The sequence below is a fragment of the Neopsephotus bourkii genome, unplaced genomic scaffold (genome assembly GCF_033783945.1).
Source record: "Neopsephotus bourkii isolate Nb327-2 ecotype Australia unplaced genomic scaffold, CSIRO-AGI_Nbou_v1 NB_1589, whole genome shotgun sequence".
Classification (NCBI taxonomy): domain Eukaryota; kingdom Metazoa; phylum Chordata; class Aves; order Psittaciformes; family Psittacidae; genus Neopsephotus; species Neopsephotus bourkii.
The window spans coordinates 13,564-153,448 of NW_026902065.1; the positions used below are offsets into that span (position 1 = coordinate 13,564).

Here is a 139,885-nt window from a genome sequence, read left to right on the forward strand (position 1 = left end):
AGGAGATGAACCAAAAATAAGACTGGAGGAGGGAAAAGAAAAGGTATTTTTTGTCTGAAATTCACGAGGAGAAAATGAACACTATAACATTTTGTAAACTGCTACCATTGATTAAAAGGTTGATTTTCGTTGGAACAGATGTTTGGAATGGTGGGCAGTACCTTGCTGCCTCCTGACCCCTGCCTCTCTCTTCAGCTTTGCCTTTCTCCTCATGAATCCCCATCTTTTCCTGTGGTGATAGCACCAACTGCCCTCATCATCCCTCTCCCTCTTCTAACGGTGCAGTTGACTCAGAAAACTCAGAGGCCATGGGGACCCTGCTTAGGGACTGAGTGAAATTGTGGCTGTGTTGAGGGGGATTTGTTCCACTCAGATATGGAAATGGAGTTTTCTATTCTGGGTGCAGAGGCATGGAGATAAGGGCTCCATCAAGCTCTGTGCTGCACAAAAGGTTTCATTCTCATCACGTAGAGATTGGAGCTGCGAGACTAGAAAGGGCTGCAGTGATTTCGGCAGTGTTGTGCAATGCCTCTTCCCAGCAAATGCTTGATCATAGATGGGGTGTTAGGAACATGGAGAGCCCATTCTGCCAGCTGCTCATAGAGTTTAATATGCATGTGCCAGGATGAACAAGAGCAGATACAGAGAGGCATATGTATGTGATGTGCATACATGCATACAAATGAGTGTTTATGTGATTGCATGCATGTATCTTGGCCTAAGCACGAATATACTCCTTCATATGCACAGTCCAGACATGGGCTGCAACTGGGAGCTGGCAACTGGACCTTGCAAATCACCCCTCTACATAGACGAACCCACCATATGTGGGCACCCAAGCACATTGCTGCCAGCTCAAGAATGGCCGGGAGCAGCTTCAGACCCACTCAGTGTGACCCTTTTGCTCTGCAGTGGAGCTTCAGGAGAGACACTGGAAGGGCAAAGAATGGTGATTGGAGAGGGGTTCCAGTGTGGAGAGGTGAGGCTGCATTTTCCAGGCTGTTAGTAACACAGCCCACACTTAATGCCATTTGAAGCTGTTGTTAGGGAGCTGCTGTATTTGTCATCAGCAGGGAAACACAGCAGCTCAGCTCAGGCAACAGCAAACCTGTCCAGGCCATGTTCTGCTTCAACTATTCTATAGGACCATGGGCTAGGCGGGTGTGGGGAGTGGGCAGGAAGCAGTTAACCAGTTGTGGAATAGAGTAGCCAGTAGATGAGAGGCAGAACGGTACAAGGAAAGGAAACACCCTCGAACAGAAGCTGTTCCTGTCTCTCCTGAGGATTCAACGGAGAATGGAAATGCTTTATCTGCTTGAACGAGTGGAAAATATGCAAATATTTGCTCATGAAAACTTGGTGTTCTTTGCCTTCCCAAGCATAAAATATGCAAACGCCATGCACAAGGCAGCCAGCTTGCTCAGATCTCACACCACGTCATGCACAAACACACACACACATCCCCAGCACATCAACTGCAGCCAACTAAAGACGCGTGCCTGGGCTGCAGCATGTCCTATCCATGACAAACAGGGCCGGGTGGGAAGGGGGTAGGAACGCCTTGACTCACGAACTGGGTGCACACGGATCACTCTGTTCCTTCGGTGGGCTTTGACGGGGGCAGTACTGGGCGGGAGGCTGCAGAGAGGAGGAAGGAGCCTGAGCCACCGGTGCCACCCGTGGGCATCACAAGCAGCGGGCACGGGGGCAGCGCCGCGTGGGAGCCAGGAGGAGGCGCAGAGCGCAGCGCGGCCGGCAGGGGGCAGTCGGCAGCCGCCGGAGGGCCGGGAGCAGGGATAGGGAGCTGGAATCTGGGCGGGCGGGGGACGAGGAGCCGGGAGGTGCAGCCTGCCTGCTCCTCACACCCCTGCCCTTCTCCCTGTTTAACTCGGGTTTGAGGCAGGGCTGTGCCAGGCGGGGATGTCTCAACAGCCCTGCACACCCTGCGGTGTGCTGGCGGAGGGAGCATGGGGTGTTGTGGGGGCTTTCGTTGGGACCCCGCTGCCACAGCACTGTCTTCTTGGAGTTCCCACGTATTCGCCTGGAGATCCATGCAGAACCCTTTGTCAAGCTCTCAGAGGCGTTGTAGCTACTGGAAGTCATCATATGGTTGCAGCAGAGGTATGTTGCTATGAAATGCATCGAGCTTTTCTGCATGGGTAGAAAATGTGCACATGGCCTGCTGTCTTGAAGATGGAGTAATGAACATGATCGAGCTGGATCAAATGGCCAGAGAACACGGGAGGACTCTTACGCTGTTGACTGGTTCTAGGACCATAGAATCATAGAATAGTTTGGGTTGGAAGGGGCCTTCAAAGCTCATTCTAGTCCAACACCCCTGCACTGAGCAGGGACATCTTCAACTAGACCAGGTTGCCCAGAGCCACATCCAGCCTGGCCTTGAATGTCTCCAGGGCTGGAGCATCCACCACCTCTCTGGGCACCCTGTGCCAGTGTTTTACCACCCTCAGTGTAACAAAATTCTTCCTCACATCCAGCCTGAATCTCTCTTGTTTAAAACCATCACTTACCCTATTGCAACAGGCCCTGCCCATCAGGATAGTGCTATCAAGCAAAGGGGGAAACCACTCTGTTTCAGCTCCCTCAGTGTCAGGGTGGTTCTCTTAGTGGGAAGAACCTGTCACAGATCCAAGAGTTTCTGTGAACTCCTAAATGCCATCTTTCCCCCTCTCACATCAAAGTGCTTGTTTCTTTGGTGAGAAAGCTCATGGGTACCTCTGAAAAAGGTATTTCTTGCCCTAACCACTGTTGCCCTTCCTTAGCACTCCTTGTGTGAGTTGGGATGCCCACAGAAGTGATCTCCTGTTAGTAACTGCTCAGAGCAGTGCTAGAAGTGTGTGAGGACAGCACAGAGGTCAAAGCTCCTGGGTCTACATAGGAGTGGATGGGAGGAGGCATTTAGATCCAGAAAGGCAGAATGTAGCAGGCTTGGCTGAGGTTATTGGTTAAGAACTGCCTCAACCAGGCTGCAACGTCACCAAGCTGCTGGGCCTCGATGCTCACAAGGCTCGCTGGTTGCAGTAGGCTTAGTGCTTGTAATCACATGCTGGCCTTTGGGGTGGATACCAGCAGCGTTTCTTGCCTCAGTGGTAAGAGGTGGGACACCAGAGCTGGACAAGCTACCTGTGGGGGAAGTGGCAGCCTGCGCAATGCTCCCTTAGCTGAAAGGCACATCCAACTGACACAGCTTGCAGCCAGTCTCTGATACCCTGCTCTGCAGCATCCGGCAAACATGCGGTGTCTCGGACGAGCTGTGGGGGCAGCAGGAAGTGGGAGACAAGCTCCTGCTTTCATGCTCAGCGCTGGAGACTGCCAAGTCTAGCAACAGCTTTGCTGCAGCAATTGTACAGGTGTAGGGCTCCTCCAGATGCTCCTCAGCAACGTGGCATTTCAGCAACACACAGCAAGAAAATGCAGTGGCTTCGCCAGCCCTTGATCTCTGTGTGAGACAATCCAGGCTGCCGAGCAGCACACAACAGCAATTCCTGCTGGCACAGGCATCCTTGAACTTGGCAGCCAGGGAACGTGTCATTCCCGGTTGGTCCAAGCCCTGCATGGGCAGAAGTTAAAAAGGAAATGTATCCACGCAGCTGATATCCAGCAGGCCTGCTCATCCTCAGCGACGTATAAAACATCCTAAGCCAATAACTTCTTACCGTGTTGGTGCTCCTGGGTAACAAGGGCTGGCTGTTACACAAGCCTTGTGCACAGCCATGCAGTCCACAGGCTGGAAAAGATTCATCTTGTCATAGAATTACAGAATGGTTTGTGTTGGAAGGGTGACCTTTAAAGGTCATCTAGTCTTCCCAGCTCCCCCCACAGCCTGGCCAGACGTGATCAGTGATGCCGATATGGCAGAGGGCCAGCTGCTGCTACAGGGCACCCCAAACTACTGAACATCAAACCACACTGCCACATTTCCATGTCTCAGGTGCTCCCTTTGCACTAAAGAAGGGCAAGGCAAAGGTACCTGGCAGCGGTTGGGCAGTGAATGGACAGGAGGTGAGCGCAGAGCATCTCTTCCCAGCTCTTGCAACACGTGAGCTCTCTTTCCAAGGGTAGCAACGGCAGTAGCCAAAAGCCTGAATTTTGCTTCCAGAAGGAATCAGCTGTTGAGCTGGGCAAATCGTGTGATGCTGTGTGGGGTGGGTGAAAGGAAGGGAGGGAAGGAAGGAGAGCCAAGCCTGACACGGGCCAGAGCAGGAGGGGAGGCACTCACAAAGGCCGCTGAGGCAGGATGGGGAAGACAGTAATTACATAAGAGCACTTGGCAAGCATCTGTGTGGAGTCAGCTGGGCCCCGGCAGCCCTCCCTCCCCGCGCTGCTAGCCAGGAGCAGCTGAGGATACAGATAACCCAGCGCGGGACCCCTCTGGAGGGGACCGGAGGTAAGAGCTCCTCCGCTTCCCCTCCCGGCTTGCGATGCTCTGGGAGAGCAGGGACGAAGGGGTGGGGAAGAGGGGAAAGGGAAAGCAGCTGGAGGGGAGAAGCATCCAGGAAGGGGAAGAGAAGGGGACGTTTCTCTGCCTCTTGGTGCGGTTGGTATCTCTGCTCCGGAGGTTTTGGGGAGGGAGAAGCAGTGAAGTGTGAGTGTGTGTATGTTAGCGGGTGGATGCAAGTACGTGTGTATGTATAGCAGAGCAGGGGATCCACGTGTGCAGCAGGGAAGCTGAGCTGTACACAGGGGCTGGACAGGGAAGGAAACATCAAAGTCATTTCCTTCCTTCTGTACCTGAGGTAGAGAGGATTGATGGGATGGAGGCAGTCACTGGGGAGAGCCAGGCTGTATCCCCCTATTTAGCCTGTGTTGGGGGTGTGCAGATAAGGGAGGAAATGCAGGAGGAGGAGGAAGCAGCTGTTTCTGAGCAGGGATTATTGCAATCCAATCTGGCCAGAGCTTCCCTGGGCTGCCTCCAAGGCCAAGTGTGTGATGAGGAAGAGGGAAGATTGTTGAGCACACAAGGTGCCTTCAGGCTTGGTTTGCACTTAAAAGCATGGCTGGCAGAGAGCAGTTGGACAGCATTATCAAAACTCGTATCTTTGAGCACTCGGCCGTACAAGCCAAGACCTCCTGCAAATAGGGCTGCCCTGGCAAAACGTTGCTGGTACAGACAGTTCCTTTCAGGGGGCAGGGTGATATTACCCTGGCAAAAAGTGTCTTTAGTGGCATAACTGCTGCCCAGCTGGGCAATGCCACTGGGGCAAGTCTTTGTTTGCTGGCTCCCTGTGGGTCGCTATTCAGCTTAGACAAGACATTAACTACAAAGTCCTTCTCGCTGCCCACTGTGAGCTGTTCTTGCAGTCAGATGAGACAAAGGCGAAGGCCCCAGCTGATGAGGTCCTCCACAGAGAACATTTGCTTGGTTGTAAGCAGGTCAGGAGTGCAGATGGAAATGTGGGATGGAAATGAGGACAGTGGCCTCCCTGCTACCTGTTCCCCTTTGGAAAAGCAGAGGAGGGCAGACATAAGGTCAAGGGCTGCAAAAGGGGATAATATAATGATTGGAAATAAGCCAGGCAGGAACACCCAAGGGAGCGAGGTACTGCGGTAGCTTTGATGGGACAGAGAGGAACTTTGCCTTCAGTGTCAATGTCTGAGCTCTCACGCACCCTAGAAAATTTATTGGCTTTCAATAGTACTGTCAGCTGCCAAAATCCCCACCAGCAGCAGGCAGGAGCAGACAACACAATGGATCACAAAACTCAGCTTCTGTCAGCTGGCAAGGCTCCATTAGCAAGAGATATTGCCCTGGCCTTTCCCCCTCTCATTTTCCACAAGGGGAGATTGAGGCACAGGCAGACGTGTGAGACTTGCAGTGGGGCTCACTGAATGTCAGTGCTGGAGCCCAGCTAAGAGCTCACGAGCACAGCAGAGGATTCCTTGGTCCTCTTCCCGTCCCGGCTGGGAGGCACATTCAGCCCGCGTTCATTGAGCTCCAGGCTGACAAGCAGCCTGAGAATATCTCCAGGCTTCCCAGCCCCCGTTCCACCCTTCCCCCCCCAGCTCGCGGCACATATTTTCCCAGAGTTTTCCGCTTGCTCCTCCAGTGGTGCTGGGGTCCTGCCAAACGCCAGCCACTCTCTGGGAAGGGGGCCTCCCATTCCCAAACCAAACAAGTGGGAGAGGGAAAACAGCAAAGAGAAGTCCAAGCACACGTAGACACGCACAGAAATCCTTCCCCCTCAGAAACCTTGGAGCCTTCAACAGCTTCTCTTGGAAACTGCTGGAGGCACAGTGCTGACTTGGCACTTCTGGGCCCCGCAGGAGAGAGCTTCCTTCTGCCTCCCAGAGATAAATATGTGCATGCTCCCTAGGGTATAAGCTTCCAAATCCAGTTTTGCTGCTGGGTAGAATGCCCAAAATCCTCTTCCAACAGATTCTGCAGTGTAAGGAAAGCCATCCTGTCCATCCCTCTCTGCAACATGCCCTTCATTCCAAGGTACTGGTGCATCCGCATAGTGCTTATCCCAACAGCATAAGCACGTCAACTTGGCGCCAGGCTGGGGGCAAAGATCATGGCCAGGGTTTGCTTCAGATTCTCAGCTTTGCTGGCAGGCAGCTGGGATCTAACCAGGGAACGTGACCGGGGCATGACACACGCCAGAGTGCAAGTCTTGGGGCTCTGCCCAGGGAGAGGGGATGACCGGAGAGGGAAAGGACTGATGCCTCTCCCAGTTGGCAGATAAACCTGCTAGAAACATCATGCGTGGGGCGAGAGGCCACAGTGACGTGCAGAAGAAACAATGCAGGAGAGAATGAAAGATGGAGTGTGGAGACCGAGTGGGACAAGCACAGCTGGGGAGGGAGTGTGGCCAGGCAAATGAAGGGCTGGGACCCATAGCCCATGGGATAACAGACTAATACAAAGGAGAGCAGAGTCCTGCACCATCCCACCTGAAGGAAGGCACTGATGCACCTCCCCTTGCCCATCCTGAGATGCTCAGGGTGGGACACTGCCCTGCTGCCTGCCCACCCCTTGCACAGGGAGCCACAGTCTGTGCTGCCCTAGTTTGGTTGACCAGAGGCAGGCTGTTGGAAACGAGAAGGCAGAGAAAAAAGAGCAAACCACAATATATAAAGACAAGGCACTATCTAGGAAAGAGTTAAAAGGCACCGAAACCCAAGCCGGTTTGCAATGGAGGGCGCCCAAAGCCAAGGAGGGAAAGGGAGGGAGAGAAGAGGGGAGGGAGCAGGTCCAAGCCAGCGCTCAGCAGTGCCTGTGCCAAGAGCCAGCTTTCTTAAAGCCATGGGCTGGGGGGCCGGCCCTGCAGGCAGAGGGGAGCCCTGGATCAGGGGCTGGGAAGCACCGAGGGGAGCCCTCAGCCTCCTGGGTGAGCTGCCACGCTGCAGTGGGGCGCAGGCAGAGGGAAGGGGGGCAGAGGCTGCGAGAGGGGCTTGCTCGGCTTGTTTGCGTGTCTGTCTTTCGTAAGCATATTTCTCTGCAGGCTGCCTGCTCTGCGCTTTGCTTCCCTACCCTCTGCAGAGGAGCAGCTCCCCTCGGGTCCATCCGCAAAAACCCAGCACTGCTCGCTGCTCCTGGAGGAGCTGTCATCCTCTTGGAAAGGTGCTGGGGTTTGGCTGAGAGCCCAGCTGAGCACGGGGGTCGGGAGGGATGGGATTTGGTGTGGGGAATGGAAAGGGGCCACTCTGAAGAGAGAGATGGGTCAGACTCCAGCTGGGACAGGGGGGTTGTTGGGTTGGACTCCCGTGAAGAGTTGATACCTAGTGACTGGAGGACTGGAGAAGATTTTTATAGCCCTCCTCATACATTTAGCAGCCTACCAGAGCATGCTTTTGCAAAAGGGAGGGTGTGGTTTGCCATGTTGTCTTCCTGTATCTCAGCGTGGAGACTGAACCTTCTAGGCTCCTGTGGTTTGGCTAGTGAGGGCAAAGCCTTCTGCAAGGGCACCTAGTCTCCATTGGTCTAGGCAGAAGTGCATCCTCTTGGGCCATACGGTTATCGCTCACATTGCATCCTTGAGCCTTCAGGGACTTCAAGCATGTGAACTCCCTCCACAGGACCATGCCATTTTCAGCCACAGAAAGATGTTTTGTGGTGATTTCTGCTCCATTGCCCGTGTCCTCCCCTTCTTACATCTCTGGCACTTTCTCATATCTTCCCAGGTCACCATGGACACAATTTACCTGCGCACACCCCTGGCCCTCCTACTTCTCCCTCTTGTGCTTGGGGCACCCACTGATGAACCCAATCTCACAGAACCAGCCTCTGGTGCTTGCAAGCGCTGTTGTGACCCACTGGACTCTTCCACAGATGCCCCACGGCTCCCCCCTAGCCACCATCACTTGCCTTACCCAATGCCGGAGGTCCGTCCCTATATCAACATCACCATACTGAAGGGTAAGTGTCCATCTTGGCCCTGGGATGTTCTGTGCTGTGACCCAGAGTAGCCTGAGCAAAGGGAAATCAGTGCATCCATGCTGTGACCTCTGTGTCTCAGGATGCTGCCTGCTACTGGCTCTTCCTCCCTCCTAGCACAGGAGTGGCAGTGGCAGTCACTTGCCAAGATGGGAGGACACCTTCCTTGTTTCAGACTTCCAGAGTCCCATAGTGCCTAAGGTAAAGAGAAGTCTCTATCCAGCTGCAAAATAAGCATGTTCGGAGGGTAAGCATTGGCATCTGGGAAGGCTGTGGGAAAACCTTCTCCAGCTCCATGGATCGCATGGATTTTGGAGCATGAGGGCAAAGGGAGGGAGCAGCTATTCGTAAGCACCTCCAGGCTAACTGGCAGCAACCCCCAGCTCATTCCACCCTGCTTTGGATAGCTTGGCTAACGGGAAAAGGCTCCCTATTTTAGATCAGCTCCTCCCTTCAGGGCTCCCCTTTTAGCCTTTGCTGTGGGCAAAAGCTTGTTCCCAGCTGGATGCTGCTGCACTCAGTCATTGTTGCTCTGTAGTTCCTCTGGGCTAGCTGGGCAGATGCTCCCCTTTCCCTGCCCAGCCTAGAAATAGCTGCAATCCATCAAGGCTCACAACTGGGGCAGTTAGAAGCATGGGCCAGAGCAGGGTGTTGCAGGGCGACCTGCATTACCATGCAGGGAATGGAGAGGAGGAAAAGAACAAGACACAAATCTGAGATGCTGTCACTTGTGCTGGAGGCTTCTCTTTGACTCCCATATCTTCTCTCTATACACAAAGTACATTCTGGTGCTGCTTTCTCTCTGTATTGATGCCTGTCCGAATCCCAGGATAGAACTGCAGTATTAATTATACAGGATACCCAAAGGATGCTGGTATTGTCAAAGTACCACCCCTCTAATTTGCACTGCACAATCACCAAGTCCAGCTTGCATCTTTTTCCTCTGACCCACCTCATTGTTCCTCTTGAGTCATATTCTCCCACAGGCTTTAGCACTTCTTCCCCTTCTCCAGCCTACAGCAACAACAATGTGCACACTACATGGGTAATGGGGCCATAAGGGAGGTGTGTAGCAGGGCAGAGTCTGTCCCTGCCTCCTGTATGCTATTGCAGCATCCTCCTGCAGATAAAGGAGTGTGGAGGACAAAGAAGAGATCAAAAGCCACAGTAGTACTTCGTACTGCTGGGCTCCTTCTCAGGCTGAGGTCTCTTAAGAATGGGTTCTCCTGTCTCCAGCAAGGCCATACCATGTGGTGAGCAGGGGGTTCATAAAAGAAGAGACTCCATTTGCACCCAGATCTCTGTTAGCTCCTTTCCCATGAAGCACAATGATATCATGACCCTCATGAGTGTTCCTTTTTCTGGTATTGACCCATTACGGAGCAATCCTCTGTCTCCTCATTAGGCTTTCTTGCCACCACTTCCGCATCTCCCTCTGGTATCACACAGGAGTTGTGTCCTCTGCTTTCTCTTGCAGGACAAAAAGGAGATCGGGGAGAGCCTGGGATGCCAGGGAAATGGGGCAAAGAAGGACCACGAGGTGAGAGGGGAGCCCAGGGACAGAAAGGCAGTAAAGGACAGATGGGCATAGCAGGAGACCCCTGCAAGCATCAGTATGCTGCATTCTCCGTCGGTCGCAAGAAAGCACTGCACAGCAGTGAAGGCTACCAGGTCTTGATCTTCGACACTGTCTTCGTCAACCTCTACAGCCACTTTGACATGTTCAATGGCAAATTCTACTGCTATGTAGGTGGACTTTACTATTTCAGCCTCAACGTCCACACCTGGAACTTCAAGGAGACCTACATGCACATCATGCACAATGAAGAAGAGGCAGTCATCTTGTATGCCCAACCCAGCGACCGCAGCATCATGCAGAGCCAGAGCCTCATGCTAGAGCTTCAGGAAAATGATGAGATCTGGGTGAGGCTTTACAAGCGGGAACGGGAGAATGCCATTTACAGTGACGATGTTGATGTGTACATCACCTTCAACGGGTACCTCGTCAAGCCCAGCACTGAGTAACTGCCTCTCCTCCTCCTTGGGGCCTCTTTGGCCTTTTCCTTCTTCCTCTCTCTCTCTCTCTCTCTCTCATTACTGCCCGCAACCACTGCAAATCACTTAGAAATGGGCCTGTCAAGTCTCAGGCACTGAGTGTGAAACTTGCCACACTGGCTCCCACCTCACGGTCTCTTGTAGTCAGGCCTGTATCTGTCCACTTACAGTGTGACACTACCATCTCTTGCCCCTTCCCTCATGACCCCAACTTCAGTTATTGGCTTCTTCTAAATCTGCCAGTGAGCTGTGTCTGGCATTCTGGGTCCTAGAGCAGGAGGAAAGCTAAAGTGCTGCTCTTGCAGATGCATCCCTCCTTGGAGCTTTATACACAAAGGGCTGCTGTACAAAGGGCTATAAAGTCCCCACTGCTGGGTGCATCCTGTCTCATCTCCATCCCAACTAGACACGCCAGTTTTGCAGCCTGCAACACAGCTTTAATGTCACCTTTCACATCTATAGACAGGAGCGTGGACTGGGTTCTAATGACCTCCTGGCGCACAAGAAAGATGTGGGACTGGAGGGAGATTATACTGTCTTTCTAAAAAGGGGACTGATGGCCTTCTGAAGTATGGCATTGGCTTTCCTTAGACACTGCTGGGTCACAGTGTCCAGGCTGGCTGTAAAATCTAGGCCTGGTGGGATTGCACTCCTCTGTGCCAGCTCTGGCTCTTTGGAGAGATGAAGGGTCAGATCCTTAGCCAGACACTTCAGAAGAATCTGCCATTGAATCAGTACAGTCCACCACTCAATTTCCACTAGGGATCGTAAGTACAGAACAAAAGAGAAAGACAATCCTCCATACTTCCCTCCTAAACCTCCCTTGGGGTGCTATTAAGTCTCAGTTCCCCAGTTGTGGTAAGCTAGTCCAGACAGTGAATGTGAATCTGCTTGTCTTTGGCAGATGTGCCCCCATGGCCTTCTACTGGTATCACCAGTCACCTCGAGGTTTGCTGGTGCCTCCTGCATGCTATTACAGTGTCCTCCTGAAGGTGGTTCTCCCACACTGGTATTGAGGGACCGCTGTTTCAGAACTTGAGCTGGAGGCTGTAGGGGCAATCACTGTTAAATCAGTTTCACATCTGGTCGGTTGGCACTTCTTTGCCTCTGTGATGGAAAAGAGATAGAGTGAGACTATACACCTCACCCCCACGGTGAAAAAGCTTCCCCTGTGCCCTTTCCTGGCAACCTCATGAGAGCAACTGAGAAAAACATGTGGCTAAAACAATCTTTCCCTCTTTTTGTCAGGTTGTAAATATCACAGTAGGAAAGGAATGTCAGCGGTAGGTTTTTCTAGTACCATTTTTACCTTGTCTCACATCCCTCTGGGATTGCTGTTATCCTGGGAGGAGCAGGTGAGGCTGACTCAGCACTTTGGGAAACCTATATCCACGTGTTGTGGTGCTCCATAAACATGAATGCCAAGAGTTGTCCATTTGTTGAGTCTCAATACAGGACAAGCAGGAGAAACTATTTCTCCACTGCCCACCACTGATAATGAAGTCTTTTGACTTATCTAGCTTCTGCAGTCTCATGATTAGCTATAATCTCTGCCTGGGACTTCCAGAGCTCTCCCATAGGAGATACACATTGTTTTACAGGACGAGGTCCAGTACACTCAGCCCAGGCTAGCAAAGGCAGAAGGACCCAGGCTAAATGTTAAAAATGAACTTGAGATAATTTTTGGATGTTTTCTCTCTTACCCTCCCTGCTTTGCTAAGGAAGCTGTATAGACTGGAATGAATTTCAGGCACTCTCTGCCCTGGATCCTCCCCACCACTGTCACTTGGGGCAGTGGGTATAACAGCAAGGTTTCACTGAGGCAAAGCTGGGTTTTTCCCAGGAAAACATGTGATGATGGGATCATGGGAATGAAAGGAGGCTGTGAGTTTCTTCCCCTCCCTTAGTAGGTCAAGCACGTGGAATTGCTCAGAGGCAGGATTTCAGGCTATAGCATGCCTGAAAGCAGCATGCTGGAGGAGATGCTCAGGTCCAAATCCCTTTCTCTCTTCCTCAACTTGCTGCAAACCCAGGTATTGCCTATTTACAGTGTATAGTGCTCCCATGTCTCCCTGGATAGAAAAAAGCCTCTCTAAGACACAATATCTCCAGAAACAAGCTTCCATCTTCCTCCTTTTCTCTTTGGTGTTTGAATGCCAGTGGCAGGTCTCATGAGCAGCCAGATGGTGCCTGCTGCACATGAGAGAGGAGGGCAGGGGGACCAAAGGGTGTGTTTAATAGGCTTCTTGGTGCTAAACAAGATGGCAAACCCTTGGTGCTAAATCAGATTTCAGGAGTATTGGGTGCTTTCTGGAAGGTGTAGTAGGCTGAGTTGTAATGTACTGTGGAATTAATGGTGCTTTATGTTACAAAACCAAACAAACCCCAAGAATTTTTGTATATATATATTATTTTTTTTTTTCAGTGGTATTAAACTTTTTTCGCTGGTTGTTTTGCACTTAGATCTGCTTTTTCATCCCAGCCTATTCCTTCTATCTCTGGTTATTGCCAAACAGTGTGATGGAAAAGACAGTGACCTGAAAGAGACAGGTACAAAGTCTAACTCAGTTCTGAAACTTCCCATGGCAATCCTTGGCAATATTCTGTTTACTTTGTGGAGAACTGTTACCCTAAAGATATTTAGGGTAATTTCCTCTTTGCTGGGAAAACTTTAAGCAAATTCAAGGAAGGATTCTTTGGAAATTACAAAAAAACAAAAAACAGGACAATACAATGGGTTATAAGATTAGGGTTCAAATAATTAATTATAATGAGGAAGACTGGGCTAATGCTGGGATTCTCTTAAGGGGTATCGGACTCTTGTGACATTTTCAGCACATCCTTCTATCAAGTACTTTGTATGTGTGTTTGCTTTCTGTTTTGCCTGTGGTGTTTCTCTTTTATTTGGGGTTTGGACTGAGGAGACTCCAGCTGAAGTGGAGAAGTGGACAAGAAAACAAGAGGAGAAGCCCATATAGGACCTTCTGTTTTGAGTTTAAATCATCTTCACATAGCTTCTCCTGTGGTTTGACACGTACCAGATGCTTTGTTTGGCAAGGGGTGGAAAACATAATTAGTCCAGAGCTAGGGCTATATATATCAAAGAAATGCAAGACTCATCAGGTCAGAGCTCAGCCTTCTTCACAGTTTTTATTTACTTCTGAGAAAACAGGTAGAAATGCGTCTTCAGGAAGCGCAGGGGTTGCGCTTCTGCACGTCCCTGGCCCCTTGAGGTGAGATGCTGGTAGATTGGATGTGACTTTATCATACTTACAAAAGGTGAGGAAGGAGGAAGGAGAGGAAACGTGTAGCCAGACCTTCTAGAAAAAGCTTCTACAATTCACTCTTTCAAGCTACCCACTTTGAGAAGAAAGCGCCACCTGAAAAGCCTCTTCAGCCAAATCCTTTGGGTCTAAGATGCGTGGTAACAGGGAGGGTCTGTAACCAGTGTCACACATCACACTATGGATGCCTGACCGGGGAATTGCTGAAGGTGAGGCTCAGCTAAGACAAGGTGGACCCTGCAATGATGTAGAAGGATCAAGGGGTCAGACCTGCCCTGCTGCCCTGACAGTGGGTGCAGCCATGCCCTGAAAGCCACGAGATCTCCATTCACCCAGGTCTAACCTGTTTTCCGTGCAACGGCACTGCCCTGTGGTATGTGAGCCTGGGGCTGGTGACAGTCAGGACCTCTCATGGGCAAAGAGCAAGAAGCATGACCTGGCATGGGCAGATACAGCTCTGCTCCTGGGGCCATTCCTCTCTTGTACCCTGTCAGGGTGAAGCTCTGCTACAAAGGACTCTGTGGCCATGCCTCAGGCTTGTTGAAGGTATCTGCCAAAGGGATGGCCCTTTAAACTGGTTTCCTGCCGGTTTGTGGTCTTGCAGGTATGAAAGGAGGGGGGGAGTTGGAGAAAGGAGGTAAAGGGCAGGATATGGTGCTATCTCTGCGGAAGAAAGCACATGTCAGGGCCAGCTCAGGAGAAGCTGAAGGCCCTGCAATATCTCTTTGCCATGTAATAGCTGTGGGAAATGGGAAGAGAGAAGCAGGGCAAGAAAAGGAGACCCTTGACTTTACCGAGGGCACTTAGATAGGCACTAGTGAACGTGCCTGCACCCAAAGTACCAAGGAGGGCAGGGGCTCAGCACAACTGGACCTATCTCTGTACCTCCCTTGATTCTCTGTCACAAGAGGGGCAGCCATGGGAAAAGTCTCTGGCAGCCCCTTGAGCATCATGATGGTGCAGAGTCTGCCCCATGCCAGGCATTTGTGCACCATTCAGGTCACCGCCACCACACCGAAACACATCAGGTTTCCTCTCTGCTCCAGCCTGCTGTCCCTCTGCCCCTCTCAAACCACCTGGACAACCCGCTTCACTCACACCTCAGCCTTGTTTGTCTCACAGAGTCCATGGAGGGAGAAAGGGGTGATACAACATCCAAGCCGGTATCGCTCAGTACTGCAAGCAGAGCCCCTTCCTCCCTCCATGCAGTGCATCGCAGCCAGATGCCAGCAGTGGGTTGGTCCTGCCCCAGATCTCCTGTTTTTCTCACCTTCCCTTTCCCATTACTGGCTGGGAGCTGCTGCTGGGCCCAAAGGGCTGGATGTGAACCGTGCCTGTGGCTGCATGGGTGATGGGGCAGAGCTGCATCGCTGAGGTCAGTTGTTTTACTGCCTCACATGGCATGGCCCACCTCTGACCACAGTGGTGAAATGAGCACTTGCTGAGCCATGGTGGGCTTCAGAGGGCAGCTCAGTGTGCGCCCTGCTGTGACACCCACATGTGTACCCATGCACATACAAGCCCCATATGGACATCTCTCACCTTCCTGCCAACGGAAACTGTTGCCCTTTGCAAGCCTACCTCACTCTGAAGATGCTATCAGGAGGTGGGTAGAGGGGGGCTGATGCTCCAGGACTCTTTGGTACACGCACTGCTCCCTCACCTCCTGACGTGCCTCCCCCTTCTCCCACAAGCCCTCTGTGATCTCTCTCCACACAGTTGTATCACAGTGACTGCTAGGGCAGAAGGTTTAACTCAAAGGCTTCTGAGAGTTTATCAACCCACAGACCATCCCGTTGCTTGAGTTCACGTCACTTAACTCACAAATAACCAGGGGATTATTGCAAAATCTCACACTTTTCCCAAGAACTCTTGGGTTGGATAAGCTAGGGAGCAGGGGGGTCCCCATCCACCTGGGAAGGCTGGGAATCCAGCTGTGGGTGAGTGGGAGCTGTGAGACTGGGTTGTTTCTTGATTCATGTAACCTACTTGCATCCATGCCTTCGAGATGCTGACCTGCATCCTCCTGAAAGCTGCTGAGGAGCCTTGTCTGCCAGGGAGCCCAGACAATGCAAGCTGGAGTGCACCTCTGAGGTGAGAAGTGTGTCCAAGCCCCCTGAATGCTACTGAGGACAGTTGCGATGCTTCAAAGTATCCAGAGGAGACCACGGTGAGGAGGAAGAGCGGGTCTCCTGTCTGACACACATCCTGCAGGCTTCACCTTCACTGTCCTGGTCCCTGCTCTGAAGTCCTTAATACCGCCATATGTTTGGCACAACACGTCCTAGAGCAAAATGTGGGCAAAGCATCTTCCATGGGGTGCCTGAAGCTCACTGAATTCTCCTGCTTGCCCCACACATGCTTTTCTGGGCTCACGGTATTCTCCGTTACAGAGTTGGTTTTATTTTTGTCCCCGCATCTCCTCAGTTCTTCCCCTGAAGCAATGGAGTGGGGCAGGTCACTAGGAAGGACTTCCCAGGCAGCCAAGCCCTGTGCCCTGCCACCACAGGCAGCAATTCAGGACATCTTCCAGGCCAAGGGCCCACAGAATTACAGTTCCACACACAGCCCAAAGCACCTCTCAAGCCCTTGCTTTGCCCCAGCTTCTGCTTCTCTCCGTGTGGTATGCTGGTGGCATTGTTTGGCACTTCAGAAGGCTTACACAGGCTTTTACAGCTGCACCATGTTTCAGCCTTGGTCCCACAAGGCTTTGAAATGTTCTTTGTGTTTCTAAATTCCATTTGTTCAAAATATGCCAGTCTGAAGCACACCCCTGACCCTGGGACAAGCTTGCTTCTCCTTTATCCCCGGCCCTGCCAGCTGTGGAGGCAGAACAGCTGTGCTGCCACTGCAATGGCTAGACCAGGCAGTGGTGCCTTGGCTCAGCCCCTGACCATCTTGTTCTGCGAGGTGGCAACCTGAGCTCTGGGGAAATGGATAGAGGATTAATGCGTTGCCTTCTCTTTGCTGCAGGGCTGTTCTGGGCTTGTTTTTCCACTCCTCCCTTTTACGTTCCTGTGCCAGCCCCCCACTGCAATGCACAGAGAGGGAGATCTCCCAGTGCAAAGTGCAGGGGAAGCGGTGGGAGGGTCAGGTGAGGACTGAGGAGGGCGAGAGGAAAAGGTCAGTGACGCAAGCCCGAAGCGCTGGCTCTCAGCTGAGCCGCACTGCTGTTTGTCCGGGGTGTGCTGTTTCTACCCTGCAACCACTCGCACATCTGGGACCACAACTCCTTCCACTACCCACGCTCTTCCTCCCCATGCACAGGGGCTGAGGCACGGGAGGGGGGAGAGGTCCTGCACCAGGCTGCCAGCATCCCTTCCAAGACCAAAGGGGAGAAAAGAACCCCAAGCAATCCTTTTCAGCAGCTGCTGGACATTGAGCATCTCTGATGAAGGAACATGCTGCCTGCAAAATGGGTGTGAAGAGACGGAAGAAAGGGGGGATCCTTTCTGGGGAAATGTACTGGCACCCTCATCCTTAAAACATGAAAGCAATAGCACAAGTTTCCCCTTAGAATTAAGGTGCCACCTGGGGAGACCATGGCTGAGGGAAGGGACCCTGGTACCTGCGGACGTGTGTTGTCCTTGGGCTGGCTCCAGGGTAAGCATCTGAATGGAGCCAAGTGCTTGACCCCCTCTGTGTTACCCCACTGCGTACGTGCATGTTTGTGTTTGTGCTCACGGATGTGTGCACAGGTGCAGGCAGAGGCCATGCCCCTTCCACCGCAGCCTGCTCCAGACCATAGGGCACAACACCTTGCCCAAGATAGCCCTCCTAACCCCATGCTGGCTGTGACAGATGCAATTGCGCTTTTGAGCTGCAAGGAGAGGGAGGATGAAATGATGAACTGCTTCAGTGCTCTATGCCTTTTCCTGCTTGCTATGTGGGAGGTACTGGAGTAACAGGAAATGGTGATACTCTAAAGGGCATTCCCCTCTTGTCCATGCGTGCCACTGACAGGAACAGAAGAGGAGGAATGTGACACCCTGGTTTTGTCTTTCTCTCAAGGAATCAAATCCTATTTCCCCTGAGATCTCCTCATCCCATGTCCCAAACACAGGCAAAGTCAATGGGTGATGAGATGTGGTGAGACGTGGCTTGGGCTTTGTGTTACAGCAACAAAACTGGAATGTATCACATGTAAAGGCCTCTGTGTCACATCTCTCAAGGAGCACCTTTAGGGTACTCAGAGACCAGAAGTGGTGAAAATAGTAATTTCCACACTGCTTGTTTTCTCTCTCAGTGGTGGTCTTGCAGCGTTCACCAGGATCTGGATTGACACTAACAAACAGTCTTTCCTATTCCAGCTCCGCAGCCAGAAAGATGGCTTTCAATTCCATGCAGCCATACCCAAAAGCCTCATCAGGCTGTAGAGCCACTGTGCTATGGGCAGTTCACCTCAGAGAAAGGGAAAGTGCTCAGAGGAACAAGCCCACAGCTGAAACCCTGAGGGATGAGGAGCCCTTTGGGCTGACCTAGTTCACAAGGCAGTACAACGCCTGGGGGAGTGAAGTGTCCTCAAGTCCTTTGGTCAGGTTGTGGACCTGGACTTCACCGTTCTCTTCCATTCCTTCCACACAGGCACACTGGTTGTGGCCGTTCCTTATCGTATCTTCTGCCTCCCAAGGTGGTGAAGAGAGAATAAAGGGATCCTGTGGAGCAATATTAGAGGGGCAAATGGAAAGCCTGGATCTGGAAACCACAGAGGAAGGGAAAGAATGGCTTTCCTGACTGAGCCTGAGCACCAAGCCGTGGGGAGACAGGCAGCTACCTCTAAACAAGTAATTTCTGTTCAGACATTTTAATGACATGAAAGGCAATAACTGCCATAGTCACCAACCAGTGACCCCAGAAGAGCTTAAGGAGGGGCAGGGGCTGGCCTTTGGATAAGCATGACATCATTTTAGACCAAAATCAACCACCTAATTAACTCCCTTTCTAGGAAGTGCTCAGGCACAGAGACGAAGAAAACGGAGGAGCAAGGAGAGCTCTGAGCAGAACTGGGGTGGTTGTTGTAATGATTTTTTCCTGTAGAGAAGGAAGGGAAATGTGATTCAATTGGGAGCAAGCCTCACTAATCAAAGCACCGGAGGGTTTATTCTCAAGAATCATCTTGCAGTATCATGTCTTGCCTTCAAGCAGTTTTCAATGTCCAATAAATCTCTGAATTCTTCTCAGTTTATTAGGTCTGAAGCCATCATTGCTTCATATTAGGCTTGTCAAGCACACAGGTCCCTCTAACTTTAAATAGAGAGAGATATAACACATTGGCAGGCTGCAAGACAGAGCAGGGCTGTATCTTTCCAAGACCGCCCAGGTAACAAGGTAATGATTTCCCTCAAGGACGAGAGCAGTCACCGGTGCTGAACAGCAAATTGGCCAGCATTCAGCTCATTATCTTTCTCAGGCACAGATTTGGCGTAAGGATGGTCTCTGACTCAACGCTGCTCTCCTGTAGATCATATATCTCACACAGGCACTCCATCTTCAACACAGGTCCATGACCTGTAGATCCTCTGGCCATGCATCTTCAGCATTCAGCCCCAGGGAACCCTCAGGGACTTGCACAGGCATGGATTAATACTGGAAGTCAATTATATCCCCACAGACTCAGGCAGTGAACACCTGTATGTGATGAAGGATCTGGTGCCTGGTCTGCGAATCTCAGTTCTTGAAAAAGATGAGATGTCCTTTATGCCCCTTTCTCTGTGTGGAAATTGAGACACGGAGAGGATGTGAGAGCTGTACAAACACGTTGACAGTCCCATGGGTACGCCACCTTCCTTCCAGTTTAGGAAGGATGCTGAGTTTTCCATTGCAGGTGCACCATACTAAGAAAATCTTCAATCACAGATGCCACCTTAGATTCAGCTGACAGATATCATTTGCCATACTGCTGTGGCTCAAATGCCTGCTGTGTGTCCCATACTATGTCCACAGGATCAGAAAAGGGCATAGGTACTGGCCTTCTTTCAAGTTGCTGAATCCAAGGGCACTGAGGAACAGAGAGTGCCAGGCCCAGGGTCTTCAATTACCCTTCCGTGACAGCCCAGGTCTTCCATGAGTGTGTGTATGCAGGGAGTCCAGGTCTGAGCAGCCCTTCTGTCACCACAAGCACCCACTAGGGGGGCAGGCATCCACACTGAGTAGCTTTCTTAAACCTTTAATCTGCTGCATGGGCTCCAGTCCTTTAGACCAAACTCTTGGCACTGTCTAGTTCAATCCAAACATATTGAGGAGCCAGGGCTCAGCTTGTGAGTGGGGGCATCTTGTGACTGTCTCGTGCTCATGCTCATGATTTCATAGCTGTGTGTTCACAGCCAGACAGGCTAAGAGTGAAACTGCTCGAAAGCAGCATGCTTTCCCTCCCACCCTTGTTTCCCCACTTCTCTGGTCCTGTGACCATCACTGTCAGAGAGTGAAAGTGAACACCTCCTCCATCCCCTCCCACCTGTGGCCCTACACTTGCTGTGGGTGATGGTGCCTGCAAATGCACCAGCTTTCTACCCCTTCTATCCATGCTCTTCTGCAGCCTGCAAGGCTAGGAAATCCCTACTTTTGAACATTCTGTGTATTCATGCATATATTTGATGTCTCCTGCTTTTATCAGGCAGATCTATCAGGACACTTTCTGTGGGACAGAAGTTGGAAGGGAAGGAACAGGAATATCATCTGGTGTGTAGGTGGGCTTAACACTTGCTGTCCAGCATGGTTATTCCATTGTGGTACCTGATATAAGAACTTAAACTCCATTGCTAAATGCCTCTTCACTTTAACATGGTGATGGAGATTCACCCAATGGCAACATTTAGCCTGAAGCAGCAATATCCCTAGGGATGATCAAGCAGGAGGAAAAAAATCCTCTTTAACATTGGCCCAAGGTTGCCATTTTGATACGAGTCAAGGCCTCTTTCAGACTTGTAATGTGAACAAATTCGGTAAAGAGCTCACTGATACACCAACCAGTGGTTCCCCACAGGGCCATTTTTATAGACATTTTTCGGAGTAGAACCACAGTTTAAGGGGAAAATAAGGGCAGATGTAGAGTGATGTAGTTTTCAGAAGCTCACGTATACGAATGGCAGGAAATTAAATGTAAAGGTTATAGTTAAAACAACATTATTTGGAAAGTACCAAACCTACAGAGCGTCTAGAGGCCTTCACAGTGTATCCTGTCAGGAAGCGAACTTTGGTGGCCATTAGGGCATCTCTGCCCTCATCCCCTCACCTTCTGCTCCCTCTGCACCCTTCCCACTGCTCCACTCCAGAGCATCACGGGGTCAGGGCTCTGAGATGGATCTACTGAGCCTCCTACTACACTAAACTCACCCCTAGTGAGCTGGGTGGTTTGTAAACCAGGGGCAAGGCATCCCAATTAGCCTGGGACTCCAGTCCCAGCTGGGAGCCAGCAAAGGGAAGGGATGTGCCTAGCCCGATGTCAGCTGATGAGTTGAGCAAGTATGGTGTAGCTCGACACCACACAATGCTTCACACTGCTTTGCTCTCTTTATTCTCTCATTCAACTCTGCCATTCTGCAGAGACTCTCAGTAGACACGCAACTAGAGATTGAGAAGCTTCAGCAGTGCTGAATGAAAGCAGAATGAAGGGGAAAAGATGAGCTTGTGCATAAACACCTGTCCCAGACCTGAGGATCTTTAAAACTTACACTGCCCCTGAAACATCATTCTGGCCCAAACAACACCTTTAACCAAACCTCCAACAGCATACTTTTACCCGCCGGCTTTAACACCAAACAACAATGCTGACTAGTGAGTTCACCCGTCTCAGTGTCCATTATGAGGAAAGGAAGGTAATCACAAGAACACCTTGCATGTGTTTCTGACAATGTGGGTTTGTTTGGCTTCTTGCATTACAAATGGCACCATCCCTATCAAAGTTGATGTAAAGGAGATAAAAAAGTGCAAAATTCTCAGTAGCACAACTTCCTGGGCAATCAAGTGTGAAAACTGGGCATATAGCAAGTGTGTTTATCTGCATCACATGGAGTCTGGACACAGTCATGGTATCATGCCTGGGTAGGAAACCGTTTCCTAATTATGCCGTACAGTTGTTACTTTAGTACATTTGAAATGGTGTTTCCAATGGAAACCAGACATGCTGAGCCTGTCTGTGTTCACACACATCCGTGTTTGGCTGTCTGTTAGCTGATCCAACAGAGTATTCCCCTTCCTTTCACAGTTTTGGAAAAGTCAATCAATTCCAGTCACACCTGACAAAGGTAGATCCCTTACTACTGTTAAGCAAAGATGGAAGGAGAGCTGGCTCTAGATTAGGAGTCTCAATGGGAAAATCTTCAGTGTGACATCAATTCTTACTAGGTATCAGAAAATCTGCATGAGTATCTAGCGTAGAGACCCAGATCTAGAAAAAACAATCTCCAAGGAACTGGCTGCCCTTTAGCTTTTGTGAGACCGCCACCTCGAGTATTGTGTGCAGTTCTGGTGTCGTCAACATAAGAAGGACATGGAGCTGTTAGAATAAGTCCACAGGAAGACCACAAGGATGATCAGGGGACTGGAGCACCTCCCATAGGACGACAGGCTGAGAAAGTTGGGGCTGTTCAGCCTGGAGAAGAGAAGGCTGCGTGGAGACCTCATAGCAGCCTTCCAGTGTCTGAAGGGGGCCTATAGGGATGCTGGGGAGGGACTCTTCATTAGGGACTGTAGTGGTAGGACAAGGGGTAACAGGTTAAAACTTAAACAGTTGAAGCTCAGGTTAGATATAAGGAAGAAGTTCTTTACTGTGAGGGTGGTGAGGCACTGGAATGGGTGGCCCAGAGAAGTATTGAATGATCCACCCCTGGCAGTGTTCAAGGTTGACAGAGCCTTGGGCGATATGGTTTAATGTGAGGTATCCCTGCCCATGGCAGGGGGGTTGGAACTAGATGATCTTAAAGTCCTTTCCAATCCAAATCATTCTGTGATTCTATGATCCTCAGATGAACAATAAAAAATGGGCTCTTTGTGCTCTTGTTTTCCCAAAGTGATCTGTAGTTTGAAGGAAATTGCTGATTTCTCAGTCTGAAGGATAAATGGGAAAAATGATGGTTAACATGAATACTCATTCCATTGCAGCCACAAAGCTGGTGATACCAAGAGGATTTCATTGCTTCAGCTGAGGACTTCTGCACCAGAGCAAGCTGCATTCATTTTAAGAGCTCCTGGGAAAGGTGGCCTGTGCCCTGATAATACATGCCATTACAGCTCCATCCTGTTGGGAACCTCCAGGCTTCAGCCACCACAGTCAGTGATTACCACTGCAGGAGAGCATCAGCCCATCCTCTCCACTGCACCTCTTCAACAGTGGCTGGCTGCCAGATTCCCTGGTTGCCCTCACAAACAATGGCCATAACAGGAGTCTTCAGGTGATAAGCAAGAGTATCCAAGTGGCACCTCTCAGATTCCTGGTCTATGCCATGCATGGTAGGGAAAGAGGTGTTACACTCGTGACTGCTGGCTAAGTGAGTGCTCGATGCTGGATTAGCTGCAGTGCTCTCCCAGAAGTGGCCATGAAGATCCACTATTGCAGCCTTCAAACCACTGTTTTGCTCCAACACTGTTTGAGGTCTAATATCTTCTGAGAACCAGTCTCTGGGCTGGTTGCCTGTGACTAAAGACTCATCCACCTCCCACACCCTTTTTCCACTACCTGAAACTAAGATCCCTTTGTTGTTAAAGGAGATCCCAACCTCCACGTTTATAGAGTCTTTAAACAGGAACCGCCCGTAGGCCTGAGATTAGCCTCATACAACTTTTGATCAGCAAAACCTGCTTGCTGGACCTCAGCTCGGGCCTTGAGCTGCTCTAGGAGAGAAAGGTGAGGAGCATGGTTACGGCTGTGTGTATAAATGGAGATTCTCATCATCTGGCCCCACACAGACGGCCATCATCGTGCAGCCCAGACCAGACAGGAAACGCAACGTGCTGCACTTCGGAGAATTGTATTTGTGTATGGAAAAAGAGAGGTGTGCAGGAACACGTATGCATGCACATGCCTATCTGTGAAATGGGCAACCGTCGGGCTGTGGATTTGCCTTTGTGCATCTGTCTTGGCTTGGGATGTGATGGCAAAATCTTCACCCAGGGTAAGATGTCTGCCTGTGGTGAAAGAATCTTCTAAAACTAACTTGCAGGGCCCATTAGAGGTTATCTATCTGTGAAGCTGAGGGTGCATGAAGCTCTGGAAGAAGATGGGCATATTTTGTGCATCCCTGCCTGGCCTGTTGACTGGACAAGCTGTGCCAAACAGGCACTGAAGCTATGTGGGGTGGTGCTGCCTGTCTGGACTAGCTGCAAGGCTCACATCAGAGGCGGTGATTCTTCCTTCTGTGGAGCGAGTGGGGTGTACCTCGGTGTAGGGAGGCCACCGGATGGGTGTCCCTGTGGTGTCACACCATCTGCAAGCATGAAGGCTGCACCTCAAGCTTGTTCACACTCAGCACTGCCCTCGTTCCACTCCCGCTCAGACCCAGGATGGATCGTCTGAAACTGGAGCACTGATGTGGAGGCTGGTTTCGTTCTAGTGTTGATGAGGTCAGCATCTTGAGTTATTCTTCACAAAGTGGTCCATGGTATTTCTACAACAGACAGACTGCTATCCTCTGTTTCAAAGTGATCTGTGCACCTGTGCAGACCCTGAGAGTGATATGAGCAATCTGCTTGGGTGTATGGAAAAGAAAGCTGTGGGTCTCTTGCCAGTGTCCCAAGAGAATAGGTCCTCCTCTCTCTCTCTGGCTCCCCAGCAATACTTACAAACTGGTCCCAGTATATCTGAGCACTGCAAACTAACACCTGATCCCTCCACCCTTGTTTCTGCACCTATTGCTTTACCAGCAGGAAGTAGGACGTGGTTTGGGGCTTTTTATTCTCGGCCTCACTAGCCTTTTCGATACTCTGGGGCCTCGTCTCATTCTGACAAGGCAAGTGAGTGGCAGCTTCCTGTGCAAAGGTGAGAGGGAGAAGACAAATAGAGACTGTGCATGTACAAGACCATGCATGTGCAGAACTGCCAGGCTGGAAGCAACTCTTGTGCCAGCAGCACTGGCTGGCACCTGGACATGCACTGAGCTAGGATATCCGCCTCCATCTCTCTCTGTTCTCCTCTCTCCATTTCCCTCACTGTTCGATGTTCAGCACCTGCATTCACCCAACTCTACGACCTGATCCCCAGGAACTCCCTTCATCAGGACCTCTTGGTGCCCACAGCTGAAAGGTAAAGGGGGTGATGCTAGCTCTTTCCCATATGGGGGTGGCTGATTTGAAAAGCATCTTGGAAGAAGTTTCAGTCTGACAAACTGAATGTCACCGTTGGGGAGGGCTGAGCACATATTTATCTCTCTGTCTCTCCACAGTCCTCTCAAATCATACTCTGCATCTTCACAACCACACCGCCTGCTTTCTTTCACTCTCTTTCTCTCCCCTTTGTCTGTTAATGCATTGTCGTCATGCTTTTCTTCCTCTGAACCTAATCTTTTATCGTGAGCGGAATCAATATTATGCCTCATGCCAGCCCTTTATAAACCCTCTCTTCCCACCCTTCTGGTAGTCCCAGTAGGGTCCAGCTGGACTATGTCTTATTTAGCTCAGCTCTGCCTGGGCTTCAGGGTTTATGAGAGGTGAGCAGGGCAGGAAAGCACAGCTCCTTCCAAGGCAGTGCAGGATGAGGATGCAAGGATGGTGCTTGGTTTGTACATGACTATGTAATGTTTTGTGGTATACTAAAGCCTTGACTTCCCAGAACCTGGTAAACTCCTCCTTCTCCCAGATTTCCCACCCCGTCCGAAACAAGCTATTCAAAATCTACCTCCTAAGCCATGAGCTGTGTAACTAACTTTTGTCAGTTGCAGCCAGAGTCCCCACTTACTCAGCAAGCACCGAGTTATTTCAGCCCTGGGGCTTACCAAAAAAAAGATCCTCTTCAAAGCACAAGCCATGTGCAACCAAGGCAGCACTCTCTACCTGAGTCAGCAAGCAGCCTGAAACAACACATGCAGACTGCTGTGCACTCACACACGCATTTTCAGGAGGCAATACTCCTGCAAACAGCCTGTCTGTTCTGCACTGCAAATTGTTTCAGTGCTGAGCAAAGCACCCAAGGCAGGAAAAAATGAGGTGGTGAGGGGAGAGCACGCACTCCGGAGTGGAAGAGGTGTGAGTTCCTGAGCCTGGAATATTGCCACTGGCTTTGAGCCCTACCTGAGGACAGTGACTACCTCCTGTGGGATGACATCTTCCTAATTTGCATTGCTGAGACATGTTGGGTGGCATCTTCTCTCTTTCAGTGTGTCACCAGTACAGATGAAGCCCTCTTTGCTGCTTCTGTGTCACCTCTGGCTGTTCAGCCTCACACCTCTCTCCTGGGCATCAGACTCAGCACAAGGTAAGAAGTGATTCTCTTCACCTGTGCCAGCTGCACAAGCAGGGTGGGGAGTCAGGCAGAGAAGTGTTTGTGCCACAGTGTGTTGTTGTGCAAAGTTCATGTTGTATCATACAGCCAGAAGAGGCTGTAACAGCTACAGGTCTCTTATAAGCACATCAACCTCCAAGGACAAGAGGTAATGGGTTCAAATTTAAACAGGGGAAGCTCAGGCTTGATGTAAGGAAAAAGTTCTTTACTGTGACGGTAATGAGGCACTGGAGCAGGTTGCCCAAAGAAGTGATAAATGCTCCATCCCTGGCACTGTTCAAGGCTGGGTTGAACAGAGCCTTGGGTGACATGGTTTAGTGTGAGGTGTCCTTGCCCATGGCAGGGGGTTGGAACTGGATGATCTTAAGGTTTTTTCCAACCCAAACCGTTCTGTGATTCTATGACACAGAGGAGTGGCTCTGCCTTTCTTACTTGGAGTCAGTTATCCAGCAGAGGAGTCAGTCTGTAGTTTGTGATGGGGCAGGACTGTCTGGTGTGATGGTCAATGCTAATTCAGCCATGTTACTGTCCATACCTTCTCTGCCAGCAGGCACCTCCAGCCTCACTTGTTGGTATGACTCACGGGCAGCTCTCTTCTGCGACTGGACCCCAGGCAAGGACCTGGCTGAAGCACCATGCCACCTGGAGATTATATCCAAGTTACCCTTCTGTGGCAGGTGGGTGACTGGAGAGGGTGAGGAAAGTCAATGCTTTGAATAGGAAGTGTCCTGAGAGGTTTAGCACTTAACAACAGTGTAGGCTCTCCCTCCCCAGTCACAGAGTCAAGTGGCTTTGTCTTGAACTCCATCTCTAATCTCATGTGGGCTGAGATGTGGACCACTGCTCAGTGTTTGTCATCTAACAGTCCCACACTGTCTAGCACAGCTGTTCTTCCAGCTCCATAGCTGTCCCTGTGCTTCATTTCCCAAAAAATCCCTTTTCCTTGGTAGCCACTCCCTGGACTGAAAGGAATTTTCAGTGGAAAAGGAGGATGGGGTGGGTGGAATTAAAGTTATACAAAGTCCCACTGCCAGGATGAGCTGGGATATTGCATCCTGAGTAGCAATAAATGAAGTAAAATAATTTTCCCCTTACCTGCTCTGGCCCCTTCATCTCTCTTAGTTCATGATGTTTTCCTCTCCCACATGTCTCCCAGTAGAGGGGTAGGTGTGTGATCAGTATTACAGTGGGAGCTGGCTAAGTCTCTGTGCTCTCCAAGTATGACATCTCCAGCCAAGAGACTCACCAGCTTACCCCAGGGCTTCCCTGGGTGCCTGCCATAAGGAAAGGCTCAGTGTGATTCTGGCAGTAGTTGGGTTGCTCATGACTGTCATAGAGACACCTTCAATGGGGTGAGATGGGCAAATGTACTCCGGGGCTCAGTGCATGCACCTAAAAATCCACAACATTTATGTTGCTCTGTGGGTGTGAATCACAGAGACTGGGGGTGGAATTTGGACCAAATTTGGAACCATGCTATTGCTTGACCAGCAGGGCTCTAGGACACCATCTGGCCTTACAGCTGGAGCAGGCAGCTCAGTCTGATACCCCCTCAGCTGTAACTCCACAGATGTTTTCCCAGCCTGTCACCCCCTGTGCCATGTGAAACAGCTTCCCAGCTCACTGGAGTTCTGCTTAAATCCCAGGTTCTCTTTCTTATCCGAAAAAATCAAGGAGCACTGTGAATTACCAAAGGCAGAACACACGACAGGACTGAGGAGATGCATCAGGACCTTCAGCAAAAACAATAATGTGAGTAATTCATTTGGGATGTCCTGGCTAATGACAGGGTGGACTTTCACATGGGTTTTGGGGTATATAAACAGTGTGATGCCCAGAAGCAGTGTAAAAAGGCCAAACCTGACTGCAGTTCTAGAATAGGATTTGGTATTGTACGCTAATATACGTTGCCCCTGCGGGTTCCCCTGCAGGAGGGATTGGCTTCATTGTGAGCTGGGCCATGCTAGAGAGACCACAGTGTCCCATGTCTCAGCTACCTGGGTTTGTCCCTAATCCCTTCTTCTGAGGGATGGACATCACCACCAGCTCTGAAGTCACCTCTTGACCTCATTTCCTTGAAGAGGTTAACACCATTTCCCAGGCAATTAATTGTGATAAACTCACAACCAGGTCTAATGACAGACAAGCTTTCTTACATTTGCACATCATGTGCAAAGACAAACTGCATGGTTGGTAAACAGCTCCAAAATCTTTTCTTTTTAACCAAGCTGATTTCCTATTGCTTATTTAATACTACATGTTGTATGTGGGCCTTTAGTACCACTGCATTTCAAGAGTAATAGTTGATATTAAAGTCATCTCAGTCTTACCAATAAAGACAAAATGTTTTAGTAGGAATATTTTTTCTCAATAAATATCACTCATAGAATGTAACTCCTTTCCTCCTTAGTCAGCACATACAGCAATCCTAGCAAACTGGCATGTTGCAATATTTTGTGCCCTTCTAGCCAATGAACAAAATCCAGCCACATGAAATATGCATCTTTGATTTCTCACTCACCTTTCAGCCACAGATATCATCCATATTTATTGTCAAGTGTTCCTAAACCTCTTATGTATAGGCAATGCTTAGAAATATGGGTGCTTATTGATGAGCCATCAGTGTCACTAATGGTAAATTTTCTTTGCAGGCTCAATGCTTCACCACTGCAGACAGTCTTACCATGTCAGTCCATTGCCAGGTTGGAGAGAATAGGTCTATACCTGTGCAAATAGAAGATTTCAGTCCACTTGCAAACAGTGAGTACTCATCTGTCTTGCAGTCTTTGAAGCTTCCATATGAAATGATAGCTAATTTCTCTTCCCATCCACCCCTATGCAGCACCATAGCTGATTTTAGACCAGCATCTTTTCCTCGTCCCCTGCTACAACTAACACAAATGAAGCATGTTGACTCCTGTCACTTGCACCTCTAACATGCAGCATCGTGCCAGCCACTTCCTGTCCTGTATCTGGGACACTGTTAAATAAGAATGCTTTGTGCTAGGACTTCTGGCTTCAATGTCAGCTCAGTTGACCTCCTGAAAAAGACATGGTGCGGGAAGGAGGGAAAGTCTTGCATCTCTTCCCCTGCCCCTCCTACCATATATGTGCTTCCACCCTCTTTTAAGCCAGCTTTGACATGCACCAGTCTTTGCTGAAAGAGTTCAACTCCCTAATCCAGCAGAAAAACATCTGCTTGGGACACTTTTTTGTTGAATATGTGAGCTTATGTCACTCAAGGGGACATCCAATAGGGTTGCTGCAAGGTGAGGCATAAGAAAGCATGGCTAGAGTCAGGGGTTGGGAAGGATCAGCCTGGACAGTCTGTGTAACTCCACGCCCCGTGGCTGTAGGTCTCTATCCATACATTGCCTTGTGGATCACCTCCACAAGACAGGATGCATGACCATGGGGGATTGATTGCACTGACTGCAGGGCCCACTCTCACAGGAGGAGCTGCCTTTAACGTAGCCCAGAGACAAGAGGCCTTTTGCTGTCAGTGACAGTGGGGAAGAAGAGGAAACAGAGGGAGAGAGCTCACAGATTCTCTCCCATGGCTATCTGGAGCCTTTGAGCACAACCAAGACACCAGCCCTGCTGCAGTGAAGTCCTGTTATGGAGAGACAGTGTGGAGGTATCAGCCCTGCTGCTTTTCTCTTTCCAGTAAAGCTGAGGCCTCCAAGCAATCTTCAGCTGGTTCACAAAACTGAAAATACCTACAACTTAACATGGAGCCTGAATATCTCCTCTCACTATTTGGATGGGGAGCGGGAATACCAAGTGCGGTACCGAAACACGACCGAGTCCTGGCAGGTGAGTACAGGGGGGGATACTGGGACCTGTCACCATATGAAGGACCTGCTCCTGTGCGATCCCTCAGGATGAAACCAGTTTTGGTGAAGCTGGAGAGCAGATGACACCCCCCATTCTTTTATCTGTGTCACCTGCTGCCAGTGTTTGTTGATGACATGGAGGCAGATGGGAATCCTATTTTACTTAGTGCTGTTACAAAGAAATCCAGACAGCTCCAGGACAGACTGAAAGGGGTGAAAAAAGCAAAGTGAGGAAGAATTTTCCTCCAGGTTGAATAAGCAGTGCATGAGGCACAGGGATCTGAGATAGGTGCTCTGTGAGGGCCTTGGAAGGGATGGTTATGTGAGGCTGTAAGCCAGGGTTGTTGATGACACTCTAATTTTACCCTGCTCCCAGGAGGCCAGGAACTTCACCATTGTGCAGGACCAGATGTGGGTGGTGTTTGAGAGCCTTTCACCCAACACGAAATACGAGGCAGCTGTTCGTGCAAGGCCAAGTGCCTCAAGTATCTGCAAAGGCGTGTGGAGCGACTGGAGCGAGACGATACTGTGGAGGACTCATGCTGACCGTAAGGATCAGAGTCAGGCAGTCTGACATGGAGGGGAAAACAGGGACTCAGGGAAAACAAAGTAGAAGCACAAAGCAGTCTGAGAAGCTGAAGGAAGATGGGTAGGGAGGATGGTGTTGACAGCTTGAAATCTTGGAAACCGTCTGTCTCTCCTAATCTGTTAGGTCAGGCTGGCTCAACAGAGCTTAAGGACAAAGACTTCCTGTCCCCAGTAGAGCCCCTCTGACTTCCAGAAGCCAGGGAATATCCACAAGATGTAAAACAAGGACTGCTTCCTCAGAAGCAATAAGGCCAGATGTCTGACCTGCAGAAGCAGTGGCCAGGACTGGCAATTTCCCAGGTACTAATGTGAACTAGCAACATAAATCCACCTTTCTAAAATGGCCCAGTTTGTTAGAGCCATTGATTGGTGAGACGAAGTACAACAGAGTGCTCAGTTCCTGAAACAAAGGACACTGGAACTGGGAAGCAAAGTTGCACAGAGTGGAAGAGGCTTACATACATAGAATCATAGAATAGTTAGGGTTGGAAAAGACCTTAAGTTTCAACCCCCTGCCATGGGCAGGGACACCTCACTCTAGAGCATGTCACCCATGGCTCTGTCCAACCCGTCCTTGAACACTGCCAGGGATGGAGCATTTACCACTTCTTTGGGCAGCCTGTTCCAGTGCCTCACCACCCTTACAGTAAAGAACTGCATCCTTTTACCTAACCTGAACTTCCCCTGTTTAAGTTTAAACCTGTTACCCCTTGTCCTATCACTACAGTCCCTGATAAAGGGTCTCTTTGTGCATCCTTGTAAGTTCCCTTCAGATACTGGAAGGCTGCTATGAGGTCTCCACACAGCCTTCTCTTCTCCAAGCTGAGAAGCTCTGTTGAGACTTACATCAGTCATTGCTGTGAACCGTATCATTTAGGACACCTCCAGCTTGAAAGACAGTGCCCTGAGCAAGTCTCTTCAGTGAGTGATTGGCTGTGGTCTCTGTAATTTCTTTTCCAAAAGATAAGCAGATGGAGGTTATTCCTTCTCATTTCACCCCTATTCTGCCCCTGCTCAGCCCCTCCTTGTTGTGCCGCCTGGTGCTGGTATAAACAGAGGAGTTATGTTTAGAAAGGGCACTGTGTTGCTGTGGTGATCAAATTTTGACAGTGTGTGATGTCAGTGAATAGGATACAGCCGCAAACAGTTGTCATAGCAACCAAGACCCAAAGATAACCAGGGTACCAGAGGCAGAGGAGACAAAGTGATCTGAGTAGCGTCTCAAGGACAGGCAAAGAATGTCCTAAAAATGTCTCCTCCTCCTTTTACTCTTCTCTGCTTCCTCACAACTACTCCAGAGATGTTCCGCAGGCCCAGACCAAGGGCTGTGAGGGATGGAGTGAGATGAGGGAGCAGGCAGAGGAGGTGGGCACCAGAAGAGCAAGACCAGGAAAACGTGCACTAGGAAGATGTGTGTGAAAGAGACAGATTAAGAAAAGTTAGAAATGACACCAGACAAGCCTGAGGAGTGCTGGCAGCAGTGGCAATGTGGAAACTCAGTCTCTTTCTCCTAATCCAAGTGCTAAAATATGATGGAAAGCTGTAACCTAAAGCTTTCCTACACTTTTCCAAAGAAAGAAGGCAGTCCTTTGACCCCTAACCTTCTCCATCCTTGGCCCTCCTGCCTTCTCAAGGACCCATGAACCCCATGACTCTGTCTCCCCCACTGACTCATAACACCACGTCAAGTCTCCAGTCCCACTTAAGCTGATTTTAGGACTCGTTGCTTTCCTTTGCAAAGAGACAGATATGTTGATGGGCACTTCAACTAGTAGACTGTGGCATCTTATCTGTGGCAACCCCCAGCTGTGGTGCTGTTATAAACAGAGTTCAAGCTGTTTAGCACAAATTACCTATTAAGTAGACTCTGAAACCCGTATCAGCTCATAGGCATTCTATACAACATAGCAGAAAATAGTTCAATTTATCTGACCTGTATATTATAATTGTATATATTATTATATACAATTATAATAAAGGCCCTGTATATTATAATTATGCATAATTTTGTACTATTATATAAAATCATAATAAAGGCACACTTTGATCACCTTGAACAGCCATGGAAGGGCCGCAGATCCTACCTCCAGCATCCTGGCTAAATTTTTACAGCAAATCCCTTGTTCTCTCTCATCTTGCAGAAACATCCCAACCGGTACTGCCATTTCTTATAGTGAGCACTTGCATCTTTGTGGTCATTGGAACTGCCTTCCTTATTAACTTACGGACCCTGAAATGGTAAATGAGAATCGTTTTCCGCTCTGTTCCTCTCCTGTGTTTTATGTGTCTTCTCAAAACCCAGCCTATTTTTCACCTTCTGTGATTCAGCATAGAGAACAACTTAAAAATACGGTTTATAGCCCAACCCTTTGAGGCTGACACTTGTCTGGGGAGATATATCACCACCCAAGATGATGTGGTTTTACCACCATCATTGCACTGTGCCGCGCTCCTGTGACCTGGTGCCATGCCCTCGCTGAATTAAAAACAGCCACCTTAGAACTTCTGTTGCACAAGGATTACAGTGAGAAGTACAATTCTGCCTATTCCTTGTCTGTGCAGTCCTGAAGTATCTCATCACATGCTGGTAAATATCTACCTGAGGCTTTAAAGATCTCTTTGCCAGTGTTTCTCCCCAGACATTGCTTTTGTTCAGAACTGAAAGTGTCTCGCAAGGTTACCCCATGCAATAACATAGAGAGTGACGGTGAGGTTAGAAAAGGCCACAGGTTTTCTCATCTTAGGGCAGGGGCAAGGAAGCAGCGTGCTGATGTTCATGGCAGGGAGCAGGGAGAAATATTCTCAGGGATGAGGCAGCAGAGCCTGGATGACTTCTTTGTAAGGATAAGAGGAGAAGCATGCTGAAGGAAGATGGATACTGAGAAAGTCACTGTGTTTTACGTTAAGTCATAATACAAAAGTGAGGAAGTGCTAGCTATATGGCACAGAGAGAGATGAAAAAACCTCCTTTCTTCACAAAGTATAATTAACCATGGGGAATTGGATGGAGGATAATGCTGAGGTAAGACGCAAGGGAAGGATTAGACATGCATGAATAAAAATAGCATCTGCAGTGATGTAAGGTAGTTTATATGCAAGAACTAGCAAATTCTGATGCTTCAGAGAGTACACTGATTGCCTCCAGAGGTCAAGAGGGTTTTTCCTCAAAGCATCCCACAGCAAAGCTTCAGAAAAGAGCTGACAAGATCAGCCAACCTCTCTGAGGGGCCGAGAAACAGATTAGATCACTTCATGATACCTCAGGGTGGCAACGGGCTGGTTCCAGTACAGTAGAGGCCTCTGGACTGCTGCAAGGTATACTCGGCTTGCATGGCCAGTGTGTCCTAGCAATACCACGCAGCATCCTGCTAACAGGGCAGAGAGCTCCGGCCACAGCTTTGCCAGTGATGGTCCTGCTCAGGCCACATGGTGCTCAGAGTCACTGTGGTGTCAGCAAAGCAGAGAGGGGGCAGCTCACGGCAGCTGAAGCTTGGAAACAAGGGAGACGTGTCCAGCTTGTCACCAAGATAGGGCCTTAAGGGAGCAGGTGGAGAAGTTAAGGTGACCAGCCAAGGCAGGGAAGAAACCAGTGAACTGTTGGTTGTGCTTCCCCAGGGAAAAGGCTAAGGGCAATCTATTTTCCAATACCAGATTTAACTACCCTCCCCAGGGAAAAGGCTAAGGGCAATCTATTTTCCAATACCATATTTAACTACCCCATCTCTATACATCTCATCCCTCAGTTACTGCTTTTTAAGCCGCTCAAGAGCAAAGACAGCCCTCAGCTTTGCTCTTATTTTACCCGTTCCCCACGCCAGAGTAACACCCATGAGCTGCAATACTTTCTCCTACCTGTATCACAGTGCCAGGTTGGTCAGGATTGGGGCCTGCCTCAATCCTTCTTCTCATTTTCTTTTCTCAAGGTTTAAGAAGATCCTGAAGATTCACATCCCAGACCCCGAGAAGTTCTTCCCCCCACTTGTTTCAGTTCACGGAGGTGACATTCAGGTATGGGACTGGGGATAGAGCCATGTGGATAAGAGCAAGCAATGAGGGAAAGGAGGGTCCAGCTAAACATGCCTAAGGGCAAGCAGGCAGTTTTGAGACCTACATATATGCACACCTGGCACATGTGCCTGTAGCATCAGCTGCCGAGTCCTCTGCTCGAAAGAAACCTTCTGCCCTTCCAAAACCTGACACTCAGCTGAGGCATCTCTAACTACAGAACTGAGAAACAGCAAACCACACAAACCTCAGCACGCTGCTCCCCTAACAGGGAGCCTGGGAGAAAACAAGGGGCTTGCAGCAGGGAGCTTGGCCTCTCAGGTCCCTTTCAACCCCACTTCAGGCCCTCCCTGACTGCTCTAGGCTGCCTAGATCCTCCCCAGATTTCCTGCTGTGATCTCCTCCTCCCAGCTCTGAGCCTTTCCCCTGCCCCTGACTAGAATGGCCATTACTCTGGGTGGTGCTCCTCTGTTCACTGAATTCTTGTTGTCTCTTTTCCTTCTTTCTCCACCTCCACTTTCACCCTTCCCCTTGTCTCGTTTGTGAGCACAGGCAGCTGCAAGTAGACAATTACCATTCTGTGCAGCATTAAAGGGAGTGTCAGATGCAAGGCGTGGGAGGGGTTCCCAAGGGGCATCTCTCTTTAAGAAGGATGGAAAAAAACTGCAGAAGGTGCAGAGGACAGCAAAGCTTTGGAAAAGCCTAAGTGCAAAAAGGCTTAGAAAGCTTATCTACAGGGGAAGAGTGCAGAGTAGGGGACTGGGGGTGTGCAGTGGGCACTGAAGACACTTTCTCAGTGCAGAAAGGACTAGAAAAAGTGGCTTTACTGGCCATAAAGGCAATGAAGCTGGATGTAACCAAAACCAGTTAGTTTTTAAGGATACTGATGCACTCATAACGAGTGTGGAAATCTAGGCACAAGGGGCCTGGAAGAGCACTTTGAGACAAGAAATCTGCATAGTGCCATGCAGATGTATCAGAAACTGGTTCAGCACCTAGGAACAGATTGCGTGACAAGCATCTCAGTACTGCTTTTCATGTTTCCACCTTCATCTTACAGCCTTGTAGGGTTTTTTTCTTCCTTCAATTTTATCCTTCATCTTCCATTCACCCTCCAGAAATCTCAAAACATAGGCTTGCAAGATCCACTTTTGATTTCAAAGTGACAGAAAGACATAATTTCTCTGTAAATCCTGCAGATAAGATATCATGAATGTGAATTTCCCTCCCCACCTCCAGCAACTCTTGCTTAGACAGAGAAAAGGTCACTTGATGGCTATGGGCGCTCAGGAGAAGCCCTGAGTGTTAAACTTTGTGTTTCTTTCCCATCAGAAATGGCTCTCCTCCCCATTCTCCACATCTTCCTACTGTGTGAACAGCACAACCCCAGAGATCTCCATGCTTGAGGTGATGCAGAAGAATGACCAGGAATCACAGCTTCTACTTTCCAAGGGCACCCTAACTCCTGAACCACCCTTAGAAAACAGTGGCCACTCTGTATCCAGCTGCTTCACCGACCAAGGCTACTTCTTCTTCCCCCTTTCCAACTCCTTTGAAATTGAGCCCTGCCAGGTATACTTCACCTATGAGCCTTTCACACAGGAGGGCATTGACAGTGGGAACGGTGAGCCTTACCATGCTCTACACTCTCCAGACCTCTGCACACTGACAGAGGATATGCCAGTGTTGTACCACAACTTCTTGCACTGTATCATGGTGACCCAGGGATTACAAAGCAGCCCACTCATGGAAAAGATGGAAGGAGAATCCCAGCAGGCCATGGCTATTTCTGGGGTTCTCCAGTCAAGTGAAGGCACTTCACCAACACCAGTTCTGAAACAGAATGAGAAGGTGATGGACAAAGCAGCTTTACAGCATCCTGGGGCCCTGTGCCAGCTGGACACTGACTTCCCTGACCCACCAGACCTGGATGACAGCAATACTGTTGATGTAATGGAGGGGAATGGGGAGGCAGACCCTCCGACTGACCCCTGTACACCAGCAGTACATGATACCTCTTCTTCCTCACAGCCTTCACCTCTAAGGCAGAGCCAGAATGAAGATTCATGCAGAACAGCCTGCTCCAGCCAGGTTCCAAACACTGGTGCCTACCTTTCCCTGAGGGACCTCCAGTGCCAATACAGTTATTGCTCTGTTTAGGATCTGCCTGGAGGAAACCCACAGGTGGGAAAGGCCTCCTCTGCAGGAAAGGCTGGAGTGACAGTTTTGCTATTCAGGGCAAGAACGTGGCTTCAGCATCAGACCCCTTGGGACTGTTCTTTAATGAGGCTGGAGAGCACAGTTACTCTAGAGGGCTGCAAAACCAGAAAAGGGATAGGATGGACAAGGTGTAAATTCATGGATGTCTAAATAGGTAAACACCAGTTCCGAAGGTGTTCGTGAAACAGACCACTGGAAATGAGAGGACATTTTGTATGGAGAACTAGGCTACTGGGCAGTAAAGCAACAGATGGAAAACAATAAAGGCACATTAAAGCTGTTCAGTGGCGACATAGCTAATGGAGACATACAAGCCTGATTCTTAGGCATACAGGCCAACAAGAACTCACCTTTGTAACTGAACCTGTTTCTCTGCTATTACTGGATCTGACAGCGTAGAAACCCCTTTCTGAGCTGCTCAAGTGCCATCCCAAATTGCACCAGCTTGTTTTTAACTTCCCAGCTCCTTAGCAGGAGGCTGTGCCAGCACTTCCATGCTCTGCATCTTGGTGTGAAATAGCACTCAGATTTGATGCTGAGCAGCCACATGGTCCATTTGCCTCATCCCAGCCTAAAAACCTCTAACGAGAGGGAGAAATGCCTGAAAAGGTAGACATGAGGTTTTGTACAAGGGACAGTAGCACTGCTGGTCAGTGCTGTGGCCAGTGATGAAATGGGTGAAGACGTCTGACCAAGGGTATAACTTTTCCTGTGATGTCCCCACTTCAGGTTTTAATCAGATATTACATTCTAAGCTACTCAGTCCAGCTTTGGGCTTGAGTCTCCAAAGGAGGCTCAGAGCCCCAGCTGTGTCAGCTGTCTAAGGCAATGCAATGTAAAAACAAATCCCCACTCTTGGGTTAAAAATAGTGGGGAAATCCCCCTCCTCCCTTTCCCCCAGGTCTGATGATGGCAGTAAAGAGAACGCACACAATTTCCCATTCTTGCTGCAATATTTTTCATGAAATCGAAAGCCTCTCTGCCCTGCTGGCAAAATACAGTTATTTGACTACGATAAGCTGATTGCAGAATAGTTCATCCCACATCCTGTATTAGTGGAAAACATCACAACACTGCTGCCCATTCCTTCCATTGCTCAAGGGAAAACCACTGCCTAATTAGCAGCAAAGATGTGGTGAATAAGCCCAGAAAACTAACCCACAAATCAGCACCTTTGCTGAAAAGAAAACCCCAATCCACTCACAAAGAATGGGGATAGCAAAGGCCAAACTGTGTTTTTTTTTTGTTTTTCCTCTGCATTTGCTGATCTCATTTCAGAAAAAGCAGCTCAACATGGAAGAAAAGCGGCAAGGCAAAGGAAGACAAGCTGTTCTGGTTACACACATCCCTGCATTTAACATCTGTACTGTTACCTGCTTTCTTGCATATTTCTAGACTACTCAGCAATGGGAAAATATCAGCCCTGTGCTAAAGATTCTTCTTCTAAGATTTTTTATATCAAAAAGGTCAAGGATATCAAATTCATTACTTCTGTCACCCCTTGAGTATCACTCAGAACTAACTCTTCCTTACCCCTGTTTGTACAAGCATTGAGCTTCCCCATTGTCACGGTTCCACGCTGTTACCTGACCTTGCATTATGCAGACGGAATATTATTATGAGTCCCAGCTATGGGGTACCCACTGGCTTGGATTTCACCTCAAAAGTGCTGCTCAGAGGAGCTGAACCTGAATGTAACTGAGAGGAATGGGGGAGCTAAACCTCTCCTCTCATCAGCTTCTTCACCACCTGCATCAAGATGTGGACTGCTCCGTTGTCTGCAGGAGACAATGGCTGAAGACCATCCTACAGCTTCCTGGATAAGGAAGCATAAGGCTTGCCCAGCTGCTTGTTATACATTGAGAATCTTCCCAGATGGACTTCAAAAAGATGTGCTGAATCCCATGCCCCTGACAGGCAATTTGCTGTTTTACATGGGCCAAGTATCCTAGTTGTACTTATGTACAATGTAGATCTTCATCAGCTTTTTCATTATTCTCGCTTCTGAGTACAAAAGAAAAACTTTGCCTTTTTCCAAATAAAAGAAATATTTAGTAATCTACAGTGGGTTTCTGTCCTTTGGTGTGGGGGGAAAGAGTTAACAGCTTTTCCAAATAGGTGACTACGCAAAGCTTTGCTCGATACACCTTTAGCCCGCCTTCCTTACTTGCTCCCCTCAGGGAATCAGCCACCTAAAACAGAAAGCAGAGTTGGAGGTGATCCTGCCACAAGGCCCTGAGGACCATCCTGCTGGCTCAGTACTTTTTCCCCTCCTTGTGAAAACGCTGACAGGTTTCGAGCTGGCAAGCTGTTAATACTGCATCTGCAGCCATGCTGGGTGTGAATGTGCGACACACTGCAGCAGGAAGTGCTCAACATCAGATCTGACGATAACTGGACCTTTCTTCCAGGAAGACAAGATCATGTGGTCTTGTATGTGAGTAACCCAGGTCTAGAATACTAGAAGCATAACACTCTCAGTGATACGGCACCCTTTCTCTGCTGACTCCCCAAGAGCTCCTCGGAAATGTCACATGGGGAGCAGTTCCCCCTAAAGCTGATGTGAAGGCATAGCGTATGGTTCGCAGAACCACAGAGATGCTATGATAGCGTCCACCAGTACCGGAGGGAAACCAAAGGGGAACACCAGTATTGTGTGGAAAATATTGAGCTAATAGCCGCAAACATGAGTCCTCTCCTTATCTTAAGGCTAGGGACAGCAATGACAGCAGTCACATCTCTCATCAACCTCTTCCCAAGATAACTTGTTCATACATAGACATTAACTCTCAGTCCTCTCCCACATCCCTACTTTCTTTTTACTATCAAGAAGCAGAAAGTAAAGGGTACTTGCAGTAAAGGAATTCGTCTGAAGTCAGATCTGATCAAGGTTTTGGGTCCTTGGTTGATTCAAAAGCCTGCGGTGATGGATGTGGTAAGTTTGCTTAGATAGATCAGATTGAGATTCTACATTTTTTTTGTTCTGCTGAAAACAACAGAGAAGGAGGATGTTCCTTTCCAGGAATGTTGGACACAGAAAAGTAAGATCTCTGGCTTTGGAAAATATCCTCAGCTGAGTTCTGACCCACTGTGACAAACCCTCATAGTATAAACTTGGGAAAGTTATATACAAATATATATATGTCTACAGACATAGCTAGTCCCCAGTCATTTGGGGTAATTTTGGATCAAAGTAACTTCTAAAGAGAAACCTGGTCTCTTAAACCTCTTGGGCAGTTCTGAAAGCAGCTCTTAGTGCCATTGCGTGTCTCATTTCCCATATGTACAGCAATGAGTCAGTCGGGCTAACGACATTGACATATTCCCAAACCAACCCTGCAGCTTTTTATCCACATTTAACATTTACCTACTAGAATCCACCATGAGGCAACGAGAGCAATGGCTTTTTAATCTTCTTGCAGTCCTGGACTAAACCTGAAATAGTGGCAGAACTGAAAACAGCTACCCCTGCCCAGCTGCCAAATAAGCCAAAATGAGCTCTGGCACAAAAGAGCTCAGCCCCAGGTCAATGTCACCGGATGGAGCTCAGTCCCAGGTTGAGAGTTGCCCATGTGCACATTCCCTCCACCCATTTATTGACAGAATAAGTCTATTTACTCTACTCTAGCTGGATTGTAGTTCCTTTTTTGGAAAACACAGGGGCATGTACAGAGCTGCGGGGCTGTAAGTAGAAGGTGGTGCAGGTAAGGTGGGTGAGGAGGACCTGGGGCTGGAGGAAAGCAGATGCTGCAGGGAGGATTGAGTGGCCGTGCAACAGAGTGCAGGGAACCCATTGTCTGCAGAGTGACCAGCAAGAAGAGCAAGAAGACAAGACTTAGGCAGGTTGGAACTTAGAGACACCATACTTTCATCTGCATGACCACTGCAGTAACCAGACCCACTGCCTACTGTCATCTTCCCTCCTTCAAGCAATTTACACCTGCCAGCCAACATCTGCTCCATCCCTGTGCTGGGGAGCACACACCTTGTGCTTTGTCTCTCCCTCCAATGGGACCAAGGAAGGTAGCTAAGAAATACAGCAGTTGCTCAGTAACTCCTTGTCCCCCGAGGAAGACAACGTAAGCTATCTGCACCAGCCTCCTGGGTTGTTCTCCTCTGCGCGGCTGGAGGTGCTTCTACCCTGACTTATTCCAGGCTCAGCCTGCAGATATTATCCCTGCACAAGCCTCCGAAACCTCCATTTCAGAGAAGAAAATCCCCATTGTAGGGGGTGCACTGACCCATTGCAGCAGGACAGCACAGGACAAAGGTTGAGCTGAAGGGATATGGCACCACATTATTGATCGCTGAGACAACCTTGAGCTTGGGTAAATAAATGTCCTCCTCTCTCCCCCCTCTCCATGCGTGTGTGAGCTGGCTTGCGTAGGGGGTGTGGGCCAAGCCTCACAGATGGCAACAGGCTTCAAAGGTAGGTCTGCAGCTCCAGGGGAAACCCCAGTGCCTTCTAACAAAGAGACTCTGCTGCTGCTGCTTCCTGACTTCCTGCCCCTGCCCCTCTGTCTGCGGTTCTTTGCTTGTGCCTGCTGTTTCTGAAGGGATGCTGTGATAGCAGAGAAGTGCCTTTGCTCTCCTGGACTGCCCAACTTAGTTCACTGGCAAAGAGATGCTCCCCAGAGGTTGCATAGAAGGGTGACCCATGAGAAGCAAGGGAGGGCAATCTCTGCTGGACCTGTTTGTACCATGTGCCTCTCTAGAAGGGTGTACTAGAGCAGTAGATATGTGGCTGATTGTCCAAGTGCTGATGTTCACCAAGCTGGGTTTAATGTTTTGAAGTTAGCTAGCTGGTGCTTGCTTTCTGCAAGCGTGTTTTCATGTTGCAAGGCAGCCTGGAGGGCTTGGGACTCCATAACTGGGAAAAGCAAGGAGACCTAGGAGCCCACTCGCCCCTATCTTTGGAATGCTTCATATCAGCCATGCGGGCTAAAATGTACGAGGCAAACCATCTCTTCCCACATACGCAGCAAGTCCCTCCCATTCATTCATACACACCATTGGGTACAAAGGGGATTCTCAGACATGTAGACAGGGCACAGGCATTTCCCAAAACCTCTGTGCCCTCCCACCTGGATGCTTCACACCCCTTTTCTCTCCAGACACAGAGACACAGAAAGTGTTTGTGGGCAGCCATGCACTCAGTGATGGCAGAGGAATGGAGAAGGAAGTTGGGTCAGATAACCAAGATCAATGTGGCTCCCTTCATCAGTGGCATTAAGTCTGATGCAGTCAGAAGGGGAGTGGTGGAGAGGAGGCAAAAAAGGCATCCTGGAGGAGACAAGGGGCATAGGAAGACAGAAGATGTGCCCTGGCACAAGCAGAGGATGGTAGGGGGCTGAATGTTGCTCAGGTTATCTCTCCTCACTAACTAAACTAGCATGGCCTTAGCCCTGGGAAACATAGCCTGGTGGGAATGGTAAGGCTTGCATGCTTTTAGAGACAGAGAGCAAAATGGCACAGCAGACAAAGTGCAGCTTCTGTCTCCCAGGCTGTGGCTGTTTTGTGCAACTTCTGCGTGCATCTGAGATCATAGATTTTCTATTACAGTGATTTCTGGGTCAATAAAATACCACTTTTAAAACTGTTCCCAGCCTGGGAGGACAACACTTGTGTCTCTGGAGAAATTCATTATTGTACTCATTTGTGGTTTTGGCAGAAGCAAACCCCAGGGAATGCCTTTGAAAATTAAGAAATTACCAGGAGACGTAGACAGGACAGTGTCCTGGAAGCCTGTCTCCCATGGAATTAGGAGTTATACTCACGTTTGCACTGAGCAAAGTCTTTGATGGCTGGCACACAGATCTCTTGGGGCTATAGAGAGGAGCACAGAAATGGCAGAGCACCTCTAGAGACAGATGGGAAGGGAAGCAGAAAACTCATCCTGACCACGGACTGCTGTGTCACTAGATGCCCCTGATGGAGGCTGAGGAACAAGAGGAAGATGCTAACTCCTTCTCAAAGGATAAGTGTGAGACTAACTCACGCGACTGCCTCCGCTACGTGCCCATTGGGACAACCTTTCTTCTGCTGGCTGGAGCTGCTGCAGCAACCTGGTATTTCCTAGGTAAAAATCCAACACGTTTTGTCCCCACACACAAGGTGGATGGGCTGTAGTCAACGCAACGCCCACCCCAGAATGTGTTAGTGACTCTGGGTGATCTTTACAGACTTATACACATGGGTAAACCCCTCTCTCCTACATATCAACAGGGTAATTCAGTAGTGTCTTCTGTTGACAGACTACAGACCATGGCACCTGGAACCGGCTATCCTGCAGTATTACTGTGGCAGCCTCCAGGTCCTCAATCGCCAGTACTCCCCGGACCTTGGGCAGGTGGAGTCCAGAGCCTTCTGGTTGGAGTCAGCTAAGCTCCAGAAGATGGTGAGGCCAATTTCATGACCAGAGCTGGCCCTGAGGCAGTTCAGTGAGTAGAAGGAGGAAGGGGTCAGGTACCCTCATCCAAGTGACAGACTTGGCGGGTCTCTACAGCAAGAGGGATGGAACATAGGGGTGTCCATAGGTCCTTTGCCACTGTAACATTGCACAATAGTTATCAGACAACATTCTCGTTACAGCTGAAGGAACTGATTGGTGCCACAGAACTGGGTCGATATTACAACTCGAGCACAGTGTATGCCTTTGGGTGAGTAGTACCCACAGCATATTTGCTTGTTCGTGTGTGAAAGCTTCCAGTCAATTCTACTCTGGTTTCGTCAAAATCTGGCTGTGACAAACTGCTGCAGTCCCTACCATGGGCTGTAGGCTAGGCTGGGCAGCCCAGATCCAGAATGATTCCAGCATGACAGAGCTGGGGATGTTTTGATGTTTATGTTCATCCGAGGTCATGATGAAAAGCCAAAACTGAGGAATTTTTCAGAGAAGCAAAAGTTCGAGAGAGGGAAAAAAAAAAAAAAGGCTTGGCATTCTCAGAATCTAAGCAGATGGAAATTAACTTTCTAATTCAAGAAAGTCATTTTATGGCCTGATTCTAGGCACCGGGAGGGAGAGGCCAGAATGCACCATGGAAAAGGCATTCCAGCCAAGAAGCACGGTCCATGTGGGAATAGGGTAACAGTGGAATTGGACAGATGTGATACTGCAGCTTTGTAGATCAAGAAAGCAGGAATAACTTCCAAACTGACATATATATTGCTTTTGATTTTTTTTCCATGGAAAACTACTTCCCCAAATATGTCCTTCAGCTAAGGAAAATTGCAATTTGAACAAAGCTCCATTTTCAACTGAGGAAAGCAAAGTTTCACTCTCAATTCTTCCTCTAGCCTTTTACCGAACAAAGGTTTGCTCAATTTTCTCTGCCAGCTGGTTGAACAGAGCTTTCCCAGTCATAGTCTCCTGCAGCTTGAGCCTGCCCAGTATTAATGGCTTGTGGTGAGGTACTGAGTCATAAATCATCCACTTGTCACCACTGGGACATGACACAATCAAGTCTCAAGTACTTCTTTTCAGTGCCTGCTCAGTAGTACCCAAAGGTCATTTCTGCCTGAAATGAGACCAGTCATTAGAAGAGTCTTGATTACTTATCACATTAATTTGACCACCTATGGTCATCACTAAAGCCAGATGGCATAAAATGGCTCCCTCCCCCAAACAACTGAGCATTAACTAGCACCATGGATGCAGCAGGTCTCCCATCCCACAGAGTGGTTCCTCTGGATCACAGGAGTGATAGGTCTGATTTGTGGAAAAACAGCAGGGGGTTAATCTCTGGGGTTTTCCTCTCCAGTGATTCTGGAGAGGAAGACAGAGGATATTTAACATGCTATTTCTCTGTTAGGGAGGGCGCTCTGACCTTCTTCTTCTGGTTTGCCCTCCAAATCCCTGAGAGTCAGCAGCAGGAGATGACTGCCGAGAGGGTAAACACAATGCTCCACCAGGAGCTCTCCACCAGCTTCAACAGCTCGGGCAGCCTGTCCTACCAGACAGAGTACACAGTCAACCCCGACTCACTGGTTCTGCTGGGTAAGTACCAGCTGGTCAACTGTGGCCTGAGCAGTCAGAAATGCTCCAGGATTTTATAAGGTGCTGAAAGGAGGTTAGGAGAACAGGCCAGAGGCCACTATTGAAGGAGATAAGGGAAATGTGAAGAGAATAGGGAAGAAGTGAGGATCAGGAGGTAGAATTACACGTGTTTCTTCCTGATAGAGAACTGAAGTTTGATTAAAAAAAAACTCAAAACCCTAAAACATTCTTCCTTTGAAGGATTAAAGATTATTAGAGATACAGCTGACCATGACCAGCAAGGTAACTTTTTCATCTCCCATCAGCTTTGGCTTCTCTGGAGTAAGATCTTACACAGATCACGACTTTGATCAGCTCAGCTCAAAAATAGCAAGCAATTAGGTTTCCTGCTTCCCTTTGGGAGATTATTTCAGGCTATTGATTGAGAGAAGAACAAAGGCAACATACCTGAGTCACCACTTGTTTTCCTCCGAGACACAGCATTGTTGCCACTTCATTTCTTGACATATAATTTTAAGGATTGTTTCTTTTTGCCCACAGTGAAGATCACAGCCTCTTTAAAAAGCTGCCCTTACAGAAGTTCTTTAAAATAAGTGTTCAATAAAGGACTAGGGGTGTGTCTATATTCAATGCATCCAAACCCAATGGAATTTGCATTTGGTCTTTCAAATGAGACTTAACTTCTCAGCTTTATCTGATTTCTCTTAGAAAGCCCCAAACCTCACAGGTTTTAAAATACATTGGTTTTCTTTTCTCCTCTTGGGACTCCCATTTCCAAGTTTCTTCTTCATTTCAATTTTTTTCCCCCTATACATTTTATCTCACATTTTTCTAAGGTGAATCTTACTTTAAATATCCCACTCTCATTTTCTGTAACTTTTCCCTCCATATCTCAATTGTTTTATCTTGGGGGTAATTTTTTTGGTGTCCCCAAAGAAAATTTTGTTTCCTCAAAATGATTTTAACTCCTTCATCCAGAGCATCATGTCAAGATCTTTTTCTGGAGACACATTATAGCATCTCATGAGGGCATGTCCTTCACAGTTACCATTAGTCACTTCTACTTATTATTTGTTTCTAGCATACCAGACCTTATGCTCAACTGCTTTAAATTAACCTTCCTTAGAAAAGTATTATAAGATACTATTTTAAATGCTTCCAAGTCAGCTCATTTAGCATTTTCCCTTTATCTACTCACTTCATAATATAACTAATAAACAAAGAAAAAATGATGGTGCCATTTTTTTAAGCTGGTCCCATTTCCACCTTATTTGCATCTGTTTCACTGTTTTATTCATTCCAGCAGGCCATGCTTCTTTCTGTTTTGGTATTTACACACCACTTGTAGCTTCTCCAGCTCCTTCTGCTTTCTCCAGTCCTTTCCACCACCCTCTCAGAAGCACAGTCTTCTTATACTGCTGGGCCAGGGTGACCTCAAGCAAGTGACTTAACCTCTGGCTTCATTTGCTCTGAAAACTTGGAGTGAAAAATTAGCTAGGTAATAGCAAGTCATTAGCACTCCATTGCTTTCTGACAGACTCATTTGCTGACCTGCTTTAATGTTAAGACGCAGAGCTGCAAACCATTGACTAGCACAGGAACCTTTCCAATGTTTCATTTTTACTAACACCTCCACTCGCCCCAGGACACTGCCTTCCCCTTTCTCCCAAAGAGTTTCAGGACTACCTTCTCCTTATAGGAACTCAGTCTTACTACCTTCAGATGAAAGAGTACTTGAGATCAATTCAGCCTACGTCCTTCCCTACAGCACATGCATTTCTCTAGGAGCCTGCCTTATGCCGGCAGTATCGTCTTTTCCAACACATCTGGTTTTGCTATGACAAATCTGCTTAGCTCTCCCCATAGAATTGCAAGCTCTGCTTAGGAACTATAAAAGAGCAAAGCCCTGACCTAGGCAAATCCCCAACAGCAATTCTCACACCCAACTGACCTCATGATGCCTTTTATTTTGGCAATTATTCTCAGTAGCACCTGATCTCTGGCGGCTTCCAGTTCAGCTGGAAGGCTGGAGCAAAGCCCAGCTCTCCTTACAATGTTGTCCACCCTGTGACTTTGTTTTGTATTGATCTGTAGTCCTTGCTGGTGGCTTTCTCTGCATCCCCCTTCTCCAGAAGTGTATTCTGTAAGGATGTCGAGTAGCTCATCAGCCAGTGGTCATCAAATGAGACCTCCTTCCCCACCCTCAGTAACTCACACAATTTTTAGTGAGGGTTATTTAAACTGGGAGAGCAGGGGAGGGGAGGGTAGATGGTGAAGGCTCTTGGAAGTGGGGTTGTTCCCTGTGGTGTGGTTGGCGGAGGAGTAGGGTGGCTCCCTGAAGCAATGCCCAGGGCATGCTTCCCTATGATCCTGGGCAGAGGAAGAGGTCCTGGAACAGCACAGAAAAATGGTCAAGGAAAAACTGTGGAGAAGCCCACGGTAGCCTGGAAAGTATGGACTTGGGCTGTTGGGTTTGGGGCAGAGGCCAGAGAGATTCCTCAAGAGAGATGGGTTGGGGACAGCATGACTGAAACAGGTTCCTGAGAGCAGATGGAGAAGTACCTGGAGGATGGCGCGTACTGAAGTTGTGAGCAAGTCATTTACACAGGAAGGAAGGGAATCATCACCTGCCATGCTAGTATTCAGATGCTACCAGATTTATCTTTTTGTTTATCTTCCTTTATATATTTTCTTTCTGACAGAATCCAGTGTGAAAGACATAGTAGTGCTGAAATCCACTCTGGGTAGGCTATCTTTTCCTTTCCTTTTGAGTTTGTGACTTTATGGGAGGGATTTTTGCAGGGCACAGAAAGCTTCTTGGCTTCTGGAGTTGTAAATCCTGGGAACGGGAGATGAGAACAGTAGCAAGGGAGCACCAATGCTGCTGCTCGGTCAGATGCAAACTACGTGAAGCAGCTACATGCTGGGTGGCTTTGAGCATCTTGACACCTCTGCCCCAGTAGCACACGACTGTGCAAAGATACCAGCTCCCAGCTGCAGTGCAGCCACCTTAATCTTGTCCTAATGAATCCTAATGAATGAGTCCTAATGAATCCCATCAGATTGCTTGGTGTACTGATACAACAGCACTAATCCCAGGCCTCGTGGAATTCTGCTGAGTGGGGATTATCCTGCGTGGCTCTGCACTGGATGTGTTGTCAGTCATTTAGGGGTCTGTTGCCTTAGCAATGTTTGAAGATGCTTCTATTAATTTCAGTCAGTGTTGTAAGTGCTGTGGCTGGGAGCTTGCATCAGATATACTGTTAGAAACTCAGTTTTAAGCTGACTTCTATTCAAAAATCCTAATATGGAAGCCTGGTGAAACCTGGAAACCAGGCGAGAAGGTTGTAAAGCAGTGGATAATATGGGGGTGAGAGGAGAAAGAGGGGAAGAAGAAAATAGAGCTAGTAGAAGATAACTGCTCTGTGCTGATATTTAAAGCTTGCGGTATTGATAGCTTAACCAAGGAAGAGGGGTCAGTTTTTACAGAGAGAAACTGGGGCAACAGTAAAAAGGGACCGTTGCCATCACAACATATGTAAAAGTAAACTGAGATCACTGGGATGAGTCAGCCTTACCCTGAAATAGGGCTCACTTACATTGATTTCCCAAGAGACAATACCATATCTGAATTTCCCTTACAACCACCACTAAGCCCTCCACTTGCATCACCTCGCGGTTTCAATCCCTCTGTCTTTCCTCTGGTTTCAGGTTGCTACAGGTACAGCTATGTCCAGGAGGATGACGTCCTAAGGCTGGAGGGCCCTGACTACCTGGCCTCCAGTTGCCTTTGGCACCTCCATAGCCTGAAGGGCTACATGATCAAGCTGCGCCTGGAGTGGACTCTGACGGACTGCAGGGACCGCCTGGCTATGTACAACGCAGCCGGGCCCCTGGAGAAACACCTCATCACCTCGTAGGTAGCTCCTGAGCAGGGCAAGCACGGTGGGGAAGCCAGGCAGGATGGCACGACACACCACAGCAGGGGAAGGTGTTAGACTGCATCAGAGGAAATTCTCTTTGATGCAGAACCTGTGTCTTGCTGATGAGCCAAAGTCACTGATGTGGGATATCACAGAGCCAGCCATGCAGGCTGAGAGACTACAACAGCACGAGCTGTCTCTCTGCTGGCCTGTTGTTTGACTCAGTGCCTCACAGCAGGCATGTGCTGCGGATAACACAGACATCTATTGTCTCTTTCTCATTCTTCTTGTTTGTCGCTTGCTTCACTCCTAACCTTTTACCTCTTCCTCCTGAGGATCTATGGCTGCAGCCGGCAGGAGCCCATTGTGGAAGTCCTTTCATCTGGCCCTGTCATGTCCATCGTGTGGAAGAAAGCCATGTACAGCTACTATGACCCTTTCATCCTCTCAGCGCAGGCAGTGCCCCTCAAAGGTGGGGAAGGCTGGAGGAGGGAGGCCATAGATAGAGAAAAGACACGAGTTAATTCCTGCATCACAGCTCTTAGAGGTGCTCCAGTCTCATTAGGGTCAAAACTCACTCTATATTGCAAGGGTAAAACTGGTCAGTAAAAAGGTTAGATGTTATTCCCTCACCCATACTCACACATTCACATCTGGCTCAAGTCTTTACAGTCTGGCAAGCAGAGCCCAAGTGATTGTGATACAAGAAGGCCAAGTTCTCATGCATGGACAAACCAGATGTGGCCTGGACATCACATCCACATGCACTTGCAGATAAATATCAATTCAGTGTGAGTCTAAATCAGCAATTTACATTACCATTACCCTCTTTGGACAGGAGAAGGAGGCTAGAAGTCTTGCCAGGTAGAAATGGCCCCTTGCAGGGACACTGAAGTGGAAGATCCCAGTCACCTCTAGCATTAAGCCTTAGAGCCCTTTTTCTCCTACAGTGGGATGAGTATATGGCATCCCCAGGCTGAGGTTGAGCTGACAGGCAGCAGGGCTTTGAATGTCTGTATTTACAGCCTGTGAAGTGAACATAACCCTGCGGGAGAGCCTGGAGCTGCAGGGGAAGATCAGCACCCCACACTACCCCAGTTACTACTCACCCAACACAGAGTGTACCTGGCACATGACGGTAAGAGCCAGCTCCCACAAGAGCATCCGCCCTATCCCTGAAACCCATGCCCGCATTCAGGGGGATAAGGGGTACAGATGGTGCTCTCAGTCAGATCTCCATGAGAAGCAAGCAGAGGGTGGCACTCTGCCTAGCCTCCACATAATGTGTTTCTGAAGGGAAAGGAGTCTAATATTGGCACAACCAGCAGAGCTACCCTGGGCTGCGGCACGGCCCCAGTTTCGAGGGTGCTCCCTTCTGGCCTGCAATGTGTGTATTGACAGCTTTCCCCTTCACATCTACCCTGCTCGTTTCTTTCCTATGGAGTGAGCTGCAGCACTCACAGGAGCCATCGACAATCTGCTCTGGACCCCTTGCCTGCAGGTCCCATCCCTCAACTATGGGGTCACCTTGTGGTTTGATGCCTACTCGCTCAGCAGACAGAAGCACGACCTGCCCTGTACCCAAGGCCAGTGGATAATTCAGAACAGAAGGTGTGTCTTGGGGTCCTCGTTTAATTCACCTGGGGTTAAACTGGGATTAAACCTCTGCAGGTTCCCTGCTCACTTCAGCCACCAGGTCTGAGGGAGCACAGGCTATCGCCACACTCAGTGGCCGCTGTTCGTGCTGGTGCCTCTTGCTTTTCTAGTTCTTTTTCAGCCTCTGTCACTCACAGGCTCCCCAGTGAGCACATTTCTTGCAGAATTGCTTCAAGTTACCAGCCTGTCTTCTCTGACTTGCTGTTTGCATCAGGCTTTCTAGTTTTCTCCCATGTGTAACCTTGGTGTCCTCCCACATCTCCTGTGTTTGCAAATCTGCCTGTCACCACCTCTGCAATATTATCTGTGTGCCATTGCCTTCCACCCACCTCCGTACAGACCTTCTGCCTAGCTCCATATCCTCCTGCTTTGACTGCAGCTGCTTTCCCCTGCAGGACTTCCCAACATTAGCACCCATACATAGATGGGGGTTGTCACCACCGAGAGCTGCTGCACTCCCATCTCCCCAGAGCAGGCTTGGAGATAGATGGACCCATGGCTTTTGTTTTTCTCCTACATACTGCAGAATTGCCTCTTTTCCCCTCCAAACCTTCCCCCAGCCTGTCTCATTAACTTCCTCTGCACTCCTGTGGGGTAACTTCTTTTCCTCTCAAGTGTCTTACCCAGAAGCAATGTTCACCTGCTTTAGGATTTCCGCTTTTTCTCTCCCTGCCTTCCTCTCTTAAACTGTCAGCACCACAGTTACACCAACATGGCTTTTTCAGGAAGATAAATGCAAGGAATGAATTGCTTTCTGTGGTCTGAATTCAGCTCAGAAAGTGGGAAATGTCCAAAGACAGGGCTGCTCTGGACTCTGGATCTCATGCCATAATTGAAGGCATTTTACCCATACCCAGCCTGTGAGGCCCCCTTCCCACCCCAGCCCCACTGAGCCCACTTGGTTGTCTTCTTCCTCTCTGCCCAAAGCACCCTGCTTGTGTTTGCTCCCCAGGTTGTGTGGCCTGCGGACCCTGCAAGCCTACGCTGAGCGGATCCCAGTCACATCCTCTGCTGATATCACCATCACCTTCACCTCACAGATCTCCTTAACCGGCCCCGGCGTACAGGCAGCTTACAGCCTCTACAACCAATCTGACCGTAAGTTCAGGCTCCTGCCTGCTCCTCAGTGGGATGGTGGCTACCAGCTCCCCCTGTGTACTTGGCTTGTGTTCGAATAAACACCAGGCACATCCCATGAAACCTGGATGCCGTCAGCACTTCATGCACGTGCTCACAAATGTGCACGCACTCATCTCCCAAAGAGAAGAGGCTTTTATGTGCAAAGCTGTTTCTGCACATGTGGCCCTGCCTCATGCTGCAGAGCATCCATGTGCCAAAACCCAAGGTCAGAGAGCTGACTACAGCCTCACTCCAGTGCCCACACCATGGACTGGCCTTGGGAATTCAGTGAGAGACCAGCTTGAAGTGGCTTTTATTTCAGTTACAAAAGCTCTTAGAGAGAGCTGTTTCCCACTCACCTTGGAATCTGTGCAAGTGAGAGACAAATAAAACCACACACAAATACACATACGTACATATGCAAATGCACACCCACAGTCTGTCTTTCCAAGGTTTCTCCATCTCCCTCCTAAAGGGTGTCTGTAACACATACCAGTGCCTGAATAAGCACACCTGCAACATGTCTAACACAAACCAAGTTTTAACAACAACCCCGAAGGACATGTTTCAGCTTTCCCACAGCATTCAGGAGTCAGGAGGATGGTTGTCCTGGCTCTTGCCCATTGGTACACCGGGAAGCAGGGACAGGGCCCTCCCTCTTCTGGTGTATAGCATGGTTCTGTTTGCCCTTGTTCAGAGCAGATGATGTGACACACCTGTGGTCAGGGGATGTGCAGCCCCCTTTTCAAGCCACAGCGCTCTGCTGCAAGGAGGTTTCCAGTCACTGAGGACTAACTACTCTCTGGTGGTTTCACAGCCTGTCCCGGGGAATTCCTGTGTTCTGTGAATGGTCTGTGTGTCCCAGCCTGTGACGGGATCAAGGACTGCCCCAATGGGCTGGACGAGAGAAACTGTGGTGAGTGATTTCTTCTCCCCGATGGTCCTTGCTCTCAGCAGGACACAGCCCCTTGCTGCTGCAATGGCAGACAGAGATGGGAAGGATTCATTTAATCTAAGTTCGGCCTTGCACATCCCCTCCAGGAGCTTAAGCCTCTGCACCCCTAAAAGCCTTAGCCCATTGTATGGCCTCAGCCTGCTCAGGAAGGAGCAGCAACACTTCTTGCTCTTGTGTACATCACAGTCTTCCTGGGAGAAATCCCTAGTGTCCGTGCACTAAGTGCTCCAAGCAGCCTGAAAGAAGTGGAGCCTGTCCCTCACCTTGTCCTGCTGCTCACCCCCTCTTCCCCAGCCCCGGCAATCATCCTCAGCCCTGGCCGACAGCCCCCTCTGCTGTCACAGATCTCAGCATCCCCCTCCAGCCCTCGCATCCTGTCCGCATCTCCCCCCCAGCCCACTCACTGCCCTGCCCTCTCCCCCCCCCCCCCCCCCCCAAAGCCGCTAGATCTGTGCAGATCCTCACCCGTATATTGCACCCCAGGTTGGGAGCATCTAAGTCCTCAATCAGCCGTCAGTTCTTCATGCCAACAGCAGTTAGTAGTGATGCAGACATCATCCCCGGCATTCCAGGACTCTCACAAAGCCCCATTCTCATAGGAACAGCTATTCAGGCTCATGCATGGCACCTAATTCATCTATTCTCTCATCCCTGGTGTAAGCGGGGGGTGCATCACACTGCTGCCACCACTTAGTTTTCATTAGCTGTCCCCTGCGGCTGTTTTTCTTAGCTAGGAAGATCCCTGAACCACTGGAGACAGTGGCCAATTGTGAAAGATTCAGAAGAAAGTATAGAAATGTCTAAAGTGAAAGGAAGGAGCACTGGAAATCTGAGAGCTCTCACAGGATCACTGAGGTTGGGTTTTATACTGTCTGTGGTCTTGCTGACAGCGCACACTGTCCCATCATCTAGCTGTCAGGGCTTTCTTGCTTCCCTCATGCAGACACGGATACATATACACCCTTATGGATATCTAATCCTTTCTTGGATCTTGACCCCAGGCATTTCTTGTGTCATTCAGTTCCAAGTTCAGACCGAGACTGAAGAAAAATGTATTTGTCTCTCAGTGTTTTCAAACATCCTTTCATATTTGAAAAAGAAAATAGAAACATCACAGTTTCCTTCCTTTCTTACATTCCTGCCACTGTTGCATCTGCTTACTCACTCCATCTCTGTATGGAAATGTCCCTGTCTTTAAAATCAGTCTTCACATTGTCTCAGACCTTCATGCACCCTTCATCATTGGAAGCCTCATGTAATTACTGAAGAAAATATAGTAAGTGCAATAAGAAAATGCCCTGGAGGTACTGGCCCATCACGTTTCGTGTTGAATAGAGATGCACACTAACACTTGGCAATTGCTGATATAGAAATCTATAACCAGGATGGATGGGCACCTGAAGGCCATCTCCATCCATGCTGTTGGAGCTCATGGGCATTGAGGAGTCTTGTTGTTCAGGCCTCACCTACAAGAGACTGAGGGGAGCAGCTGGTCTGCAGGGGAAGGTGACCCATGAGCTGAGGGTGACAGCAAGGCAGGAGGAACAGTGAGCTCACCACACAGGATGCAGTCATACAGAAACTGAACAAGGCGAGTGGACCAGGTCTGGTGGTGGCCACCTGGGGTCAACCAAGAGTCCAATGACCTCAGGCAAGTCCATAGTGATGAGGCAGGTCTGAGGACAAGCCAAGAACTTAAGGAGAGTGAAGTCAGCACCAGCAAAATGTAAGACAGGGTGCAGACATACCTACAACATAGATCAGGCAAAGACCACACAACTGCATTATACCTAAGCTGGTCTTAATCACACCTTATGTATGAGGTGGGGGAAGAGGTTGCAGAGCCTACTGGTGGGTGTAGGACCCTAACCTTCTCTTGTGTAGCTAATTCCCAGGTGCTTCCCTCCTTTTCCTTGCAGTGTGCCCTGCAAAGTTCCAGTGCCGTGAAGACAGCTCTTGCATCGAGTTCAGCAAGGTCTGCAACCTGCAGGTGGACTGTGCCAACGGGAGTGATGAGGAGCAATGCAGTGAAGGTAGGAAGGGGACAAATACCTTCCGCTGTGCTCAGCCCAGGACTGTCAGTAATGCACTTACCTCTTGTGAGGTAAAGGCACCAGCAGCGAGTTAACGTGCCCGACCTGATCACTATGTTTGCTCTGACTGTAGCTGACCAAGCTTGTTCAAGACATCCCCTGTCATCACTTATGGAACGCCCCAAAGCTCTCTGTTGCCTTCCCCCTCACCCCCCCACAAAGGACTTTAGGCTGCACCTACAACCTGCAGCCCTCTCTCTTTGCAGGGGTCCCCTGTGGTCCCTTCACCTACCGCTGTGAGGATGGGACCTGTGTGAAGAAACCCAACCCTGTGTGTGACACCACTGCAGACTGCAAGGACCTGTCCGATGAGAAGAGCTGTGGTGAGGAAATGCTCAGTCATACATGTGCCAGGCAGGTTTGGGGTGCCACAGAGCCTCCTTTTCCTCACCACCATCAGCACCCACCCTCCCTTTTCCCACTACCTCTTCCCTACCCCAGCCCCATGGCAACAGTGCCTGTTCTCCAACCTACAGTGGAAGCAGCAAGGAGCCAGCTCTCTTTGCTGAGCTGTGAGCAGACATTTTTCTCTTTGGACGGCTGCTCCCCATCTCCTTCAGACAGAGGCAGCACGCCAGATAGACGTGTCTCACACGCCAGGTCCTACCCACAGGCTGCCTGTTGGACCATGATGCTGGCTTATGTGAAGTAATGCCATCCTACAAGGCTCCAGCCAGGGAAATCACCCGTGACTGCATGGTCACTGGCAGGAAGAGAGCTTCTGTTTTCATTTCCCTGCTTGTTTTATCCAGAGCCTTGGTGGGAGGTGAAGAGGAATGACTGTGAGGGTTCCCCAGCAGCACAGCAGGTAGCACAGACAAGGTGCTGCCCCAAAGACATCCCTAGGCTAAGGCTGTGCAGGCATCAATGGAGCACATGCAAGGCAGAGTGCTCCTTAGACCTGTCCTGCACAGTACATAAAGCATCTGCTTGCTGGGCAAGCAAGGGATTAAAGGTCAAATAAGCAGGATTTAAGTCAGAAAGGAAGGGCAGGCACAGTATATCATGTTCCCTTCCTCCCCTGAAGTACCTGCTGCATCTGCTCTTCCTCAGACTGTGGGCTCCAAGCCCCTCTCAGCAGGATCGTGGGGGGTGAGAATTCCGTGGAAGGGGAATGGCCATGGCAGGCCAGCCTGCAGGTTCGGGGGCGCCACATCTGTGGGGGAACACTTGTTGCTGATCGCTGGGTGGTCTCAGCCGCACACTGCTTCCAGGATGAGAGGTAAATGGAGAGGGGAGGGTGCCAGGAGGGAGAAGGGCTTGCATTGCTTTCCATGCCATACGTGATGGGAGGATCTTCATGGCTTGCAGCTGGAGAAAGGGGTATGGGTACACACACTAGTGTTTGGGTGTGCATCAGGGAAAGGGGCAGTGCTGGATTCACAGAGCGGCTTTGGGAGGGCAATGGTAGTGGAAGACACTTCACAGTTTCACCTTTGCTTTGGCTCTGGCTTGTCCCAATGCTGTCACAACCATAGAGGCTTCAGTGTGTGCTAGGATGGGTCCAGGATAGCATTACCTGTGGAGGATGCTGTTTGGGTCCCATGCTGTCACCTTCAGTATGGTGACACCAGCCTTGGTAGGCCTGGGGCTGTGCTGCAGTTGCACTTCTCACCTCACCCCCCTCCTGCCATGCTCCTACTTGTGTCCTACAACCCTTCCAGGAAGCCCACCAACACTGGGAGCAGGGCTTTCAAGTGGCCCATGCAGGCTGAATTGGCCATTTTGGAGTGTCCCAATGCAGGATGGGTGGGAGCTAGCACAGCCCGGTTAGATGGCTGTACTGCTCTCCAAGTATCACCTTGTTAGACTGTTCCTGGCTTTAGCCCCTCTTCCTGTAAAGGACTGTCATGCCTTTCAATACCCTCACTCCTGAGCTGCTTTTCTCACTTCACTCCCTCTTAGAAACCTCTGAGAGCTTGCTCTCCTTCTCCATCTCTCCTTCTCCTTGCAGCTTTACTTCACCCACTCAGCCCTTGCTCTCTTCCCTATCACAATCACTTGCACACAACCAGCCCCACTTGCTTGCCTAACCTATATACACATTTTAGCCTGCTTTGTGAAGGAAAATAAGCAAATGTCAAGTTTCCCATGTGAATGAGCATCTGCCCAAAGTTGGTCCCACTGTACAGGCATGCCAAGGCATCAAAAAATGTCCCACCTAGTTTCTTCATATCAGTAGCCAAATAAAAAAGAGGCCCCTCTGAGGAACAAGTTCATCCATATCAGATACTCCTCACAAGACTGCAACAGAAGTCACCAGGCTCTGCCCACCCTTCTCTGTCCCTGTGACGAGTTATCTTCTCTGCTGCATCCCACAGGCTGGCCTCTGCCTCCATCTGGACAGTTTACCTGGGGAAATACTTGCAAAACGCCACCAGCCACACTGAGGTGTCCTTCAAGGTGATCCGCCTCTTCCTCCACCCTTACTACGAGGAGGACAGCCATGATTACGATGTGGCCCTGCTCCAGCTGGACCATCCTGTCATCATCTCACCCTTAATCCAGCCCATCTGCTTGCCTGCTCCTTCTCACTTCTTTGAGCCTGGCCTTCACTGCTGGATCACTGGCTGGGGAGCCCTCAAGGAAGGCGGTACGTGCAAGGTCTTTGCTGGTGGCCTGCTGTAGCAGAGCCAAGGCAGAAACATAGGTTCAGATGTGGGGTAGGTAGAATAGACTTCTGTTTACCCCAAAGCATTATGCCTCCTTCACCCCCCTTGATTTTGGGTCATAGGCTGCTTAAAGTTACCTACTGAGCACCTTGGAACCTCATTCAGAGAAGACAGCACGAGAGTGTGGTAATCTATATGGGGACAGCATGCATTCTTTAATTCAAAGACTGGAACAGTCCTTCAGGAATTAGGGGTCTGTGTAGTGCCTATTCAGCCATGATCACAGCAGGGAGCAGTCCTAGTCTCTAAGCCCAACCCCATGTTTATACAGACATTTGCTTACAGCAACCTTTTCCCCATGTCAAAGACACTCGAACCTGGATCCCCTTGGCCACACCTGTACTATTAAATTCAATGGGAGCAGTGCAGTGCCCTGCTGAAAGTTAGACTGTGATGACAGTGAAAAGCAGAATAGAAATGGCAGCTTTCAGCGTACAGTGGGATGGGCATGGGCTGGGGATCACAGTAAATGGTGGGAAGCCCCACCACTGCTCACCTGCACTATTTTTGGTGCTGTACCACTCAGGGCACATCAGTAATGTTCTGCAGAAGGTGGACGTGCAGCTCATCCAGCAGGACATCTGCAGCAAGGCCTATCACTACATGATTTCACCCAGGATGCTGTGTGCTGGGTACCACAGGGGCAACAAAGATGCCTGCCAGGTGACAGAGGAATGGTGGGATCAGGGTTGACTACCGGAGGTGGGGTGTGTTCCAAGTCTCCCAGATGCACACCATACCCTGAAATAAGGGTGAAAAGACTGCAAAATGCCTGACTATCCCAACATTTCCTCTGATCTAAGTGTCCAGCAATAGTTCCTGGGACACTTCTTCCCACCATCTTTGCCTTAGACAGGATCCAATTACACTTAAACTTCTCCTTTTCTTATTTCAGCCCATTCTCCACTCTTTACCTCACCCTTCCAGGTCCTGTGTTTATGTCAGTCTTTTACCCCCTCAGCCTCTGTAGCACTTGTTTAGAAATGCCACACAGAGCAGCAAGAAACAGTGGATCACCATTAATCCATTTTCTTTTCCATTTCTCTAGGGTGATTCTGGAGGTCCGCTGGCCTGCAAGGAACCCAGTGGCAGGTGGTTTCTGGCTGGTTTGGTCAGCTGGGGAATGGGATGCGCACGTCCAGATCAGTACGGAGTCTACACCAGGATCACCCAAGTGCTGGCCTGGATGAATCAAACCATGAGCTGAGAAAAGTCTATCTCTGCCTTCTCCCCATGAGACCTACACCCACATGGCGCTCATTCCTGATCTTGCTCACTTGCCTCTCAGAGAAGGACAGTTTCTATGTAGGATGCTGTCAGACCCAGGATGGTGCCGTGGGAGTTGTGGAGAAAATCAGGCAAACCTTCTTCTCTCTCAGTGCTTCCCAGGGAGCATCCCAAGGTGTTTTTAGGCCATCCATCCAAAAGAGTTGGGGGGGGGTGGTGTGTGACACAACACACAACAGTGGTCCCAAGCTGATGGAATAAGGGGAGTTGAACTTTCCATGAACCATGTGATCCAGCTGCAATCTTATGCTGGAACATTTGCTGAAAGAAAAATGTGACTGATGTAGTTAGAGATTCCAGTAACTGTGAAATCAATCTGCCTCCCTCTTCCTTCCTGCTGCTCATCCTTCTTCCCCCTTCCCCTCCCATCACTCCTCCTCTTCCATCTCCCTAATTGCTTCTTTTCTTAGCCCGCGCGCGAGTGCTGCTCAGCTCAACCGGGCAGCTCTTCACATCTCGCTGACTCCCAGGCATGAGTCCAGCATCACACCCCCAGGCACGTGTCCTGCCTCCCTGATAGAGCAGCACCCAGCCTCTGCTGCTGCGCTTTCCCCAGGGAAATGCCCATCAGAGCAGCCTCCCATCCATTTCCCTCTGTCCTTCTAAATACATTTAACATGAGGGCGCCTCAACTGCTTCCATCTCCTAACTCAAGAGAATCCAGGAAGTGAAGGAGAAGGCTTCAGTGCTGAAACAGTAACTGCTATGGGTTTGGGTTTTTTACCAAAGATATATGTATGTGTGTGTATATTTACAATGGGCCACTCTCTGAAATTATAAATAAAAATAATTCTAGGGGGTTTTTGGCTCTAGTTTGCATTACTCTATTAAAAATCATCTTGGGGTTTGTATCTTTTCGACCAAACTCCAATCCTGGCACTGAGAACGGGCAAAAATTTCCACACCCTTATGCTCCCTTCTCAGCTGTCCCCAGGCACAGTGAGATCTAGCTAGATAGATGGGGGGTCCTCACTTACTGTTATGATTTAGGGCTGCAGATACCAATACTACCCAGTTGACTGCAGTGGAGATGCAGCAGCAGCAATGCAGTGGGAAGTACCTCCAGCCCCTAGAAGGCAGGCGCAGCAAAAGCGGCTTCTGGTGGCTCCAGGTGATGAATCCAAACTCCTTCAGCTCCCACCACCCCTTTCTGCAGCACTACGTTTCTGCCATTTGAAATGAGAGGCGGCAAGGAACAGAGTGTGAATTTTATTTGGGAGTTACAACCTGGTGTCCTCAGGCACAGCAGTGAAGTCAACAACCCGCTCCCCAAGACAGGGATCACCACATCAGCTGCCAGCGTGTTCTGGGTACACATCCATCTCCTCACCCTGCCAACACAGGGCTGCTCTGGGAGACAGGCAGGGAGGCACCAAGGATGTGATGCCCAGCACAGGGACACCCCACGAGCAGTGCAGGTGGCACAGAAAAGAGCAGTGTCCCTGCACTTGCCCTCTGGCCACAAGCCCTGACCTGCAACAGCAAAAGGACAAGGGGTAGTTCTTCTGGTGCTGCCACCACCTCGGGGCCTCGGTCGCACTCAGGGTGTTGAGGAAGGCATCGCAAGCTGCAGTGGCTTATCATCGATGTCCCCAGCAGGGGCCACTGTGACATTAAGGAAAGCCAGCCTGCTAAGCACCGGGGCGGTGACGGGGGAGGGCCTGGGCTCCAAGCCGCTACAGCAGCCATGGGGCTTCATGCAGCATCTGCCTTCCTCCAGGGATGGAGGCTGAGGTCTCCGAGGTCAGTTTGTAAAATAGAGTGAAGGAGACTGGGGAGGGGGGGTGTGGGGGTGGCACCATGGGGCAAAGGGTCGCCGTATGCTGCAGTACAAAAATAAAGATATAAACAAGAAATGAAAAGGCTGGAGAGCAGTGTCGGCATCACATCCTCAGACCTCTGGCTTGTAACAGCTAGAGAATGGAGAGAGAAAGGGAGAAACAAAATCAGTGGCAGGAAAAAAAAAAGCGATTGAGCATAGAGAGAGGAGTGAGAAACAGGAAAAGGGAAATGACGGTGGAAATAATAACAGCATCAAAATAAAAGAGATGAGGAGTGAGGGTGGGAGAACAGAGAAAAGGAAGGACGAGTACATGTGATTAACATACACTGACTTTTAAGAGAGTAACACTCGGGTCCCACAGCCATGGACAAGGAGGTTATTGAACAGGAGAGAGAAATGTCAACCAGCTAACAAGTGCCCTCCACCAGGACGGAGAGTGGCACTGAGCACCTCCGGTTTAACAAGAGTCTTGTGGTTTTCCAGTATGAGAGAGGAATCCTCAATTTAAAGCTTTCTGTACCCAGTCCCATGAATGCCAGTTAGACAGCCTCCTTGAGCAGGGGGCAGAGCAGAGGATCGTTTTGCACACAGCTGTAAGAGCATCTGAAAAGGGGACCATCCGCTTCTGCTCTGCCTTCACCACCCTCTCCCACTGCACTCTTACCCTGCAAAAGGCCGTGGGGTTTTTAAAAGCCCAGGGAAGTGAGAGCAGGGAGGGAAAAATAACAGGCTGCCTCCTGCAAACCGCTTTTGGGCTGGCAGGCAAAGGAGCTGCAGGCAGCAGCCTGGAGAAGCGATCTGGCATGCGTGTCAGGCAGACACGTGGCAGACTTCCCCCCCCCCCCCGCCCCAGTTTACATTCATTCCCAGCAGCTCTGCTCTCCTTTCTGCTGTCAGAGCCTCTGGTCCAGAGCCGTAGGGCCTGCTTGGCAGGTAAAGACACACACAGGATGAGAACTGGAAAAGCCTCCTTAGAGATGAGTCAACCTCCCCTCCCTCCTTCCCCTCCCCAAGCTCTACAAACCAGGGCCATACCCACAGGAGGGAAGTGAGTCACTCATGCAGAGCTCAGGCTGGCAGGAGCTGAGAGTGCAGACAGGTAACATACCTGCAGAGGAGGAAAAGTGAGGAGCAAAGAGAAATAGGGTCCAGAGCAGGGGACACTTTGAGCCCTGCAGGCAAAGGATGCTGAGGGAAGGATGCTGGAGGGTGGGGCAGGGTGGGAGGGAGGTGACAGTGCTGGGATGGACACGGAGGGGAGCAGGAAGGATGGTCTGAAGGAAGAAGGAGCTCAGAGCAATCCTGGATAGGGGTACAGTCTGCAAATAAAAGTATAACCATAAATAAACCCAGCAGTTTCAAATACAAAGCAGCAGCCACAGTAACAGCTCTCCTCGGTCAGCTTTGTCTCCCGAGAACTCCTGCTCCCTTGAAAGGACTTCCCCATGCCCCACACCTGCCCTAGTCCTTCCCTGCCACTGGCTGTGAGCTCTCACCAGAAAGGTGGACGGGTCTATGCTTGGGGGTTATTTTTATCATTTTCCTCAAGGATTTGCTGCACCTTTCTCCTCTGCTTCTGCTTCTGCCTCTGCCTCCTCCTCCATCTCCTGCTCTTCCTCCTCCAGGTCCTCCTCTGTGCTCTGTGGCCCAGCATGCAGGACAAAGGGAAAAAAGAGTGGATACTTGCAAGATGAGCCATGGCAGTTGTTTCTGACACACAAGGGAATAAATCAATGGTCATGACACTGAAATAAAAAGGGACCTTTCCCCATGGCCAAGACAGTTCTGGGTCAGGGAGCATAGAGACTTGTCTTCCTCCAGAGCATCACATCAGGGCTATCTAACCCACTTACAAGAGCTGTGATCCCACTGCCAAAAAAAACACCACTAGTCACTAGTGGTCCTTCCTGTATCCTAGATGTCTGTAGCATGTCATGCACGCCACATGTTTCTGTCCTTCCTTCAAAAGGGGAACAGATGATTTCCTGCCTCGTAGGCTGGGACTCAGCAAAAGGAAAGAGAATGCTGCAAAACCTTTAGGGAAATCACACTCCACAGGCAGAGTAACACACATAGCACAGTCATGAGGAGGCATGAGGGGGATGTTAGAGTAGCATGACAGTGCTACGGTCACTTGCTAAAGCCATTTGCCACACACAGCCAGACACCACCACTCTCAACTCACACTCCTTTTGGGCAATGGGTATAATGCCACAGTGCTGAACACCAGGACAAGCCCCTCTATTCCTCCACTGAGGTGCCCCGCAGTCACAGTCGAGAGAAGAAAGAAAGAGGGAGCAAACAAGCGAAGGGTTTCATAGGCAAAGGGAGCAGGGCCATAGAAATGTTGGTCTCGCCTTGGCTTTGTGGCTGGGCTCAGAGCTCAGGCCGCTGGGGGAGTTGTATAGCTCTTTGGAGACCACGCACAGGAACTCTGTCTGATCCTCATTCCCATAGTTATAGGATGAACCAATGTTCACAAGCTAGAAAAGACAAGAGCAAGAATTACAAGCACATCTTACTGCAAACATCCAATCCACCTGGGGAGCAAGGCAGAAAGCCCACCAAGTAACATGGAGTCCAGTCCACATCCCCAGTAGAAAGACCAGGGGAGGAGTCAGTCAGGATGCAAAACAGCTTAACAGCATACAGTATCCTCCAAACCTCTAAAGAAGGGTCAAAATAAGCCACTGTTGATAGTACCATCAATGACTGACCCAACAATCTCAGAGAAGAAAGGTGCTTTGCCTGTGTACTGTATGGTATCCATGATCTTTTCCCCAAAAGGCAACTGCTTCCCACCCTCCTCTACCTTCTCCATACCTGCTCAAAGCGCCATCCATCCGACATAGTGGAAACCATCTGAGTGAGCTCCTCTTCCTGGCACTGTAGCACACGGTAGACATGCTTAGGAGGTACCTGACAGCAAAATTGCAGGGCATGTTGACAACAGTGAGATGCTAAAGGCTGTTGCCCTCCTGCAGAATGATGTGGTGGTACCCCTGCTCAACAGACCTTTGCTCTTCCCCATGTCCCAGGTTAAAGAGGAGTGAAACCACAACCCAACTTTCTACTATGGTATCACGGGGAGCAAGAATAACAATATTTCTAGAGAGGAGGGACTGAGCTGAGTGCTTCCTGCATTGTCCCCAGAAGATACTGGGATCTTCCGATGGGGAGTTTGCATTTGTTGTTACAAAACCATTTATGCAAATGCCACAACTGCTGATGGGGGTTTGAGAACACGAAATGACTGTGTTGCTGGAGGCTTGCAACGTGCAGCAGACATAATGAAAAGTGAGGTATCCACCAAAACTCCCAGAAGACGGATTTTAAAACGTTATTGAGCAAGACAAGGTGTGATTGTGCCATAGGTTCGATTCCTCGTGCCTCAGTGTCTGCATTTAACTTTTGCACAGATAAGTCTTCACCTGTTTCGTCCAGGTTTCTCTACAGGTATCCCCATTCTTTTCACTGTGATTACACTCCCAAGACTCCCAACACGACAGCCTTCCTCCCCATTACATCTTCACTCTTCTCACTAACATTCTTCCATATCCTACAGCAACCAACTGCCTTCTTCCAAATGCTAAAGGAGCTGATTTGCTTTCAAGAGCCACATCCAGCACTACTTCTGGGGATGCAAAACAAGCCTGTAACTTGTTTATTGCAATTAAAATGGTGATAGCTTGTTCCCTAAAATATTTTGTTATGTAGACATTTGCACACATACTCAAATTAGGTGCTTCTTACCACTCCTTGCTGCTTCTCCCAGGCCTGCTCTCCCTCTAGACTCAACTCTCCTTTTCCACATGCCCATCTTTGCCCACCCAACACTATCTTTCCTTGACATTTCTCTCTATACCTGAGTTACTGTGTAGTCCTTCTCCTCCAGTCGATCCTTGATTATTCGGATTAAAGGACCAATGTTATAGAACTCAGCTTCTTCTAGCACACCTGAGAAAGACAGGACCACAAAACTCAACAGCCCATCTTTGGCTTTTGGCTTGCAAAAGATCAGTTTTGAGCTTGCCAAGATCCATAGGGAGAAATGATTCTGCAGCCTCACTTCTCAACAGGTTTCTGTTGCTTGAAACTCTTATTGCAAAGAACAGAACCCCATCTCTCTGCATTGCATCTCTAATGCTCACCCTAATTTCCTTATGATGACTGCTACTACAGAAACAGGTACTGCCAGTGAAGGTTTGTGCACTGAGCTGCTAATACTTTTCCCAGGTAACTGGCCAAAAAATGTAGATTCCAGGCTCTCTACATGACCACTAATTATTACCTTGTTCAGACCCTCTCCTAAAGGCAAAGAACTACAACTTGGTCTGGTGTTGTCACTAAACAACAACCTCAGAACTGTGCTTATTACAATTCTGTACATTTCCTAGATATATTTTTGGACTTACAACTCATAAAATGATTCTGAAGGAAACTTCCTTGCATTAGGTAAAAATACTAAGAGAGAGAGGCAAGAAGACTAATCAACATGCTGAAACTGTGCTTGGCAAGGGCCGAACAGCACAGCCTGTCTTTGCACTCAGCTCCTTGTTAGGCTATAGCATCCAACAACATAACGAGGCATCAGGGACTGCTGGCTGGTAACCATGTTACTGAGTTACCCGTTAGACCTCTTGTAAACCTAAAACAAAGAGATACTTTTTGTCTGGCCTGCTCCACTGGAATTGCTGCAGCCCATGACACATCACAGCACTAGTAGCATACATTGCATATCATTGATTTAACGGTGTTTATTACAGTCAGTAGAGGAGGGAGACTTGGCTTTGTTTGGTCTTCTGGGGGTTCATTCCTTATTAGAAATGCTCAAGCATTAATAGAAAACTCAGTCACAGAGCCTTGTTAAAAGTGGATTAGAAACAAGTAAAAAATGGCTTATTGAGGCTGAGAGATCTTGCCTACTTCTGTCTTGGTGGCATCTCTGTTGAATGAACAGTCATGAAGCCACAACACCTGTAGGATGCCTACCTCACCTACTCCAGACCCCTTTAGAAAAGGAAAAATTGGTATGCATTCCAAGAGCTGCAGGGATAGCCCTCTTAAATCCCCTCACATCAACCTCCAGAAAGATAATGAGAGACAACAAGGTCAACAACAAGTGCTATTGCGTCCTGCCTGCAGCAGCAATGTTATGTGGGAAGCTTCTGAGCTCCAAGACTCACCCTCTTCAGCCATATCTTTATCCAGAACCAGCTTCCCATGACGGAGGAAATTCAGGATTGGTCCAAAGTAAGTGGGGTCCCGGTCTATAAGGTATGCACCAGTCTCATCCTAGCAACAGAGGTGGACCACAAGGAGAAAGAAAACATGGGAAACTTGTAACCAACCCTCAAATACGCCAAACTATAAGAAAAAATACAAACCTAAGCAAAAAAAGTCCGCTATTTCTAAGATCCTTCAGAAACCACAGGCCCCTGATAGTCCCTACCCAAGTCAGTCCAGCTTGGATTATAACTCCTGCATTTGTATGTTTAGCGTACCCACCTCAGCATGGACCAACCGAGCTGAGAAAGCCAAAACAACAGCCCTCAGTCTCCTTCTGCAACTGTGTGTAGAGGCTTGGTGTGAGGGAGCAGAGAGAACCCTTACAGGGGACAAGGCCGAGTCAGGCAGATACAGCTGGGAGCTAGATACAGGGAATATGGGGTGATGGAGAGGCAGGAGAGCAGGGGTGGAAGGAAGATGTCTTCTCTTTTCCCCAGCTCCAGAAAGACAGTTAAAAGGCTACAACATAGTGGGATCTGGGGAGGGGAAATCCTTCCCGGGAGAGGGGGTAGAAAGAGTGGGCATTTTTCACTCAGCTGCTCCTGCAGCTCTCAGAGTCTGGCTCCATCCCTGCACCCCTCCAGCCCTCCCCAAGCTCAGTGGGGTACAGTGCGGGAGGCAACCCAACTGCCTTACCCGGTCCGACTGCAGCTCCTCGCCCTGGCACAAGCGACACAGGAAAGATTTCTGCTCCCGACACAGGGTCTGCCTGGTGGTGAGGAAGACTGTGCCCCCCACATTGAGCCTCACCCACTTGGCATGAGTGCCAGAGGGTGGTGGGATGCCCCAGGTGCAGCTTAGCCCCACGGCATCCTGCGTGTCCTCCCCGCCCTCCATCCTCATCCTCACCCCCCCCACACCCCGCATGCAGGGACTGCCGCAGGTGCTCTCTGCCGGGGAATGCCGGGATCTGTAGTTTATCCACCTCTCCCTCCGCAGTAGCCGTGTTTCCCGGGGGCCAGAGTCCTCCCTGTGACTGCCAGGGGAGTCCCGAGGGCAGAAAGGATGCTCTGTGCTGGAGGATATCACTGCGACTATAATGGGTGGGCAAAACCACAGCTCCACAGTGCTGACTCTCCCTAGCTTTTCTCCCGTTCCTATTACCACTAATCAAGGGCTGCCAGCACTTCAGCACTGCAGGGTGTTATGCAAAAATCGTCGGCATCTATTTCCACAGGCATCCTCTCTGGCTCATTAAAAGGTTCTGGGAACTGTAGTTTGCATGGACATGCACAAAAGGGTTCTGGGAACTGTAGTTTTCCTATCCTTCCATTCCTGCAATTAGGACATTGTAATGAAGGGGGCTGCACTGTACTACATGACCCCAGCCCTGCACCTAGCAGTCTGCCTACTTCCAGTCCTGGGTCTTGCCTGCAAGCTTCCTTGGAGTCAGGCAGAGCAACCTGCTCCCTGGCAGTCAGCAGATTAAGCCCATCGGCACTGTACTGCACAGCTTTCTCTTCAGGAGATGTATTAGCTCAGGCTCCCAGCTCAGTACTGCATCAATTGCCATGCTGTTCTTGCTGCAAAATGTGTAGACAGTTGCCTTCTTGCTAACATATGTATGGACATTTCTGGGAACTATATCCTGGATCTGCATGAAGCGCTGGCAGGGGGCAGGGATAATTTGTCTTCCAGCTCAGAAGAGTCGCTGACTCAGCAAACTCCTCCCCTTAGCACAAACCTTGCCAGACAGAGACCCCTTGCATCATTCCCCTGTGCTCCTGACATCCCTGTTTGTGTCTGGGCAACAGAGAGCTCATATTTTAACTGAGCTCAGTGTGGCTTACCTCTACCCCAGGCACATATCACCCACTGAGGCTGATGTGCTAATACTGCCTTACCAAACCGAGCCCTCGCTCTGCCATTTACTCCTGCCTAGAGCTCAGCAACTCATGACCCATGGGACTCTGCTCTCTCCTTGTCACAACACAATCTGAATGAGCTCTCTCTCCAGCAGCTGTTTTCCCCACTCCCACCTAAGTGCAGCCGTGCTTGCCAGCAGCTCAAGCATATTAGGAATGGATGGGAAAGGCTGATGTTTCACATGAATGTGGCCCAAAACCTTTTTTCTCCTAAGCAAGTTTCTGGCTTTTCCTTGCCAGGGCAATGTAGCACTGCAAGAGACACCATGGTGCCTTGCAGACACTTTATCTTGCACCTAGATCTTTGTGTCTTTTGAGTTGGGGTCTTATTGATGGAAGAGGGTGGGTAAAGAAACATTATATTTTACTCTCATATTCTTTTCTTCTTGTCTTTCCCCCTTCTTTTACTTACAAATCTTTCCCCTTTATCATTACAGGACCTGAAGGCAACATCCCCCTTCCCCCAAATCACCCAGGACTTCCTACACAAAGACAGTCTGTGTGTGTACTTTGCTCCTGCTGTGGAGGAGTGCAAAGGGGAGGAGGGGAAGAGAGGGTAATACAGAAAAGGTTTCAAGATCACTGACCTTCAGCTAATTTAAGCACAGGAACAATTTAGCTGCTGCAGGGTGTAAAATCAAATAACTCTGGATCTCCTTCAGTTTATATCAGGAGCAGGCCAGCACTGGAGTGACTGAAAACATGGAGAGGATGAGAAATTATTTTTGCCTACTTATATGGAGCAGACTTTGTCCCAGATTAGTGTCCAGATCTTGGACCAGTTTCTACTGAGCAGTGGTGTGTGTCAAAGATGCTCAGACTAACACTGACCTGAGCTGAAGCATCACACAGTGCAACAACTCTGGGATAGTTGCCCTCCTACAACTGGCTTGGAGGCAAACCATGGCAAATCTGAGGGCTCTCCATGCACTCTGGTGTGCAAGAGTTGCAGGACCTTCTCTGTGCTGGATGCAGCTCCAGCAAAGAACTAGGGTGAGGACTGTGGCTCTCTGATATGAATGCTGTAGTTGGGGTGGCAGCCTATAGCACCTTATCTCCCGCTCCAAGAAATCTGCCCTCCCTCAGTTTTCTTCCTTCTTCTACCAAGGGTTCACCCTGTCTCTCACAGCCCCTCAGCCTTTTGCTCCCCTTTAGGTCCACTTCTTGTTCTCAGCACCTTCTTCTCCAACCTCTCCCATGCCAATGCTGCTCACAGGTCAGGGATGACCTGTACGTAGAACACATACTCTTCTGTCAGCATCAGCCTCCATCTGTGGCCAGCACTTAAATCTTGCTCACCCCAGGACCCTGGTGTGAAAGGTTAGTTGGTTAAATAAGGAAAGAGGTCAAGGTACACCACTCCCATTCACAGAGCCTTCTTTTCTGCAACACGTAGCACAAAATTCATTGGAAACCCCTAGGCGATGGCGCTCACCATGGTACATTAAAATCCTCTTAAGGAGTGAGTTAGTCTGTGATGAGTTACCAAATGAAATGCTATGATGAGTTGATGGCATGGCCTAAATACAGGCCTGACTTGCACACCATCACCAGATATAGCTCTAAGACGCAACTAGCATGCCGTTGTTAAGGTCCATTAAAATCAAGCGATAAAACAGAGAATAAATAAATGTAAATAATCTAATGGCTGTTCTTCCAGCTTTGATGATACATACAAAACATATGCACAAAAACAGAGAGAAGAGCAGGCCAGAGCTTATATGGGGCAATGCGATTGTGTAATAATGCTGTATGGCCCTGTTCCCAGTTAAATGGCAGGGACATTGCACAGACTGGGGGAATGGAAAAAACCAGACAGCCACTGGGTAGACAGGTGATGGGGCTGAACAAGAAAGAGCAGGGTAAAACCAAACGGGGTAAATGGAGTTTCTTGGTTCAGCAGCGAACAGGTCTGCAATACAAACCTGCAGAGATACACACGCTGCAGAACTCCGTACATACATTACAGCCTGACAAGTCAGCTGCCTACATGGCATACATGGTGTATCGCTGACATTGTACTTGTTGATGCACAAGTGGAAACCAGTGATGAGTAGTGTTCCTCAGGGGTCAGTGTTGGGATCGATCCTGTTCAACATCTTTGTTGGCGGCACGGGCAGTGGGATTGAGTGCACCCTTCTGCACGTTTGCTGATGACACCAAGCTCTGTGGTGTGGTCAACATGCTGGAGGGAAGGGATGACATCCAGAGGGATGAAAGATGGTAGATTTAGATTAGACATTAGGAAAAAATTCTTCCCTGTGAGGGTGGTGAGGCACTGGCACAGGTTGCCCAGAGAAGCTGTGGATGCTCCAACTCTGGCAGTGTTCAAGGCCAGGTTGGACACGGCTCGAAGCAACCTGGTCAAGTGGAAGGTGTCCCTGTCCATGGCAGGGGGGTAGAACTGGATGAACTTTAAAGAATCCAAACCATTCTATCACTCTTAGGGAATTGTTGCATTGTGCAGTGGCAGTAGGAGCAGGGATCACCCTCTGTTTGCCCAGACAGTGTCACCACTCTGGCAGGCTGGGAACACATATCTGGGGTTAAACCTGTGCAATCATTTACTTAGTGGCATGAGGCACTGGAGAAGAAACCATCTCCTCTCTTCTCTACAGAAAGTGCAGAAGGGAAACAAGTAACGCTCTGACATTTTGCCACTATGCCAACAGTGAACTGGGCAAAGAAAATTCCTTACACTGGACTTGGGGTGGGAAGAAGTCAGTTCACTTGTAACCAACAGAGCTCAGCTTGACTGCCAGCTGAGCCAGGCACACTGCAGCAGGAAGAGAAAGGCCCCAAGGCATACAGGCAAGCTAATCTGTCTCTAGTCCCTTGTGCTTTGTGGGATCTGTGAGCAAAATCTGTGTGTATATGTGCATCACTCAGCAAGACTGCTGGAAAAGTGCTAGAAGGAGAGAGAACAGAACATAGCACCTGGTTGTAAGCTAGGATCAGGACAGATGAGAGGAAAAAGAAAAGCCCCTGCAGGTAATAGCAATTACCATTGCTCATGCAGTTGTCATTAGTACAAAGTGACTGTGTGCTGGCAGAAAAAGGGCTGCTTTAGAATTTGGGAAAGTTTGTAGGGGAACAAAAGGTTCACTGGGTAGTGGAGTATGAAATAGTGCAACTGACTGCTAGGCAGCAGTAGGGAAGGAAGAGGAAAGCATGGGACAAAGAAAACTTGTGAGGAATAACGGACTGTGGGGATTAATTTTGGAGAACCACTTACCAGACTGTTCTTACAAAGTCCAAAACTGCTTCATGACAAGAGTACTCCAGATGGTCACATATACCGATAAACCATTGAAGAGTTTACATGCTGGCCTAGGATTCTCAAATTTATATGAAGAGCTGTAAGACCTCAATTCTCAAGTTAGCCACAGGTCAGTGTGACTCTCTTCCTACATCAGGGCTGAGGTTTAGGCTATTTTTGGTCATTATGAGCCTTATCACACCAAAAATATGTTACTCTCCTTTCCATGTGGCAGATTTTCCACAAGAGTCATGTACGGTAGTGATTTGCATTTATATCCACTTCTCCCCTTCCCAGCTTCCAGTTCTTACAGGAAACCCACCCACTGAGTCAGGGACATAAAGATCTGCAGAACATTTACAGTCCTAGTGCAAGTCCCCTCAGCTGTTCCGTATGTCCAGTAGCATCTGTTATGGCTCAAAATAGGTTTTGCAGTCTCCAGGCTTTGAAAACATCGTCTCAGTCTCCACAATATTCCCAGTGTTTTGCCTGCAGCATGACAACAGATCTCAACTAAAAGAAGGGAGAATATGTAAAGATACACTGGGACAGACTGTTGCTATGTGATATAACAGGGTATAACCTAGAAAGGCAAAGTATCTTGTGTGGAGGAAGTTCTCAATTTCTCCTCTGTGGAAGACTCAAGGCACAGCTGAGCATCTGGTAAAACATTTGCCAACAGCTGGGAATCTGAAGAACCACTGGGATTTTGTGGTTCAAAATCCAGCCAGAAAGGCAGTTGTGTATTGCCAACCTTGGCACACGTACCAGAGAGGAGGAAGGGCCCTGCTGGATGTCAACCACACAATCAGAATGTAGAGCAAGGGGAGAGGGAAATGTTTCACTTAGTTCTCTGGGTGGGTGGCTGGGCTACATTAGATACCTCTATGACACAGGACAGAGAAAAGCATCTGTCTTGAGAGGAAGAAGAGAGATTCCCACTTACCCCAGGGACTGCTGGGGTCAGTGGGGAAAAAAAGAAACACAGGCTTTAAACTGCATTACCAAATGTTTCGAAGGACAAGAGCAGAAGCCAGCCCACTGCACCCACTGGAAATGATAGCAAAGTCTGAGAGAATATGTGGATTTTCTCTAATAATGAATTTTTCCTGGAGAATGGGCACTACTCCTATATATAGGAGCCTGGACACATATTCACAAAGTTAGCCTTACCTTCCAAACAACAGTGTTAAACCTTAATAACCAACTACGCGACTCTTAGTTAGCATTGATGTGGCTGATGGTGGGAGAAACCAGAAAGCCTGAACTGAAAAGATGTCACAAGCCAGATCCTGCTGTAAGTTCCCATACTAGACAACACTGTCTGTGTAAGTGTCAAAGCATCTTAAAAAGCAGCACCTCCATTGCCCAGACTGGGAGGCCCCTCCACAGTTTAGCACTGCTTGCTGTTCCCAGCCAGTGCTTATTCTTTTGTTTTCATGTCAACACCACACTTCAGCTTTAAGTTTTATAAGTGTTACTTAAGACTGCAGTTACAGACTGCAATCAGATGTCTTACATGACATGCTGACTTGTTCTTCTCTTTCCCCTGCAGGAAAGAGTTGCTAGAGAATTATCCCACTTGGGATAACGCAGTGTTGCTACCAGCCTTTAAGAACACAGTGACTGCCTGGGTGGAGAAATTCATAAAGCATGGGAGCGAAAACCTTTCCTTACCAGGAAGGAGAAGAAAAGTAATTAAACCATAAATCAGAAAGTCTTAACAATTTGCAGGGCATGCTGTTAACCTGCAAAGGAAGCCCTTTTGGGAAATCTAAGCCTGAACTAAATGGAAGCTGGCAGATGTAAATGTTTATTATTTTGTTCAGATCCGTGTCTGGCACTGTGTACTAAAGGGTCACTCATTTCAGACCCCTGCACACTTATACTGAACATTTGCTATAATGCCAGCCCCAAGTCCCTGAAGAGTTAGGTTGTTAGACTTGTAAGGTTGTTAGGTTGTAAGTAGGGAAACTGAATGCTTTCAAGTCACTGGAGTAGAAAGAAGGGTCAAGCTCAACTCGTGAATGGGGAGGACAGAAGAAGAAATCACGTGGACAGTGAAACTCTAGCTCCACAGGAGGTGAGCAACAATGGAACTTGCATGCAAGGCAATCCCAGTAAGTCAGGACTCTGGCCAATGCAGGTCAAAGGAAATGCAAACAAACACTCTCCAATAGGGAAGGATCCAGTGGATAGGAGGGGACGCTGCAAATCTGCAACCATAAGCATTCATAGCATCACCTAGAAAGGATGACCCCATCATCCTCAGATGTCCACAGGCACCTGTTGCAATAGGTGCAGAATTTCTTTTCTCTCCCCCTCCCTTTTTTTGAGGAGAAAATGCTAAATAGAACAAATTCCTGAACACTGCCAGGGATACCCAGGGGGGATTTCAACTCTCCAATATAAGACGATTTTGGGGAAAGGTACATGCCATTGTGGGCTATTCCTCTGTAAGCCTTGGTTTCCCCAAGATTTTAAGGTTACATGGTAAGTGTCATGGAAAAAGCAGAAACGCCCATGCAAACCAATTTTCACCACGTGAGCTGGCAACCAGTCTGAAAAACAGAGCTATGAGCAACTAACATGGAGTTTTAGGCCAAAAAGCCAATGAAGAAGGACTGAAAGAAGAAGACACAAGAGAGACACATGCCATTGTCTTTTCTGGGCCAAAGAGCTTTTTGAGGGCAAGTGACACAGTTCTACTCATGGAGACAAGGCAACATCTCATTTAAATCATCAGGACAAAGTGATCCCATGAAAACAGAATTCCAGAAAACGAATCACCCAAGCAACACTTACATAAGTTCCATTCAGCAGAAAGACCTTGAAACACGTTTATTTACCCTTTTTAAATCCCAGGATGTTTTTTTCTCAAGGGGAATTTTGGACCATGAGGGTACAAAACTGGCTAGTACACATTGCAGTTACAAGTCGAAGTGCAAGAAGACATTTGAACCAAGTCTCTTACCTAAGTGCCAACCTGAAAGCCATATTTGCTCCTTTAACAGCTGTCCTTCCCCAAAGTTTGCATTCAAAACAGCCATAAGGTGCATGGATGGCTTCTAGGACAATGGCAGAGAGGAGGATCATGAGGCACAGTTATAAAATATGACCATTCTGTGAGTGAACATGGTGCAATGTCCCGAGTCATGAGCTTGGCTTGACTCAGTTACTTCCCCATGCTATCACCAGCACTCTCTCCCTAACATGTGATATGGTAAAAAAGTCTGAGTGTCACAGAATGGCTGAGGTTGGAAGGGACCTCGGGAGGACATCTGGTTCACCCTACTTGCTCAAGCAGGGTCACCTAGAGCTGTGTTCTGGTTTCAGCTGTAACAGTTACTTTTTCCTTCTCAGCAGCTGGTGCAGTGCTGTGTTTTGGTTTTAGTCTGAGAACAAGGTAACACATGAATGTTTTAGTTGTTGCTAAGTAATGTCTACTCCATTCAAGGACTTTTCAGTCTCATGCTCTGCCAGTGAGGAAGGGCACAATAAGCCAGGAGGAAGCAGAGACAGGACACCTTACTCAAACCAGCCAAAGGGCTATTCCATACCACAGCACATCGTGCCCAGTATATAAACTAGGGGGAGTCACCCAGAAGTGACTGATCGCTGCTCAGGTTGGGCTGGGTATCAGTCTGCGGGTGATGAGCACTTGTGTTGTGCATCACTGGTGTTTATTGTTTGTGTTTTTTTTCCCTTTCTCATTTTAGTTTTATATTCTCTCCCCTTGTTATTTCCCTTATCATTAGTAGTAGTAGTAGTAATAGTTTTACATTATACTTTAGTTACTGGACTGTTCTCAACTTGTAGGGTTTACATTCTTTCAAGTCTCCTCCCCATCCCAACCAGAGTGGGGCGGAGGGAGAAGGAGGCAAAGGTGAGTGAAAGGCTGCATGGTTCTGAGTTACCAGCTGGGCTTAACCCACCAGAAACTGGCTGCCCAGGTCATTTTTATCGTCCTAAGCAGCAGCAGTGGAGTTAAGGAAAAAGTGCCAAAACACCATGTGTCCATAACTGTACCCAAAACATTCAGCTCAAGTTACTTAACCAGCAGTGCTAAACCCATCTTTTCCACATCCTGTTTCAAGGCAAATTATCTGCAGAGCTGGGAGATGAAGCAGCTTGTTACACTGTCTTCCCTTTTCCCTCAGAAATAATGTTTTCAGGCTGTGCCCGCATGTACCATTCCACCCATGCCCCATCATACACAGCAACATCAGGTTTGCCACAGAGGTATGCCCCCAGAGCCACATGGCAGGCAGTGACCCCAGAGCCACACGTGGCTACCAGTGGCTTCAAGAGGTCCACCTTCTTCTCCTGGAACAGACTGCGGATCTGCTCAGGGGTCTTCTCTAAGCCAGACTCTGTCAGGAAATCAGTGAAGGGGATGCTCGTCGACCCAGGGACATGACCAGGCTCAATTCCTGGAGGAAAAGCAATACAGATAGGAATTAACTTCTACTGCCTGGGACAAATCTATTGCAAAACCCGTTTTCCCTTTTACTGGGAGGAATATTTATTGTTTAGTATATTCTGCTAAAACAAATACTTCTTTTTTCTTAAAAAAAAAACAACAACACAACCTTTTGCTTTACTAGATTACCGATTACTCAGGAAGGATGGCTCTAACCTTCAGGTTACCATATAGACACAATCTTGTCAAGTTCTGTTCTTTCTCCATGTCTTCCTCCCATCAGAGCAACTCACCCTAATATGACACTGACTAAAGGCCCTTCTGAGGGGAAGAGTAGCACCAGTACATTCCAAGACCAATGAATATTTTTGAGGTGCATGAAAGACATGTTCATCACCCCAGCCCCTCATGAGAAAAAAATAAACTGCTTCCCCACTCCTGAATTTTCAGAGTAGCACTTGCTGTCAAAAGGAGAAGAGGACAGGAGGATACACTGCCTCAAGCCCCACCCCATAAAGGACAACCATATTTCCCTTCATTACTTCTACAGGAGTCAAACCGATGGGTACCTTATATGAAGTCCCTTTTTATTATGCCAATATCTCAGAAGGCACATTACCATCTCGGGGCTCTGGCTCTACTCCCCGAAACCGTCCTGCAGCGCGTGCATCCACTAGCTGGAAGCGGTGAGAATCCAAGTTATCCAAGACGTCCTCATACGTTTTCACCAGGGACTTGTCCAAGGAGGCATGGAACTCAGAGGGAGCTACCTGGCTTTTCCCAGAGCTCAGTGCATTCCCCTCTCGCTGCCAGTTCTTCAGGCCGCCATCCAGAAGGGAGACGGCTTCATGTCCAAAGGCCCGGAACATCCACCACACCCGGGGCGCTGAGAAGAGGCCTTGGTCGCTGCCATCGTATACCACAACATGGGAATCATTCCCCACACCCAGCTTCCCCACATACTCGGCAAAGTCATCAGCTTTGGGCAGCATGTGGTCATAAGGTGAAGTACGGTCGCTGCACTGGTCAATGTCAAAGAAAACTGCCCCAGGGATATGGCGCTCCTCAAATTCCCGCTTTGGGTCACGCTTCATCTTTGGCAGATACCAGGATGCATCCAAGATTCTCAAGGCCAGACCAGCCTGTTGGGACTTGATGGCTTCTGCAAGCCATTTTGCAGACACCAGAGCACGGTAGAGGAGTTGTTGCGACATTGCTCCTGAGTCCTGGCCAAGATTACCTGATTTCTGGGGTCTGCTTGAATTGACCACACTGCAAAATGAGGAAAAGCACAAATGAGAAACCAGCCTTACAAAAAGGAACTAGATGAAGATGCATTTTGGGAACAAAAACCTGTGCCTGCACTGAGGTGCTGGCAAAACCTACAGAGAATGGTTTGAAATGCTCCAGCTCTGAAAAGAAGTTGCACAGAGCTCAGCCCAAACCCTGCGCCGAGCATGACAGCCATGGCACAGCGCTGCCCTCCACACCCCCCCCCAGGCATAATTCAGCCCTCCAGCAGCCATCAGGCAGCACTGAGAGCAGCAAGAGGGAAGTGCGGCAGTGCCAGGGACCCTGATAGGAGGGGATCAAATGCCCCAGGCCGAGAAACAGCCTCACAACGAGGGGGCTCTGCCCCACCATTGTCACCATAGAATCATAGACTCACAGAATGGTTTGGGTTGGAAAGGACCTTAGGATCTAGTTCCAGCCCCCTGCCATAGACAGGTACACCTCACACTAGACAATACTGCCCTTCCCAGAGCACAACTCCAGCCGAGCTCCAACCGGGGCCCTGCCGCCCCTCACGCAGGCTGGACCCCCGCCGCGACTCCTCCCGCCCCGGACACCCCCAACCCCAGCGGCGGCGGGGCCGCGCTTCCCTCCCCGCAGGAGGGCGGGACCGGCCCACCATACCGCCCCGTACCTCCGTGCTAGGCCTCAGCCGAACAGCGCCAGACCTCAGCCCCCCCAGCCATGGCCGCCACGGGGAGGCGGGAGCCGCTACCCTCCCAGCGGGCCGGTCCCGGGCGGTGCCACCCGGCCCCGCACCGCCCCTCGCCCCCCTGCCGCCGCCGCCGCCATTTTGTGCGTGAGTCCCCGCTAGCGGCGCCCCCTCCTGGCCTCGGCGGTCCGAGATGGCGTCGCAGGTCCTCAGCCGGCCGCTGGTCACCGCCAAATGGCTCTCGGAGGCCGTGCGGGCCGGCCGGGTCGGGCCGAGCCTGCGGGTGCTGGACGCCTCCTGGTACCCGCCGCAGGAGCGAAACGCCCGGCAGGAGTTCAAGGAGAGGCACATCCCCGGGGCGTCCTTCTTTGACATCGAGGTGTGCCGGGACCAGTCCTCCCCTTACGACTTCATGCTGCCCAGCGCATCCCACTTCGCCGACTACGTGGGGCGCCTGGGGGTCAGTAACAGCACCCATGTGGTGGTGTATGACGGGGACGAGCTGGGCACCTTCTATGCCCCCCGGGCCTGGTGGATGTTCCGGGTGTTTGGGCACAAGGAGGTCTCGGTGCTGAATGGTGGTTTCAAGAACTGGGTGAAGGAGGGCCATCCAGTCACAGCGGAGGTCAGCCAGCCCCCCCCGGCTGTCTTTAAGGCCAAGCTGAACACGGGCCTGCTGAAGACTTTTGAGGAGATGATACAGAATGTGGGGTCCCTGCAGTTCCAGGTGGTGGATTCCCGCCCCGAGGGCCGGTTCCGAGGGACCGAGCTGGACCAAGGTAATGGAGATGGGAACAGCACCCACCCCGCGCACCAAAGCGGGATGGATGAGTGTTGATAAGAGCCTGGGCATAACAACTCCTCCCAGCCAGCAAATGGAGTTTGCTAACGCACAGGCATGCCTTAGCATAACTTTGTTGATTTACCTTAAGGGATCCATAGTCGGGCATTCAGATCCCAGTGCCTTCACAGAATGCTTTCCTTGTGGTTGGTTTAAAGCTGGAGGAGGAAATAGCAGGAAAGGTCTGCAGTCAGTTGGCTCCAGGATCCCCCAGTCCACACCCTGAAGAAGTAAGCAGACAGAATGCAAACACAGGAGGCGAGAGCTGCCAGGGGTTTGTTCCGTGGCCTGTCTTACACCAGCACACATGCATAAATGATCAGCACTCATATAGGCACCACTCACCACAATGAATGCACCAGCAAAAGTCCAGGCTTTGGCAATACTGTAGCCCAAAGGACTTTATCCTTCTTGCTCTGATTCCCAGCAATTAGAGAACTTGCTTGAGCTGCTCTTTGTCCTTTTGCTTCAGTAAGAAAAGCCCCAGATCTTTACCAAATGTATGGGCTGTCAAGGTCTCTGTTTTGGCTGCATCAAGAAGCCAGAACAAAATTGACTTTGTTACCTGGGTCAAACACTGGACAGGGAAGCAGCAAGGGTGGGAGAGGTCCTCTGCATTGGGGACAGCTGGTACAGCAGTGTGCCTGGAATGAAATTCAAGTTGGTTGTTAAAGGAGGTCGTTACTGTGTAATTTAAGCCTTGGTATATCCCAGAATAGCCTCCCCTCTGAAAGGAAATCACAGAAATAGCTTAAAAAACCCCCAGAGTTTCCAAAACAAAGCACAGAAAAGCTCAATGAGAGTTGTTGGGTCTGAGTTGAGCTCCATGCTGCAGGAGCGGGTGTGTGGCAGGCTTCTGCAGTCCTTAGGCAGTGCTGCGCTGCCTTGCAGGTTGGTTGTCATTCAGTTCTGGGTGTTGTCTTACATGCGTGCAGCTGTACAGCCATTGAGCATGACTCCATGGCCTGAACTAATTCCCACATCCAAACCTCAGGAGCATTTGGCTGTAAGTGGCTCTGTACACGTGGTTTGCGTAAGTGTCTACTGTGAGCTCCCCCCCCCAAACACCCTCAACCTGTGCAAGACAATGCAGAAGGTAAGAAAGGTAATGGGAGTGACAGAGGAGACTGCTGCAGGGAGAGAGGAGGTGTTAGGCTTATCACTCATTCTATTTCTTTGTCTACTGCAGCCCATCAAAGTGAAGGTTGAATTTTAACCTCAAGTCACAAATACAACACTCCTCCCTTGAAGCTGGTGGATTTTGCATTCTCTTTCCCAAAGCAGGAGCTCTCACCAGGTGACAAACACTGCAGCCCCTGACAGCTTCTTGAAAACAGATTTTTCTTTTGAAATGAGTCAGCATGGAACAGTTTATTTGTGGTGGTCCAGTTTTGCTTCCCACAGCAGATCCAACAGGATAAGCATTCCAGCTGCAGCTGCTTGTTCCAGAGGAGCTTGACAGCATTCTGAACCAGGCTAGCCAGTAGCTATGCTGCAGCCAGCGGTGGGTAGAAGGAAGTGCTTACACCTAAAAGAGCAATTTGAAATCAATGCTGATTAATTATAGGGGTCATCCAGTCGGAGGAGAAACCTTGCCTTCAGTTTAGAGAAGAAGAATGGTCTTGAGGTTAAGGAACTTGCTGCGTTCTCAGGTGATTTCAGTTTAATTATTGCCTCAGCTCTTGACTTCCTAATTAAGTCAATTAATCTCTCCAGTTCCATGAACTCCATCTCTAGAAGAGGCTAAGAGGCTAATTTCAGCTGACTCTTTTGCCTCTTTAGTTTTTCAGTTCCTTGTGGTAAGAATCAGTTGTCTCTGTTTTATTTTTATGTAGTGGATACCTTGCTGGGATTTAAACCTATAGTTTAAAATAAGCCATAATACATGGTCATTTTTTAGTTGCTGGGAGAGCTTTACCCAGGGTGATAGGGTGCAGAAAAATGCAGGTATTGCTTTGAATGAAAAAACTTGGATGTTCATGCATGGTGTGCACAATAAGCCAATCAGATGTGCAGCCCTGACCTTTGCACTGAGTGTTTAAAGGTGTCCCTGCACGGTGTTCTATGTTTCTGGTGGAGCTAGCAACTTGAGCCTGCTCACTAGGTGTGATTCAGCAATGGTCCAACCAGGTTACTCACGCACTGTAGGGTACATGTCTGTGTGACCAGCCTAAGTGAGACAATCCCAGGCAATCCAGGGGGCAGATGATTAAAGTCATTACATGATGGTTACCAATGCTGACTCTCTCTGAGTGCTGGGCACTGCAAACAAAGGAACAAGAAGTATAGGTGAACAAATGCATACCAAAAAGTTGCAAATTTTTGAATTCTTTTGCAGACACCTGAGAGAAGAGGGGAAAGTAGCCAAGCAAGAAATCCATCCTGTAGAAAAGAAAGCAGAGTCAAAGTCATTTCATGAGCTTCCCACTATTTTTCTTCTCATTCTCAGCCCTCATGTAGTCTTTGTCTCCCTTTCACATACACAACTCTTTAGGTTTTGCCTGTTTTCCCAGCTCTCATTCCTCCCTGCCCCAAACATAAGGCTTTTGCTCAGCTTGAACGTTCCATGGGAGTGAGAAAGAAATGTTGCTGCTTCTTCCCTCTCTTCTCCAAGTGGAGTCTGCAGCTGGCTCTACTTTGACCATGACTCAAAGCACAACATGGAGAGTGAGAGACTTTAGCAAAGCCTGTTTCAACCCACAGGAACCTACAATCCAAAGCTGTCCATTCATGTGACGAGGTGGACAAGCATCAGCTGCTAGAATTAGCACCGTGGCCCTACTGGTTCTTAGAGTTGAGTCTTCTGGCTGTATATGTACACAGTATTTTGACGTTGGAGGCAACGTGATCTGACTGCAAAGACTCTCAGAGAGCTGGCCAGGACCAAGCTTAAAGTGTTGCTTCTGATGAGATTATGGTAGGTTAGTTGAGATCGCTGATGGTTCCTTCTGAGGCATGCAATTTGAATGGAAGGGAGAGAGAAAAAAAGGAGGCGACAGAGGAGGCATTTGGAAAGGAACTGCTAGCTGCAGCTAACCAACTCCAAAACCACAGGGAATTAAATGTGGACAAAGCACATCTTTTATCTTTTTGACATTAAGAAATTCCATCTGGAGCTTTCATTATAAACAGAAAGGCTAGAGAGAAGGAGCTGTAGTCATACCTAGATAAATAGCCAACAAAAAATGCCAACAAACATTTAAGCAGAGAATCTTAACAGATATGGAAAAGGGGATTAAACAGTGAAGAAGATAACATACTACAGGTTACAAATTATGAGGGAGGATTGCCAGAAGCCAAGCTGAGCGTGGCTTGGCAAAAGGAATTAAAACAAATAACAGAACCTGCTGGAGCAAAGCGAATAAAAAGAGAACAAGGAGAGAAAGAGTAAATAGGGTTGCTATGCAGTTAGCAGGGGTTCCAGATGAAAGATTATTTGTATACAGCCTCAGAATTACAGAGTCTGTGCTACCTTTTTTGTTTAGTTTTTTCTTCCTGAGGATAAGTCTTCAGAGTAAAGGGACAGGTGGCAAGAAGGGGAAAGAAGTGGAGATTATAATTTCTAAAGAGGAAGTATAACCAAAATATATCCATGTGCTCAAATCTGTGATGCAGATGATCTCCATCCCAAATCTGTGTCAAAAATCAGTCACTTGACATTGCAACTCCATGAGGCAAGAATTTAATAAATTTAATCAGAGGATGGTTCTGTAGGCCAGAAACTGGCAAATTTTGTGTTGTATTTAGGATAAGAGGTACAGCATGACCTAGGCAGCTGTTGCTCTGTTATCCTAACATGGATAGATTGGAAGATATTTAAAAAAAAAAAAATCAAGGACAATTATTTTAAATTAAGGCAAAATTGAATAAAATACCTTGGTATTTTATTGATATCCCAATACACTGCAGCTAAGGGCTCTATTTCCTTGCCAGCAGAATTGATTTGCCAGGTGAGAGGAATTGGAACGTGCATGCCTGGAAGTTTGATCTTTTCTTCCAGCCATTGGAAGCACCTTCGAGGTAGACTTGTTCCATTTGGACTTCATTAATATGTTGGTCATAATATTAGAGGGATAATTATTAATTCAATGTGAGAAAAAGGCAAATAGCACAAGTACTGTTAGTTTTAAAAAAAACCCTGACTGAATGGAAGATAAGAGAGATAAGAATAGCTTGTGCTGAAAGCTGATCTGTGGGGCTAGAAGTTGCCAGCAGTCCCCATCATTATGCTTCTGTGTTTTATTTCATATTTTCTGAATCATCAAGGCACTGAAAATAGGGAGTTGCTACTGAAATGCGCTGCTGGCACAGCTTTGGGGAGGTTTAAATGATCGCATGGGGAGTATTATGTGAGGTACCATCTGCAGTCATAGAATTGACAGGAGGTACAATGCTACAGAGAGCAAGGTTGGATGCTTAGTATCCTGAAATACTTAATTGCATATGTTTCTCTTAGAAGCTGAAGACCCTACATTGGGAAGCAATAGAATAGGGTAAGACTTGAATGGATTAGTTGGCTTCAATGAACTCAAATATGATTTTGCCTTGAAAATAGCAATTTTTAACCTCCTGTCTACCAATTGAGATGCCAGGAAATGCCACTTCCTTACCCAAAAGCCTGCTGGTCACCTAGAACTATTTCTGGGGCAGCTGAGGCAGAGAAAAGCCTGGCTGTGATTTCTTACTGGGTTTAGACTAAGGCTGTTGGGAGTGCTAAGTGCTCACTATCAGCGTGTTATAGCGGTAGTAGAAAGGGAGAAAAACTATTTCAGTCACAGGGCAATGTTAACTCAAGGTCAAATGGTGTATGGACTGACTGTGATGAACTTAATGCTGGAAATGAATGTTCTTCCTCACGTGAGCAAGGAGGTGCCTCAGTGGGAAGTTTCATGGCAAGAATCCAAACTGGTCCTGGGAAGGGTGCTTTTATGAGAGAAAGCCTATAAAGTGATCACTGTAGTAGCTGGGAGCCAGGCTCTGTAATCCTAGGGTTCCTTCCTGGAGTTTCTGAGGGTGACTACATAAATCTGGTGTGGAGTGTACTCCGTGGATGTGAAGCAGGAGCAGGTGCATCCTCTTGACTGTTCAGATCCCAGATGCATCCATCCTTACCTTCCAGTCCTGTGTTTCTCTGCTCTTGTCCTAGAAACGAACAAGCTGATGAAACTTCCTCAACTACTCAAGAGCACTTTTTAGGCAGTCCAAGGGTTTGTGGTTGTGCAATGTCAGCTCTTTCTTTCAGCTGAACACCCACATACATGAGTAAATACATTTTCTACAGAATTCCTTATCTTTCATTCAGAGAGCGCAAGCACTGGTCTCTTGACTCCAACAGACTTTTGAATCTCTGAAGCATGGAAGTCTTTCTATAGATCAAAGACAAAAACTCTGTAAAATGAGACTGTTCTTTTCAGATCTGCTGAGCTCCTGACTAAGAGTTGTTTAAGGATGGTGAGTGTGTCACGACAGTCTCCAGTAAGACTACCTATTTTAAGATGTGCGAAGAGTCTAGAAAAGCAATGACCATGGGGCTTGGGGCACTTAAGAACTAAATCGGTGGCGCAGCAAGCTTCTTTGAACCAGCCCTTCTAGTTCAGCCCTAAGGACTTCTTGATCTTGGTACACTTCCCAGTGCCCCAGAATGGTGTGAGAGCATTGTTCTGCGGCTCACAGACTTGTCTGTATTGGGATGGTCTCCAGTACTGCAGCAGTCTTGCAGAAATCCCTTACCAAATGACAGCATTGGGACCATTCATTCTTGCGGGAAGGTGGTATCCTAACCTAGGCATGTAGTTCTCCGATTAGTTCTGCAGCCTGAGAATTGCAAAAAGGTTTTCTCCCGCTCATTATTTGTATTATTTTTATTTACCCTCTGTCATACAAACACTGTATTAATGAGCATGGATTTTGCAGTTCTCTGTACTGAAATGATGAACTGTTGTTTTCTGCAAATGGAGAAGATGTGGTAAAAGCATCAGTCCAAAACACTGCCTTTTTTGTTGGTGGGTTGTTTGGGATTTTTTTTTATGTTAGTTCCTCCAGAAGTCAGCAGTTTTTCTCTCCCAACTTCTCCCTGTAACAATAAACACTTCTGAAGGATGCATGAGGTGGCTAGTAGACAACAGTGACAGGTTTCTAAGGTACTCCAGGAGGATGAATCAAGAGACAAAGAGGGTCCATCTGGAACAGGGAGAGATGTTGTGAAGCTGACTCAGGGCAACTTTGATTTCTTTAGGCCCTCAGTTTTTGTCCAGCAGAGCAAAAATCCTCTCCTCAGTACCACATCAAAAACATGTTTTCCCCTTATGATGTATCTCTAAACTGCAGTGTCGTTATGATGTGTGATGTCAGTCTCGAGTTAGGTGTACTTTAATCATTTCACTGTGACCAAAGTTCCCTGCCCCAGTCTCTCTCATCTCTTGAGGTCAGTTACCCTGATGACTTAGGCAAGTGGAAAACTGTCAGTGAAAGATTAGTGTTTATGTGACTTTCCTAGGGCAGTCTCATTAGAAGTTCGAACCTGTATGGAGTACAGTATGGAGTGGAGAAAAAGTGATACAAAATCTATATTCTCACTTCTCTGACCCTGCTTCCCTGGGATAGCTGCCTCAGCAGTAATGTGGCTGACTTAAAGGTTGATTTGCTTTTCTCAAATATGATTTTAAGGAATAAACTGTGACCAGATAACTGCTTTCATGAATTCCACATACAAGCCACACTTCCTGCTTCTGAAAGCTGTGTCACTACACTCTACTGGCATACTTGGGGAAGGTCAGAAATGCATTGCTGCATTGCTCTTTGCACAGATCCCTTAATGCCTTTGTTAGGATCTTTTCTGTGGTGGTTCTTTGATTCTTGTCACATCTAGGGCTCTGAGTCCTACCTCTGCTTGCTGTCAAGGGGGAAATATTTTGCAAATTGATCTGGAGCCTTTGACTTGAGTAAAGTTGAGTAACCTTTGTCTTCCTCTTTTTAGCCCCATACTGCTCTGCATCTTCATCATCACCAGAAACAAATTAGTATCTTCGAGAAAGTGGGAGTATCTGCAGTGGTGTCTCTTTAATGCTTATTTTGTAGGTGTCTTTCATCACTTATGTTAATGTCTCCTTGCTCATGTTTCCTTTTCTTGTTCACTCTTGTAGGGCTGGAATCTGGTCATATCCCTGGTGCGGTGAACATACCCTTCCAATCATTTCTAACAGAATCTGGCCATGAGAAGAGTATAGAGGAGATCCAAGAAATATTCCGTGAAAAGAAAGTGGATCTCTCAAAGCCACTGGCAGCCACGTGCCGCAAAGGTGTCACTGCATGTCACATTGCCTTGGCAGCCTTCCTGTGTGGCAAGCGTGATGTGGCTATTTACGATGGTTCCTGGTCAGAGTGGTTCCACCGTGCCCCACCTCGTTACAAGGTCTCTGAGATGAAGCGCAACAAGGCCTAGAGAGACACTTGTTTCTTGGGCAGTGAGACCTAGCAGCTGCCTGCAGCCCACGGTACAGGACAAGGGAGGAGGTGGAAGTAAAGAAAACACGTGCTGATTTGTATTTTGCTAGTTTTTCTAAGAATGATCAGTAGATTTCTATCGATCTTTCAGTATCTCACAATGAATAAAGTCTAATTCTAAGATGATGCATCTGTGAATATTTCTAATTCTCTGTTGCCTGTGATCTGCTTGTACTGGGTGGGAAAAGCAGCTTTGTGACATGACATAAAGTTACACTCTTCCTTGGTGACTTAAAGATGTTCTCCAGTGGTGACAGCTCAGGTCCATGGTGGACCAGAATGAATTAAAACTCTGGGGCTAAAATACAGCACTGGGTGCTGGACACAGGAGGCCTAAACTGTGGTTCTGTCATTGGCTTTAGCCAGCCCACCACCTCCCTTTTTCTAATGTGAAAAATGGGCATCCTCCTCTTCCTCTCTGATGGATGCAAGTGAGCTAGCAAGAAGATCCAGTTCTGCTGAAATACAGTCTAGTTGGTTATCATGACTGTGTTGAAAGAGGCTTCAAGAAATCCTGTGTATGCGATAAGAACTTCTGAGCACAGGTTTTTAATGAGACATGAGCCTTTTACTCTATGCCTTGTTTGTTTTTTTCAGTCAGCAAGGAGAACCCTGATCTCTGCCATGTTTCTTCTGGTTCCCATAGAGATGACACCTCATAGATAGAGGGAGGGGTGTTCCCCAGCAACCACCTCTTCAGCCTCCATCCCACCTCTATACCTGGACTTCAGCAGGACCTGCCTGCTGTGACACCACATCATGGACCAGGTGAGAGAGGTAGTTACGGAAGAGGCTTTGCCTCTTATTAAATCCTGAATCTTTTCCTTTTTTAAAAAACAAGAAAGGGGTAAAAGATCCAATGTAATTTTGATACCCATGGGGCCTCTCAGGTCTGGAAAGTCATTGAAATCTCACATTTTGGAGGCCCAGCCAGATGTGGAAGGCATATGAGACCATTCTTGACCACAGCTGAAGAGAATGGCATATGATTTCCCACACCTGTCTGAGGAGGTTAATTTTCTGTCTGCAGAAGACAGCTCCCTCTTTTCTCCGTGGCTGCACATCAGGGAAGTCAAGTGTTAGGCTATGCTAAACATGCATTTTTTGGTTTGCTTGTGGGCTTTTTTCATTTAGAAAGGAAGATCAAGTTAGATAAATTTTAGCTCTTTAATCACTATATGTCTTTTCTGGTATGTAGCCAGTTGTCCCTTACAGAATTGGCTTAGCAAAGGAAGAAGTAGACATAGTTCTTTAGCTTCTGTTATCCAGGAGGGTGATAAAATGTCCTTAAAGTCCTTCTTGGCATCAAGATGTAGGAGTCTCAAAGTGGTGCTTTGGCTTTGAACCTTCAGGCTCAGACGTAAAAATGAACAATAGGCAATAACAACAGCATCATATACAGTTACAGACTAGAAAGTAAGAACAGTTGCAGGCTTCAGTATCATTTTGTGCAGGAGGAACTGGGGAAATGGAAGCTACCAGTGAATGGGATTTGGGAAATGAGCACATTGCCTCGTTATGCAGCAATTCTGCTTCATTGGAAGAAGTGGGAAAGGAGGAATTTCTACAACAGCAGACTGGGAAGTTCTTCCCACTGAATATAGTAATAATAACAGACATGGTTTTGTTTTAAGTAGAAGGTGGGAGTTAACAGGAGTTTATTTAGCAACACAGATTCCTGCACTTTGATCGTAATATTTGGCTCTTCTTTAAAAAGCATAAAAAGCGATACAGAAAAGCAGCAGATCATGCCCTGTGAGTGAAGACTACCTTCCTCTCTTCATCTCTTGTGACCCTGTTCTTTCTGTGGGAGAGACGTTGTCTTTTAATGCATTTGCAGAGCACACAGCACTGACTCCTGAAGTCTAACTGATAGAGTTAACTTCAGCTTTAGGATCCCAGTCGTGTACCACACATGCTGCTGCAAAGTACTGGCACAGTGTAACACACAAGCTGTCAGTTCAAGTCAGCCCTGGTGAGTTAACTTTGAAGTGGAAGGTTTCCTACTCCATTGGCTGGTGTTTTCATTCCAACAACTAGCCTCAGGAGCAGAAAGTAAGGATACATGTCATTTGACAAATGCAAACATAAATCCCTGTCTGAGCCAGATCCCATTTGTACTGCTGCTAGTGCTTGTAGGCTCACCATTTCCATATTGACCACTGAGGGCCTTGGCTTCAATTGTCACCTGTCACAGGTTTCACATGGGCTAAGCCTGTAGGATCCTGCTGGAGTGAGGAACACAGACATCAGGAAGACATGACTGAGGGTTAAACAGACATTCCCTCTGCAGAAAAGACATGAGCATCCTCTTAGTGCAGGAGGCTGTTTGCAAAGTCTGGGTGTTGGATCAGTCACATCAGCAGGACTAGCAAAGCAAAAGAAGGGATAGTCTGTGCCAGAATCAAGGCAGAAGTCCTATCTCCAGACTTTCTCTTTTCCTTTGCATAGCTATCATTGCACAGGCATTTTATGTTTATCACCTCCTTCCCCATTTTTTCTGGCCTTACTTTAAGGCACCAAAAGAAGGAATTGTTGTAATTGTACAGCACATGACCAATCTGACAAGCCTAGGTGCTTTAGAATAAAAAACCCTTACATTTTCACTGAGGGTTTTTTTCCATTTTGGCTTGCATCTGCTCTTTCATTCCCTAGAGGCACTAGTTGGCCATGTCCTAGGCAGGCTATCCCATGTGAGCTGTTAATGTGAAATCCTGCAGGACTCTGATGCTTGTTTTAATCTGAGAGAATCATGTGTTGTTAAGACCAACCACACAGGCAGGTAGGGACAGCTCTAGCTTGGTTTAGAAGGCATATAATACCTCTGAGAATAATCTGTGTCATTTAAAGATGAGCAGGACCACTGTCCCCTCCCTTCCTGTCTCTGGGCCTAACACAGTTTTGTTGCTCTTCCAAGGTTGCGTTAGAGGTTCCAAATCCCCCTGCACCTGATGTGACAGAGAATGGCTCTGAGCTGGCCAACAGTACTTCAGGTAAGCAAGATGGCAGAGAAGCTGTCCCTCCTTCAGAGCTTGCCTTGCAAGGTTGCGAGGCTGTGTGCCATTCCCTCCCTTCATGCCGTCCAGATTTGCATGTACCTGTGTGGGTGAAAACTCCTTGGACAGGGATCCCATGTGCCATGAGCTGATGGGTTAAAATCCCCCCCTGACCCAAGTATGTCTTCCTCCACTGGTGGACTTATCTCACTACCTCCTTGCACAAGCACAATAAGCCACTGATGTGCTGTAAATTCTTCAGCAAATACTATGAGCCAGAGAGACTGTAAGTGTATGTTCGCAAGAGTGATTGTGATCATGGGTTAGAAGGGCCCCTACACATAACAAAACACAGACCTTTGTGTCTGTTTGACCACAAGATTTTTACTTCCACATTTCTGTGCATGTTCATCTCTTAAGAGCACTTAAGACTCCTCAGGAACCTTCATCACCTGGTTCAGCAGGAAGACTGGGGTAATGCTGCTAGGTTGTTGGGGTTTTTTCTTTCCTTCTTTTGAGACCTTTCCTGTTTCTTTTGTTATCTAACAATGACACAATGACATACCTGCTTCTTTCCAGCACCATTTCCAGTACCACCTGTCATCACAACAGTATCAAATTTGTTGATCTATTATTTTTGTCTTTAAGTGGAACGTGAAAAAGAGAAAAAGGAGCATTTTCCAGAAAGAAGACACAGAACATCCCAAAGGAGCTCCAGCAGAGCTCAGGGAACAGCAAAGAATCGTGCACCTGCTAAATCCCAGACATCTTGTTCTACAAAGTGTGTTCAGACTAAAAAACAGAGCAAACAGAATCTCCAGGCCAAAACTCCCCCTGCAAGGAGTCTTCATTCAAGAGGACTTGAAGAGAAAAAAGACACTTCTGCCACCAAAGACCCAATAGTGGGGCTTGAGCCAAGAGGGGAGAACAGCACTTCCTGCCCGTCTGAAATACCTACACAGGGGGAGGCAGAAGAAGTAGTAGCAGGCAAGAAGCAAACACCGAGTGCTGGAAGGCTTGGATCTTCCCACAAGACCATTAAAGACAGCTATGAAAAAGCCAAGGAGATGGACAGCACATTAAGTGCCAAAGAATCCTTAACACCATTAGGGACAGATATGAAAGGAGAATGGAACAGCACTTCCTGCCCGTCTGAAATACCTACACAGGGGGAGGCAGAAGAATTAGTAGCAGGCAAGAAGCAAACACCGAGTGCTGGAAGGCTTGGATCTTCCCACAAGACCATTAAAGACAGCTATGAAAAAGCCAAGGAGATGGACAGCACATTAAGTGCCAAAGGATCCTTAACATCATTAGGGACAGATATGAAAGGAGAATGGAACCCCCTTCTGGCAAAGAAAAACAATTCGATCCATGCTAACAGGAAATACAAATTTGCCACTGCAGATAAAGTTACCAGTAAAGAAGAGGTATTGTATCCTTTGTGGCAAGGTTGAAGGCTGTTTGTATGGTATAGCAGGGGGCTGACTGGGTGGGATATTAGCTATATACTAGCAGTTTCTAGAAGATGTGGGGGAATGGATCTGGGTTTCACACTACAGGGCAGTGACACATTCCACAGACAGCCTTTCCCATGTCTTCTTTGTTTTTCCATCCCCTTTTCATTTATAAGGTTCCTGTAGCCAAGCAAAGTCTTAACTCAGCAAGGCAAAACAATGTGGTATCAGAACCCAGTGTAGAGCTCAGCACCGTCATCCCTTTCTAATCTCTCCCCCTCATGCTTTTTACCAGTCCTCCTCATCCCATGCAAGTGGAAGCCAGTGCCTACAGAAGCCAGTGAGGGAGACTCAGAGACAGACCCAGGTACCAGGGATTAGTCGTAGCCCAAAGATCTATACAGGGCTGGAAATGCCAGGAGTTTGCTGCACTTTGGGAACGTGGACTGACTGATTCCGTCTTGTTTGTGTTACCAGGATAGGCAAGCTCTGTGCAAAGCAGCATTAATCATGGGACAGAAAAGACTCGGCGACCGCACTGGAATGCAAAAAACCTCCTCAAACTCTGCATCTCCTACTGATTACAACCAGCTGGGTTTTAACCTGAGATCACGTATCTTCCAAGGTGAGGGTACACACCTATGCTTGACCTTCAAAGCTGGTTCCATCTACCCTGCCAAGGCTCAGGGCAGCCACACTGCTTTGAGTAGAGATCTGACTGTAGCTAACCCTCACTTCCCCCTCTTATTCTTTCCATCCAGTCACTTCCACACTGTGGTGCTTGAGGAAATGAAAGCAAGAGCCTCCCTTTCTATGTATCCTATCCCTTTCTTTCTTTCCAAGGAGTGAAAAGTGAAGGTGTATCATGACCCGTGTCCTCCATGTTTAGAGCTGACCAAATGGACACCATTTGCAATTCAATGTTGCCTATTATCTCCAGTTCCAGTACTGAAATTACTTTTCTCCAAAACCTTTAGAGATGTGGGGCTCTGAAAGGTCTTCCTGAAACCTCTGTTTCCAAGGTCTCCAGATCGGGAATTAAGCATTCACCCCATTCTTGTTACCATCATACCCAAGAAACTCTGAAATAATTGTTTTTTGATTCCAATTTCTCATGTACCAGCATGAGACAGGGTCCTTTTCCTTACACTGTAGCCTTGCTGGGTATTGAAGACAATATTGTCCTGGTTATGTGTAGTCACACAGAAAGGAAGAACATCTTACCCCAGGGAGCACAACATCATTATTATCAAGAAAATGGTACAATAAAAAGGAAGAAGAAGAGGAAAGGATAAGAAATTAAAATAAAGCCCTTCAAATGGCTTAAAGTCAAGAGGGGATAAAAAAGAGAAGTCACAGCTGGGGTCTGTTTGTTAAGTATTGTGGCAGACAAGGAGCTCAAGTAGGTACCTGAAGTGGTAAGATGGTGCTTTTTGTGGAGCTGTGCTGCTGAATAGGAAGTTACTCACATGAATTGGGAGGATTCAACAGGAAAAAAGTGAGCACTTGACTAAAGAAAGGGCACTGGGATGCAAATAAAGATACCTTGCAGCACCCTCTGTGTGTATCTCATACATGAGGAGGAAAAGCAGATAAAATTGTCAAACACAAGCTCCCTCCTGGGTGATGAGCCCCGAAACTGCTGATACTTCTCTCTTGCTCAATTCCAGGACTGCAGTAGGATGATTTCTATGTACAGTTCCTTATTTGCTGTTCCTTGCAGGTGGCCCACTGGAAAGCCGAAGCTTGATGAAAGATTCCTACACCCCTGATACAACTCAGAGGGTAATCAGGGATCCCAAAAACTGGCACGGAAGGAGAACTGATGAGCTAGGTATGGCTTCTGCCAGGAAAAATACATTGCTGAATTCCTGAGATAGCTGCTGCTTCTGCCAAGGACAATGAATGCATTTGGGCAAAGGTGTAGGGGACTAGAAATTGTAATTTTCACAAGAGAGGAGCTCCACAGCTGGAAAAATCCATGAGGAATAATGGCGTTGGAAGGGAGGCTGTAACTGAACTATGATTTGCCTTCTTTACAGGAAAATGGCATGAGAAGAATGCCCTAAATCTTAACCTACAGAAAGCACTGCAGGACAGATACAGGGAGAAAAAAGCAAGTCTTAGAAGATGAAGGTTCCTGGAGTGCCTTCAGAGAGAAATCTTTTTCCTCAGCTAATAAACCTCCATTTAAAGTAGTAACTTGTTGCTTGCTAGTTTGTCAACAGCAGATAACATTGCTGGTGCTCTTCCCCTCTCAATTAGGGTGGCTTTGGGGAAAGCAATGCAAAATAGATTTGAATACAAATACCAAAAATATCACTCTTGGTCACTGGTAAGATGGGCCTAATCAGTATGTGAGGCACATGCCCTTGCAGAAGGATGTGGTGGTGAGAGGGGGCCATATAGAAATTCATCTGCTCAGCACATAAGGTGGAGTAAGACCTGTGAGTGGCGTAAGAGGGCGATGGCAGGGAGATGCACATGCATGTGTGCAAACTCATGTTTGCCAGAAGGTTCCTGATACTTCGGCAGCTGCCCAGCAGTTCTGAGAGAAGTATGGAGAATGCACTGGGAATGAACCAGGGTTGTCCAAGAACGTGAATGGTGCTTACCTCTCCCCACACTGAAAGCTGTAAAAACCCTGTGCAGGGTAGCTTCAGAGCTATGTGTACACAGCTGGACACACCAAGCAAAGAACCAACTCTCTGTTGGTGCTTTTAAAGTAAATTCAAGCTCTCTTGACAGAAAGGCACCAAACAGTGTCCACTCAATAACCTGAGCACAGCTGCCTATAGTTGGTGTCAGATGCCTAAGTGGAGTAGGAGAAGGCTCTCCTCTCTGCCCACTGTTGTTGCACATGGAGGATTTCAGGGAAAGCTCTTACCCTGGCAGGGAGCAGCAGAAGAGGAGGCATCAGGGTATTCACTAAACCCCACACTATCTGCAGGAGTAGCCAATGCAAAATGCCCCAGCTTATTCTGCCTAAAGGGAAAAGGAAAGCTGCAAGAAGCCTCCAATTTACAAATCACCCCGCAAAGTGAATGGATCCTTACTGAATCTCTTACAAGCCCTGCTTGCCCCTGTCAGCCCTTTCTCTAACTCAGACGTCTCTCAGAGAGAAGCATATGCATCAGTCTGCACAATCTGAAGTTCAGAGGGTGTATCTAGATAGTAAGCAAGGACCACTCAAGGGCTTGAATGATGCAGGACATGAAGAGTCTTCCGGGCTTTCTGGTGTGTTTTTCTCCCAGTGTTTAATGGCCTTGATACTGCAGGATCCTGCCTTCCAGCTCCAAAGTGGAGCAGTTTCGTGTAGCAATCACAAAGTGAATGTCTGGGAATAGTGATACCCTGATCTTTCCCATCTGGTCCCAAGCTTTCACCATTTTAAAAGATTGATGCTTTGCTTCCTAATATGAACTGTTTTGGAGCAGAATTAGGATAGTTACTTCATCCTTCATCAGCTAGTGATTAGATAGCAATATGCTGACTTCATAAAATTAGTGAAGGAGGTTAAAATGTAACTAATGATAATCAACTGTTAATGATTTCCACCACCAATAATTAACCATTTAGAATTCAAATGTTTCCAGGCACATGTCCAAGTTTTTCAAATTAAGCAGACTGGCCAAATGGCAGCTTGTAGAAACCTCCCTATGGGTTTTCCCTTGTACATTAGCACGAAGTGGCTCCCATCTGAGCACACACCACTCCAGCTGAGCAGCACAGCTTTGTAGGAACACCCTGTCCTCTGTGTTGTATCCAGCACTGATGGCCAACATAATTGCAGGTACATAATAAATGCTGTCTTCTGAAAGCACAGCAGGTCCTGATCCAAAAAAGATGGAGCTGAGCAGAAATCCACTGACGTTTGGTGTACTGGAAGCAGGCAGTTCAGGGCACAGTTAGCTAATACACATAATACGCAGGCTGAATCAGCAGACAGATTTACAGACCTATTTCTAACAGACATTAGAAACAGACATTAGGGCAGGCAGACTGAAGGATTATAATACAGCTTGGAGCGAAGGCCTTTTCCTACTGATGAAAGGCTCATGAAAAGACTAGATCAGAAGGGAAAGAGCCTGGAAGATCTTGTTGGTGCACCACTACAAGCTGCCACAAACTGTGTTGCTTGCCTCCCACAGTGAATTAAATTAATTTTTTACAAGCTAAAATATTTTTATAAGCACGTCAATAGTATAGATTGTATAATGCACTGAAATGGGTGACAGCTATTTGTTGCCAAATGGACATACATGTGGCAATCCCCACGTATCGCCCCTTAATCCTCTTTGCTTTGCCAAATATTACTGCCCTGCCAGGGAAAACAGTTTCTGATATGTGACACACTGAAAGCTGCAGAGATAGCTGAGATGATAGCTTTCAGTGAGACAGCACAGCTACAGGGAGAAATCAATACCTGAAGCTTCTGAGTGCTGAACAGACTAATTTAGCCAGAACCTTGGCAAGGACCATTATTACCCAGTGTGGCACTCCTCTGTGCTGATCAGAGTGCTTTGGGTACCCAAACAGGTATTTAAAGCCAGCTTTGGAATCTCCAAGTAGCATGTCAGATGCAGTTAAGACAAGGACAGGGCTCACTGCAGCTGAAATCTCCCTTCTGCCCATTCTTCTGTTCTTAGCAGTTGGTTCCTTCTTGTTTTGTGCCGGTGCTGACACTTCCCTGCCCACACTCTGAACTGGTTCAGCTTGATAAACCAGCAGAAAATCAGAAGAAAAAACAAAGTTAACATTTTAATAAATTAAATTTTCTAAGCAAAGGACCATGTTGCAGGCATGGCAATGAGTGATGGGGAATAGCAGATTTGGGGGAAGAGGAGTGGAAAGGGAGTGGGGGGGAAATGGCCTTTCTCTGCCTTTTCAATACAGTAGGAAATGAGTTGGTCTCTGCTGTATTCTCACTGAACTCGGCGCTTCTCATAGCCTGTATTTAAGTGATTTTACAAGGTCTGGTCATCAGGTGGCAGCTCTGAGCCAGTATTTTTATCTGACAGGCAGAGCTTGGAAGAAAACGAAAGGGTTCTCTGGTTTACCTAAACCATTCACAGCTAAGAACTGTTTCAGTCAACTATAAACAGTCAATGCGCTTGCAACATAATCATACTAAAGCAGTTTGAAATAGAAGAGACCAATTGCATCCAAGTTTCTGCAGCCCTCTCCTTGTACCTTCTAGTTTCTCTTACAGTAATGGATATTTCCCAGTTTAGGCTTATTCATCCTGCAGCAGAGGCACACATCATTTTGCAGGGTATTAGTTTTAATAAAGATTTCCTATTTTCCATCCAATATTTATTTTCTTTTCATTTAACCCTCTGACTTCTGCCTATCTCATGCTATCCTGAACAAATCCAACCTTTGGTATCTCCACTGTGAATGACTTTTAATGGCTCATGAAGGAAATGGTAGCACTGTAAGGACAGGAGATATTCACTGCATGAACTCTTATCAGAGTCTTCAGCCTGCTATTAAATTCAATCCTTATGCTGCGGAGCTTGCACTGAAATAAAACTTAAATTCAGAGCTATACCTATCCTGAGGTAAGCCCAGTATTCCTAAAGAATGGAGTACTTACTGCTCATCCTGCCTATAATGGGATAAAAGAGAAATCCAGCACTGCCTGAAGTGGCTAGAGATCACAACAAAAGGGTTGAATTGACTTCAGGGATTTCACTCTGAGGGACTGGGGTTGAAATACAATTGTGTTTTAACTTTAAAGGCATTTAAAACACTTATTGATCAAGAGAGAATGGTGGTTTTGAGGGTTAGGAATTACCTGTTGTATTCCCCTTGATAGTGATAAAGCAAAGGAGCTGTGGAGCATGAAAATAAAAAGAAAGAAGAAAAGGTCTGTTCCTCAAGGTTCTCTTTCTCTTGGAGACTCCTCTCCTATGAACCCCTTTCTGACAGAACCAAGGCTTCATGGACTGAAGCTGCCAAGGGCAACTGCCTAGCATCAGAGATGGGTGGGATCACTGCAGTTGGAAACAGAGAGGTTTAAGAGCAACATCTCCTTGCAAATCGACAGTGGACTCTCACAGCTCTGGGCAGAACAGGGGAGTGGGCTACATTACTAAGAAGCTTTCAGATTCTACTGCTGAATTTAGTAAACAGCCCTACCAGTGAGTTGCCATTTTATCCCTTTTAGTAACACTCCTTTTAAACCCTTAGATTCATTGCTCTTGAACAGGAAAACTGATTATCCACGCTCATTATGGTCCCAGGCAGGATCATTTTCTTTCCCTATAACCTGAGAGGCTTGAACTGAAATTGATTACCTATTTTTAGAAAGGAGCCCTAGCTAAATCTAGCTTCTTCCCCTGCCAATCACACCTATCAGGAGAATGCAAAGCAAGCCTATCTAAATGCAGGTACATGGGAAAGAAATATGGCCTGTCCCCTTTACCAAATACATTCTTGTAACTAAGAAAGGGGTAGGATTGCTTGAGATCTTTCACCATGTTGGACTAGAAGCTGGAGAGGAGAGGAAGCATTTGCGAAAAGAAAATGAGATTATAATGGTTTGTCTTGGTTATCTAAGACCCCCCTATGACTCCAGCAGGCTTTTCTGAATCTCAGTGCTGGCTACTTCCCTACTATCTTACTATTACAAGCAAAAAAGACTTGACTTAGTGAAATTAATTTAGTTTATTGCCAATCAAATCAGAGTAGGATAATGAGACATAAAAAACAAGCCTTAAAACACCTTCCCCTCACCCTTTCCTTCTTCCCAGGCCCAACTTAGTTCCCAATTTCCTTACCTCCTCCTCCTGAGCAGCACAGGGGGATGGGGAATGAGGGTTGCGCTCAGTTCATCACATATTGTCTCTGCCACTCCTTCCTCCTCACGCTTTGTCCTTGCTCCAGCCTGGGGTCCCTCCCACGGGAGACAGCCCTGCATGAATTTCTCAAATGTGAGTCCTTCCCACAGGCTGAAGTTCTTCATGAACTGCTCCATGTGGGTTCATTCCCTGGGGTGCAGCCCTTCAGGATCAGGCTGATCCAGCATGGATCCCCCACAGGATCACAGCTCCTGCCAAGCAAACCTGCTCCTCTCTCCATGGCTCCTCTCTCCATGGGTCCACAGGTCGTGCCACAAGCCTGCTCCAGCAAGGGCTTCCCACAGAGTCACATCCTATGAAACAGGATGTCTGTTGCACAGCCTTGGTGCAAAGCCTGCTAGAATACTGTTGAAGGACACTGGACACAGCCTAACCTGGGACAGTCGTGTCCATGTTGTCCACTGGGAATGGTTGCTACCCTGCGCTATCTCCCAAATCGTGTCAGGATGTTATCCTGGAAGCCACTAGTTGGCACAGGCCAAACCACAGCAAGGAGAGTGCTGACATCAAAGTAGTGCAAACAGTCACAAAGCAGCACTCGATACTACATCTTGGCCCTGATTTATTTAGCAGTATAGACTCAGGCAGTGTGACTGCTAGCATCAGCATTTATGCAGCTCTCTAGCTTTAAGTGATGCTTTGCAATTAGTTTTTCAAAGTAAAGATCCCCTGTCTCTTGCAAGCACTGGATGTGAAGCTAGACAAAGGGAGAAGCAAAGATTTCAAAGAAGTAACAAGCATAATTCATCTTTCCTCCTCATGACTTACAAAAGTATATAGTAGAAAGGGCTGACCCTCTCTCCTAAGAGACAAATAATTATCATAAAATCCAAGAGTCAGTTTATTTTGTGTCAGCCTCCCTGACCACTCTGTAACCTAGGACAATTTCCTGAACAGAGCACTATGGTCACCTCCCCACCCCATCTTTGAAGACCTGACACAAATTTGGGGGTGTATGGACAGTTTGGAGCTATTTCTGGTCAGCTGCACTGGCTGGGCCACTGGAGCTTTTCTTCTTCGTTCACATTCCCCTTTCAAAGTCAGACTTTGCTTCAAGGAGCAGGAAGCATGTCATTTCTAGAGGATGAAGAGGTAAGGGAATATGTGTATTTCCATAACAGGGAGGCTGTGTTCAGGCAGGCTGGGAGAAATTCAGCCAAAGTTTCCACCCTATTAGGTCAGTGTCTTTCATTCAAACGTATTTCCAAAGGAAATGTAGAGGAAGGAAGGAAGTAGGTTTCTATCCTCAGATTTCCAGCCAAGGAAGTCAAGGTCTTGAATGAATTGAAGCTGAAGCAATTCATTACAATTTCCATAGATGCTCTGGAAGGTGTACACAGAGTAAGGAGATACACAGGTGAATATACTTCATCCTCCTCATTGCAATGGGTGATATCCATGCACAGCCTGCTCTTACCCCATGGGTAAGTAAGGAAGCTTTCAAGAAAGGAGTAGGGAGTGGGCTTCTTACCCATGTGATACTTGAAGGCCGTTAATCTGCTCCACCTTCTCAGAAGTGTTCTGCACACTGAAGCCCTTGTGACTGAAAGAGAGACAATAAAGACTGCAATCCTTCCAAGAAAAGAGAGACTACATTAAAGCCAGGAAGAACCAAGAGCCATGGGCACAAGGACGATAGCAGCATATTTGTGATAGACACTCAGGATTAGAACCCACTTCCAGGCAGTCAGGCTGTGTAATTAGTTTCACCAGTTTATCAACCTGTGGTTTAGAAGCAATCTTTTCTAAATAGCTTTTGTCCCAACAACCTTGCTGTTCTCATTTTTAAGTCCATGCTGTTTCCCCACCTAAACACAGTAGAGACATTGCCACAGGCAATCTTTAATAGAGCGATGCAGGTTAAAAAACTGCCAATCTGAAAGTATTCCTGGCACCTTCGTACACCTTTGATTTGTTCTAACATCTTCAATGAGTTTTTTCCTCCTTTGTCCTTGCTCCAATCTGCAGGTCCTCATCACATTTCAACCTTCATTCTCCAGCCAGAACAAGCTGAGAGCTGTTTCTCTTTGATCTTCATTAGCATTGCTGCTGTACTGCAAGGATGCAGACTGGACAGCTACTTTGCTAAGAAACCCCAGCTAGCTCACTGCTGGACCAAACTTTAACCCCAGCTTAGAGAATGTGTTTTCTATACAGGCATTTCCACCATTTAAGGTTCAGTAAAACCCAAGGAAGCAACCTACATCAAAAGTACCATCCTCAGTCTTCCAGGTGGCACTTATGCAGCAGCAGCACTTTAACTGGAACACACCTAATGTCTCAGGGTACTTATCATCATACCGGTCCAGCACGCCCTTTCACCACATTGGATAGCACCACTCAATCCCACGCTACCTTCAGGGGTCTCCTATGTTCCTCCACTCTGTACTGACGAGGAACCACTGTCTCATCCTGGTCTGGCTGACATATGGGCAAAGTAGCTGCTCCCTGGGACAAGGTCCTTGTGGCTGAGATGGCAGCATATGGTGCTGGAAAGCAAGAGCGAGGCAGCTTTCTGGTTTTGGGGGAAAGGAAGGAGAGCCGAGAGGTAGGAAATGGGGGAGCTGGGATATGTGCACTTGAATTAAAATGAAAAAAAAAACAAACAAAAATGTGCATACTCCTGGACAGAGAAGCAGCTTCAAGTGTATTTTGCCATTTTCCCAAAGCTCCTGTTGGAACATGATTTAATCTCATTTGGGAGGGATTCAGGACAAAATCAATTCCAGCTCAGGGAAGATCAATGAAGAACAGATCTTCGCACTCAGCTCAGGACAAATGGTGTTTCACTGGGTAAGTCTCTTGCGAACAGAAAGACAGCCCCTTCTGCCTGACCTGAAACTACCTTTGTGGCATCTCCTCATAGTGCCTGAGAATAGAAAGGCCGTTCATTTGCACAACTTCTACCACAGGCTCCTTACTGCCCAAACCAGGACAGCCTGGCTCCTCTGCTCTTACCTCCCAGGGCTCCCAGTCCCTCTTGTAGGTGACTTCATACTCCAGTGCGTTGCCCAGCCCTTGGCTTCCACCAGCAGCTTTCCAGGTCAGCAAGAAGTCTCCTGATGTCATCAAGCTGACCGAGAGGTTTTGAGGTGGGAGGGTCTGAACTGGTGAAGGTACAACCCATGAGAGGAGATTGTGAGGACAAGGACATGAAGAGGAGAAGAAAATGGAGTTGGGACAGAAGCTCTGTGAGAACTATGGGACTGCAGTCCTTCATTCAGACTGTGGAGTCCTTTATGCCACAGGAACACTTCTGAGGATTCTAGACTTCAATCCACAGCAAACTGCTAACATATGGAATATAATTCACTACTCTAGGGACTGTAGCACCACCTTCAAGACGTGAAGAGCTGTCAGGTCAACTCATGAATTAATCCTACAGATTCTTCCTCAAGAATAAAACCAAAATAACTTCTGCCTATTCCTTTTCTGGTTTTCTTCCCATCCTCCAATCTCTTTGCTGTTTACCCCTCCATCTCCTGCTTTTACTATTATTCTTTTTCTCCTTCCCCATATCTTCTTTTTCTGTCCTTTCTCTCCCTCATCCATTTTGACTGTTCTGTTTTCTCCTTGAAAGGAAGCAGAAGTAGCAAAAAGATAGTGCAAGACGTAGCCTAATATCTCTGAGAGGAAACCAAATGAGTCCAACATGTACAACTTCTGTTTTTCTCACAGTTTGCTTTGCAGGAATTATTTCAACACAGCTATGCTCTTATTGGCTATTCTGCTTAGTTATTATCACCACAGCATCTAGTGTAACACATTCTTCTCCACTTGGATGCAATAATTAACATGTCCCGCCGTATTCTGTGTGTGTGCTCTCACATCAAAAGCAGGGGAGAGTGATAGAAAAGATAACGACAACAACTTAATTAGCATGTTCTGCTTCTTGTTCTTCCTCATCCTGTACAGATCCAGTTTCTCTAGCCTGGACATAACACTGGTGTTTGCAATCTGTCTCTGAAAGAGAAAACAGTCAGAAGATGGATGGGACTAAAGGAGGCAGTGGGAAATGGTAAAATGAGTGCAAGCTTTGCTACTGTAGTAGAGAAAGCACAGACAGAGAAATGAGGAGCTGGGTGATGAGACCTGCTGGGATATCCCCAGTGTTATTAATCTTATGGTGCATGGCTTTCACAAATAGAATTTGGCACTTCATGGGAAAGCCTGAAGGCAAGAGGTCTCCAACAGCAGCTGCTGCTTTCAGAGAAGGTTGGACTGTCAGTATGTCACCATTCATCAGAATTTTATCACGAGTGTTACGACTGAGAAAGCCTCAACTTTTCGACTCTGCTCGTTTGTAAATCAAAATGGTTGTGTGAAGAAAATAAGATACTGGTCTACAACCTGTGAAGAAAAGCTGGAATTGTTTTTTATGAGGTAAAATTCATTTTCAAGAAATATTCAAATTCAAAAGATAAATCAAGAGAGTTAAGCTTGATGTTTTTAAGCCTCATTGGACCTCATGCCTTTGAAGCAAAAGGGCCTTATTATATTAGCTAAAACATTAAACACATATTCCCTTTTCTGTTCCTCTCCCCCAGACAGGATTCACAGCTATTCTAATACAGTGAACTATGACCTAAGACTTCTGATTGATTGTACCTCTGTCTCTCTTCCTGTACTGCAGAGGTCTGATGCTCCATTAAACTTCAACATAGACGGAAGGCTGGTCAAGCTAAGCCTGAGTATAATGCAGAAAGCCTGAAAGAGCAGCTCTGTCCAGTGAGAAGCCAGTTGTTTCCTATGAATGATCTTTTGATATTCTCAGTAGGAGGAAATGAGAGTACCAGGACCAACTGGGCAATGCTGAATGTGGATTTATTCAGCTGAGCACTCAGCATCAGTGTCCTAGGATCAGCATGATTGAGAGTCCTGGTAAATCTCTGCATAGTTTTGCAATAAACATGGATCCAAGCTGAATGGGAGGACCTCAAAACCCTAGTCAGTGTAGTGTTGACTTTTGTACCCTATAATGACAGAAAGAATCTGGGAGACATTTAGAAAAACAACTTCTAAAAACATAATTATAGATTTTTAAAAAGCCACATAAGTGCTCTCACGAATTTACTGCTCTTCTAGCAGTCAAGAGTTGTCTCAGTGGAAAGGCACTAAGTACAAGGTATGAGTGAGTGCTTTACTGTTTCAGACATAAAACCAGACGCTTCATTAAGCAGGACATTCAGCTTTGCCTTTGTGGGTTGTTGTTGTGGTGGTGAATACATTCACATGCCTACTGAATAGGCCCACTTGCCTTAGCGAGAGTTATGGCTCTAGGAAGTCATGTGCAAAAGCAAGAGACACCCTCTCTGGTTAGCTACAATGACATTTAAGCCACAGAAAGGGGACCGCTTCCTGACAAGCAAAGCACGTTTGAAAAGTCTAGTGGCTGAAAAATTTGTGTTCCTCTATCAGTAAACAAAGAGACCTCATTTTGTAAAAAAGACCTCCTTCTGTAAAAAAGGCCTATGCATGGAGGAGCTGTGTCTGTGTTGAGGAAAGGTCACTGTTAACCTGGGAGAATGAATGTTCCCTTCCCTGAGAATTCAGACTCCAAGAACTGCTGCTAGGGTTGTCTCTGTTATGATGGAAACTATGAGCCATGGTCGGCTTGGATGGAAGCACTTTTGTTCAGAAACAGCAACCAAGAGATGGCAAGGACTGATTTGGCCATTCCTAGCAGCCCTAGGGAAGAGGATTCCTAATCTTTCAAGAAGCACCTGTGCCCGAGCCAAAGTATCTTCTGGTCCAAAACTGAAGACAGAGGTTATTTCATTCCTCATAGGGTTACTGCTTGAGAAACCAGAGAGTCCATGGCATGTGGTACTGCAGACCATGTGCTAGGCATGGGAACGTAATCCTCCCAAGCATCAGAGATATGTGTCAATCTCTAGAAAGATAGTTGTGCAATGTTGTGCTGGTTTTGGCTGGGATAGAGTTAATTTTCTTCATAGTGGCTAGTATGGGGCTGTATTTGAGATTTGTGCTGAAAACAGGGTTGACACAGAGATGTTTTAGTTACTGCTGAGCAGTGCTCACACAGAGTCAAGGGCTTTTCTGCTTCTTGTCCCACCAGGGAGTAGGCTAGGGGTGCACAAGAAGTTGTGAGGGGACACAATTGCCACTAACTGACCTTAGGAGTATTCCGTACCATATGGCTTCATGCTCAGCATTTAAAGCCGCAGGAAGAAGAAGAAAGGGGGGCATTCAGAGTGATGGTGTTTGTCTTCCCAAGTAACCGTTATGAATAGTGGAGCTCTGCTTTCCTGGAGATGGCTGAACACCTGCCTGCCGATGGAAAGAGGTGAATGAATTCCTTGCTTTGCTTTGCTTTGCTTGTGTGTGCAGCTTTTGCTTTGCTTATTAAACAGGTTTTATTTCAACCCTCAGGTTTTCTCACTTTTGCCTTTCCAGTTCTCTTCCCCATCCCTCCAGGGAGGAGTGAGCAAGCAGATGTGTGGTGTTCTCTTGCCGCCTGGGGTTATACCATGACAAATGGGTACAATTGTCAATATCTTTTATTTCAATACCTGTTATTCAGTACCTCAGAGGCTCCAACACTTATGAGCAATGACTAAGTTCCTCACTTGCACAGGTGCTGTACCTCTGCCCTGTCAGCTGTGTGATCAACAGCTCCATGTTCCCTGTCCCTTAGAAGTAAGAAGCCCTCACTGTAATTCTAAAGCAAAGGAGAGTATCCCTTACAGGCAGGACAAGTTAACAGAAATAATGAAGAGACACCTATTGCTGAGGGAAAAAAAGGCAGGTTGGAAAAAATGTTTTCTTTTGGTATAAACCTCCAAAGATACCTAACACTGGGACAGGCAAAGTCACAGCTCATACTAGCAATAGGCAGGCCTACTCAGGTCTGAAACTTCAAGGCTAGTTAATTTAAGTAGATATACCAGCAGGCTTTGAACATTGCCTAGCCCATGAATTTTGCGGTCTCGACTTTACCATTCACAAGTATCCCATTGACATACATCTGGAGTGTTTGGTATAGTCCTGGTAACTACATATGTTTACACTCACAGAGTCTCCTCTTTCTGTCACCAAGATGAAAGTAGGAAATAAAGGGAAAATGGAGAAATATCAGGCTAAGAGAAAAGGAACAATAATAGAACACGAAGGAGGAAAAAATAGATGCGAAGTGCCTAAAATTCACCTCACATAGCTCCAACCCCCAAAACCAAGCATGGAGCCAGATGAAGACTGATAAGATTCTCATCTTTACACTGTTGCACACGAGCATGATCTTATTTCACTTAGCAACTGCCTGCATCACTGGCTGTTCTTCCTCAAATGCAAACCCTACAGCCACTGTTCTTCCTTCTTCTTGTCACCCCGCAAAGCAAAACTCGGGTTGTTAACTAGGAGAGTTTGGGCCTTCTGTTGGCCACAAAGCACCTCTCCTATCAGCACTGACATGGTCTCTCAGAGTGGCTTCATAGGAAGATAACTGATTAATGCTAAAACTTTCTGCCCCTTCACAGATGACAAGGACAAAATTTACTGTTTGGAACTAATGACAGGACTTCCCACCCCCTTCCTTCACCTTGAGAGTAAGAAATAACCCCTAAGTTCTGCGAAGGAATTAATTATCTGTGTTGATTCACCCATCTGATCCATACAAAGTACACCCTGCTGTTCCATTGAATCACAAACCTGTCCAAAAAGAAACACTTCCGTGCCTCTCTTACCACTTCTACTCACAAAAATGTATTTCTAGTGAATAAAGATTCAGTCCTCCTATTTCCTCACTTTAAGACCTGATTGACAGGATTTTTAAGTCCTTGTTTGCTTGAGGAGAGAGGGCTCCTTGCCAATCCCTTACCCACAGTTAAGAGCACGTTTGCCTTACCTGAATGCTGAGTGGTCTTCAAGGCAGGTGCTTCACAGCAGGTGGTTACTTGACTTCCTCATTTATCACTTCACATGGAGTCAGTGCAAACGCAACTGCCAGTGGGACACATGCAGCCCTACCCCTTCAAATGAGCCTGTGATCTTATTTCCCTTTCAGTTGTCCTATTGTAGTCTTCAGCACCAGAGCATGTTTGATTTGTTCTCTCTGACCTTCCTGTTTATAGCATAGGTCCAGCAATTAGGTTCCTGATCAGACGTCATACAAATAAGAGGAAGAGTGAAGGAATTACTTTCCACTATTACGTTTTGCTTAAACAATTTCCAAGAAATGCCACTTTTTCCCTCATATAAAGTTAATGACCTCTTAACAGAAGCTGAGTTTTGCTGCTGTTCTCTTTTCGTGTGACCTGCACTCAAAACGTGTTCCTTATGTCATCCTTCTCCTTGTGTGCAATGTTTTCTGAGAGGAAAATTCATTGCCATAAAGTTAAGTGGTCATTAAATAAAACATTAGTTTACACTGTGAATGCTGCCTTAAAAGACACATTGCTGTTGCTAAGTCTGACCTGTAGAAAACTGTTTCCAATCAAATAGTAACACTCAAAGCGTGGATTCTGCTTAAACCAAACTCACAGTGTAAGTGATTAAAATTCAAGCCACGCTCTGATTGCATATTTTAATTTAAGTGATAAAATCACTTTGCATCAGTAGGAGTGTGGAAAATACACTCCAATAGAGACAGTGTAATTTAATGTATATTTAGATCTGCTTTTTAATCTTGAAAAAGAAAAAAGGCAGGGGAGTGGTGTCATCTAAAGAAGTGAGAGGCACTGAAGTTTCTTACTGTTTTCTCTAACCTACACTGCAGTCTCTGCGAATAGACTACTACAGTTTTGAGCAGGACCTTTATCAATTGAAAGTACCAGAGTTCAGGCAACTTTGGGTTGCATCCTCCAGAGCATACACAATTCCTTACGAATCAGTGGCAGCTGGAAGTGTGTCCGAAACACTTTCAAGAAGCTAAAAGCAAAGTACGTAGAAGAGAGGGAAAAGAGGGGAAAGCTACTTTGCCATGATTTTCAAGATATGCTGTTAAAATGAATGGTGCCCACATAAGCTCAAGAATGGAGACCTTTTTAATTTGTGGTCCCCAAGGGACCTTTCCTCACATTTCTTTCAGAGATAAAAAAGAGGTGTAAGCTTATTCCTTTAGTTTCTTCTTAACAGGCAGAAGAATTATCCCACTTACATGCAGAGACCTCAGTGGAGAAAAACTGAGAACTGGTAGTGAATACTCATGCACTATGCCTCTTGAAACTTCAGTCATTCATAAGTAATTGCCCTTTCTTCTTTTCATGCTTGCCAAGCCCACTCACACTATGTGTGATTCCATCAGTAGTCTTGTTACTCCTCTCACTTAATTTACTCCGATTAGGTTTTGTCATCCTTAGACACAACGAATCTACCTATCAAACGCGGTGCTTCTGCAATACAGCAATGCTTGATGAGCGTGAGATTGAAGTTCCTTTGGATGGAACTGAGGCATGCCTCTTCAGCAAAGCTGCCACAGTAACTTAGACAGCCCATGACTGGATCAGTGGTAGCAAATTCACCACCATCAATTACCTTGTTAGTCTGCACAGAAATCACTGTGCCAAGGCATACCTATGCTGCAAGGGCCTGGAAGAGTTTTGCCTTTAGGAAGTGGAAAGGCAACTTCCTCTATATAATCAGGCTGTAAAGTGATGCCTTTCTTTCTAAAGGCATCAGAAAGGGAGTTAACTACTATGTTAGTTCTCTACCTAAGGTGAAATCCAGTAACAGACTTCAGCAGCAACTTAGGATAGAGGTTCAAGAAAACTCTTCTGACACAAAGACTAGCAGGGAGGGCTGAGTCTAAATCCCTGGATTTCTCCTGCTTTGTTTGCTGAGCCACAGTGAAAGCAGCTTTCATGGGTATATATAAAAAGCAGTGACCAGATGAATTCAGTGGTAAACTCTGGAATGGACTCTGACCAGAAAGACTTTAATTAATCCTTTCAGAAAACAGAGAATTGTGAATTGACAAGACAGCAAAAGGCCATTTGTTAGTTAAAAATCTTTTATACCAGAGTGAGATATAACCTGACTGAATGGATGCACAAGTCAAACCTTTCAGCTCCAAGATACGAAATGAAACTAAACCATCCTTTAGACACTGTGAGTCTTGTCATATCTGTATAAACCAAATAAGATTAAGTTCATGACCAAGTAAATAAAAACATGGACAAACATTTTACTAGAAAAGACGCATTCAGTTGAAAAGATGGCACGTGTCATGAAGAATCTAGACATTCTGTTAGTAAGTGCTAAGAAAGACACAGTGGTTCTGGCCCACATGCACACCACCAACAAAGAAACAGCAGGTTACGAGCTCCTGAAAGCAAAGTTTAAACCAGAAGGCTAAAAATGCAGTCCTACACAGTAGCATTCTTCAATGGTCCTGGTTTTATATGCTGTGTCACATAACAGAGGCTCAGTGCATGATTGATTAAACTGTGTTAGGGGAAAGGGGATTATATTTATTAGTATCTGGTAAATTTTTGAAGCACATTAAGTTAATATAAGACGGGGTCCACCTAATCAAAACAGAATCAGTGCTGCTGACATTTAAGATTAAAACCACTATGAGGCAATTTTAAAAGGAAACCCAAGGAAATCGTGCCAGATGTGGAAAGTAAATCATTCTGATTGATCTGTCTGTGTGGTCTGAAATCACAGAAAGCCTATGACTGAGAATAATGGATAGAATAGAAGGTAAGAAAATAAAACAAAGAAAAGCAATAACCCAGGTAAGCAGAGCATATAAAACCATGCAACTAAATCAAGACAAATGCCCAAATATGCCTACACAAATACTTCCCTTTTAAAATACAGTCTAAACGGCAGAATTATTGGCAAATGCCTTTTCTGGGGGAAAAAATAAGAACAACCAAAAAACAAAAACAAAACCAAAATGTAATAGGCATTATGAAAGTTTGATGAAAAGGAGATACTCGGTGAACACTAGTACATAAACATACATTTTGTACAAGAGCTGTAGTTTGCGTTTACACAATAATCCTAAAGAAAGTATACTGTAAACAGAGTATGTGTCAACCATTGTGTTTTGCTACAGAATTTCAATGGCTGCAGGATTTCGTGCCACGTTAAAAAGAACAGTATGCTGTTTGTGCTGTGCTATCAATCATGTGAACAAAAGGAGGTGAGCGAAATGCTACAGATAACCAGAGACCCTTAAGGGCTGTAACAATGAGAGTCCAATCGTTCTAGACTAGGTAAACACCACAGTGAACCGTGATGAGGCTGTTTGCACTGGTAAACTAAACCAGGACAAGGCAAAGGTTTGACCTCTGCAATGAGATCATAGACTCCGCTCAACTGTTAGTGAATGCTTTGCCATGGCTTTTGTCTATATCAATGAGCAAGCCAGGGTCACTTTCCAATATGCACTGTTGAAGAGGCCACCTTCTGTTGTTGCGGAAAGAGCTTGGATATTCAGATCATCCATGACTGTTCCAGGTCAATAGCTTTTTGCAGCCAGAAATGGACCTTGGTCTATTTTATATGCAAGTACAGATCTAGACACAGCTTCTACTTTTTTAGCCACTATAAGTGATTGCTTCTTGGAGCTATTTGTGAAAGCACTCACACGAAAAATATAAACTGAGTTAGTGCTGAATAATATACAAGACCTAAATTGAAACAACAAAAAGACACAATTTACTAGAATAATGTCTTAAAGGCATACATAAAAAAAATAACAAGACTGGCAAAAATAAGCCCAAGAAGCTGTTAAAAGGTCAGATGTTTGCAGTACAAAGGGGCTGTTTAAAGATAATTTAAAAATTCGAAAGTGAACTTAGGCCTTCTGTAAGTCTTGCCATGCTATAAAGGTAGGGTTATTGTAGCCTTAATGTTCTGAAAAAGTAAATGAGGCAAGACCTATAGAGAAAAACGATAGCTTATAATGATATTTTCCAAGTAAATCTTTCCGTTTAATAAAATATAATTACTTTCCTTATAAGTCTTGTGTAACCTACATTCTTACTCAATTACTTTCTTGTAATAAAATCTGTGGACTCTTGAAAAATCAAGCAATTGCAGTAAATAATCAAACACATTAACAGGCCTCAACATCAGAGAGAAAGAACTATGAAATGCAAGGTTTTGAGAAATAGAGAAGAATCCAAGGAACTACTGACCTGGACAAAAGCTGGCTTTTGTACAGGATAGGTGGTACAAACTATAATGAAAAATAGAAACAGTAGAGAGAAAAGTCCTGGAGAGGAGTTAAGAGCTTTTGTAGAGAGTAATCACGCCTCGTAAAGCTAGTAGAGGTCTTGGAAGAACTCCAGAAGCAAACAGATACAGGGTTATCCAATTAGAGCACTATACCTAGGTGTCTACGAAGCTTGATGAAGTTCCTCAGCAGTGCAGTTCCAAGAAACTAAGAGACAAAAGGAAGGTTCGCATGTAGATTACATTTAGTTAAAGTAAGAAAATAAATGGGATAAATTGTTAGTTTTCATATTGGAGAAAAGTGAGTTCCCCCAGGAATTTATAATCTTCAACATAACTTTAAATGAACTGGGAGACTGAATGATGAGAGATCTCATCATCTCTCACCTGAGAGATCTGGGTGGCTGCAAAAGACAAAATTTTATTTGGGGTATGTAGGTAGTTAGGGTCTGGCGATCGGAAGATGTCGCGCTGTACGGAAAGATAAGACCCCCCTCTGAGTAGCCAATAGGGCCTAACCTAGGTCGTAAGCAGACGGACGTGACGTTGTAAACCTAGGCTATATAACACCGTGTTACTCGCCAATAAACGCCATTTGCCATCCACCACGTTGGTTTCAGTGAGCTGATGGCCCGAGCGGCCAGGGGTTGGCCGTTGTGTCGTTCCTGAACCAGGTCGCCACGCCAACAAAGGCAACAGGGGTACTGCAACCTAATGATGATGGAGTAACCACTATGTTATTATATATAAATGGGGCATTAAATTAGAACCATAGTACCATAGATTCATAGAATGGGTTGGGTAGAAGGGTTCAAACCCCTTGCGATGAGCATGAACACCTGCCACTAGACCAGATTGCTCAAAGCCCTCTCCAGCCTAACTCTGAACACTTCCAGTGGTGGGGCATCCACAGCTTCTGTGGGCAATCAGTTTCTGTGTCTCACCAGCCTTCTTGTAAAAAACCTCTTTCTTATACCCAATCTAAATCTATCCTCTTTCGCTTTAAAGCTAATGTCCCTTGTCCTGTTACTACAGGTCTTGGTAAAAAGTCTTTCTCTGTGTTTCTTATAATCCCCCCTTAGGCACTGGAAGCTGCTCTAAGGTCTCCCCAGAGCCTTCTCTTCTCCAGGCTGAACAACCGCAACTCTCTCAGCCTTTCTTCATAGGAGGGGTGGTCCAGCTCTCTGATCAGTTCTGTGCCCAGAACTGGACACAGTCCTCCTCTCACAAGGGTAGAATAGAGAGGCAGAATCGCCTCCCTCAGTATGCTGGCCACACTTGTTTTTATACAGTCCGGGATACAACTAACTTTCTGTGGTGCATGTTCACAATCCTGGCTCATATCTTAAGTTTTCATCCACCATTATTCCCAAGCCCTTCTCCGCAGGGCTGCTCTCAATCAATTGATCAATTCAGTGATCATAAATATGTAGAAATAAAGAATTCTAACTATTAAATAAGATCAAAGAAGCTGTGAGAGAAGAAAAGTAATAGTAATGGGTGAGTCCAATTATCATAGACTAGTTAAATAATATGTTTCTTGAATATCATATTGAGTTCTTGCCATCTCATCTCTGAAGGAATACTGTAGAGTACTGTGTAGAAATAGAAAAAGCATAGAAGTGTTATCAGAAAAACACGATCTACAGGAAGAGAGAATAATTACTATGGAATTCTTCTGTTTGGAAAAACAAACAATGAAGAGATGATTTGACAGAAGTTTATAGTATCTCAGACAGGAGATGATGAATAAGGAATGATGAATTATTAATTCTCCTACAACAAAAACAAAGGAACAGCTTATCATGTAACTGGCACAAAATGGATCCAGAAAATGTGGGCTTTTTTTTGTTTGAATGTTTTTATTTATGAACAATTTGATTAATACTTTACCATTAAACATTATGAAGCCAAAAATTAACTGGTTTAGGAAAGGATTTGTTAAATTTCTAAAGGCCAGAGCCATTAAGTACATATTATCTACAACAGCTTAGATATAACCTCCACATCAGGAAGGCTCTAGGCCAGGTACCAGGTAAATATATCAGTTGCGATTTAATTATTTACTGTATACTTTTCTGTGTTTACTACACCCTGGCTTTATGCATCCACAGAAAATATCAGCAAACACAGAATACTGGGCAAGATAAAATGACTATTTAGACCCAATGTGTTAGTCTTCTATTCCTATATTACAGTCAGCTGCAGGTAAAAGGGGAGAAAAGGGTATCTTTATGTGGTGGAACAGCATTGTGAATCCATCATGAATCTGCAATGAGTGAAATAAACTCAAAGCATGCATCAGCGTCCTGAATGTAGCAGGACAAACAGGATAGAATTACACTGCAAGGCTACAGTAGATACAAAAGTGCTCATCTCAAAAGTTTGCAATGTATCTGCATGCTGTGAACAGGGAGCTGCAGCATTTTTTTTAAAGGGAATAGAAAAAGCCATACAATTGTTTCAGATAGCTTTACATCTACTTTTTAAGGCAAACAAACTAGCCTCCAAGAACAGGGACTACCATCTGCTTCTCTACCAAACTGGAAAGGATGTAACGAACATACAAAGATTTTGCCCCAAAGGTGGCTCATGTTGAGCAAGTTTGAGGGGAAGTCTGGGTCCACCCACCTAACACCATGGTGAAACATCCATCGTGTAATATGAGGAGTTGTTAGGATCAAGGCTGGAGCATATGGAATCCTGGCAGCCGCTTGGAAGGACTTAAAAGGGGCCAAAAAAGGCATGAAGTCATTCTGCCACATATTCCCCACGTACAGAACTTGGCGTGCAGGGTTTCTTTTCATGGAAATTTCAGCTCTGAAGTGAGAGCAGAGGGAACATGCAGGGAGTGAGGAGAAGAGGCAGAGACCATTAATTGGAACTGTATGGGAGTAAGATTGTTTGTACAAATGTGTTTGACTGAATGAACAAGAAACTACACAGCGACTGGCAGGATAGGTTGGGTTTGTTTCTCATTACCATGCAGAGATGCAGGGTTTTCAGAAATTCTCCAGCTATTGTTCCCTGAGGTTTTGGAGGGCTTTCCACTGCAGGCTTCCTTTCTCAGCAAACCATTCAGCCCCATTTTCCTTCCTTGCATAAAAGACAACCCCCAAGCCAGCACAAACAGAATAACAGCTCAGCCAGGATCTTAATTAGAACTATTGAGGTCACAATATACTTGCTTCCCTAATCTCATGCAAATTCAGGTAATACATTTCTGGTTGAGGAAGATTATGATAAGGGAATAATAAACTGATTACTTAGAACAATGAATTGAAAAATGCCTGCTGTTAAAACATAGGTAATGTCTTTGGTGTTTGAGCATACCATAAGGAAAGGGTTGCAATGATTTCATAACTGTATCTTGAATGTAAACAGAGAGCTGTAAAATGTGATTTATAGTATTGAGATGCTTACCTCTCCTTTCTTCACTATACAGCAAAAACTGGTGAATCATCACTCCGATATACAGGCTGAGGAGCTGGAACTACTTAGTGGGAAGGAAGTCCTGCAGAAAGGAGCATGTCATAATTGACTCCTGAATCATCAGAATGATGATTTCTCTCCTCCATATCAGAACTTAGCGCTGGAGAAGGTAGCAGCAAACTCCTTTTACACAGTAACTCTGTGGCTCAACGTAGTGATCAGGAAGTTGAAGACCTGGCACTCACAACAGCTCATAAGTCTTGAATCACCAGGCTACAGGATTGTACAACACTTTTTACACCCCCACTGCAGCTGGACCTCATGCAGAACAGAACTGTAGATTTGTAGGAGCTTTGATTCTATAACCCAGTAAGAAGTGGATTCCTTTGGTACTGCAGAGCTCTGAGATATGACCCCTAGTTCCAGTGTTCATTACATATTTTATTAAATGATGCTTCTGTGGATATTGAAAAATGAGTCCCTAGAGCAGAAACTTGTTCTCTCTAAAACAATTATTATAGTTGCAAAAGAAAACCACTGTTTAGCTCCCCTATCCTGTCAATTGCATGTTACTCTGGAAGTTCCAAGCTCCTGGGATGGTCTTCAGATCATAATATCTGCTCTGTGGGGTCATGATATGATATCATGCTATCATGCAAGTATTCTTGTATGTGTAAATCCTGTCTCCAAAAAGCAGCTTCTGCAAATGCCCAGTGAAGTGTAGAAGACAGGAGGAATGGATAGCTGTTCACTGAGTATGTGAGTACTGATCACAATGCAAACGAGCTTCATCCGAAAGTCACTGAGCTGAATAAAAGTTCTTCCACAAGCTATTATTCCTGATTAATAAAACCACAGCAATTCAGGGTCTGACAAAATGATGCATATCAAAAATATGAATCCAGATACCAAATTTGAATATGAATTTAAATATCTCCTTTTAGTACCTGCCTAGATAGGGCGCCATCATACAGCCTGGGAGAAATTGTTTGTACTACTCACAAAAGGCCAAAAAAGAGACTGGCAAAAATATCCACTGATTAGGAAAGGACTAAATTGAAAATCCCTTAAAGTGTTCATCCGTGTTTTCTATCAGAGACTGCAACTGCCTGCCTTTTGTTATGAAGAACACCAAGCTGAATTTGCTCACCTTTCAGATTTGGAATGGTACTTAGAAAGATTTAAATTCTGAAAAAAAAACAAACCAATGCATTTTACTGCAATTCTGTATCAGCCCTGTCCCATTACCCCAGCAGGAGGAATCAGCTGGCACAAACACAAAGCTCCTCCCCATTATCTCTGTGAAATAATACGGCAAAATCAGGAGGAAACATCCTACCTCACAGGCTGAACCTACAGAGCTTTGTGAGGCCAGATCAGCTGAGCTAATAGGAATGTTATCGTAACCACAATGCCCTTAACATATGAGGGAACATTTATAGGAAGAAATAATATTTTTATTAGTACATATATTATAATTGAAAAAAGAAACATGATCTTTTGGAATGCAGGCCCCCCTTCAGGTATGAAACCAAAGCCTTTTACTTATCACACAGTGGCAGCTCGGAACAAATGCTCTTACTTTGCACTTTACAGCAGAACTGGGGGAAAAAATGGCTCCTCTTTCTCAACACAGCTTATTTCTCAGAAAAAGAAAAAATGAAAAGAAGAATCTACATAGACTAATTGTATCATGCATAAACAGCCAATGAACTTAAAGGAAAATACAGTACTTTAACACTTAGAAATAGAGAAACCCCAGCAGATAGAGACTTGTGCACCTTCACAACATTTCTTACCTGTCCTTTTCTGTTACCTGCCCCCTTCTCTTCCACTCACTGCACCCTGTGAGCCCTTGGGTTTTCTTTCAGTAATGTATTGTTTCCCTCATGGTTCTCTACAGCCTACTTTATGTATCCCAGTAATGTTCTCTTCTTACCCTTAGAATATTCCATACTCAGCTTTAACATTGAAAAAGGTGCCCTGGACTTCAACAATTTTTTCTCATTTTTTATTTACTGTCTGGGTTTTTTTCACCTTAGACAATACCCATTTCATACCAGTAGTGGAAAGGTAGAGATACGAAAGCTCCTTGGTGACTCTAAGATCTATTTTACACACACACAGAAGTTCAGCAAAATTGCTCTCAAGAATATAAGATTCCTTCCAAGGTTCCCAAGCCTGTCTTCTTCTGATAACATTTTATGCTGCTAAGTCTGCATTTCCTGCCTCCAAGTTTTGCCTCAGGCAATCTGGTACCATTGCAAGATGACTGTGATCTGTCACAGGATCATGAGGAGGATAAACTGCTCTTTGTGGATAAGACAGAAAGTTTGCAAAAGTACCAAAGGGCAATATTTGGATTGTCTTCCATGCCAAATCTGTGAAGGTCATTGAGAAGGATATTGAGCTACTTCAGGCCTTTCAACACATTGCACTGGAAGCTCAAAGAGGGAACTGGTATTTATTTATTCCTAGGTTTGGGGGTTCATTTCCATCAGGTAATTGGAACTTATTTCAGTTACCTGTATCTTTGGTATTCATTAACATTTGCCCATTTAATGGGTTTCTGTGCTCCCCAAAGATTGCTGCCAGGAAAAGTAATCATCTGATTTCAGGTTTTTGAAAAGCTGAATAGCCTGCATTTTTGATACAGCCTTTTCCTTGCCAGTGACGGATTCATCATCAGATACAGACTTCTCAGGTGTTGTCTTGCCTTCAGAAAGTTTCTTGACTTGGTGGTCTTCCTGACTAACATCCATCTTCCCACTCGGTTTTAAGCTGTGGAAGCAATAGTCACCAACCTGGCAAAGGAAAACTGGCTCAGTGCTGTCAGGGTTTAACACCACCAAGTTACCCTCTGATAAAGGCTGCTTTTTCAGAAGATCATTTCCCTTCTGTAGGACAGGCAAAGAAATCTTTGTGGGATCTGAATGTGCATGGACATCTACAGGGACAGCAAGATAGTCTCCAAATGTATCCAGGTGCAATTCAGGAGAAGAGGTTGGCGATTGACCTGAAAATGGGGCCATGACACCGGTTTTTCCAGGAGAAGACTCATGGCCAGAGCAGTCACTGGGGCGCTGGGGCTCCTTTGAGTCAAAGGGCAGCTCCCCAGCAGTGACAAGTGGTGGATGAGTGGAGCCGCTGGCTGATGGCAGTGACAGGCTCCCTGTGGTGATGTACTCCAAGGGGCACTGCTGAGGAGATGTGATACAGCCAAGAGCCTTTGGAGATTTCTGTTCCCCTCTCACGTTTGTGCCTTCCCCACAGGCCGGTGGGACCGGTGATTCTTCCTCATTGGGGTGCTGCATCATTTCCTTCTGACCTGAGAGCAGGAAGGGCTGTGGAGGACCTGCTCCTGGCTGGTTTTGCCTCTGTGGAGACTGTGGATAGTCTTCCTTTGGCAGGGTCACATACTGAAGAGAAACTGATTTCTCACAAAGTCCCACTGGGTCCTTTTCCAGGGTCTGATGCATATCAGGCTGGGAGGACACCACAGGGCAGTACAAGTATGGACCATTGAAAGCCAAGCAACGGGCTGCTGCCTGGGAAGCAACAACTGCATCAGCACTATTTCTCCTTGAAACAGGAAAGCAATGATGAACAGCCTGACTTGAGCAGCCATCTGGGGCATGCTCTGGCTCATTTAAAGCATGGTATGAGTTTTGTAGGTCCAGTGCCACAGGGGAAATATCTGTCCTTTTAGCCTGCTCTTCAGGAGACTCACTCAAAGTCTTCATCTGCCTAAATGTGGGAAAGTTCAAAGTTGCTCATGAGAGATATTATTGTGGTAAAGATCAAATATAAAACAAGTTTAGTTGAAAAGACACATAGCTACACATAGGGTTAGGAAAAAATCTTTCTTGGAGAAGCAGACTAATCCAGATAGCAAAAAATTGTATCCCCTGCCCAAAATCAACTTGAATAGAGTTTTTAGTGACAGAACATTTGATTATATCCTGCCATGACTTAGGGAGCTCTTCGAGACTCTCAGCCACAGTGTCACTGTAATGTGCAGTTCACTTACCTGTCCACAACTTGGAGGAAGCTAGCCTGCTCCATCTTTTCTGAATGACTGCATTTGTTGAAGTCCAGCTGGCTGCTTGTTGGCCTGTGTCCTAAATGCACTTTCTGAACACAAAAAAGCAGACATGGCAAAAGAGTAGTGTCTCACTGGCAGTAGAATCAAGAACCATGGACAACAAAAACTAGAAGGAAAGCCTATAGCATCTGGCAATAAGGATACAGCTCCACTAGAAGGTGTGTTCTGTTTTCCAGAAGACGCTTACTTCAAACCTGTATTGCCTTACCAGTGACCAAACTACAAGTACTCAGAGAGTCAAAAAGGAAAGATGCCCTCCCAGTCTTGTTATATGTGAACAGAGAAGGACTAGTAGGAGATGTGATGGTAGGTGGCTCTCTTGGCCACAGTGATCATGAATGATTGAGTTTAAAATTTTCAGAGTAATAAGAAAAAGGACAGCACAGTTGCTACCCTGGATTTCAAGACAGCAACATTTAAGCTATTTGGGGAGCTACTTTAAAGTCTTCTCTAGGTATCTACTTTTGAGGGCTTGTGAGTCCACAAGTGAGAGCCAGTTTTAGAATCCACCTTTTAAAAGCACAGGACTAGTGTCTCATAAGTCAAGCAACTGGGCCAGACAACCAGCTTGTCTGAACAGGGAATTCCTTCTGGAGACCAACAGGAAAAAGAAATTGTATGATCTCTGGAAGCAAGGTCAAACTTCACAGGAGGATTACAGAGCTGTCCGTTCATATGTGCGGGGAGAAAGAATGAAAGGCCAGAGCTCCAAGAGCTGAAGCTGGCCGGTGTTGTATCAGACAAGAAGGGCTTTTTTAAGTACATTACTAGCAAAAGGAGACCTAAAGAAAACATTAGACCAATACCTGTTGATGGTTACCTGACTAATAGGGATGATGAAAAAGCAGAGGCATTCAATGGATTATTTTGCCTCAGTCTTTAACAATACTGATAGACCTTTGGCTGTCCAGTTCTCCGAGTCAGAGGACCGTGAGTATGGGAACGGTGACTTTCTGCTTGTGGACACTGGAATTCTAAGGGACTGACTGTATCAGCTGAAAGTTCGTAAGTCCATGGGTTTGATGGGATTCATCCTAGAGCTCTGAAGGACCTAGTGGATGTTACGGCAGGATCCCTCTTGATCATCTACCAAAGTTATTATGAGTCTGATGGTTCCTGCTGCATTGAAGCTAGACTTCTTTGTCTAGCAGTAGACTTTGTGTTGTGCTTGGCAAGAACACAGTTATGTTGAATATGACCAGAACTTCTCTAACAATATGGCATAGACTAAAGAAGATACCTGTTCATTGTGGAGACAGTAAGAGTTCCTAAGAATATCTGAAGTCCTGAAATAGAGAAATAATGAACCCTTCAAGGTACAGGTCCTTCTTACCCCCAGGTAGCTCTGGATCAGGAGACTCTTGCTGGGGTTTGGAATTTTCTCCTCCCACATTTTCTTCTTCCTGCAACAAAACAAAATTTTCCAGATTTGCTTCTCAACATTCACCTATAATAGATTGCACCCATACACCAAGCTGCTCTGCACAGCAAGACACTGCCAGCACCTGAATGCCAGCACTCAGCTCTCACCCTTGCACAGACATGCACAAGGCTACCCATTGCACACCAAGGCACATCTCCACATAGACCTCTCTCTCATGGGGGACAAGAAGCACCTCAGCCGTTATGCCACGCACATGGCCAGCACACTGCTAAACCTCCTAGTCACAACACAAGCTTACCTGAGGAAACACTTATAGCTGCAATAAGCAGCTATTAGCAAAGTGATGATGAGAGCTGGGAGCATCACTGGGAGAACCACTGGGGGCAAAACTGAAACAGAGAAAATAGAAATAGTTATCCACCTTCAAAGTGGCTGCTTCCCGTTACAGGTTTTCATTCTGGTGTGGACATTCTGCCTCCAAGTCCAGAAACGGTAAAAATAAGTAAAGATTTCAACTCCAGTAAGCTCTACTGTGTGCTTTATGCAATCTTATAGTCACTCTATAGTATGAAAGACTTGATGGCTTATATTCTGTCTTCTTGCAGTCTTGGGCTCTTCAATCACTGATAGCAGAATGGACTGTTTGAATCAGAAAACAAGGATGATATTTTGGTCAGGATCTTTGCTTGATTCTCTGTTTGGAAATCTGTACTCACCTTGTACGAGAGAAGTAGCGAAGAAACTTAAAAGGTCATTCCTACTCAGCTCCTTCATTTACACTGCTGCTGTACTGCAAGGATGCAGACACAACAGCCACTTCGTTAAGCAGCCCCAGATAGCTCATGTCTGGACCTAACTTTAACCACTGCTGAGAGAATGTAGTTTTCTGTAGAGATATTTCAGCCATTTACAGACCACAAAACCTTATTGAAGCAACCTGCATGAAAAGTACCGTTCTCAGTCTTCCAGGTGAACTCCTCACTCCATTCACTCCAAGGCCCCTCGTAATCCAGGGGTGTATTCACCCTTGCACGCATTCTCCCCCTATATTCTGTAGATGATGACAACATCTGCAGGGTGAAGATGAAGGGAGGTTCATCATTGTTGATGTTTAACTTCTGGAGAGTCTGGGAAGAAAAAAAAAGCACAAATGGTGAAGGTGAGAGAAACCATTTTTCCCATTTGTCCAGTAAAGAGAAATCCAGGACTCCTGCACTTTCTAAGACTTACCTTGTTATGTTGGTTGTTTTGCCAGTACTCAATTTGGTATCTCTGTTTTATGAAGTCGTATATCAAAGTGTGTTTTATCCACCTCAGTTCGTACTCTTTGTTCTCTGTCACTGTAACTGATACATTTGCAGGTGGCAGCACCTTAACTGGAACACACAGAATGTGTCAGGGTATTTATCAACCTATCGGTCCAGCACTTCCTTTCACCACTGTGAGCAATTGAAAACAATTTTGTCTCATGCAGTGTAGGAGTCCTCAGCTTTTTAACACTTCTTAATTCCCTGCATCTTCATTTTCTAGTCAAATACATAAACCAATAGGCCACTAAATAGCAGAAAATCCATACCCATTAATGCTGACAGCACTCCCTGTGTACAGAAAAGCAGCAAAGCAATATTCGAAACATCTGTGCTGGTCCACCACATTTACAGAGATTTCCAGCCCTCTGAGAGCTACTGCCTGCTATTTTCTCCCACTGCAGGAGCATTCCCAGCTTTAGTCTACGAAAAGAGCACCAGGTACCTCCAGATACATCCAGGCAGAGATGGTCCACCTAACAAACCTTATTCAGCAGAGTCCTACCCCATCCAGGGCTTCCAGAGTCCAGTTCCTTTCTTCATCAGTCCCAGTCTTTTCCTCTTCCCACCCGCTTCTCCCCATGACCAGTGTTCTCTGCCACACTCACCCAGACAGGCATGTCTCCAAGAAACAACCAGCAAATGTAAGAAACAATACAGCAACTCACTGTTCTTGTAGGATTCAAACTCTTTCTCCTCTGTCTTGACCTGGACAGACACATGGTACTGGCTCTGACTGCTGTAGTTGCTAACAGGGATCTCACAGCTTTGGACCACATATGGAACATGAGGCAAAGCCTTCTCGTGCACAGGAGAGCATTCCTCTTCTCTGAGGGGAGAAGAAGAGGTTGTGCTGAGACTGGGGGAATGGGATAGAGCAGAAAGTCCATGGGAGAGGCACAGACATGCTGCTGTGGTCCAAGCACATACACTGATGTCGGAGTGGCCCTAAAGAACAAGCCAAAGAGGACAGAGGTAGTGATCACTTTCTTCACTTCCCAGCTGCAGGTCAGAGTATCTGCACCATTGAAGAGGCAGCGAAGGTTCCTGGGCTGAAGGTCACCTTCAGAGAAGATGAGAGCAAGGTAAGGGACAGGGAAGGTCTGGCTTCTCAACCAATGCTTTCACCCCTTCATGGCCCCACTCCATCCCATGTTACCTTCAGGGGTCTCCCATGACACCTTCGTGCTCCACTCGCTGTACTGCCCGGAGAAGCCACTGTCTCGCCCTGGTCTGGCTCGCACACGAGCAGCGTAACTGCTCCCTGGGGCAAGGTCCTTGTGGCTGAGATGGCACCGTGTGGTGTTGGAGAGCAAGAGCGAGGCAGCTTTCTGTTGTAGGGGGAAAGGATGAAGAGTGGGGAGGGAGGATATTGGAGAGTCAGGGAATGGAAGAGTGGAGGGAAGACAGGGAAAGAGAGAAACTGCCGTGCTGCATCTCCAAGCAGTGCCACACGTGATGGTCCATGCACATGCTGCCATGCAATGCTCCCTGCTCCCATACTAGAGGGGCTTCAGCATGCATGCTGCCAGCATGGCACAGGCAGTACCCTGATCATGCAGAGCCCAAATCATATTCTGCACCAGCTACACAAGTTCATAACTCACAACTGATCGGTGCAGAATTCTATGGCAATCTGACCAAGATACTTCACTTAAAAACTAAAGATCACACTGACAGGTACAGAACAGAAACATATGCACATCAGGGGAAACGATAGGGCAAAGAATAGGGACTCTTAAAAACTAAAGACCAAAACATATCCTTCTGAAAAGGGAAGCAGCTTCAAATGCATTTTGCCATTTTCTCATATGAACCCACAAGCTTCTATTGGACTGTGATTTAATTCCATTTGGGAGGGCTTCAGGGCAAAATCAATTTCAAATCAAATCCCAAGTGCAGTGCATTTTTGTCAGTGAAGAACAGATCTTCGCACTCAGCTCAGGACAAATGGTGTTTCACTGGGTAAGTCTCTTGCAAACTGAAAGACAGCCCCTTCTGCCTGACCTGAAACTACCTTTGTGGCATCTCCTCATACTGCCTGAGAATAGAAAGGCCGTTCATTTGCACAACTTCTACCACAGGCTCCTTACTGCCCAAACCAGGACAGTCTGGCTCCTCTGCTCTTACCTCCCAGGGCTCCCAGTCCCTCTTGTAGGTGACTTCATACTCCAGTGCATTGCCCAGCCCTTGGCTTCCACCAGCGGCTTTCCAGGTCAGCAAGAAGTCTCCTGATGTCATCAAGCTGACCGAGAGGTTTTGAGGTGGGAGGGTCTGAACTGGTGAAGGTACAACCCATGAGAGGAGATTGTGAGGACAAGGGCATGATGAGGAGAAGAAAACACCTATGTAAGCTTCTCTATTTCCAGAATATTTTATCCCTGCCACACCAAGTACTTCGTGCTTGAGTCCCCCCTCCAGCTCCAGATGCTCCCCAAATCTTGCCCTTTGGAACTCTTTGGCAGTTTTCACAATAGAATCTTAATTCACTTTCTGAGTGAAATGCAATGATCCCTGATGTTCCTTGGAAAAATGAGAATTAGGTCTTTAATGCTTACCATTTTGGAAAAGATCAACAGTAAGTTCTGCTTGAAGCATCTTGCTAGGTTTGAAGCTGTAAGTATGGTGCACTCCTATTCCAAAATAGTTTGTAGCGTTACAACAAACCCAGTGCACATAGGAGTCTGGCACTTCATGTAAGTCATTTTCTCTCTGGCGTTTGCAGAACATCTCTTTGTTCCTGTGTATAGAAGAAGTGATCTATAAAGATCTAATTCAGAGACCTATAGTTAATGCTAAATTAAATGCTAGAAACCAATTCCATTCCATTCTAATTTACTCATATCCTCTTCTCACTGTATCTGTTAGTCCTGTTTTGCTTAACACCAGCATTTTTGTCAAACGCCTTCCCATTTCAAGGTTGTGCAGCAGAATGTTATCTTCTGGTACCAGTCTATTTTTTGTTATTTGTTTAGCCTAACTCCACATAATCTCATAGGTTTTGTGTGAGGAAATGAAAAATGATGTCATGGAAATGCACCTTTTATCGGGAGTGAAACACAGTGAAGTTTCTGATGATCCTTATCTTCTTGAAGATGTTCATTTTGCAGTCCCAGAAAGGCACTTAGGAAACTTTCTCCAGCCAGAATGTACTTCTGTATCCTCACTAGTTCTGCTCTGCCAAGGGACCTTACTTATTCATTAAGGATGCCAGCCAGAATGTTAATCGTTCTTTCAGATAGCCCTTCTCCAGGCCAAGGAGCATCATGAAAATTAGAAGCAATATTTTAAAACAGACAGGAGAGGATAAGCTTTGTGTGCTTGCAGTAGCCTGAGCTGCTGAAGAGATGTGTGGCTTCTTTTGTGCCCTCTGGAATCTTGTTTGTGCTGATGGCTTCATGCCCAGCGTATTATATTGTTCCAGTTCAGATGAGAAACATTAAGTTGTGGGTATCTAAAGCCAAATATTGTCTTCCAGGATAGGATAGAGTCTCCTAGCCAGCTATATGTCAGCAAACATTATTCAGTGCTATTGCTATTTTTAAAACTTGGGTATTAGCAAGGAAACCAGGGATATATTCCTGAAGTATGGGTAGGACTGACCCTACATGTGCATACCCTTAAACAAGAGTCAGCCCATGGGTTGTGAAGTCCTGAAGATATTTGTATCTATTCATCAGCATCACCTTATGGTTTGGAATTTAGTCGACTGCTCTTCATCTGTGAGCTGTCCTTGTTTAACCATTGGCCATTTTGATTTCAGCTGTGTGACTGTCCACTCTTAGTACCTGCTTGTCTGATTAACTCACTTCAGTCATGTTTCCTGAATGAGCTCCATCATGTAACAATGTCCTAGAAAATCTTCCAAGAGTCCAAGTAATTTTATATCATCTTTTCATAGAAGCATTAGCTTCAAGGCCCTGTTCCAAAGACCTTCCACTCATCTCAGGTGCTTTCAGGTCTATTAATTCTCTCTTCTTTGCAATAAAATCAAGAGTTCTTTCTCTTTCCTTTCCTTCCTGTATCCCCAGACTCTAACACATTTTCTTCTCAGCTTTCCTTCTTTGCCTTCCTTTCTCCCATGACTATTCCTCCCTCTCTGTCCTTTCTTATCCTCACAACTGATAAAGTCTGGTGATGCGTTTCCCTTTTTATAAGGAAACAGATGTAGCAGAGAGATACTGTCATAAATGTATCAGTATCTCTGGGAGGAAAAGCGATACCACAGATGATCTTACCAGTCTTGTCTATCTCACAGACACAGAGTCTATACATGTTTCTCAGAAGTGATCAAAACCATACTCTCAGTGATGTTCCTAAATGGGCAAAACAACAGGGGGAATGTCTCCTCCCTTTTAGGTTTATAAACAACACTCAGGCTTATACTTGTTCTGACACCATCTTCTCCACCCCACTAATAGTAACCATCTGCCCCACCTTACTTCATATCTGTGATCCCGAAACAAAATTACGGGAAAGTAACAGTAAAGGTTATTAGAATAACTTCACTAGCACACCCTATTCATTCCTCCCTTCCTAGAAAAGGACTCATAAGAAGGCACAACTTTAACCCAGTGAGAGAGAGGTGGCCACACTTTCTGAAAACCTGACTGCTGGTCCCCAGGATTGCAAGTTGTAGCCAATTTCCCTTTGGACTTTTATCCAGCACAGTACATTCCAGGTACTTACATTATAATATCCCTTTGGTAAAGCGTCATACCAACAAGGGCATGAGCCTCTGAATGCTCCATCCAGGTGCAGGTCACCTGTGAGCTGTAGTCATTGTAGCAGCTTAGGCTCTTCATAGGGATGGTCTCTGAGAAAGGATTCAGGAAAAAAAGATGCAGTGATTGCAAATGTAAATAGTGACATTTTCTCTGAAGGTGGTGTCTGTGCTGCGCTATTGGGATATGACCTCTGGATGACAGAGATGTCAACATGCACGCGTCAGTGTGCTCTCGCAAATAATTTTTCTTGAGAACTACTATCAGCTTGGTTGAAGGGCTTTTTACAGGCGAAAAAGGGAAGTAAGGGAAAGGAATGAGAGGGGAGGGGAGGGAAGAGGAGGGGAGGGAGAAAGGAGCACAAGAGAAAAAATGAGAGAAAGAAAAAGAGAAAGAGCAAAAGAAAATGAAATAAGGAAAGAACTAAAGAAAGAGAAAAGGAGAAAGAGAAAAAGAGAAAATGAACAGTATCTCTCATTGTGTCAGAAGAGGAAAGACATTAAACTTAGAAACACAAGCAGTGAGTATGGCTTATGGTCTCTTTATCTGTCAGAAATTCCACAAGAAGAAGATAAGGTCATCTGGGTGCTGCTGTTGGTAGCCCACCTGCATCCCAACCCTTGTCTTGTGTCTGTCCACTTGTCTCTACTCCTGTACACCAGCATCTGAATCATACAGCCCTTCATTTTCCTATGTTTTCACTATCAGGGTCTATTCTTCCTTCCTATTTACTCATTACCAGTCAGCTTGTTCATCTCATCTATTTGTCCAGTATTTCACATATCCATACCACCAATATACATTGCGGGGTCTTGTCTGCACATGCACCTGCTACCCCCTGGTTTTGATCAAGATCTACAGCATAGAAGATGGTGGTAGAAGGAAGCAGAAAAGCAAGCAGAAAATGAGGAAACACATAAGCTGAAAGAAGGAGACAAATACAAAAAGAAAGGCAATAATGGGTGGATAAAAGAAAATATAAATTTTAAACTCACCTCTAGTGTCTTGGACACTGAAGGCCAAATACAGATTCAGGAGAAGGATGAAAATCTGTTTCATGTTCATGCTGTCCTTTGCGTACAAGCTTGATCCTAATTCAGAACATAATTGTTTTCATTGACCGCTGATTACTCTTTTGGTCTGCTTATTGTGGGGCTTCTTGTTTTCATTTCACATAAACAGAAGTAAAACTGGATTAGGGAACTTTTTTAGGCTTCATGTTGGAGTGACATTTAGAAGGAACTTCTACCAAGTATTTATTGTAGGATAAAATCCATCTTTTCCTATGGCATGAACTTGCAGTATGAGCAAAGAATGAAGGAGTAAATGCACATTTTCAAGGAAGTGCAGGGATTCTTTTAGCTGAGTAGCAACAAGAAACAATCCTGAAGAGAACTCAGCCTTCAAATTGACTCATTCTCCTGCTCTTGATGCCTAAAGCCTTCCTAATGAACAGAAATGGTGTTCTGTTTTTTTCCCTTTCCTTAATAGTCTGATTCCCAACCACATAGCTCTTGGGAAGTATAAGGGTTGAGTTTCCACTTTCAGATTTCTCTTTAACATGCTAATTTTTCAGTTTCTCCCCAGACAAGTTGCAGTTTGTAGAAATAGCACCAGAGTAGACTGAGTGGTTCAAAGACCATGGACTACACCGTTTGATACTGGAATTTCAAGTCCTTTTGGCCATCTCTCACTGCTCTCTCAAAAGTGTAATAAATCCACCTACTCGAGTATGCTGCAGAGCTGAAATTCTTTCTTTAGGGGAGCATTGAAAAAGCTCATTTTAAATTCCTATTGACTTTCAGACTCCTGAATGCCTCTTCCTTACACCAGAACAGCTGGCTGAGCCTTGAATACTCATTACAGCTAAGAAATCCTGCAGTGACTTAAAAGCCCTTGTATGACAGCAGACTTTGCCATTTTGCTTTCCCCAGGGAGGAAGCAGTTCCCTTACCTGGATCCAGAGCTCTCTGTGAGGCAGGTGATTCCTCAGCCTGGTGGATGACTCTTCCTGTCCAGCCTCCCCCCACAGCATCAGAATCCTCTGATGCAGAAACCAGGAAAACCACAACTGGAGGCAGAAGGTATACACCAACCACAGGCTTCTCTTGGCAAGGAGGTCTTCAAAATAGCTGTTACCTCTTCTGTGCACCTCAAATGTCTCCTTTAAAGAAGCAGACCACACCCTTTCAAGGAAAGCCTGTGTAATTGCCCGTGAAATAGGAAGTCCGTACTTCCTATTTTATAGCCCCCAAAGCACTTACTTAGATGGAGCTGTTTAACTGGGAAGGGAGGGGAAGGAAGCTTGTCATTGCCCGTCTGCATGTTAACAGTTACCACACCATGGGACTATGTAGTTTCAGACAAAAAAGAGGATTGACTGAAGCAGAAGTGAGAAAGGTTAAGAAAGATTTCTCTGCTTTTTGCTCTGGTGCTGTTTCTTGCTTTACTCTAGGCCAGACAGTCTTCAAGGCAGGGATAATTCTGAACTTTATGTTTACCTGTACATACACAGTGTGTGTGGGGAGACCTACCTTTACCTCTGTAAACCTTTAATTTGAATAATATTTTTTTAAAGTATGTTTTACCTGTTTCAACAGCAATTAATAATAAATGATAAGTATTATAGTATATAGATGAAGAAAAAGAAAACTGGTGAGAAGAGTTGATCTGAAGTTGTCCAACATCCAAGGCAGTCACAGTTTCAAATCCAGCTTTATGAGAGTAGCTAAGGAAATTCTATGTCATTGGGACTATCAGGAGGTATGCATATAAAAACTGCAGACAAGGAAGAGAATATGCTACTTCACAAGATAGGCAGAATTTACTTTGCTTTGCAGTATAAAGGCAGAAAGGAGGTCTTCTGCTCTGATTTTCACAGGCCAGTAAGTCTATGTATGATCTCCCCTCACCCTTAGAAAAGAGGTTTCTTTGCTTCCCACTGGACATTTTCCCTTCCTTTTCTTCCTTGCTCAAACAGCTCCTCCATCTTCAAACAGACTTGCTGAGTTGCAGGTTACATCACAGGATCTAGCTGTCAGTGAAAGACTTCAGATGTTACTGGCTCTATTGAACCCCACTAATCCTGCACACCAGCAGCTTTGCAGGCCATGCATGCCAATTAGGTTACAAACTTACAATGCATTATTCTCTTCTGTATCACAAGATGTAACAGGACTAACATTATCATTGCATATGGCTTCTCCTTCGAAACAGCACTGCTAAAATGCCTTTCAAGTGGAAATTTACACTTTGTGACATTTTAGCAAAATAACATCAAATAAAACTTTCCATCATTGGAAAGAAGGAAGACATTAACCTGTGTCTCTTCTGAACATGTGTTATCTGACTCTGAAATTTAACATGCATGGATTCTTCTGGTAGGACTTTTCTACTTGGAAAGCAGATGTGGCCTATAGTGCATCTTACAGCTCTTTGGAGAGTGCATTTTCTTACAGAAGCCAGTACAGGACTGTTATACTGCTAGAACTATGAACTTAATGAAGTGTCAAGTAAGAAATGATTTATAGTACCCAGTATAACAAATTATACGCTTATCTTTAAATATAAACTCTTTCCTTTATTTCCAATACACTTACATGCATAAATGCAGGGCTATAAATAATAGACTATTGAAGCTTATAGCTATAAATAAGTTTATCTATATACATCAGGAAGAAAACACAAGTTTAATGGGTAAGTCACCTTAAATACTTTTGTTGTTGTTGAAGATGTTACCTGGTAGCATTACAGGTAACATCTAAGAAGAGAAAACATTATTTTGCCAGCTGTGGGAGGAGCAGGTTGATGCATGCAGTATCCATGCATCATTAGTTACCTGTTTCTCAGTACCTTCAGATACTTGTCAATCTTTGCTTCCATCTGTACAAACTTGAGCAGCAGGTGAAGGACAAAGATTTTTCTTAATGAGGAATTGCAGCTTAATGCCACATAAACTGTCAAATCCAAAGCATAGTCTTTGAAAACTCTTTTAACTAATCTTTTACTGATTACATTTATATTTGGTGGCATATTTTTAACACCAGTACTGCATTGTGGTTTTAAAATACAGTGTTTTGTGTATCAAACAATTTATGTAAAGCATACATAACTTGGAATTCTTACAAGCAGTAGTAAATTTGTTCAAGAATAAAATATTTTAATTGCATGACCATTAAAGAAATATATGTATATATATAGTTTCAATAATGAACTCCTCCTTAAAGAAAGATGAATTAGCAACTTTCAAACTCTTCTTCAGAATTATCTCTTTTTCAAGGAAAAAAATAAAATAGTAAATTATTTCATTCACCCACTCCCCCTAAAATAAACCCTTTTTAATAGCAACTGCTAAAATAATCTCATAGGTAACTTTATTTGTTGAAGAACCTGATACAGTATTTTCTTGTTGGTTCTATTTGGCAATGAGGTGTCAGAAAGCAGAAGATAGGAGAGAATAACTTGTTCTTTGAACAGGCATCACACAGCTTTCCTCAGAATGCAGAAATAAGTAGTCTGTACAATTACCAAAAGGTCTAAGAGGAACACCACAGGTGTACTAGGTTTGATTCACAGAGTTCAGCATACTGGTCAATGGAAAGAAGAAAGCAAAGGTGGGCTGCAATTTCTTCACTGAAATATGAAGAAGTTTTCTTGATGCATCCAAAACCAACCCTGAATGCCCAGTCAGGCTTCCACGTGACAGGAGTAATCACCCATTCCTAAGCACTGGCACACAAACCTTCATACCAGCAAGTGAAGTGAAAGTTATGGCAGGCTAGAAAAAAAAGTTATGAAGACATTCTGGACAATTCATTAGCTCTATGAGTGAGAATAGAGATTAGAGCAGATCTTGGGGCTCAGGACACTAAACCTCTATTGCAGCCTAACACTCACATGCTTTGTGAATATGGCCAGTGATTTTATGTTTCCGTTCCTCACTTTCTCTGGTCTTTATGTAGATGTCTCTGTTACAGATGAGTCGTAAAAAGCTGAAGAAGCTAACTAAGTATAGATTTTACATTGAAAGGTAATATATTACTAGAAATTGCTCTTTTCAAGATCACTTCAAAGGCTCATTAAAGGAAACTGTCTGCAGAGAGGGATTACAGAAGGACTGTACAGCTACCTGCTGGAACATCTCTATACAGCACTTATGTTTCTCTTACTATTTGAGTAGCACCTATTTCTGGACTAGTGTTGTAAACACCCAAGTCATCTTTGTGAGTGATGTGCAACTTCCAAGGGAAGAAATGCTTCTCAGATGGCCTGCTCCTGCTCTGAGACACCATGAGTTCGATATCCTGATCAGAGAGCAACCGAATCAGATCACCATCAAGGTCCCGGTAATTCAAAACAATGTCATCTCGGTCAAACTCCTTCCTGGTAGAAAAGAAATGGATTGATCCCCAGAAATCAAGGAGTGCCTGGGAAATCTACATAATAGACAATATACTTGCAACCTAATTCATTCTGCTAAAAGCCACACAAAGCCTTGGGTGTCTTGGCATTCTTGGGACAGCTCACTCATACAGCCTCATTCATGCTGTGCGGTGTTTAAACTAAGAAATCTGACAGAACCAAGAGTCATTTCCAGTAACACTACATGCATGATGCAATTAATCTGCAAGTTTGATAAAATTCCTATACATAAGAGTTTACTATAGTTACTAACCACTTTTGCCTACTTATGGTTGGGGAATTTTTTTTAGGAGAGAGCAGGTTACGGAATGGAAGAATTTAGTGTGGGTATTCCATTAATAATATTTAATGTTCTAATGTTTTGATGTTCAACACTAGATTGACCTAGTTTAACACTAGTTCATCAGGTGTTGGAGGTGGCTTCCTACATCCTGAAGAAGTATATTAGACAAAAGTTTCTTGTATGGGGGTATGGCTCTGATATTAGAACAAGAAATGGAAACTTCTACCCATCATAATTCAGTTAGAAGTGTGTGGCATTCCATAAATACTTATAACCTCAAGGCAGACTGGTGTCTGCACAGATAGCCCTGGGCCAGGTTGAAGTACAACTTCTTTAGGACACTTAAAAAGTATTTCCCAACCAAAACATGGTGATGAGTAAGTAGCATGTGGGAAATGTAGGAATGGAAGGAACTTGACAAATGTTTAAATGATATTAAATATACAACTAACTTCTTGCATTGTACCTCATCAACTCCATGAGATCTCTAAATGATGGAATACTGCTCAGATCTTCTTCCACTGAGATATCCCTGTAACAAGACCAAATCTACTCATTACATATCATAAAAAGAGAATTGATGTAATTTCCTTAGCAGTAAACTGGAAAACTATCTTCTTATTACCTGATAGTGCTCATAGTCTCATCATGGTAATAACAGCGAACTTTATTAACTGTGTCTTCCTGCTGTGGTAAATCTTTTATGATCTTCACAAAAGCACGGGGAAAAATCCCAGTGGCATCACCAGCTGTTCCCTGGAATTATAGGTAGTGTTAGAACAAAGAAAACCATGCCATTTTGGCCACATACATACAATAAATTCCAGAATCCAATTAATTTCCATGGAAACAACAGGAAGATTTTTTTTCCTACTATAATCAAGGGAAAAAAAAAAAAGGCTATGGAAGTGACCTGATGGCATCCCTACAGAAAAATTCTACAATTGTTTAGTCAAATAGAAGGCAGGGGAGTGAAACAGTGTGTAAAAAATTGAAGTCAGATGGTTATCAAGGAAGGCTGTGGTATTCAAGCAAGCAGAGCTATCATATCAGCAAACACACAGTATGTTCTCATCATCCTTTTTCGGAAGACTGTTGCATTGCCCAAGTTCTCTATAATCAGACTGATGTGCATTGTGGTGTGAAGCATGAAGTATACTGCAACTCACCCTCAGGCAAGAAACCAATTAATCACTGAAATGGAGTTTCCATCTCCTTTCTGTGGCCTTTTTGTTTTCTAATCACTTCCAAAGAATTTTAAAACATTCCAGCAGAAGCAAATGCAAATAAAAACTGAAGCCTAGAGGGCAGAAAATTTGTAAGCTAAATACAACCAAGGAAGAAAACAATTTCAAATTTGGAGTGAAGGATTCATTCTTAACAGTAAGACCTGATTATGGTACAGTTTTCCTTGAAAGGAGGAGGCAGGACCCAAGGACTAGCTGAGCCTTTTCTACTCATATATTCTGAGGTATGCTGATAATTCAGTGCCACTACTGCAGTCTTACCTCCAACCAGTCTTTGTTTACTCTGCTGAGCAGATAGATCAAGTCTCCCTTCTTGAAGCTGAGTTCCAGTTTACTGGTTCCAGAAAAATCAAACAGTGCCTATGGAAAGTAATAACACTGGAATTATTAATTCACAGAATTACAAAAATGAATCATTCTTTCTGTTCTGTTCTTGAGGTGAGACCATAAAGCAGCATGATAGTATGCACTTAGTCATCACAGATGGATTCCTGAGGTAAGGTCATATATACATGACTGTAATATGACTGCAGCCTGCAGTTCTCACAATTTCTTCTATTCAGCACACACAAAAATGCTTTGAAGAAGTAATGACAGCACTAGGATAAACATGGCTCTGAGAGAGCTGCATGCTTGGATTCTTAAAGTGGCAGGACACTGAGCACCAGAGAAATAAATATAAAGAATTTGAAAACATTTAAGAGCACTTAAATCAACATAGCTGAAGACAACTGACAAAAGAGCAAGTCAACAGTGCTGAAGACAACTGAGAACTTGAAAACCTGAAATCCTGAGAATTAGAAACATATATATTATTTCTGGTTGAAGTTTTACAGCTTTCAGATTTGCTGCCAAATATCACCAAAAAAATGCAGAAGTGTTGTGGTGTTGTGTCCTAACTTAAGAGTAACTAAGAGTTGGTTTTACATCCAGCTTTCAGACCTGTATGCTGAACTGAGAGATTCGGGGGAGGCTGGGAAACTGACTTGTAGTCAACATAGCACTTAGATGCCACCTTTAGGGAAAAGATTAGAAAAAGGAGGTAAGCATGTGCTACCAGCCTAAGAAGCTGTTCTTGAATAATGCCAAGTCATGAACAATGCATATCTCCCCCACTGTCCTTAGAGAACAGAGTAGCCATTTAAATGCTCTTAAAGGAGCAAAAATGACAAGGTGTTCTTTAGTCTGTGTTGAGATGGTTCTTTCGGGCTTGTTAACGCCAAGAGTTGTAATAAAAAAAGACAATAGCTACTGTTGTGCCAGGAGTTTGTATGTCAACTTAATAGCGCTTTCAAAAGCCTTTTTCCATCTATTGAAAAGTTTTGGTAGGCATATTCAATATTAACAAATTAACAGACAAAACCTAAGAGATATGACTGATCCAAGACCTGCCATACTCAGTGTATGATGAAAAAGACCAAACCCAACAATTCTCAAACCACTTTTATGGGTTTTTTTCAATCTTATATGGCAAAGCCGCATGTTCCGAGAAGAAAAAATATGCTCAGACAAGTACTGGTTACAAAGCAGTTCCACATGCTTAACACCATGATAATATGCAGCAAAAGACAAGGGTATAAGCACTTTTCAGTGGAACACTTCTGTTACAGAAAATACTAAGATGCTTCACCTGCAAAGCTTTTAAACACAATCTGAAGTCAACGAGACTGAAGCTTATGCTTGTTCTAAATTTAATTTATAGGTATCAATATTTCCATGTGAACCATGTGGCAGTAAGGTGTATATGTCTCTCAGTTTTGAACCTCTTCTCATTCTAACTTCACTATGGGCCGCCTTATTACGCAGGTAAGAAGGAACAGAACACGTCTTTCCATGCTTTGTTTCATCCCCTGTTGTTAAAATCAATTGCTTTCCTGTGTCGCTTTCACTTTCCATTCTTTCCCCAGGCTTTAATTAGAAAAAGGAACTTGATCAATAAGATACCAAAGTAAAACAGAGTTTAATCTCCTATCCAATGGCAGATTGTGCAGAGCACTCACCTCAGCCCGTGGAGCTGCCATGCGATCAAAAAGAGGCGCTTGAGGTGAAATGCTTTTACTGCAAAGAAAGGAGACAACGGGGAGGTAAATATGTCTTTCTAGTCATCAAAAATACTACATGGTCAGTAGTGCAGTGTCTGCATTTTCATTATTTAAGAGGCAGGCAAGCCTTAGATCACTGAAGAAACTGCATGAGAATCTGTGTACAGCGCTGAAGTAAATAAATATGGATGCCACAACACTGCCCTAGTTCTCTCAGTTTTAGTGCAGATCAGCAGCAATCTAATGATGTCTGCTGCTGAGAACAGATGGAATTTCCAATACAGTCAGTATCCTGTACCTCTCTTCTACAGCACTGCTCGGCCCCCCTACTCTGCCTTATAGGCATCCCTGTTTCTAGCATTTATGGCATTCAGTTCAATCTCTGTGATCATGCAGACATCCAGGAATGCATACACTCATGTAGGTTCTGCACTGTTTAAATGTAAAGAAAGCTGGTCAATTTTGCTATGTTGAAAATTAATTTGACTGAAGGGTAGTGGTGTCTACTTAGCAGTTCTCCAAAGGGGTGTCAATGCTGCTATGTAGGACAGGCCCCTGTTTAGACAAAGGACAGGAAAATTTAAACATTCAGTTTCATTTAGTGTCTGAACCAGATCTCGCTGAACTCAGTGTCAAAATTCACATTGACTTTAGTGGTGCAAGCCTATGCCCGTAAGCCTGGCCTGTATATTCTGTACATTATAGTAGGTATCAACAGTAAAGAATTAGCAACAGATAGAGCTGAGCAACATTTTTTTACAAGCAAGCTATTCACTCATTTTGGAATTTTCCTTTACTGCAAAGTACCTCATCCACTTTAAACATTTGAGGCTACTGAAAACAAGAAATACCCTGTGTTCATTCCAGCACAGAGATCCCCATATTAGAACTTCATGGGAAACACAGTGGTGACTCTCATCTCTCTCTTGTCCCCCCTCAAAACTGGGAAGCATCTCTTACGTCAAGCAATGCTGAAAAAACATGTCAATCACTTACATTCGGCGTGTCCGTGGGCGAAGCCGCCTCAGTCTGTGAGGCACCTGTTCACTATCAAAGGTTGAGTGGTAGAAGAACAGTCGTACCTCTTCATCCATCAACACCCAAACGGGTAGGCAGAGTAGGTTCTGTTCCAAGAGCAAGTAGGAAGCAGAATGTAACAGTGGGGGAGACCAATTCTCTATTCACTTACATGTGACAAATATGCCTTTCTGACCTACAGGATCATCAAGGATATTAACTACTGCCAGAAATCTCCCCCCTCTCCCTTCTCACGCAGCAGGATGTGGCTGAACTGCTGACAGTTTCTCCTGTTTACTCCTGGAGTTGGACAATCTATTGCTTCACTCTCTTTGTGCCTGATTTACTGCAGGAGTAAATTGCTCTGTTTCCTTCAGAACATGAATGACTGTGGAAAGAAGGCAAGTACTGGAAGTCTTGGCCAGTGCTGAAGACTTCTACTGATTTAAAGTCAGGTCTTCAGTCAACCTACACACGAAGAATTTCTCTCCACAATGTTACTGGCTGTGTCTTCACTGTAGAGCAGGTACACCCAGCAGCCCAAGCCACTCTCCAAGTCCCTTAGGTGCACATACCAACTGCACATTCACACAGCATATGGGGATTCACCATTTCCTTGTACATCCTTGGGTTTTGGTTTGTTTTTTTGGTTTGGGTGAGTCTTGTGTTCTGTTTGGGCAGAGGGCAGTGTTATAGGGATGTGTACCTATATATGAAGGCAAGGAGTGAGCCTTTAAACTGCATACTCCAGCAGATCCTGCAATCTGAACAATCTGGGGAATAGGACTGCAAGTTTTCCTGCTGTATGGATGCTGTGTCTTCAGGAAAAGCAATACAGAGAGAAGCAGATACCTAGCAGATACCTAAGATACAAAACTGTCTCTTAGCTGATTTCAGGGGGTGTCTGTAGCACTCAGTATAATCTCTGCCTTAAGATGAAGTCTTACCTTCATGTAGACATTTAGGATAGGAATCCTATTCTCAGCAATTTCCTTTTTGGCCCCAACATAAACTTTTCCTGGAAAATATAAAACCTGTGACAGTTACTGAAGAAAAAAAAACACAAACCAAACCCAGTTGTCTGAGGCTGTCAGAGAGATGAAGCAATCAGGAGAAAGTAGGATCTCCAGGAAAATATGTATTTTCTAGAGGATTTTAGGTTTCTAAATGAATTTTACTGCAAGTAGAGGGACTGCGAATAGAGCTTGACTTCTCCAGCACCCACAGCTGGGAACTTGTTCCTTGTCACAACTACTTCTCTACAACGTGCTCCTCTTTAGAACAGCCTAGGGCTGATAAAGCTGCTAATCATGCACAGACGTGGTGCTGATAGCTTACCTGGCAGTATGGGGAGTGTGCAGGTAAAAGGACTACTTTTGCTTTCTGCTCCATACTTCTCCTCTAGCTTGGTGTGAAGAGCATAGAACTGACGATAGCGTCGGAAAATCAGGTATCTGCCACCACCTTTAACCTTTACTTCAATGACAAACAGCTGAAACAGAGATGGGGGATTCAGGCTCATGTTCGTACTTGTAAGTATTTAGCAAATCAAAGTGAGGCATACAATAGGGATATAAGATCAGTGCTCCAGTAGTGGAAATATTGTCTCAGGGGCAGAGTGCAAAGCAAGCCATTAGTTGAGTATCTGCAGACTTAAGTATTAGAAAATAACAAGTTAGTACCAAACAGTGTGGTGTATGTGAGCATTCCCATGGATCACGTCCCTGTGACTGCTTTCTGTTACATAATCTTAAAAGGAAACCTGAAATGGCAGGATGATGCTTTATGCTTACACACCTTCCCACAGTGACAAACAAAACATATTAGGGAGGTAAATACAGATATTTTACATCAGGATGCTTTGGGCACCTAACTCAATAGACAGACATGTAAGTGAATTGATTTTCAGAGAAGAAGGCATTCATACTTCATCTTGACTTCAAAGCACATAATTTCAGAAAATACGGCCTGACCTCCTCCAACCACTATCTTCTTATCTCTTGCCAAAATTGCTTTGCTCTAAAAAAGCCCATGATTTCCATATACTGACCTCTGAGTCACATTGCAGCCAGATCCTTCACAAAACATAAAGACAGAGCAACCAAGCATCACTACATTCCAGAATAAAACACGCATACTGCAGTGGGAAGGTTTTATAAGCAGTATCTCCAGCAAAAGCAGCATACCCTGCAGAAGTCAGGCTGACCTGGTCTTGTCAAAAACCCCTCTTCAGAAAATCTCCTAGTGCTTTTCCCTACTATTCTCCCCCCTGTGTGCTTTTCCATTACTTACTAATATGCCACTTTCTGCAGAGATGGAAGCATCCTAACTTACCAGTACCATAGGATAATGAAAACAAACCCTTTCCCTTCTACCCTCTTTGAATTCCTTTCCCTCTATCTTCACAAAAGGTACAGAACTCTTAACAGGAAATGAATCATAAATTAAGGAAGAATGTAGGAAACAAGCAACTTAGAGGATAGCCCAGCCTCATTTCACCCAGACAATAAATTTTAGACTAAATCTGTAATAGACTGACCTCCATGCCAGAAAAAAAGCACTAAGAAGTTCTCCACACGTAACTATTCATGCCAAAAAGCAACTACACCAGATTAATTGCATTTTGCTTCCCACAACCAAACCAGACACAGATGAGGACATACAGAGACAGAATAAATCTTCCTTCTTACATAATAATTAGAAAAACCTTTCTTCTCTTCAATATCTGCAATGTTAGCTGAAACAGGTACATCATCTGGAAGCTGGTCAAAATCACTGTGAAGCAAGAGCAAAATATTTAGGTTACTCATTCTGACATTAGCCTCTGGAGGTCTCTATGCCATACAGAGCAAAGATAGCTAAGCATCATCACATTGTCTAGTGTCAAACCCAAAAGATAGAAACCTGTAGTGTCATTCTCTTCCTCTGGAGGTCTGATCTTTAGATGTTAAGTTTCTGTACTTTCAGCATAAGTCACAGAATCACAGAACGGTTTGGGTTGGAATGGACCTTAAAAATCATCCAATTCCAATCCCCTGTCATGGGCAGGGACAATTTCCACTAGACCAGGTTGCTCCAAGCCCCGTCCAACCTGGCCAGTGGCCACTGTGAAGATTCATCTAGCCTGAAAAGCATCCCTATTGTTCCTAGGCTTGCTGGAGTAGCAGGACTACAAAAGAAACATTAGTGCTGGTAAGATTTTCCTGAGAAATGTAATCAACCGTAGATGCATTCTTAATCATTCCTTCAGCATCTAGTAGACTTAGAATAATAACTCTGCATCAGTATCTCTTATTCTATGGAGATCATTATGTCCATGATTTATGCTGTTATTATTATTGCAGCAAATAGAAAACAGTTCTGAGAAAAGAGCTTGTTGCGCTAGGTGCTGTAGAAACTGACAGCACAAAGCTAAATCCTAAAAACCTTACACTTTGTGTGTAAGATGCATACAGTGTGCCTTATACACATAAGAAACAAGGGAAGGATAAGTACAAACAGAAAAAAAAAGCAAAGAAACAAAGACATAGTACTGTTCTATATCATAACCAGTGTTGCCTGCACCAGCTATCAAAATGTCAAGTTTTCCTGCAAACATCACAGTAAAGCAGACTCTTAAAGAGGCTTTGAAAAAAGAATGGGTAGCCTAGCAAATATTTACAGGGAGAATTCCCAGTCACAGCAGATAACATGAAACAAGCACAAAGATATTTGTTTGAAAATGTCAAAAATGCTTGAAATAACATGATAGGTTAGAATAATCTTTGCAAATTCTAGAAAGTACTGGATTTGAAGTAGGATTTGAAGCAGATCCCTGCAAGAATACCTAAAGAGCAGCCATATGACCACACTTTCATATTTCTTGTCCATACTGTCCACAGAATAAAACAGCATGGCTTGGCAGATGCTTTTTCCTCTGGGACCTTCCCCATGGTACAATACTTTTGACAAATAGAAGACAAATTCACTTCTGTTTCAATCTTACGACTCAATATTGTTAGAGTGGTTTTTGTATTAACACATAAGTAAAAAGGATTAAGAACAAGGACAGAAGGATAATAAATGCAGTAGAGAGAAAGAGAAACTTTAAAGAGGATCATTTAAAAAATGCCAAGCTGACATAATGTTAAATATTCTGATAATACAAAAAAAAACAGTGGTTGGCTCAGTTTATTCTGCTAGGAGATTATCCCAAGCAGGGGATTCCACACTATGTAGCCTGTCTGGAAGGTTGAAGTAATGATGCAAAGTCTTGCAGTAGTTTGCTGTACAAGGAAAATGACATGAATTGTCACCACCCACAACACCATAAATACTACTACTTACTGTCAAGAGGGATGTGGTTATGGAGATCAAGAGATACAATTAGTCATATCACAAACCCTCATATCACAAACCCCAGTAAAAGGGAAACTGTTTACAGCTGTAAAGAGGACAATGACCCACTACTCTACTATCCTACATGATGAATATTCCCCATAGAAACAAAGTTGATTCCACCTTAAGGAAATGTCTACTCTACACTGAGCAGTGTAGTAGTATGGAAGCTACGATAACAAGAAGTCTTTTACAATTGCTGAAGAAGCTTGCATCCAAATTAAATGAACAGATCATAGCAATTATACGGAAGTTTGTGGGGAGGTGGAAAGAGGGAGAGACATATTACCTCTTTTCTCGCAGCTGTCGGGGAAGAGACATGGTTTTCAGCTTCTTAAATCCAGATGGCTAAGCCCTGTTCCTCCACTTCCTCGGCAGTTCTCGGTTGAATAGGATGAATAGTCAAATTCTCACTGTGTGAATCAGGCCACTGCAAGGCCTCAGAGATCTTTTATTAAAGTTTCAGTGTCAGACGATTTCTTACGTACTTCCCCACCCCTACGAGATTGAGGAAGTAGAAGAGAAAAAACAGTTATAAAGAAAGACTGTTCTGTGATGTCTGTCATGTATCGAAACTGCTACGGTTGAGAAACCAAAAGCTCAACAAAAAGCAGAAACTATGAGCCACATCTTCCATTGTCCACTTCTTCACCAACACGTTTTCCTCTGTTGAAAGCCAATGAGTGGGCTCAACCAATACTGTTTTGCTCCAGCTAAAATGTACCCATATTCACCTCTACGTTAATGTTTCTAAACTGGGATGAATACTTCTGGTTTAGTGATGGATTTGGCAGTCCTTGGATAAAGGTTGGACTTGATGATCTTAAAGGTCTTTTCCAACCTACTTGAGTCTACAAAGGCTATGTGATTCCTGAGAATCCTCTTTTCCATGGACCAAGAGCCAGGAGGTGGAGCTAAAGAATAAATTTTAAAGTGGGAACAGAAAGCATGGTCAGGAAATGCAGCCTTGTCAAACGCATAGGTACCAGAGTATCAGGCACAGGAGACTAGGAAATGAGCTTTGAAAGATGAACCAATGCAAGTAAGACATGAGTCCTTGAAAGAGCAGTCACCTTTTCAGCTTCATGTGCTGGAAACAATCTACATTTGCCAGCTACAAAGAGAACGTAATGGCTCTCCCAAAGACAATCCCGACTGCCCTGCCTTGTACACAAAGGGTAGTGATGCAGTATTTGTATAACATCAGTTCACAGTCTTTCAAGAAGAAAATAAAAGGAAGAAAGTGACAACGAACCATCATTTCCTTACACTGCAGGTAGGTAGCAGCATAGCCTATCTGCCTTAGTCAAAAGCTGCCATGTGTAGTACCTTTGCCTCTCCATTTCAGTCTTCAATTCTCTTTCATTTTCATGTTCAATACATATTTGGTTCTTTCGCCACCTTATGCTGTGTAGCAAAAACTTCCCATCTGAATGGAGCAAAAGTCAACCATCATCCTTCAAAATAAAACTCTGTTTACCACTGTAATCATCAGCCTTGAGGGTAGGCTGCATTTCACTGCATTTTAATGAAGTAAACTCTTCGCCCATCTCTTTCCTGTGGATAACAGAAGGCACCATCACAGAATTTGAGAGGGGATATAGTGTCTTTTGATCAGAAGGGAAAAGGAGAAGCTACAGAATTCTGAACTTTAT

At 46.2% G+C, this 139,885-nt stretch overlaps 9 protein-coding genes across 15 annotated transcripts; 5 read left to right on the forward strand and 4 right to left on the reverse strand.

Annotated features, from left to right (window-relative positions):
• Positions 1-7,156: 7,156 nt before the first annotated feature.
• On the forward strand, positions 7,157-11,576 carry C1QTNF6 (C1q and TNF related 6). The gene is given in 4 exon segments (XM_061371734.1): positions 7,157-7,218; positions 7,220-7,352; positions 8,146-8,380; positions 9,876-11,576. Coding segments are annotated over 4 exon segments (978 nt in total). The 3' UTR covers positions 10,424-11,576.
• Positions 11,577-22,856: 11,280 nt separating this feature from the next.
• Positions 22,857-38,773, forward strand: IL2RB (interleukin 2 receptor subunit beta). 2 transcript variants are annotated; one of them, XM_061371735.1, is made up of 10 exons: positions 22,857-24,973; positions 26,043-26,140; positions 26,718-26,844; positions 27,814-27,919; positions 28,819-28,927; positions 29,835-29,983; positions 30,380-30,551; positions 32,733-32,829; positions 34,515-34,599; positions 35,929-38,773. In XM_061371735.1, the coding sequence occupies exons 2-10, from the start codon at positions 26,059-26,061 to the stop codon at positions 36,754-36,756; spliced, it is 1,755 nt and encodes a 584-aa protein (XP_061227719.1). In that variant the 5' UTR covers positions 22,857-24,973; positions 26,043-26,058; the 3' UTR covers positions 36,757-38,773. The 2 variants fall into 2 exon arrangements, with proteins under 2 accessions (XP_061227719.1, XP_061227720.1); XM_061371736.1 differs by having other exon boundaries at positions 24,670-24,709.
• A 1,608-nt stretch (positions 38,774-40,381) lies between these two features.
• On the forward strand, positions 40,382-59,315 carry TMPRSS6 (transmembrane serine protease 6). 4 transcript variants are annotated; one of them, XM_061371737.1, is made up of 18 exons: positions 40,386-41,144; positions 42,739-42,895; positions 43,071-43,213; positions 43,408-43,475; positions 44,628-44,812; positions 47,515-47,556; positions 48,524-48,728; positions 49,071-49,207; positions 49,761-49,873; positions 50,237-50,346; positions 51,344-51,489; positions 52,328-52,426; positions 54,385-54,498; positions 54,765-54,881; positions 55,612-55,780; positions 56,880-57,151; positions 57,757-57,893; positions 58,279-59,315. In XM_061371737.1, exons 2-18 carry the CDS (start codon positions 42,739-42,741, stop codon positions 58,435-58,437), a joined length of 2,373 nt encoding a protein of 790 aa, XP_061227721.1. In that variant the 5' UTR covers positions 40,386-41,144; the 3' UTR covers positions 58,438-59,315. The 4 variants fall into 4 exon arrangements, with proteins under 4 accessions (XP_061227724.1, XP_061227721.1, XP_061227723.1 ...); XM_061371739.1 differs by lacking the exon at positions 40,386-41,144 and adding an exon at positions 41,154-41,245; XM_061371740.1 differs by lacking the exon at positions 57,757-57,893 and having other exon boundaries at positions 40,382-41,144; positions 58,279-58,410.
• A 395-nt stretch (positions 59,316-59,710) lies between these two features.
• KCTD17 (potassium channel tetramerization domain containing 17) lies at positions 59,711-66,464 on the reverse strand. The gene is given in 11 exon segments (XM_061371742.1): positions 59,711-60,430; positions 61,336-61,478; positions 61,481-61,513; positions 61,516-61,585; positions 61,588-61,619; positions 61,862-61,940; positions 62,658-62,783; positions 63,124-63,219; positions 64,166-64,257; positions 65,487-65,595; positions 66,226-66,464. Coding segments are annotated over 10 exon segments (978 nt in total). The 5' UTR covers positions 66,457-66,464; the 3' UTR covers positions 59,711-60,430; positions 61,336-61,368.
• Positions 66,465-73,360: 6,896 nt separating this feature from the next.
• Positions 73,361-78,114, reverse strand: MPST (mercaptopyruvate sulfurtransferase). 2 transcript variants are annotated; one of them, XM_061371743.1, is made up of 3 exons: positions 78,008-78,114; positions 75,756-76,408; positions 73,361-75,146 (listed from the first exon to the last, which is right to left on the reverse strand). In XM_061371743.1, exons 1-3 carry the CDS (start codon positions 78,019-78,021, stop codon positions 74,848-74,850), a joined length of 966 nt encoding a protein of 321 aa, XP_061227727.1. In that variant the 5' UTR covers positions 78,022-78,114; the 3' UTR covers positions 73,361-74,847. The 2 variants fall into 2 exon arrangements, with proteins under 2 accessions (XP_061227727.1, XP_061227728.1); XM_061371744.1 differs by lacking the exon at positions 78,008-78,114 and adding an exon at positions 77,064-77,182.
• On the forward strand, positions 77,195-85,551 carry LOC133222248 (thiosulfate sulfurtransferase). The gene is made up of 2 exons (XM_061371745.1): positions 77,195-77,860; positions 85,065-85,551. The coding sequence occupies exons 1-2, from the start codon at positions 77,275-77,277 to the stop codon at positions 85,361-85,363; spliced, it is 885 nt and encodes a 294-aa protein (XP_061227729.1). The 5' UTR covers positions 77,195-77,274; the 3' UTR covers positions 85,364-85,551.
• Positions 85,552-86,049: 498 nt separating this feature from the next.
• On the forward strand, positions 86,050-92,080 carry CIMIP4 (ciliary microtubule inner protein 4). The gene is made up of 6 exons (XM_061371746.1): positions 86,050-86,193; positions 88,343-88,418; positions 89,070-89,851; positions 90,356-90,503; positions 91,602-91,712; positions 91,921-92,080. Exons 1-6 carry the CDS (start codon positions 86,185-86,187, stop codon positions 92,010-92,012), a joined length of 1,218 nt encoding a protein of 405 aa, XP_061227730.1. The 5' UTR covers positions 86,050-86,184; the 3' UTR covers positions 92,013-92,080.
• Positions 92,081-114,317: 22,237 nt separating this feature from the next.
• On the reverse strand, positions 114,318-125,959 carry CSF2RB (colony stimulating factor 2 receptor subunit beta). The gene is made up of 15 exons (XM_061371748.1): positions 125,798-125,959; positions 124,839-124,934; positions 123,809-123,935; positions 123,422-123,435; positions 121,678-121,851; positions 121,250-121,398; positions 120,279-120,450; positions 120,050-120,182; positions 119,788-119,948; positions 119,043-119,188; positions 118,765-118,939; positions 118,111-118,201; positions 117,762-117,831; positions 116,354-116,457; positions 114,318-116,070 (listed from the first exon to the last, which is right to left on the reverse strand). Exons 2-15 carry the CDS (start codon positions 124,906-124,908, stop codon positions 114,882-114,884), a joined length of 2,775 nt encoding a protein of 924 aa, XP_061227732.1. The 5' UTR covers positions 124,909-124,934; positions 125,798-125,959; the 3' UTR covers positions 114,318-114,881.
• Positions 125,960-128,196: 2,237 nt separating this feature from the next.
• On the reverse strand, positions 128,197-138,714 carry NCF4 (neutrophil cytosolic factor 4). Of its 2 annotated transcripts, none has more exons than XM_061371749.1 (10): positions 138,520-138,714; positions 136,544-136,628; positions 135,192-135,345; positions 134,801-134,871; positions 133,833-133,960; positions 132,795-132,852; positions 131,056-131,154; positions 130,173-130,303; positions 130,014-130,079; positions 128,197-129,225 (listed from the first exon to the last, which is right to left on the reverse strand). In XM_061371749.1, the coding sequence occupies exons 1-10, from the start codon at positions 138,549-138,551 to the stop codon at positions 128,997-128,999; spliced, it is 1,053 nt and encodes a 350-aa protein (XP_061227733.1). In that variant the 5' UTR covers positions 138,552-138,714; the 3' UTR covers positions 128,197-128,996. The 2 variants fall into 2 exon arrangements, with proteins under 2 accessions (XP_061227733.1, XP_061227734.1); XM_061371750.1 differs by having other exon boundaries at positions 129,046-129,221.
• Between the last annotated feature and the right edge of the window lie 1,171 nt (positions 138,715-139,885).

Excerpts from the sequence above, each read along its gene's own strand:
- IL2RB (XM_061371735.1), top strand. The coding sequence starts at position 26,059 with ATGAAGCCCTCTTTGCTGCTTCTGTGTCACCTCTGGCTGTTCAGCCTC. Across the intron at positions 26,141-26,717 it reads GGCATCAGACTCAGCACAAG|GCACCTCCAGCCTCACTTGT; the intron begins GTAAGAAGTGAT and ends CTCTGCCAGCAG. Across the intron at positions 27,920-28,818 it reads CCTTCAGCAAAAACAATAAT|GCTCAATGCTTCACCACTGC; the intron begins GTGAGTAATTCA and ends TTTTCTTTGCAG.
- TMPRSS6 (XM_061371737.1), top strand. The coding sequence starts at position 42,739 with ATGCCCCTGATGGAGGCTGAGGAACAAGAGGAAGATGCTAACTCCTTC. Across the intron at positions 44,813-47,514 it reads CGACTCACTGGTTCTGCTGG|AATCCAGTGTGAAAGACATA; the intron begins GTAAGTACCAGC and ends TCTTTCTGACAG. Across the intron at positions 49,208-49,760 it reads GCAGGCAGTGCCCCTCAAAG|CCTGTGAAGTGAACATAACC; the intron begins GTGGGGAAGGCT and ends CTGTATTTACAG.
- LOC133222248 (XM_061371745.1), top strand. The coding sequence starts at position 77,275 with ATGGCGTCGCAGGTCCTCAGCCGGCCGCTGGTCACCGCCAAATGGCTC. Across the intron at positions 77,861-85,064 it reads AGGGACCGAGCTGGACCAAG|GGCTGGAATCTGGTCATATC; the intron begins GTAATGGAGATG and ends TCACTCTTGTAG.
- MPST (XM_061371743.1), bottom strand. Across the intron at positions 75,147-75,755 it reads AGAGCCAGAGCCCCGAGATG|GAATTGAGCCTGGTCATGTC; the intron begins GTAATGTGCCTT and ends CTTTTCCTCCAG.
- CIMIP4 (XM_061371746.1), top strand. Across the intron at positions 89,852-90,355 it reads AAGTTACCAGTAAAGAAGAG|GATAGGCAAGCTCTGTGCAA; the intron begins GTATTGTATCCT and ends TTGTGTTACCAG. Across the intron at positions 91,713-91,920 it reads AAGGAGAACTGATGAGCTAG|GAAAATGGCATGAGAAGAAT; the intron begins GTATGGCTTCTG and ends CCTTCTTTACAG.
- CSF2RB (XM_061371748.1), bottom strand. The coding sequence starts at position 124,908 with ATGAACATGAAACAGATTTTCATCCTTCTCCTGAATCTGTATTTGGCC. Across the intron at positions 120,183-120,278 it reads GTCATGGGAGACCCCTGAAG|GTGACCTTCAGCCCAGGAAC; the intron begins GTAACATGGGAT and ends TCTTCTCTGAAG. Across the intron at positions 119,949-120,049 it reads AGGGCCACTCCGACATCAGT|AGAAGAGGAATGCTCTCCTG; the intron begins GTATGTGCTTGG and ends TTCTCCCCTCAG.
- NCF4 (XM_061371749.1), bottom strand. The coding sequence starts at position 138,551 with ATGTCTCTTCCCCGACAGCTGCGAGAAAAGAG. Across the intron at positions 131,155-132,794 it reads TGGCAGCTCCACGGGCTGAG|GCACTGTTTGATTTTTCTGG; the intron begins GTGAGTGCTCTG and ends TACTTTCCATAG. Across the intron at positions 130,304-131,055 it reads TAAACAAAGACTGGTTGGAG|GGAACAGCTGGTGATGCCAC; the intron begins GTAAGACTGCAG and ends CTATAATTCCAG.